This window comes from Colletotrichum jinshuiense, chromosome 2 (assembly GCF_051148585.1).
Source record: "Colletotrichum jinshuiense chromosome 2, complete sequence".
Taxonomy (NCBI): Eukaryota; Fungi; Ascomycota; class Sordariomycetes; order Glomerellales; family Glomerellaceae; genus Colletotrichum; species Colletotrichum jinshuiense.
In genome coordinates this window covers 40,826-148,628 of record NC_139309.1, presented here as the reverse complement: position 1 = coordinate 148,628, position 107,803 = coordinate 40,826, and the positions used below count along the sequence as shown (strand labels likewise).

General features: G+C 50.2%; 32 protein-coding genes across 32 annotated transcripts; 16 read left to right on the top strand and 16 right to left on the bottom strand.

Annotated features, from left to right (window-relative positions):
- Window positions 1–1,097: 1,097 nt before the first annotated feature.
- EsH8_II_000039 (uncharacterized protein) lies at window positions 1,098–2,600 on the top strand (the record flags this gene model as incomplete). The annotated part of the gene is made up of 2 exons (XM_083263337.1): window positions 1,098–1,492; window positions 1,556–2,600. The coding sequence occupies 2 exons, from the start codon at window positions 1,098–1,100 to the stop codon at window positions 2,598–2,600; spliced, it is 1,440 nt and encodes a 479-aa protein (XP_083120659.1).
- A 209-nt stretch (window positions 2,601–2,809) lies between these two features.
- On the bottom strand, window positions 2,810–3,632 carry EsH8_II_000038 (GNAT family N-acetyltransferase; the record flags this gene model as incomplete). The annotated part of the gene is made up of 3 exons (XM_083263336.1): window positions 2,810–3,033; window positions 3,127–3,303; window positions 3,416–3,632. The coding sequence occupies 3 exons, from the start codon at window positions 3,630–3,632 to the stop codon at window positions 2,810–2,812; spliced, it is 618 nt and encodes a 205-aa protein (XP_083120658.1).
- A 719-nt stretch (window positions 3,633–4,351) lies between these two features.
- EsH8_II_000037 (uncharacterized protein) lies at window positions 4,352–5,674 on the top strand (the record flags this gene model as incomplete). Its single annotated transcript, XM_083263335.1, has 3 exons — window positions 4,352–4,482; window positions 4,540–5,189; window positions 5,280–5,674. 3 exons carry the CDS (start codon window positions 4,352–4,354, stop codon window positions 5,672–5,674), a joined length of 1,176 nt encoding a protein of 391 aa, XP_083120657.1.
- A 1,212-nt stretch (window positions 5,675–6,886) lies between these two features.
- Window positions 6,887–8,531, bottom strand: EsH8_II_000036 (uncharacterized protein; the record flags this gene model as incomplete). The annotated part of the gene is made up of 2 exons (XM_083263334.1): window positions 6,887–7,462; window positions 7,527–8,531. 2 exons carry the CDS (start codon window positions 8,529–8,531, stop codon window positions 6,887–6,889), a joined length of 1,581 nt encoding a protein of 526 aa, XP_083120656.1.
- A 4,711-nt stretch (window positions 8,532–13,242) lies between these two features.
- Window positions 13,243–14,090, bottom strand: EsH8_II_000035 (uncharacterized protein; the record flags this gene model as incomplete). The annotated part of the gene is made up of 2 exons (XM_083263333.1): window positions 13,243–13,822; window positions 13,891–14,090. The coding sequence occupies 2 exons, from the start codon at window positions 14,088–14,090 to the stop codon at window positions 13,243–13,245; spliced, it is 780 nt and encodes a 259-aa protein (XP_083120655.1).
- Window positions 14,091–15,062: 972 nt separating this feature from the next.
- EsH8_II_000034 (uncharacterized protein) lies at window positions 15,063–16,679 on the bottom strand (the record flags this gene model as incomplete). Its single annotated transcript, XM_083263332.1, has 3 exons — window positions 15,063–15,256; window positions 15,322–16,283; window positions 16,345–16,679. The coding sequence occupies 3 exons, from the start codon at window positions 16,677–16,679 to the stop codon at window positions 15,063–15,065; spliced, it is 1,491 nt and encodes a 496-aa protein (XP_083120654.1).
- A 553-nt stretch (window positions 16,680–17,232) lies between these two features.
- On the top strand, window positions 17,233–18,966 carry EsH8_II_000033 (major facilitator superfamily domain-containing protein; the record flags this gene model as incomplete). The annotated part of the gene is made up of 4 exons (XM_083263331.1): window positions 17,233–17,450; window positions 17,528–18,502; window positions 18,554–18,659; window positions 18,712–18,966. The coding sequence occupies 4 exons, from the start codon at window positions 17,233–17,235 to the stop codon at window positions 18,964–18,966; spliced, it is 1,554 nt and encodes a 517-aa protein (XP_083120653.1).
- A 1,010-nt stretch (window positions 18,967–19,976) lies between these two features.
- EsH8_II_000032 (S8 family peptidase) lies at window positions 19,977–21,354 on the top strand (the record flags this gene model as incomplete). Its single annotated transcript, XM_083263330.1, has 4 exons — window positions 19,977–20,267; window positions 20,318–20,692; window positions 20,751–20,850; window positions 20,906–21,354. 4 exons carry the CDS (start codon window positions 19,977–19,979, stop codon window positions 21,352–21,354), a joined length of 1,215 nt encoding a protein of 404 aa, XP_083120652.1.
- A 2,166-nt stretch (window positions 21,355–23,520) lies between these two features.
- Window positions 23,521–23,979, top strand: EsH8_II_000031 (uncharacterized protein; the record flags this gene model as incomplete). The annotated part of the gene is made up of 3 exons (XM_083263329.1): window positions 23,521–23,580; window positions 23,672–23,818; window positions 23,887–23,979. The coding sequence occupies 3 exons, from the start codon at window positions 23,521–23,523 to the stop codon at window positions 23,977–23,979; spliced, it is 300 nt and encodes a 99-aa protein (XP_083120651.1).
- Window positions 23,980–26,335: 2,356 nt separating this feature from the next.
- Window positions 26,336–28,021, bottom strand: EsH8_II_000030 (Zn(II)2Cys6 transcription factor; the record flags this gene model as incomplete). The annotated part of the gene is made up of 4 exons (XM_083263328.1): window positions 26,336–27,056; window positions 27,116–27,246; window positions 27,309–27,622; window positions 27,679–28,021. 4 exons carry the CDS (start codon window positions 28,019–28,021, stop codon window positions 26,336–26,338), a joined length of 1,509 nt encoding a protein of 502 aa, XP_083120650.1.
- A 2,364-nt stretch (window positions 28,022–30,385) lies between these two features.
- Window positions 30,386–33,119, top strand: EsH8_II_000029 (OPT oligopeptide transporter protein-domain-containing protein; the record flags this gene model as incomplete). The annotated part of the gene is made up of 7 exons (XM_083263327.1): window positions 30,386–30,733; window positions 30,803–31,480; window positions 31,536–31,817; window positions 31,875–32,138; window positions 32,194–32,371; window positions 32,433–32,722; window positions 32,781–33,119. The coding sequence occupies 7 exons, from the start codon at window positions 30,386–30,388 to the stop codon at window positions 33,117–33,119; spliced, it is 2,379 nt and encodes a 792-aa protein (XP_083120649.1).
- A 4,087-nt stretch (window positions 33,120–37,206) lies between these two features.
- Window positions 37,207–38,909, top strand: EsH8_II_000028 (uncharacterized protein; the record flags this gene model as incomplete). The annotated part of the gene is made up of 3 exons (XM_083263326.1): window positions 37,207–37,769; window positions 37,825–38,526; window positions 38,627–38,909. The coding sequence occupies 3 exons, from the start codon at window positions 37,207–37,209 to the stop codon at window positions 38,907–38,909; spliced, it is 1,548 nt and encodes a 515-aa protein (XP_083120648.1).
- Window positions 38,910–41,928: 3,019 nt separating this feature from the next.
- On the bottom strand, window positions 41,929–42,954 carry EsH8_II_000027 (NADP-dependent oxidoreductase; the record flags this gene model as incomplete). Its single annotated transcript, XM_083263325.1, has 1 exon — window positions 41,929–42,954. The coding sequence occupies one exon, from the start codon at window positions 42,952–42,954 to the stop codon at window positions 41,929–41,931; it is 1,026 nt and encodes a 341-aa protein (XP_083120647.1).
- An 861-nt stretch (window positions 42,955–43,815) lies between these two features.
- On the bottom strand, window positions 43,816–45,699 carry EsH8_II_000026 (glycoside hydrolase family 5 protein; the record flags this gene model as incomplete). The annotated part of the gene is made up of 2 exons (XM_083263324.1): window positions 43,816–45,491; window positions 45,555–45,699. The coding sequence occupies 2 exons, from the start codon at window positions 45,697–45,699 to the stop codon at window positions 43,816–43,818; spliced, it is 1,821 nt and encodes a 606-aa protein (XP_083120646.1).
- Window positions 45,700–47,353: 1,654 nt separating this feature from the next.
- EsH8_II_000025 (HET domain-containing protein) lies at window positions 47,354–48,799 on the bottom strand (the record flags this gene model as incomplete). The annotated part of the gene is made up of 1 exon (XM_083263323.1): window positions 47,354–48,799. The coding sequence occupies one exon, from the start codon at window positions 48,797–48,799 to the stop codon at window positions 47,354–47,356; it is 1,446 nt and encodes a 481-aa protein (XP_083120645.1).
- Window positions 48,800–49,895: 1,096 nt separating this feature from the next.
- EsH8_II_000024 (uncharacterized protein) lies at window positions 49,896–52,072 on the top strand (the record flags this gene model as incomplete). Its single annotated transcript, XM_083263322.1, has 4 exons — window positions 49,896–49,957; window positions 50,026–50,067; window positions 50,174–51,290; window positions 51,347–52,072. The coding sequence occupies 4 exons, from the start codon at window positions 49,896–49,898 to the stop codon at window positions 52,070–52,072; spliced, it is 1,947 nt and encodes a 648-aa protein (XP_083120644.1).
- Window positions 52,073–52,977: 905 nt separating this feature from the next.
- On the top strand, window positions 52,978–55,175 carry EsH8_II_000023 (major facilitator superfamily-domain-containing protein; the record flags this gene model as incomplete). The annotated part of the gene is made up of 9 exons (XM_083263321.1): window positions 52,978–53,148; window positions 53,228–53,656; window positions 53,718–53,759; window positions 53,808–54,188; window positions 54,257–54,298; window positions 54,351–54,510; window positions 54,591–54,746; window positions 54,802–55,070; window positions 55,128–55,175. 9 exons carry the CDS (start codon window positions 52,978–52,980, stop codon window positions 55,173–55,175), a joined length of 1,698 nt encoding a protein of 565 aa, XP_083120643.1.
- Window positions 55,176–55,994: 819 nt separating this feature from the next.
- Window positions 55,995–57,017, bottom strand: EsH8_II_000022 (uncharacterized protein; the record flags this gene model as incomplete). The annotated part of the gene is made up of 1 exon (XM_083263320.1): window positions 55,995–57,017. One exon carries the CDS (start codon window positions 57,015–57,017, stop codon window positions 55,995–55,997), a length of 1,023 nt encoding a protein of 340 aa, XP_083120642.1.
- Window positions 57,018–57,646: 629 nt separating this feature from the next.
- EsH8_II_000021 (uncharacterized protein) lies at window positions 57,647–59,451 on the top strand (the record flags this gene model as incomplete). The annotated part of the gene is made up of 4 exons (XM_083263319.1): window positions 57,647–57,745; window positions 57,803–57,890; window positions 58,203–58,614; window positions 59,310–59,451. The coding sequence occupies 4 exons, from the start codon at window positions 57,647–57,649 to the stop codon at window positions 59,449–59,451; spliced, it is 741 nt and encodes a 246-aa protein (XP_083120641.1).
- A 4,781-nt stretch (window positions 59,452–64,232) lies between these two features.
- Window positions 64,233–66,314, bottom strand: EsH8_II_000020 (FAD-binding oxidoreductase; the record flags this gene model as incomplete). The annotated part of the gene is made up of 5 exons (XM_083263318.1): window positions 64,233–64,537; window positions 64,594–65,098; window positions 65,165–65,263; window positions 65,333–65,800; window positions 65,904–66,314. The coding sequence occupies 5 exons, from the start codon at window positions 66,312–66,314 to the stop codon at window positions 64,233–64,235; spliced, it is 1,788 nt and encodes a 595-aa protein (XP_083120640.1).
- A 1,706-nt stretch (window positions 66,315–68,020) lies between these two features.
- Window positions 68,021–69,033, top strand: EsH8_II_000019 (terpene synthase family protein; the record flags this gene model as incomplete). The annotated part of the gene is made up of 2 exons (XM_083263317.1): window positions 68,021–68,874; window positions 68,940–69,033. 2 exons carry the CDS (start codon window positions 68,021–68,023, stop codon window positions 69,031–69,033), a joined length of 948 nt encoding a protein of 315 aa, XP_083120639.1.
- An 891-nt stretch (window positions 69,034–69,924) lies between these two features.
- Window positions 69,925–70,648, top strand: EsH8_II_000018 (uncharacterized protein; the record flags this gene model as incomplete). The annotated part of the gene is made up of 2 exons (XM_083263316.1): window positions 69,925–70,102; window positions 70,182–70,648. The coding sequence occupies 2 exons, from the start codon at window positions 69,925–69,927 to the stop codon at window positions 70,646–70,648; spliced, it is 645 nt and encodes a 214-aa protein (XP_083120638.1).
- Window positions 70,649–71,601: 953 nt separating this feature from the next.
- EsH8_II_000017 (uncharacterized protein) lies at window positions 71,602–75,814 on the top strand (the record flags this gene model as incomplete). The annotated part of the gene is made up of 4 exons (XM_083263315.1): window positions 71,602–71,658; window positions 71,717–72,159; window positions 74,125–74,860; window positions 74,912–75,814. 4 exons carry the CDS (start codon window positions 71,602–71,604, stop codon window positions 75,812–75,814), a joined length of 2,139 nt encoding a protein of 712 aa, XP_083120637.1.
- A 1,070-nt stretch (window positions 75,815–76,884) lies between these two features.
- EsH8_II_000016 (Alpha/Beta hydrolase protein) lies at window positions 76,885–77,841 on the bottom strand (the record flags this gene model as incomplete). Its single annotated transcript, XM_083263314.1, has 1 exon — window positions 76,885–77,841. The coding sequence occupies one exon, from the start codon at window positions 77,839–77,841 to the stop codon at window positions 76,885–76,887; it is 957 nt and encodes a 318-aa protein (XP_083120636.1).
- Window positions 77,842–80,302: 2,461 nt separating this feature from the next.
- EsH8_II_000015 (uncharacterized protein) lies at window positions 80,303–81,493 on the top strand (the record flags this gene model as incomplete). Its single annotated transcript, XM_083263313.1, has 4 exons — window positions 80,303–80,560; window positions 80,645–80,881; window positions 80,968–81,066; window positions 81,155–81,493. 4 exons carry the CDS (start codon window positions 80,303–80,305, stop codon window positions 81,491–81,493), a joined length of 933 nt encoding a protein of 310 aa, XP_083120635.1.
- Window positions 81,494–86,147: 4,654 nt separating this feature from the next.
- Window positions 86,148–86,852, top strand: EsH8_II_000014 (HAD family hydrolase; the record flags this gene model as incomplete). The annotated part of the gene is made up of 1 exon (XM_083263312.1): window positions 86,148–86,852. One exon carries the CDS (start codon window positions 86,148–86,150, stop codon window positions 86,850–86,852), a length of 705 nt encoding a protein of 234 aa, XP_083120634.1.
- A 528-nt stretch (window positions 86,853–87,380) lies between these two features.
- EsH8_II_000013 (uncharacterized protein) lies at window positions 87,381–87,887 on the bottom strand (the record flags this gene model as incomplete). The annotated part of the gene is made up of 1 exon (XM_083263311.1): window positions 87,381–87,887. One exon carries the CDS (start codon window positions 87,885–87,887, stop codon window positions 87,381–87,383), a length of 507 nt encoding a protein of 168 aa, XP_083120633.1.
- Window positions 87,888–90,219: 2,332 nt separating this feature from the next.
- EsH8_II_000012 (uncharacterized protein) lies at window positions 90,220–91,788 on the bottom strand (the record flags this gene model as incomplete). The annotated part of the gene is made up of 2 exons (XM_083263310.1): window positions 90,220–90,596; window positions 90,666–91,788. The coding sequence occupies 2 exons, from the start codon at window positions 91,786–91,788 to the stop codon at window positions 90,220–90,222; spliced, it is 1,500 nt and encodes a 499-aa protein (XP_083120632.1).
- A 4,454-nt stretch (window positions 91,789–96,242) lies between these two features.
- EsH8_II_000011 (uncharacterized protein) lies at window positions 96,243–97,301 on the bottom strand (the record flags this gene model as incomplete). Its single annotated transcript, XM_083263309.1, has 4 exons — window positions 96,243–96,426; window positions 96,493–96,610; window positions 96,676–97,095; window positions 97,136–97,301. 4 exons carry the CDS (start codon window positions 97,299–97,301, stop codon window positions 96,243–96,245), a joined length of 888 nt encoding a protein of 295 aa, XP_083120631.1.
- A 257-nt stretch (window positions 97,302–97,558) lies between these two features.
- EsH8_II_000010 (uncharacterized protein) lies at window positions 97,559–98,011 on the top strand (the record flags this gene model as incomplete). The annotated part of the gene is made up of 3 exons (XM_083263308.1): window positions 97,559–97,583; window positions 97,698–97,746; window positions 97,804–98,011. The coding sequence occupies 3 exons, from the start codon at window positions 97,559–97,561 to the stop codon at window positions 98,009–98,011; spliced, it is 282 nt and encodes a 93-aa protein (XP_083120630.1).
- A 780-nt stretch (window positions 98,012–98,791) lies between these two features.
- EsH8_II_000009 (Clr5 domain-containing protein) lies at window positions 98,792–100,406 on the bottom strand (the record flags this gene model as incomplete). The annotated part of the gene is made up of 2 exons (XM_083263307.1): window positions 98,792–100,085; window positions 100,150–100,406. The coding sequence occupies 2 exons, from the start codon at window positions 100,404–100,406 to the stop codon at window positions 98,792–98,794; spliced, it is 1,551 nt and encodes a 516-aa protein (XP_083120629.1).
- A 4,083-nt stretch (window positions 100,407–104,489) lies between these two features.
- On the bottom strand, window positions 104,490–106,972 carry EsH8_II_000008 (uncharacterized protein; the record flags this gene model as incomplete). The annotated part of the gene is made up of 2 exons (XM_083263306.1): window positions 104,490–105,585; window positions 105,636–106,972. 2 exons carry the CDS (start codon window positions 106,970–106,972, stop codon window positions 104,490–104,492), a joined length of 2,433 nt encoding a protein of 810 aa, XP_083120628.1.
- Between the last annotated feature and the right edge of the window lie 831 nt (window positions 106,973–107,803).

Sequence of the window (107,803 nt, the reverse complement as noted above, 5' to 3'; positions counted from 1 at the left end):
CCCCGAGATATCCTGCCTGCACCCCGCCCGCAATCGATGGCACAAGTCCGCGTCCGCGTTGTTTTGGGTGCAGCCCTACTACTTCTCTAAGTGGTAAGCCCATCGTGGCCGTCGATCAGTCCGGATTGCTGCAGCCCCTCCCCTATTGGCACCTTTCAGCCCAAGCTCTTCCGTGCACCATTTCGTCAGCACATGGACCGCATCGCAGTCTGGTACTCACCCATCGTTGACTCAAATCCGTATATGGGTCGTTACACGTCGGGATTCATCTGAGACTTGCTGCCCACATTTGTTTGTTTCCATCGTCACTGTCCGCTTTCTATCAGTCCCAATTCCGGTTGTCTCCACACGTCGTCTCCGTATCCCTGCCCGAGCGGAGGGAAGAGGCGGTTCGCCTCCTGCTATAAGCAACCATGGCCGGCATTGCTGGGCTGTTTACTGCTGTTGTTCCTGTATTATCTCAAGGCATCATCGCTCTCCAAGGTGCCAAGACAGCAGACCCTTCAGCATCACGCGCAGCAGCAGCAGCAGCATCTGCCCCGAGACCTCTTGCCACGCTGGGCGTAGCTACTTTGGCTCCTCAAAACTCGTCCATTGCAAGAGCGACTGCTCCCGTTGCCGGCGCAATTCAACCCCCGCCAGTCGTTGTTGCAACGAACTTCATCATCTCTACGCAAATCAAGACTCTTGCACCCAGCTACATCACCGTCACACAAACGGTAGCACCTCAGCCTCCACCTCCACCTCCACCGCCGGCTCAAAAGCCATCACAACTGGCACCACCACCACCACCACCACCCGCCGCTGCTCCTCAGAGCATACCTCCGAATGTTCTTCCCTATGCCAACTACAACCCCTTTTTGATACAAATATCATCCAGCTCTTCAACTCCGTCCGGCCCGGCCCCGAAGACTACCCCTAAAGCAGCAGCAGCAGCTCCGAAGCCTCTGGCTCCTCTACTATTGGCAAATCCAGTAACCACCCAGCCCAGCTCATTGCCTCCACCACCACCACCACCTCGGCCGGCGGCAGCAATTCCATCAAAAGCCCTCCCCAGCAGTGCCGTCGCACCGGCACCTCCAGTACTCGCTCCAACAATGAACAACTCTGCACCAGCGAGGGGCGGCTCGCCCAACCTTAACCCCAACCCGCAGGCTCAGGTTGGGCCTCCTAGCGGTATGAACATGGGACCCCCTGGCGGTCTGCCCATGGGTCCTCCCGACCCCGCCAACGGCGTATTCCCGGGTGGCATCCCCAATAAGAATGTCGACTTGCCCATCACCATCATGTTCATGATAATGTTCATGCTCGGGGCCTACGTCCACATCAGCATCTACAGGCGGAATGCGAAGCGAGGCCACAAGTTCCTCATTTCGGACATCGTCTTTGACTTTTGCGTGATCCGCACCCTTACCTGCGTCTTCCGGATAACCTGGTCGGTCGTGTCAACGCGAGGTGTCATCCTCGTGGCCTTGATCACCGAGAACGGCGGGTGAGTGACTGCTCGACTACTGTGGAATTTCGAAAGAGCCATCAAGCTGACCGCAATTTTTAGCGCCGCCCTCCTGTTTGCAGTCAACATCTTCTTCGCCCAACGACTGGCCCGCTCGATCCACCCCAAGGCCGGGTGGTGCACGGCCTTCAGCCAGTTCGTCTTTGTTCTGCTCATCTCCGTCCCGGTGTTCATCGTGTTCAACATGACCTCGACGATCATCAGCTTCTTCAGCGTGGGCAACATTGACCGTCTCGAGGCGACGGAGAACCTCCTCAAGTTTGGCAGCTCCTGGAACACATGGCTTTCGGTGTTTCCCGTGCTCCTCGTGACCGCATGCCTGTCCGTGCCCGGACCCCAGCCGGAAAAGTTTGGTACTGGCTCGCAGAGGGTCAAGGTGGCAATGCTCTACCTGGCGTCTTTGCTCCTGATCACCGGGCAGTCTATCCGCCTGTACGCCGTCTTCAACAAGGAGCTGCCGGGGACCACCAACGTCCTCTACGGCAAGGCGGTGTTTTACACGACTGGTTTCATGTTTGAGATCATTGTCGTCGCCCTCTACGCCGCGCTCAGGGTCGACCTCCGCTTTCACATTCCCAACGGCGCGAGCGGGCCTGGCGACTACTCCGGCGACAAGAACAAGGGCCAGTACTCCGTTGAGGAGATTGAGCGGCTCATTGATGACTTGGAGATCCCGCATCAGATTATGCGCGAGAGAAAGGGGCCGGATGACATGGAGATGGTGTTTACCATCTTCTTCGCCACCAAGAAGGAGAAGGACGCCGCCGAGAAGGACATCGAGGCGGAGGCGACTCTGCCGGATAGGGCGAAGAGAATCACCAGGAGACAGACCATCATTGACGCCATCAAGCAGCCGCCGCGCCCGATGAGGGAACCGACGGAGTATCCGGAGGTCCCAGACATCCCGGACATCCCAACTCTCTATGCCCAGATGGGCGGGGAGCTGCCCCCAAGGCGACCGATGCGGCCGTCCATGTACGGGGAATACGAGCAGCGGCAGACGTACAACTCCCGGGACGAGGCGCAGTACCAGGAGGAGTATTGGGGTGGTTCGTACGGAAACGAAAAGGGGGGCATGAGACAGTGAACCCAAAGTTAAAAGCAGAGCGAACCAATTCTTTTTCAAGCGAAGAAAGCGAGTTTGGAAACCGGGGCCGCTTGGGCTTCCGAATGATGTATACTACTAGTTAGCCACTTCACAATACTTTCATTGGTGGCCACCCTCCTCGTAGAGACGAGAAGGGCAAAATATTAAAACAAAGTATCAAAAGCTGGCATTTAATGCCGCTAAAGAAATCACCGAGACTTGGCTGGTCGCACCATGGGAACCATGACTGAAGTTTGTTCTACGCTGCTGTTGGCGACGTAGCCCGCGCGGCTGTAGAGGTGCGTGATGTACTTCTCGGCGTCGAGGTACGCAGGGTAGCCCAGGCCGTCGGCGATTTCGGACGCTCGTTGCAGGAGGGCAAGGGCGTGGCCTTGCCTCTGATGGGCGGGGTCCGTCATGATCAACTCGAAGTCTTGGGCCTGGTCAGTGTTTGCCGTGCCGCCGGTGGGATGCGAGCAGACCCGGGAGATGTTTCCCAAGGCAAGGAATGCTTGATCCAACGTACAGACGTGCGGGTCCTTGCCCATGACGCGATCGTGCTGAGTCGCCATACCGGAGAAGAAGTGGTCGAGCAGCTCATCCTTCTGACCTGCATTCGCGGGGGGCCATCGCTTTCTCCACGACCAGGTACCGTTGTCCTCGGGGCGGATAAGCCAGAGGAGCGCGGCAGACACTGGTTCGCCTGGGACAGTGCAGCTGTCAGTCGAAAGCCACGACTACGGCGGCCTTGCGAGGCATGTACCTCCGGCGAAGGCGCACGGGAACGGACTTGGATGGCGGGCCGTTTTACCCACCTTTCTGGTCCCTCACGACGTAGACCTGGCCTTCCTGGGATCCGTGCTGCTTGGAGAGCATGAAACCCTCGTACGCCTTGATCATGTAGTCGCGGCCATGCATGTTCTGGGGGAATAGAGTCTGAAAGTAGTCGTTGTTGAACGCCTTGAAAAACACTTCGGCGATGGCGGGAGCGTCCTCCAGCCTGGCCGACTCAACGATGGGAACCGTGGCCATTGTGTGGAAAAGCCGGAACGAATATTGGACGGCGAGAGCAACGAATACGACAGGGAGATAGATTTAGATGGAGGGGGTGTCGGCGAGGACTCAACGGACTGATGAAACAGGTTGAGTGAGAGACATGGGGTGAAAGACGTGGACAGCCGATTTAAGGGTTGGCGTAAACAAACACTCCAAGACCGGCCTAGGCCTAGACAGCCCTGGAATACGATGCCGATGCCGACGCCGACGCCGACGCTGATGCTGATGCTGATGATGCTGATGCTGGCGCTGATGCATAATGACACGGTAATTCCACGAGATGAAGGAACGGATACGACTACCCGGATTCAGGATGAGTTTGCTCAGGAAATGCCGAAATCCATCACTCGACATAATCAAGTAGGTGCATTTACATTACCTACTGCTTCCGATGCCCGCGAACGGGTCGGTATGTGACCATAGACCATAGAGGGAGGTACATGTGTGGGGGTGGGGGCGCATCTTCCAGGAATCCGGTCCGCGCCAATTGGCTTTCTTAGCTAAAGTGGTCACGTGAGCTCGGATTACCTAGACGCGTCACAACGCGTCTTCCGAGCTAATCGCATCGCGTCCGAAGATCTGTCTCCGGCCGCGGCTCACTTTTGCTACCCGCATCCCAAACCATCACCACCGCCGCCACCAACACTACAACCACTACCCAATCACCCGACCCGGCCCACACAGACACAATTACAATGTCCGACTTCGAGGATGAGATGGACGTCGACGTCCCCGTGTCCAAGGACATCACCTTCTCGTCCGACGCCAAGCAGGGCAAGCGCAGCGCCGCCAACCTCCCGGTCGAAGCCGAGGACAGCCTGCCATGGTGAGTGAGCCCATTGCATCCCCCCACTCAGGACACCGCTGACCGGCGTCTCCCCAGGGTTGAAAAGTACCGCCCCGTGAGCCTCGCCGACGTGTCGGGCCACCAGGACATCCTCGCGACAATCAACAAGTTCGTCGACTCGAACCGCCTCCCCCACCTCCTCCTCTACGGCCCACCGGGCACGGGCAAGACGTCGACGATCCTCGCCCTGGCGCGGCGCATCTACGGCGCCGAGAACATGCGGCAGATGGTGCTCGAGCTCAACGCCTCGGACGACCGCGGCATCGACGTCGTGCGCGAGCAGATCAAGACGTTCGCCTCGACGAAGCAGATCTTCACCCTCGGCCCCTCGGCCAAGTCGGGCGGCGCCGGCATCGCCTCGTACAAGCTCATCATCCTCGACGAGGCCGACGCCATGACCAACACGGCCCAGATGGCCCTGCGCCGCATCATGGAGAAGTACACGGTCAACACCCGCTTCTGCATCATTGCAAACTACTCGCACAAGCTCTCGCCCGCGCTGCTGTCGAGATGCACCCGGTTCCGCTTCAGCCCGCTGAAGGAGCGCGACATCAGGGTGCTCGTCGACAAGGTCATCGAGGAGGAGCACGTCAAGATCATGCCCGATGCCACCGACGCGCTCGTGAAGCTGAGCAAGGGCGACATGAGAAGGGCGCTCAACGTGCTCCAGGCTTGCCACGCATCAAGTGAGTTGTGTCCCGGGAACCCCCTACCCCCCTCCCGCTTCCCCTAAAATATGTGAATCCTATACTGACCAGGCCGGCCGGCGCCCGTAGGTACACCTCTCCAGCCCAAGGACGCACCCAAGGTCGCCGAGAGCGACATCGTGAGGGAGACCATCTCGACCGAGACGATATACAACTGCATCGCCGCCCCGCAGCCCGACGCCGTCCAGGAGATCCTGGACACCCTCCTCAGCACAACCGACGTCACGTCCTGCCTGACGACCATCAACACATTAAAGGCGTCGCGGGGCCTGGCGCTGGCCGACATCATCACCGCCCTGGCCGAGCAGCTGACCGCGCTCGAGGTCAAGCCCGAGGTCATGATCAAGTGGCTGGACGGGCTCGCCGACATCGAGCACCGCGTGGCCGGCGGCGGCAGCGAGACCGTGCAGACGGGCGCCGTGGTCGGCGTCATCCGGAGCGGGGCCGAGTTGATGAGCAAGTAGGGGAGCGAGGCCGAGAGTCACTAGCGCGAACAAGAAAGAAGGAGAGAAGGGAAAGGAGACATAAAAAACGGAGGAGGATAATTTCACGATGTTATGATCACCATCCGTCGGACCCGGTCTACTGTGGATGTGCCGTCTCCATATACCCAACATGTACAATGCCCGATTCAATCAACCGAACAACAAAACCCCCCACCCCCGCGGGGGCTTGACGTGAGATGATGGGCCGGTCCCAAACCCGGAACATGCGCGGCAATAAGGCGACAGCGGGCAGCACTAGGCACTTGGCACTTGGCATGCCGGCAGTCCATCCGGTGCGGAATCAACAAGGCTAGCCCGTGGAATGTAAAGGTCTGACCGTCCATGGAGGCCGCATGCCCAACAACAGCAACGGCAAGCAGCCCCTCATCTCTTGGCTCAGCCATGCTTGCATGTTTACCTGTCATCTCACTAAACGCGCCCGCAGGAGCCAAGCATGAGTCAAGAGATTGAAGACGGTCCACCCCCCGTCGAGAGCCCGGCGTCTCGGTAGGTGGGCAGCAACGAACCAGATCCGTCCGATCAAGCTACGGGAGGAGAGCCATCAAGGCGAAGCAAGCAGGACGATCAAAACATATGCAATGAAAAGTATATATGTACGGATGGATATATCCTAAAAATGGTCTTTCTATCTCGGAACCCCGCGCTCGTATCTCAAGTGCCATGCCAGCAAAGTTTAAAATAAAATAAAAAGTATATAGAAGAAAAGGGGCCGTTCCTATAACGAAACGTCTTCCCATGTCAACGCCAAGGTCATCTCGAACAAAAACCGATGCCTGCCTCGCCTATCTCATGATGTTGTACACACTAAAAAAACAAACATACACACATGCTTTCGGTTCTATACATGCCAAACCGGTACAACGCCTGGCTTTCTTGTTTTTGGTTAGCCTCCTCCCGGGGGAGCGATTTCCGATCCAAGGGAGCTCTCGTGGGAAGAGGGTGTTGCATTCCCCCGCAGTGTCCAAGAATCCCGCGCATCCGGCATCCAAGCCACTTGTGCGTAGTGAGACATGGAATGCGGACTCCACGTGAAACAATACGTTCACTTCGCATGCCTTGAATGGCACCAGTCCTCGTACTAGTAATTGCTGCCGGTGCAGCGTCTCGGCGCAGCGCTTTCTTGTCGATGGGGATGTTTCGTGGTGATTGTTGATGATCCTCGCGTCCACCTCAGACATCGGGCCACTTGACCGGGCCGCACTCGCCCTGGGCCTCGATCCAGCTGTTGATCTTGCGAACATCCCAGCCGGACATGGTGCGCTGCTCGTCCACGGACTGGCGCTTGACGGGGTGGCCGAGCTTCCAGGCCCAGCTGAAGCCGCAGACGCCGTTCTTGTATTGGTACGAGAAGCACGATTTGTCGGCCTCGCAGGCCTTGCGGCAGTGGCCGAAAGACACATGCGCAACCTTCTCCTCCGGCGTCAGGTCCTCTGTCTTGGCCCGGCCGAGTTGCCAATCTTCGTGAGTGCCGGCTGTTTCGTTGAGGTAGAAACGGTCATCGGCGAGGTTGTCCCAGTCGGCGCGCTCGTGCTGCATGCGGGGCGCGAAGAATTCGTGGTAAATGTCCTTGATCCGCATGACGGGCGGTGGCTGCGGCAAACTCGGGTCGGCGTAGCGCTTGTGCTCGTATTCCCAAAAGGTTGATATTTCCTCGGCGTTCATGTGGTGCATCGTCACGATGGGGTGGCACCAGTGCGTCGGACCGTAGGGGAGGGTGAAGGGCTTCTCGCCGTTGATCGTGGGCCACTGCGGGAAAGGTTAGTTGGGTCTGTTCCAGAGCGAGACCGAAAGGGGGGCCGTAAGCACATACCACATTATGTACGTTCACGTCAGCGTTGTCCTTCATGGCGAGCGCAAAGATGTAGTCGCCGCAGCACTCCTTGCCAGCGCGGACATCCCACTTGTTGCCGACATCCTTGTGGTCCGCAATCATGTCGTGCATCGCGGCCTGGGAGACAATGTAACCGCTGCCTCCGTGGCCGAAGACGAAGTTGCGGATCATGGTAACACTGCCCAAGTAGTGCTTGTTCTTCGGGTTGAGGTTCTTGAGCCACTGGACGAGCGTGGGCCAGAGCACGTAGGTGTCGGCGTCGATGTAAATGTACCAGTCGTAGTTGGGGCGCATGCGGTACGTCTTCTCGGCGATGTGCACGTTCTTGTACTTGTCGAGATTCCAACCCTCGTCCTTGCTCTCGGCCAGCTTGTTACAGCTCTGCTGGTCGGCCTGGCAGGCCTTTTGGCGGCGGTACAAATCAAAGTCCTTGTTCCCCTCCATAGCCTCGGGAAGAACGGCGTCGAGGCTGTCGCGAATGTGATAGTTTGCGACGGTCTGGTCGAGGTCGGAGAAGATGAAGAACTCGGGCAAGCACTTGAGCATGGTCATGAGCTGGGTGGGCACCTTGTCGAAGGATTCGGTGGCGCCCGTCTTCATGACGACGAGGATGTTACTCGTGTCGGGGAAGGTGTCGCAAACCGGGTCGTGAGGGCGGTAGGGGATGTCTTGGTTCGTCACATTGTGGGCGAGGTGGTCGTCTTGGTAGGCCGGAGGAGGGGTCGGCGGAGGAGGAATAGGAGGGCGGCCGCTGGGATCGGCACCGGGGGAGCTGCCCGGAGGAGGAGGCGGCCTGTGGCCCTTGAAGGGGTGGTAGTTGGGGCCCTCGATGGACCAGTCGCCGCCGAGTCTCTTGGAGGAAACGAGGAAGATGACGGCGGTGACGGTGACGAGGGCGAGGATGGTGAGGACGCGGCGGGATAACATGTTGACGGCAACTATAGGGTTCACACAAGCGTCATGCCGTCGTTGGCTCAATCCCATGATAGCACGTATCGGCTACGGCGGCGGCGGCTGCGGCGACGGCTACGACGAGGGTGCCGTAGTCGAATGGCGCGCAGTGGCAGTCGGTCAGTCAGTCGTATCGGCAGGTGGGTTTGCCGTCGGGGAGAGAGAGAGAGAGAGAGAGATAGAGAGCGCGAACGCGATGGGCGGGTTCGTCGGAAGGAATGCTCTCACGCGTCGTCGGCTAAGACTGGGAAAGACGGAGGGGAAGGAGAGTTCAAAGGACGTCGAGAGTTGAAAAGAACAGAATAGCCAAAAGAGAGGACGGTCGGGCAAGGGCGACAGAGTGAATGGGGTACCCTGGACAAGCAGATGTAAGCCACGCGCAAAAAAAGTGATGGGCGACGGAAGGAGGTGGAGGGGGAGGGATGCGCTGGTGCGAGGTAAGAGGCGGCGAGATGGGAGCAGGTACGTACCGTGGTAGGCAGGCAGGAGTTTGATGTACCTACCTTAGTAGAGTAGTATGCCCACTACGTTAGCGACCCTGAAAGCTAAAGCGTGCTAAGAAGGAGAAGATGGTAATGGGCCCGAGAAGCGGGAACGGGGTGAATGGCAGGGCTAGTGGAGTTGCGGAAAGAGACAATTGAACGCCACGTACGGATACGCTGGGCGTGTTCTACCGGTACAGGTCTGTCGCACTAACAGTGGAAGGAAAAAGAACAGGGGACCGTCCAAACGGCAAGGAAATTTAGCTTTTGGCTGGGCCGGGTTATTCCTTTCAACACTTGAAGTTTAGACACGACACCGGCACCGGCAACGGGGGACTGGCATTGATGCGACATTTTGACACGTCCATGAAGACGGCCGTAGGGCCATGTCGCAGGGAAGCCGTATGGCAGGCCGTCGTTGGAAGCGACACACATGGCAGAGCAGACGGACATTGGAGGCAGGCAGCAGCAGCAGGCTGAGCTTTCCGAGGAGGCAGAGGGAGAGCGAGAGAGAAAGCGGGCCCCCACCGAGTGCTGTTAGAAGTTAAGGAGCTTGGTGAAGTTTGTTCCTAACATTGTGTGGGTGTTATGCTTGGCTGCAAGGATGAAATGAACCTTGACCGCGTTGGGGGTTAAGGAAAGATTAGCGCGGCAGGGGAAGCGGTACGTACCGTGCTGCGGTCGGCATCCCTGTCGCCCCTACGGACACTTTCCCTTATTTTCACTTACTTTCCCTGCCGGCTCAGCTCAGACAGCGAGGCGGCTGCAAGACGACGCAGGGGTGGCGATGCTTGTGGCCCAGCTGCACCATGTGGTTGGTGTCTGACGGCAGGGCGGATCGCTTACGGACGGGGGAAAGAAGCGAGATGGATGCAAGGGAAATAAATCGCACGGCAAAAAGAATTGGCAAGGAAAGAAGAAAAAAAGAAGACAGAAAAAAGGTAAGGAGACGGCAGGCTCATTGCACCCGGCAGACAGAGTGCAAGTGCAAGTGCAATTGGTGTACCGGTATCCGTACATGCCATTTGTCTTGTCTACCGTAGTATAGCTGGCTGCATCGAGGAGGAGCGATGGGCCGTATTCGGTACCTTACCTATTTGTGACGGCACTGTGGAATGGGACCTGCCAATACGAAGACAAACTGTCCTCCTCCGGCAGGAAGCGCCTGTGAAGGTCGTGACGACTGATGGGCGCGACCAGGCAGGTCCGATGCGGTAGGTGATTGACAGTACGGAGTACACTACGTAGTGTTCGGATCAGATCACTAGACGGGACACGAGAAGCACCGAAGCACCGCGTGTGGGGCCTGGATTACTGCTGCTGCCCTGCCGCCTGCCTTCCTCGATCCTCCTGCTCATTTGCTTTGCCTCGCCTCGCCTTGAATATCTCCCCCTCCCCCATCACCAGCAGCAGTCCTCCTGAGGTGCTGTGCTGTTGCAGTTCGCCAAAGCCAGTCAACACCCGCCTCTTTGTCTGCTGTGCTCTTTCGCTTCCACGCTCCTTCATTCGGGCCTGGCCGGCGACCCCCCCCCCCCCCGGATACCTACCTCCATGTAGATAGATCTACTAGTAACATAGTGTACTTCGTACCCGCGCTAGGGGGGCGACCCGCACAAATGTTCAACAAGCACCGTCGGCAGCGTGAAATGGCGTCGTCGCCTTCTACCGTATTGTATCTGCCATTAAGCAAAAGCAGGTTGGCTAGTGGCCCCAAACCCTCGGGCATCGACCATCCTTTGCTGCAGGTGCCGTACCGTGTTCCATGACGCCAGCGAACTGGAGCTGGACAAAGACATGCCAATAAAGAACCCCACGAGAATTCCCGAGCAATGCCGTCAGGAATCCCGAGTCAAGTCAAGCTTTTGTTGCGTAGGTATTTTTAGCCTCAGCTCCTGTTTCGGTGCCCGTCCCTCTCTCCGTCTCCCTGTCCTGCTTCACTCGACTTGCCCTGTTTGCTCACTCTCATCCTGAGTGGTGCCTTGTCCTACTCAGCAACGTCTTACTATGTCAGAACGAACCCAGCAAAAAGACACGGCACGCAGCTTTCCTTCCTCCGCCCCCCTGCGTAGCATTCCTTGCAGTTCCACCATGACGCCACCCCGACAACTTCGTACACTAGGTACGTACCGATGCTTAGGCTCGGGGTGCAGGAAAAAGATGAGACAAAATAAAATCAAAAAGAGTTAATTAAATCCCCCGCAGCGGCGCACCTTCTGGTCGGTTTGAGGACATGATTGACAACTGCGGAACTGTGGGAGATTCGACAATCAATCAAGTCCATCATGATAATCAGCGCATCCTTCAACGCCAGCAACCTGACAACTTGTCCCCTCGATGGGCCACGTCGATGGCTAGCAGCCCAGCCCAATCCGCCTAGTGTCTCCTCCGAGGATACGGTGCGCAGTTCCGCCCCTAAGCATTTTGGCATCGTGTCCGCACCCACCCGCCAATCTCACTCGGCCTCCTTGGGAACGCATGGCCGAAGGGGCCCCCCTTTCGTCTCTCCACCTCTCCACCTCTTTGGAAGTCAGTGCTCCCTCCTGCTCCGCTGACATCCCTACCTCGATACCATTCAACCCGGATCCCGTTGCCGGCCCATCTCCCTGATTCCTCGCTGGGGAAGCGGCCCACCCCGTTTCGCCAGCTGCCGGCCTCGCCGTGGGCCTCGGAACTCAACGCCGGTTCACCTCGTTGAAGAACCGAGATGCTGGCCGGCGCTCTACTCTAATTGACTTTGCCAAATGTTACACCCATCTTGCGGTCTTGGCGTTTATACTCGTGTTGATTCCACCCCAAGCCTGCGAGGAAATCCCGCAACGAGCCAAGAATGCCACTTGTACCTCTGCAACGAGCCCGCTGCACTCACTCACTCACTCACTCACTCGCCTGGAGGGGTGGTGCCACGGAAGGCCAGAGCCTCCAACTCCTCCAGAAGGAGGAGGTGAGGCGTCCGATTTTGCCTCCTGCTTTCCAAATCGAGCGACCATGTCACCTACGGTCCCTCCGTCTTTCCCGACCGGTCAAACCCCACACCCACTCGCTTCGCTTCGCGGCAGCAGCACGGCACCACCCTCGCGCACATCTGGAACCTCATGCAATGCCTTGATCGGAGTTATAGAAGCTGTCTAGACAGGTCATTTCTCATTTCTATCAGCGTGACCGCTTCGGAAGTCGTCGAATATAACTTGCACGCTCACTCCCCGGGCCGTCGGATCAGTCCTGGAATATATTGTTTGTAGTGTATACCTGATTCAGATGGCATCCCATACCATTGGGCGATGGCAGAGCTTTGCGAGGAAGCATCCAGCTCTGATGGAAGACCCGTAATCCATTTGCCAAGACTGTAGCACTCGAGTGTCCAGGCCACCACTCACTTGTGTTCGCCAACGGTGGCTGGGCTAGGTCTTTTTTTCCGTGCCTCTGTACACTGGAGGTGAGTATCCGTTGCAAACGCCAATTGCCTTGGCCATGTCACTGAGTGATACATTATTAAGGAAAATGTACATATTACACGGAAGAATCTTGGCGCGCGAATGTGTACAACCAGTGCATTGTATGATTATTCGTGCCGGGGAGGCCAGCGTACAAGCATACCGGCCGATCCAAGACGGGCAATAATGCCCCCAGCCACTGGCTAGACCTCTGTAACCCCCTTTCAAGGACGTCGTGAACCCTAAGTATACCCAGAAGTTGATGCTGTCTTGCAACCACCGGCTGGACTCGCGGCCAAGCCCCGAGGTGGCCCAGCCCAGCTGCTCCCCCGGCGTCTCCTTGCAGAACATGCCGGTAGACGGATGATTCGTCCTGGGCCTTTTTTCTTTTCTTTCCTTTTTTTTCTCTCTTTCCCCCAATAAGACAGTGTTTGGGCATCCAATACTCCCGTATGCAGGGCCGTTTTCACAGCGAAGCAAAACGTGGAACCCCCTCCCTATGCATGAAGCGGCCCCGTCCTGCTCCGAATAAGGCCGCGCGCCGCTTCTGGTCCCCTCGTGCGCGGGTTCATCCAACGCATCAAAGCCGCCAGCGCCAACAGTCAGTGAATGTTTGAATTCCCGCTGAGACCGTCCCTGCTTTCTCTCTGGAATCGTTCCCCAGGGTTGCGTACGCAATGCCGCGTAGGTCCTTTTTGTCAAGGGGAGATGCATCCGGCGGCACCCAGCTGACCATTCCAACGGCGCTGCCAGGTCTCTGCGCCCGGTTTGCCGCAGTAGAGAGAGAGAGAGAGAGAGCACTCTGTCCGTGTAAGTCCTTCTTGCTTTCCGTCAATCCTCCCCTCGGATCTCCTTGGCCAGGGGCGCCTGTCTCGTCCAGATGTTCATGCCGACCTTTTGCCCGCTCGTCACGGGGAGCCCGGCGTGCAGGTTCCGCGGGTCGCCGGTCCCGTCGGCGAGCAGGTTCTCCCAGTAGACGAAGTTGCCCTCGACGGGGCGGAAGGTGAGGCCGTTGTCCCACGGCTCGTCGCAGTCGACGAAGGCGCACCAGCGGCCGTCGCGCGGCGCGTCGAGCAGGGGGAAGTTTGTGCCGCCGCCGGTGACGTTGGCGGCCGACACGTAGCCGAAGAAGGACGACACGCGGTTCCCGCCGAGGCGGGCGGCGGCGTGCGACGGGTCGGTGAACCAGTCCGTGTGGAAGTGGTAGCGCTGGCCCTCGCCGTACCTGACCAGCTGCAGCGGCTCGACGTGGCTCCGCGGCACGCTGTAGCCCTGGAACGCGACGGCGCGCTCCTCGATGCACCGCACGACGTCGTCCCGCCAGAGGCTGGTGCTCTGCGACGTGCGGACGCTGTGCGTAGTCTTGCCGCCGGATGCATCCACGACGCCCGAGTGGGTGAAGGTGCCGCTCCTGTTCCGCTTGTGTGAGTTTGGATATTTGGGAAGGGAGAGGAGGGTAGGAGGAAGATGGGGACTGACGCCATGTCCAAAAGGTGCTCTCGCTCTGCAGGCGTCACAAAATCGGAAATGTAAATCACAAGAGGCGACTTGGAAACCATGTGGACCTTGTAGGGCGGATGCGTGCATTCGTAGTCGGATACCAGCTTCTGGTCCTGCGACAGTACCGGCAGGACCATTGTTGCCGCGATGGCGATGGTGGCTGAGGTGAGGAGGCCCATCTCGAAAGGATGAATACAGTTGGCATACAAGCCGGGAAAGCTGGGAGGCGCAATTGGAACCTGGGAAGCGGGCTTCGGGAGGCTTTAATGATTTATCAGAGCATCGTGCGATTACACCCAGTCGGACGAAGGATCCAATTGACAGCTGCTGAAACCCAATGTGTTTTGGACCGGGAGCTTGCAGCCCTTGATGGCCCATACACGGTACGCTCAGAAGGGGTTCGGCGCCTTGTTCAGGGGCTTCCTCGTCTGATCTGCGTGCCTCGAGGCGTTGGAGGGGCACTAATGGGTGACGGAGCGTCAACCCCTCCCCCCACTTACACCAGGGGTCCCGCCGCCGACAACGATCCATTCCTAAAGCGCAGGGAATCTCTTTTTCAACGTCACCTTTTCTTTGTTTCCCATTGTTTGGTAATTGGTAAATGAAAATAACGTCGCCTGCATCAAGGCTGGCTGTATCGGGCGCCCGAGTATGATTTCGAGAGTGCGATTCTCGGGGTATATAATAGAGAAGAGAGGTTGATGTCCGTGGCGATGTGTATGTAAGTCAACACGCGGGAGCATGTGAGCTAGTTTGGTAATGAAGTGACCCGATACCGAAGACACAACACACTCATCAGGCAAGAAAGAGGCATCCATCCATCTTAGAACAGAGATATTGACGAACAACTATGGCCATGACCGCATCTTTGAACGGGGAAAATTGGAGACAACCATGTCATTTCTTGTAGCCGCTATCAATATGAATCTAGCTGAAATCAAGGTCGATGTCTGGATCCTTCAGACGTATTCTCCAGGAGTCGTCCAGGACAAAACCTATCGGTACGCAGCCAGGGTTGATCTATGATCGGCAACACGCCGGAGGAGAGCACAGATGACGTTGAAGACGACAAAGAACAAACACTTTTCTTTATCTGGCGGCATGACATCCCCGGCTCAGCCCAACTGAACCTAATCGGGAAAGCAAAGTGCTCATGGATCGTAAGGTCCGGTTGCTCTGCGGCCAGTGAGCAACTCCGCCTCTCCCGTTTCCTTGACCAAGTAAATGTCTTCGTGCCTGACGCCGAATCTGCCCTCCAGGTAGATACCCGGCTCATTCGTAAAAGTCATGCCGGGTTGGAGCAATACTTCCTTGTTCCACTTGTTCAGGTAAGGCGACTCGTGCGCTGATTCAAGTCAGTAACCAAACTACTAGAGGCATCGTGGAGTTGAAGGGGAAAGTGGGACACACCTTTAATTCCAATTCCGTGACCAAGTCGATGGGTGAACCCGTATCCATATCCTGCATCCTCGATGACCTTGCGGGCCGCAATATCCACGCTTGCCGCCGTGTTGTTTGGCTTGAAAGCAGCGGCAGCGGCAGATTGGGCCTCCAAGACAATGTCCCAGACCTTCAGCTTCTCGGCGCGTAGCTCAGCATCCTTATTAGCAGCCTCACCACCTGGCGAGTTGTTGCTGAAGAGCTGTAGAACATGGCCCAGGATACCGCCTGCTCGCGGTTTCGGCGGGTCAATAAAGAAGCTGCGGCAAATGTCCGAACTGTACCCAAGATAATGGGCGCCAACGTCGATTACAATCATGCTCTGGTGAGTCAGCTTCTTCCACCCAGTGACAAAGCCGCCATGGGGAAGCGCCCCATGTTCTTCAAACAGAACGATGTTGAAGAACAGCCCAAAGTTGATGGAAAGCAGGGCCGAGTTCAGGATTTCCGTGACTTCGTCCTCGGTGAGGCCGGGGACCAGACACGGGCGCATGGCTCTCACGGCGACAACGGTTCCGGTATTGACGGCGCGGAGCAGCTCGACCTCGGCCGGGGTCTTCTGCTGCCTCACGAGCTCGACTTCGGCATTGAGGCCCACGGTACGCAACCCGACCGAATCCAAGCCCCGGACGATGTAGTCGCGAATCTCTTCGTCCACCATGATCTTGGCTTCTCGGCCATTGAATAGATGCGACTTGAGCAGCGTCTCGTACGGGTTCCAATGCTCCTCCCAGATGACGATATCTAGCTCGTCCTCCCTTGAGGGGATCCCCAGCATTCGAACCCGGCCTTCTTCAAAGTGAGGTGATAGGAAGGCCGTCTTGGCGCTGACCTTACCGGATGACGAGACCTGGGGCAGAATGAGCATGAGAAACGGCCGCTCCTCAGGCTCCCAAGGCTCCCAGTCAGTCTGTGATATGTTGCCATAATACCTAGTCGTGTCAGTTCAGACGGATATTCTTGCAGGGGCACTGTCTGCGGAGGGAAACGGACTGGAAAGTGTAGCCAGGCTCGAGAACAAAAGCATCCAGGTTCGACGCAGCCAAGGCCTGAGCAAGCCGGTCCCTGCGCTCCAAGAACTCCTCCGCAGCAATGGGCACGGCCGAGTCGAGGAACGAGAGGTCGGAGTTGAGGTTGTCAATGGCGCATTTCTGAACCTTGTCAAACGTTGTTGTTTGGCCGCGGAATGGCGTGAAAAGGTAATAGAAGCCAATAAGGAAGACGGCGATGGACGATGCAAACACGTGCAGGGCACTGCAGCGACGTCCCCCGCGTTGCTGAAATGCGGGCGGAGGCACGCCGCTAGGGCGCTTCTCTGAGGCAAACATTCTAATCGTCCTTGGAGATAGCCAAGAGAACAAAAAGAATGCAAGTGAGGGCGGCTTCTGATCCTCCTTCTTACATCCGGAACAGGGAAAAGTGAAAAGGCAACAAGGGGATGATGCACTCCCGAGGAAACGGTTGGGACGTCGGGGTGATTTCCGACTTCGCCCTCGGCCCCTCTCCGGGGTGCATTCTTGCTGGAGATCAATTCCCGGATAAGGACATTTCCCCACATTATACACGCCAGTGGTGCAACAGCAACGGCATCAACAGCAGGTACAAGCGCTCGCCCGCCAACTAATGGCATGGGTGCTGATAACGATTGCGAGTTTCCCGCCGGCTTGCAACGCCGAACCGGACCAAAAGATAGGCAATCAGACCGCGGCATACGCCGACCTGTTGGCTGATGAGGGCTCTTGGGGGACCGATGGTTCAGATTGGCCTCTTCCCGGAAATAAGTAAGGCAGCTGGTCCACCGCCAGCAACTTGTTGTCAAGTTTCACTTTCGTCTTCGCCATCCCAGCTCAATCCTTCTCCCCCCCGAAGTGGTGGCAAACGATGGAATCGACACAGGAAGTCAAGATGTCAACCGCAATACAAGCGGCTGGCAGTGGAGATGATAAGATTGCCGTTGATGAAAAGAAGACTGCAAGCGCTCTTCCAAAGGAGGGCGAGGTAGAGGTTCTGGAAGAGGAGCCGGAGAAAACCTACTACAGCAGTCTTTCCGTCTGGCTGATGGTTTTGTTCTCCGGACTGGCAATTGGTTCTGATGGCTAGTATGACAACGCCGGAGCTGGGACGCACCCGTTCAGCTTGCACCCCGTTGTTGGAATTGTGGCTGACCACCCCGTAGCAATGCTGCAGTCATTGGTAATGTCGAGCTGCTGCTCGCGATTCTCTATCCTGAAGAGTTGACGACAACGATCTATCAACGCCTGTCTAATGCCTTTCTTATCGGTATGATTGTCGGCATGATAGGCTTTGGCGTTGTTAGCGACCAGCTTGGTCGCAAGACGGGTGCTGTTGCGACAACAATTCTGCTGGTGCTTGGAATTACCCTGTCGACAGCAGCAAGCGGAAACACGCCCACGGGGATGTTTTGGATGCTGATCATCGCACGTGGAATTGCGGGCGTCGGTGCCGGAGGAGAGTATCCCGTGTCCGGCGCCGGTGCCGCCGAAGCCACGGACGAAGACGACAAGTTTCGCAAGAGAAGAGGCTTCATGTTTGCCATGCTTGCGGACTTGTCGGCCAGCCTGGGGTACGTATGGGGAGGATTGGTACCGTTGCTTCTGCTGCTCTGTGTGGGCCAGCAAGTCTCCAAGTACCACATCGTATGGCGAACCTCGTTTGCATTGGGCATGGCGCCCCCGCTCCTCATCTTCTGGTTTCGCATGCGCATGGCCGTGTCTACCGCTTATCGAAAGTCGGCAATGCGAAAGCAAAAAATGCCATACTGGCTGGCCTTGAAGAGATATTGGCGGCCGTTTCTGGGCGCCGCTTCAACTTGGTTCCTCTACAACTGGATCAGCATTCCGTTCGGAATATTCAGCTCTACCATCATTTCCAGGGCGAATACCGAAGAAAGCCTCGTCAAGACACTTGGATGGGGCGTGGTGATCAATTGCTTCTATATCCCCGGTCCTTTTATAGGAGGATATCTCTCCGACAAGATTGGTAGACGTCAAACCATGGCCCTGGGCTTTACGTTGCAAGCAATCCTGGGCTTTATCCTCGGAGGTGCCATGAACTCTATCCAGGGAGTCTTCCCGCTCTTCGTTGTGCTTTACGGCATCTTCTTGACTCTTGGAGAAGTTGGTCCCGGAAGGTATGTCTCCATACGCCCCTTCAAAGAATAGTAAGCTGACTTCATCTTCAGTACGGTTGTTCTCACTGCCTCTGAGTGCTTTCCCACGTCCATTCGGGGCCAGATGATGGGCTTCATATCGGCTTTCTCGAAAGCAGGTGCTGCTATCGGAACACAGGTAAGAAAAATATCGTATTTGAATGGCCCTGATATTCTCTGACTTATAATAGGTTTTCACTGCAATTTTGAATGCCTACACGGAGGACCCTTCCAAGGGCAACCAAGTGGCGTTCCTCATTGGTTCTGGCTTCGCTGTGCTAGGAGCAGCTATTGCAATGTTTGTCATTCCCGACGTATCCAGGCGTCTGAACGACGACGACGAAGCTTGGAAAATATATCTGGCGGAGAATGGATGGGAAGCCCAATGGGGCGATGAAGTGACGCGGGATCCTTCTGGCGTGGTGATGGACAAAGCGGCGTCGTGAAGAAATCGCAAGTTTTAAGCAAATGCACAAGTAGAGTATGTAACAACTGTAATTATGTTACAAATACATTGTTTTTAGCACTGCCACTCTCAAACTCGGCCCTAAATCGAGGTACCTGTCTGCCAAACAAGAGGGTTGATGTGTTACTTCTTACTTAGACTCTGCCACCGCAAGACTCATGTACAAAGTGATGGAAACGTCAACTCCTCCTTTGGCATCAATGCATAGTTGACTGATTGATCCAACATTGGTTATAAAAGAGTAAGAAGCAAAACATAGTCTGAAGGGGTGTACCATCTAGCGAGCTCTGTTGTTGCCGATCGGTAGCTAGTAGCCGTAAAACCCAATCCATAGCACGTTTACACACGAGATTCTACGCAATTACCAAGCACAAACAAAAGGTAGAAGTTGATTACGATGCTTCCAGAATAGTCGAAGAAACAAAATTAAAGAAACGCTTGATTTGAACATTTGTAGCTCTGGCCTGGCCATCGGGCCAGCCAAGAATCGTTGGTTGCGCGCTGGATCCTTCATGTATGATGTCAATATGGGGCCAGTTAAACACACAAGATCCGCTACACACTCTCTCGTCAACAGAGAAAGACACTCATTCACGGAAATCACGAAAAATGTTGGCTCTTTTCATATTCCTGATTCGCCTGGTCCAGCAAGCCCTAATTTTATGAAACCCGGCATGAATCCCAGCCCGGATTCTGTTGCGTCAGTCCTCTGAGCATGTATTGATTGACTCTGCTGCTCAACTGATTGATGGACCCATGAAGAATGGTTCCCTAGGGTGACATTCCGTCAAAGTTACAAGGCCATCCTCCCTAGCGACCTACCCGAATAGGGATAGTGGAACCAAATACGAGAAGCCAAGAATTGCCATCACTCGACAACTGCTTTTTCAGTAAACGCTTGTCGCGCAATTTAGAGTGCCGTTTATAAGTAGAACAGATTTCCCACAGTTGTTTACAACCTGCAAGTTGACGTTGTAAACAATCGCCAAAATGCGTCTTGTCTTGAGTTCCGTTCTGTGTGGCCTGTCGCTTGCGTTGGGCCATCCTTTGGACTCCACTCAAAACGCTCTTCCCAACCGATTTATCGTGAGCTTAAAGCCCGGACTCTCAGAGACTACTGTGGAAGGACATCTCAACTGGGTACGCGATGTGCATCAGAGAAGGAGTGTCACGCGTCGGGACATTGCAGGCGTCGAGAAGACATTCAATATTGGCACGTTCCACGCCTATGCGGGATCTTTTGATCAAGAAACATTGACCGAAATCAAGTCGAATGAAGCAGTATGTTAAACGAAATATAGAGGTATGCAGATATCTGACTGCAAGCACAGGTGGAACTTGTTGAGCCCGACACGCCAATTTACCCTTTCGATATTGTTACCCAACAAGGCGCCACCTGGGGGTTGGGTGCTATCTCTCAAAAAGCTCCCACCAACGCCAATGCGAGTCTCCTAAACGGGTTTGAGTACCGCTACGACGAAAACGGAGGCGAAGGGACATTTGCCTATGTCGTCGACACTGGTGTCTGGGTGGATAACCCTGACTTTGAGGGCCGGGCCGAGCTGGGCTACACCGTTTACCCCGACATCCCGAATGAAGACAGCAGTGGCCACGGCACGCATGTAGCCGGTACGATTGCCTCCAAGACCTGGGGTGTTGCCAAGAAGGCTCGTGTAATATCTGTGAAAGTGATTGCACCTAACCAGGTAAGTTGCTGCCTTGGGCTCACAACATTGGGGATTTATTTGGTTAACTTTTCCACAGGGTGTTATGTCGCACTTTATGGACGGGTTCTCTTGGGCTGTGAACAACATCACAGCAACACCAGGCCGCGCAGCTGTATCTGTTATCAACATGAGCCTAGGTGAGTGTTGCCGTTCGATGCACATCAATGTTGACGAGACTAATTAGTGCCGAAGGCGGTCCCACCAATTGGGCATTCAACAGCTTGGTGAATGCGGCATCTGAGCAGGGCATTCTGTCAGTTATTTCAGCGGGAAACTCAGCAATTGATGTCAGTCGGATATCACCGGCAGGGGCATCAAGCGCCATTACCGTGGCAGCCAGCGTCGCCAACAACACGGCGCTGAGCTGGAGTAACTTCGGATCCGGTGTTGATTTGTACGCACCGGGAGTAGACGTATACTCACTGTCTCTAGAAGCCGGAAAATATGTGGCTCTAAGCGGCACTTCCATGGCGTCGCCTCATGTTGCGGGCCTGTCGTTGTACCTGAGAAGTGTAGAGGCAGGATTGGAGTCCGTGGAAGCCGTAACGGCTAGAATACTGGAACTGGCCAAGAAGGATATCGTTCAAGGGGTTCCGGGATCTACTCCCAATCTTCTAGCCTACAACGGCATTGAAGCCTAAGAAGCATTAGTGCAAGGCAGAAGATTCGCCTATCAAGCCTCACTTTTATATCGTGTTTGCACCACCGTATACCTGAGAGTACCGCACACAAAATACAGCCCCAAATAATATGTCACAATAAACAAAATACGCCATTGACAATCCGTTTAGGTTAGAGATGTAAGCAAGTTTGTATGGCCTACCGGGATAATTTATGCTAAACGATGAACCCTGTTTAAAAGATATGCCAAACCCCAGTATACTAACGATGTGTTACTAAACTTTTTCTTCTTCTTCGATATTTAGACTCCTACTGGCATTTGTCATTCTTTAATTAAAATCTGCTGTGAAGCTGACATCAGCGGCTATCAAAGTGCCGAAACCTAGATTAGCTGCAACTGCTTTTTTGATTTATATCATCCCATCTTTTTAATGCTACAGTGCCCACTAGAAAGTTTGAAAACACTGCTCATGTGACGAGGCAATTAGGAGGTGTTTTAAAAAAAATTGGTATACACTGTATGAGGCATCATAACCTCCATTACTAGTTGCCCCCTTTTCTACGCAGGCAGTAAAGTATGATTAATTTTCACCCTAACAACCTGACGAATTGCTTTCGTTAGCAGACATGGAGCAAAAACTTCCGTACTTAGAGGCCAAATTAAGAAACAGTCAAAGACATTGATTTAAATAGACAAGGCTGAAAATTTCACAACCTTAAGGAATATTCTTTAAGCTATGTACACAGCTCTCGACTCTAAAACTCTTTCTGCAAAAAGTCCTACGTAGTAACTATCGTCTCGATACAGTTGTTTGTTTTTGAATAAAACCAGTATTTAAGTCATAGCAGGCCGAATGCAATTTGTTTATTTGCCAGGGCATCCACGACCCCATCCAGTAGAAATAGAACAGCAATCGGCATTCTAGTTAAGGTGTTTGTTAGTAAAGTCCCATTGATATTGGGGTTTGGGTTGGATCCTTACGCATTTGGTCCGAGGAATGTTGTAGTCAGTAGCGCAGTACTTGTGAAGAGGGCAGTAAATGTTGCCAGGCAGGTAGCCGTATTGCCTGAAGCAGGCCGCCTCAGAGGAAAAACAACAGTCGTGCTCGCCGTCACACTTTATAGCAACTAAGTTAGCACTTTGAGACTGAAATGGATAGAAGATATATCGCGCCGATATTATATTGAGAAGTGGCTTACCTGAGCATTGACGTCGCCAACGCCTGGGGCCTTCTGCCTGCTGTCAAGTGCAGCTGGGCTGGCAGTTGCAGCTCCCAGCATGAGGGAGATAATGCTTGCGATGAACAGAGAGGACTTCATATTGATTGATAGGGTTGTTGGTATGAAACCGTGTAACTGGAAGTGAAAAAAAGAGTGAAGAGAAATGAGAAGATGGTAGAGTAGAGACTGATGATGGATGTGTTGAACTGATGGTATACGAAAGTTCTCTTCGCTTTATATATCCATAGATGTCTGCCGAAATAATCTATGACATCGGTGCACTTACTCTATCAACGGATATAATTGTGGTTGACGAGTCAAGGAGGTCTTTCATAGCCTCATTGTATTTTGCATTAAGAAAGTGGATATCGCTTTAGCTGCAACGCACTGCCGCCAGAGTGAGAGTTTAGGAACTGGTCAGTTCGCTCTCGGTACCGTCGACAGCCTCAGAATTGTAATGACTCGCCATAACACCGTGCTGAAGGCAATAAAAGCTTATTTCCCCTTTAGATCACCAGCTTTGGTTTAGCAACTAGAAAAAGTCAGAGCTGGGACCCGCTAATAGTTGCTTAGTGTGTAACTTGCCAAGTGATGGCTTATTTAAACCAAACTGCGGAGAGTGTATCCGTATGTTAAAGACTAGTTAGCCTCGCGACAATAGCTACGAATAGTTCAGTGGAGCCTTGAGACATTCTATACTCCTCTTTTCTGACTCAAAGTGAGGAAGGCTACACACAGCATAGCAAGATGACAACTTACTCGCCGCGCTTTTAGACATCTTTAAAGTTCCAATCGAGGAGCATATAAGAAGAGAGTTATTTCTCTATAGCTCATCATAAACTTCTTATCCTCATCAGACAGCTTCATCATTACAGTCAGAAACAAGCAACTTTCTAGAACCACTTTTGCAATTTTAACTATTTTCACTGTCACTTCCATCATCAACTCTCAACCTCTACATCAAAATGCAGTTTTTCCAAGCTTTCCTTCTTGCTGCGATTGCCGCCAACTCAGTCAATGCTGCCGTATGTCTTCTTTCCCGCATCAAATTACTTTTTATACCTCCAAACATACCTCTACCATTGTATCTATCAAATACTAATCTATGAGATTTAGTGCATGATCGCCGGCAGTATCGACCCAAACTGCTGCTGGGGTGGAAAGGACAATGTCGACGCTTGCAACCGTCAAGGGGCGTGCAACGTTCACCCGGGAGACACCGAAAACTACTGTGCCAAGTTCGGTATCACCCCACAGGATTGTGTAAGTCCATCTCGAATCCCTTTCATTTTGCACTTCTTTTGAACATGCGATGCTAACTTACTGTCAAGGATGCCGATTGCTGCGATACCCGTACGAAGAAGGGCAAGCCTTGCCCTAAGGGCAGGAATGCTTGCGATCCTAAGACGGGCTGCCCTTTCTAGATCAAATATCACCCTTGGCAATAAAGCAGATGTGGCTTTGTTGTTCGACGAGAATTTGTGTTTTCTTCATTAGAATAGATGGTTCTGGGATTTTGTCCAAAAGTCTAATGGTGTTCGTAGCTCAACGCAGTTTCATATCAATTTTACCATTTAAGCAAAATATCGGTGCAGCCGACGAACCCACTATTTCTCCACATATTTCCCTGCTGCATTTGACCCATTGAAATTTAATTGCCACTACATATACTATGAAAGAGCTATTATAACATTCACATTGGCCTGTCCAAGGGTTCCTCCTCAGGTGGTCGCACGATTGGGGGGATAATCATCCAGCTCCCGAAATCGGCCGGTTTGTCTCTTCCTACGGTACAGAATCCCAAATGTTAACACATTTGCGGCTTTGGCTAAAAGTGGCCTGCTGTCTGTGTCCGGATCCCCTTCAATTTCATATCCACCTTCAGAAAGATAAATGTGGTAGTCCTTTGGCAAGAAGCGACCAGGGTTCCATATGTTCCATAGCGCCGAGTTAATGAGCATGAATGTCGCTTCGAAGATATAAAAGAATACTTCATACCGCAAAATAGGGCTCAGTGTCTTCATTGACTCTAGATTGTCAAGATCAATCTTGGTATTACCCGTGTGTTCCACTAAGCGGTAGATGCAACGGATGAGAATGAGAGCCATGCTTGAGTAAAGTGCGATAAGCAGCGTCTTGACGGATTTCGCGTGTATTTTTCTCTTTGAGCAACGCCAGTGAAACAAGGCTGCGATAAATATGAAAGTGAATATAAGGCCGAGCTGGATTGCAATGGCGGCTACAGTCAAATGACTGCCAAGTTTCTGCTGTTCTGGCGACGAGGAAGGATTGGCGGACAGTGATACTCCCAAAGAGTTCAGGGTCTCAACCAGTGCCATGAGACCACCAAATATAGCCATAACTCTGCCTGGAGGAATAGGAGCACAATAGGGAACGTAGTAGAATATTCTTGCAAGGATGTGATAGTTGGCAAGTTCGAGGAGTGGCCTGAGACAATTAGAATCAGCTGACTCGACCAAAAAGCTTGCAACAGGAGGCCATTCCACTTACGGACAGATGTAGATAAAGACCTGACTTAATATAAAGACAAACAAAGGTGTTTTCGTCGTAGTACTATACAAATAGTCGTGGGAACCATATGCACGCAATGCGTAACCTGCAGTTAGAAGAACTGCGCATACGGGATGCATTCCGATTAATTTAAAGCTCTTATACCGACTGTCACATAGTGTTAGATGGTTCCAGTCAGTCTACCTGGATGTAAAGAGACTACACTCACAAACACTGCCATATATGAAGCAGAGCTGAAATGCCATACGCGATGGTGAAGAAGATCGGTCCTCCTTGGTTAGGAGCGTAGATGTACAGACTGTACAAGACTGCTCTGTGTGTCAATGGGGGAGCAATACTTTCAAGGCAGATGCCAGAGTAGGTACTGACTAGGTTCACCTGATGTCATCGTGAGAGGCAGAAATGAATTGATTGGGAAAAATTGAGGGTTTCCTTGAAAGTGGTGCACAATACGTGACGCACCCTAGACGTATGAGTTGTATCGATCTTCTTCAGATCTAATCTTTTGCGTTGTAGTTTTTTCGTAAAGCAGGTTGAAATAAACGTACTAATAAACGTACTGAATAGGAATAGAATTGAAGGGAAGAAGATCAAAGCCCTTATAATTCATATACCTTTTTATAGATGAGCCTTGTCAAGTATTTGCATGCCACATTAGCAGCTTCTGCAACGCGTCATCCGTCATTTTCACAGCGGCATCAACTTTACAAGCGCGGAATGAGGCTTATCCCAGATAGGAAATAAAAAATGCCAAGGAGCTAGGCCCTTTCCAAAGATGTCCCGATATTGGAGCGCAACCTGTATGGGCTAAGGTTAAAAGGGATAACTTGGGTGCCAAGAAAATTTGGCTCCTTGGCTGTCAAGGGCTGGTCAGCCTCCGACTTGATTTGATACTTTTTGTAAATCGAGAGTTATACGTGGTCTATCGGCGTACATGAAACATTTCTGGCGTCTCCTTATCTCTGGCTTGACTCCCTGGCTCGTGTCGCATAAATATGCCATTGCGCTATATGCACAAAAGAAAGCATTACTTACTGTGGAATAGGCTTATTGGTATATATTTCACAGCCTCCACGTGAATCATATTATCGCAGACTGATTAGCCGGTGTTTTATTTTGATGGGGCGTATGGCAATATGTTTGTTAATCATTGCAACCTTAGCTGCGTATAATCGGCATGACAATTGAAGGCGATTCTCATGTCCCCCAAATGTTTCAAGACTAGCATCACCTCGCAGAATCTTGTTATTAGTATGGCATAAGGCGACTTGTGTCTACTGCAATCTGTGTCGTAAACGCATACGGCCTGTCAAAACAATCATCCCATCTCGTTTTACCCGAGTCCCAAAAAGACTGAAGAACACGCCTTGCCGTAAGTGGCACCTGCGTCCCAAGATCCCAGCCCAGCTTTTGAAGTTGACTGACAACAAACGCTTGAACATATGCGTCGCATTGAACGGCCCCTACGCCAAGTGCAACTAGTGGCCAAACCATGAATCGTCTTATGCGTCGAGATGGTAGACTCTTCTCAATGAGAGCTTGTAGTAACCGAGTGTGTAATGCCCTTTGAGTTTGGAGAGCCATAGTCATAGGGAACAGTGACAGGCTTTGTAGCGACAAGATGCAGTACAATGCTACCGCAGACTGATAAACGTTGGCGATTGCTGTCCAGTCATCTACCAAGGAGGGTTTAGATCTAGCCCATGTCTCTGATGAAAACCGTTCTACACGCCAGAGTACATCACCTGCTTCTTGTGAAAGACTCTCAGCCTCGGTTAATTCCATCTCTCTGGCTCGAAACCTAAGATGGTTGATTTGAATGATCTCGGCAAACAGGGGAAGGGGGCACATCTGAAAAGGGGATATAGCCCCAGCATATTGATCGGTTAATAATTCAAGAGCATCGAGCTGTGGGGCGGTCATTGAGAGGTCTGATACTGGGCATGTTGTGTTCCCAATTACTGCCACGCTAGATAGAAACTGTCAGTTTCGGTATTCCAAAGAGATATTCTTCTCGTGTGTACTTACGACCAGAAAACAAGCAGCACTGGCTCTAATCTCGCAGATTTGGCCATTTCATGAAAGCCGCCATGTAACATGACCAGCTTCTGGACTGCTTCCAAGTGACCTCTCCAATTCAGCGAGGTGCCTTGTTGTATCTGTTGCATTGTACCAATCAGCATGGAGTCTAATCTTATCGGATTGACAAGCACTAAATTACATCAGTAAGTAAGAGTGTCAAGATACCAGCAATGAGAACATCCCTTCCATGACTGTCTTTCACATTAAGATGGTCCCTGAGAGACCGGACTGCAAACCCCCAGTACATGTAGAATCTCTCGAGCAAGGGGTTTGACTGTGATTGATGTTTGATTTGGTTGATACGGTGACTGAGCGTCATGCAGACCATCCCGAATTTTAAATAATCGGGTGCCGCAGTTGCCATCTGAATCTGTGTTGGCGAAAGTTGGTATATGTGAGGGTTTTGTCCGAGTTCATGCATCGGGGCTAGATCTTGGTATATGCAAGAATTAACTACTCAGTACAAATTAGAAATCTGACTGAAACTCGTCAATCATTTTAATACTTGCAGTACATTGCAGCCTGCGGTAAGTGCCAGACATCTGTCCTCATTTCGAACCTTGAGATGGTCAAGTGATCACCTGTCGCTGTGACAGCCAAGTTTGTCGTTTCTTTGATGGCTAAGTCGTTCTCTTTACTTTTGGCCGACGTAGACAAAGTTCTGTTCATCCGACGACTCCGAGATTTGACGTTGCCGGGTGCGAGCCACTTAAGCCTTATGGGCTTCACCTCATCGTACCCAGGGCATTCGACATCGGAAGCAGAGCATCTCTTGCATCCTGGCCTAGTAAAATCGCAAACCAAACACCGCCGACGACATTCCCAGCAGTGGCGCTTCCAGGGCGTCTCCATTTTGGATGTTGAGTATTTTGGATTCTTACCCGGCTCAGTGCTCATTGCTTTAAAGTGCGAGGTTGCAGTCGTCATTTGAAGGTGAGAAAGTCGACTACTCATCTCTTAATAATTCAGACATCACAGGAGCGAAGGTTGAAGATGATGTATTATACTGTGCTCACACGAATCGCTCGTCGACATTAAAAGGTGAAAAACGATTTGGCTGTTTGGACTCGACGCGTGTAGCGTGGCGCAGTCCTTATGTCAGCTTTCATCCTGCCAATCCATCGCAAGCCATTTTGAGCTCCATGTTGTCATGAGCTGTTAACACGTGATATTTCACGTGTCCATTAAGTATGTTGGCATTCATCACGATCACTCTCACCAAGTGATGGTCGACTATCAATATTGACAGTTGACTCTATCTAGTTACCATTTCCCGAGAACTAAAGTATTAACAGGCAGTGCCGGATGTACGCACTTTCATTTTAAATGTTTTTCAATGTTGACTTTTCGATTGCTGCTGGGCCATTCAAAGCCATAACGACCGATGTATTGGGTTTTCCTAGAGACTTCTATCAGTACCCAGCTTACGGCAGAAACTACACCAAACTATAGGCATCTTGAAAAATACGTTTATGCTGCTACCTTTGCATCATGGAGGGAACACGGTCTACAGGGTAACTATCAATTGTGACTACTCGGATACTCGACACCCAGCAGCCAGCTCCCGGAAGAACTATGGTGCTAACACAAGGCCGGCATTTGGGTGAATTAACCTTCACTATGTCTCCTACCTCCCCCGCCCCCCGTATCTCTCGGAGCTTGCCACGAGAAGTATTGAGTTATTTTTAATGGCGGGGTTGTGATTAGTTGGTTGGCGCCCGGGATTGGATTCTGCATCTGAGCCATGATAAGCATGGTGACATTTCTCATATCAGTAATCCCCGCCTTTGCCGTGTCCATAGGCATCGGCGAACAACGTAAGAATGAAACAGCATCTGTTATATATGTCAGTTCCATGCCAAGCAATTAGAAAGCTTGCGCGCTGCGTTTAATCTGTCGCCGAGGACTTGTCGAACGCGGACTCAGATTTACTTGAAGCCATGCTTCTCCAAAAACATTATATGTCTCTCTTCATTCCCGATTGAGGAGAACACCCCTGCCTAAAGTCTATCAGGTTGGCGCGCTTGATAATGAGATGAACTTCCCATCGCCATGGTCCTGAGCGAAATTAACCCTGTCCGCATCGGCAGGCCCACATGCGTCGTAACCTCTGCTCATGGCGGAGTGGATTTTCTGTGATGTCCTCGCGTCTCGCATGTGGTTGCAGACATTTCCCGGCGTGGCTTCCAATAAAGCAGATATCCGACGAACTGCGAGATAGCTCTGCAGATACATACTATGAATCAATGGCCACATCGATTTTTCTTTCTTTCACGCAGAGCATATCACAACGAGCCATCCGAAGATACGAAAAAGAGGCGGCGTCGCTCGAGCACGTCAGTGACAAAAGTTCAGACAACTGAGCACGTCAAGAACAAAAGTGCGAGCGCGGGTGGTGGATGGGATCCACCCCCACTCGGAGACAGCAAATGACCATTGAGAGCGACCCGGACAGACCCTGGTACAGTCCCAGATGAGGTTGGGAGGAGCATCGCAACTCCGAGGGGTGCAACGAATTCGGATGGTTTGCCAAGCCCTCCAACAGTCGGCCGCAGTCTCGGCCATGACTTGGCAATGCTTACCAGGCGACCTTCCCGCCTGGGCATTTCTTGGGACACAACACTGGATGAAATGTCCCGAGACACCGAAACCACCGCACCACCTTTGCATATTGCCACTTTCTGGAAAAACGATAAACGTCGTCAAAAGTATGTTTTGTCCGGGGTGTCCCTATCACGTCAAGACCGTTTTGATAAGGACCTTCCTAAATCTTCGTAGCAACTGTTGTGGGGCAGTATCCCAATTAACCGGGTGCGCATGGAAGGCCTGACCATTGAGTCCATTGAGTGTCCAAGCGGTGTCCAATACACCCTGTCGAGCGGCACATCCAACAGACAATTTACAATGAGCAACTTAGGGGCCTGCAATTACACAAGTACCGGCGCTTATCACGACATCGTGCCCCAGTTCATGGAGATACATCCGTTTTCGACCATGTTGTTGAAGTTGGTCTGTCTTGGTGAGAGCAGGGGCCCCTAAACCTGCGGCGGGTCGGAGGCGCAGGACTGAATACAAAGGAGAGCGCTGCCGCCGCGATAATCTTGTTGGTGGTACTGATGGTTGAACTGATCGTCAGACATTCTGCATTGCTTCCCCACAGCCAACGGGTTCCTTTGGCCTTCTTAAGCCCGACTCGGTTGGCACGACTATTGCAGCATGCCGTCCACCGACACCATCGTGGTTGGGGGACTGAACCCTGTCGAGGGTAAAGTCGTTTCGGTCCCCTCCCACCAAGCCATCAACGAGAAAGTCGGCATCGACGAACATGATGTTGGCAAAGAACTGGCTTCCGAGATCCAGGTTGCTCCGGCTTCCCCGCCGTCCGATGGCGACAGCCACGAGAAAGACGACAATAGCGACAATGCTATCATTATTACCGGTGCCGATGCAGCGCGCTACCTGCTGCCGCTTCGGGATGATTTCGATGCCTCGTTGACCTTTCGAAGCATGTTCCTGGCAACCTGTCTCTCAGCTTTCCAAGCCGTCATGAGCCAGATTTACACGGTAGGTCCTCTTTCATACCTTCATCGAGTACTAAAGCGATCACACGAAACTGACAACATCATCTTTTAGTTCAAACCTACCAGTGTCACCATCTCTGGAACCTTCATCGTTCTCATCGGTTATTTTGCAGGCAAAGCATGGACCGCTGTCCTCCCCCGCGGTGATAAACTCGAAGCTTCCTGGAGGGAAAAGAATGGTCAAGGAGAGCTTCCGGGATGGATCAAATTCGTCAAATTCATCAACCCTGGGCCTTGGGGCTTGAAAGAGCACGCTATTTGCTCCATTACTGCCACATCAGCCTCCAACGCGTCCGCTAGTATCATGGTCTTTGCGGCACAAGATCTCTTCTACGACTTGCCTTTGAGTCCCACCACAGTTGTCTTGACCGTAATCTCGATCGGATTATTCGGCTACGGTATCTGTGGTATAATGCGTCCAATTGCTGTATGGCATGTCGATGCAGTGTATTGGAGCACTCTGCCCACGGTCAAGACTCTCCAAGGCCTCCATTGGCAGGATCTGAAGAACTCCAAGCCACTTCGCTGGTTCTGGTACAGTTTTGTTGGAATGTTTGCCTACGAGTTCTTCCCTGCTTATATCTTTCCTTGGTTGAACTCTGTTTCAATCCCCTGCTTGGCCGCCATGAATGCTACCGGTGACAAGGCTGCCGTTCTCACAAACCTATTCGGAGGGTCTATCAACAACGAAGGACTAGGACTGTTCACCCTGTCTTTTGACTGGCAATACGTATGGAAACCACCCTCCAGGATAGATACGCAGCTGACACATTCAACTTCTTTAGATCACCTCGTTTAGCACTTCCTTGCCCCTCACTCTCCAGGCCCATTCGGCGATTGGGTTCTTCATTTGCTTTCTCGCAATGATTGGTATTTATTATACCAATGCGTGGGATGCAAAGTCGCAACCATTTATGTCGACGCGTCTTCGATCCGAAGACGGATCGACGTATCCCATCGCCAAAGTCTTTACAGGCGGCGTGCTCAACCAGGAGGCTCTGGTCAAGTACGGTATTCCTAGACTCACCGGAAGTTTTGCCTACGCAATGTTCATGGCCAATGCCGCTGTAAGTGGCCGAGACTGCTGCTATTATCCAGTCCACTCAAGACTGACCATATGTTAGATCGGAGCCCTGGTTGCTCACTGCTTTGTCTTTTGGGGCGGAGATGTCAAGAGGGCATACCAGAGCGCAAAGAGCGGCAGATATGACGATCGCCACCATGAACATATGGTTAAGCATTACAAAGAGACGCCCTGGTGGTGGTATGTTGCTGTACTGGTGATCAGTTTTGTTCTGGGTCTCGTCGTCGTCTGCACTCAGAACATCACCCTTCCGGCGTGGGCATACGTCGTCTCGCTTCTGACTGGAATCATCATTGCGCCGCTGGTAAGTGTCCCCGTACAGCAATATTTGTATCGGCTAATACTGACGTTTCGAATAGAGCACATTGCTGTATTCTCGGTTCGGTAATGGAATTGCTACAAACAACTTATCGAAGATGCTGGCAGGTCTCATCCTTCCTGAGCGCCCCATTGGCAACATGTATTTTGCCGCTTGGTCGCACAACGTCATCTCGAACGCTGTTAATCTTTCCAACGATCTGAAGATGGGAGAATATCGTACGCAATTTCCTTTTGAATCACGATAATCAAGAATTGCCCTGCTAACAACCCATTACAGTCAAGATTCCGCCCCGAGTCATGTTCCTCACTCAAATTTATGGAACCATTTTGGGAGGTTTCATTAACTACGCCGTTATGATCTCCATTGTCAATGGTAATCGTGATCTTCTCGTCAACAGTGACGGCAACAGCTCCTGGAGCGGTGCAACAATGCAGTCATACAACACCAACGCCACTTCCTGGGCGCTTGCCAAATACCTTTACAAGACCGGCGGCAGATACTCACTTGTGCCTATTGGTCTCGGTGTTGGCTTTGCTGCCGTTATCGTCCACCGTGCTATTGTACATGTGAGTTGAAAGTGTGTTTCCTCCTTAGCTCGGCCTTCACTGACATGGGTATCATCAGTTTGTTCCCAAGATTCGGGGCTACTCGCTATCAGAGATCAACCTTCCCCAGTTGATCCAGTACGCCGGCTTCATCCCATACAACTCATCTCAGACTTGCGTTATTTTCAGCCAACTCATCTGTGGCTTTTTCGTCCAATTCTACCTCCGAAACTACCGCCCCCGTATCTTCAAGGACTACTCGTACTTGATCACCGGTGCATTCGACGGAGCCAGCCTGAGCGTTCTCTTCATCCTGTCGTTTGCGGTTTTCGGTGCTGGCGGTCCCTCGATTCCCTTCCCAACTTGGTGGGGTAACAACGCCGATGGGTACTACGACCATTGCCCCATTGCCGAGTAAATGCACTCGATGCATCGATCCCACGCATCGTTTGTCGCATAATTGTCAATTCGTACTTCATCGACAGCGGCTGGGGGTCTGTCTAATAGTGGAGTAGCAGAGCGTTGTGCTATGCATTTCTATCTTTATTGTGTGAGGGATAATACATGTGGCCTGAATTCATCCGCATAAAGCAAATACAAACCTTTACACTTAGATCCGCCTTTGCGCTTACCGTAAATGAAATCGTTTTATCTCGCTAGTTTCCATGTAGCTTCTCGATTCATCATTTATGATCCCTGGGATCAAATAGGTTCCGACAAGAACATAATGATCGTTAACTTTCCTTAGAACAGCAGGCTGCATGCATCGGTGCAATATGCAAAGAATATCCCCTGCTTGGGTATCCATCGGTGCCAACCCTATATGCCCAGTTTGAGTTTGGAAAAGCCTTGCCGTCTTGTGCCATCTATCACACTCGGTTCGCATTTTGAGTATCATAGCCTCAATTCTTTCCTCCCTCTGGCTACCACGTGCCATTTCGCTCGAGAAGTGATTTACGCAGTCTTCCAGCCTTGACCAACACTCTCTATCTGGAAAGCAAGCACGCAGAATATCGAGAGAGTGTCTTCTTACACTCTCTGATGCTTCAACGCCGTTTCCACGCGGCAATGGTCGACGAAGTTGAAGATTGCGCGTGACATAAATTATTGAGTATGCCAGGTCGTCGTGAAAAGGCCATTGCTCAACTATCGTAGCCATCCGCAGAACCTTTACAATGTTTGGCCAGAAGCCAACACCTTGAGTGTGAACTGGGCCACCGTAGCCTTTCTGGAGGAACCTGGCGATTGGTCCAAGCTCAGCGGATACATCTTGTGATTCAGAACCCTGTGCATTGTCGTTTCCCAATATTTCCTTTCGGTCGAGTACGTCGCTTAAGGTTGTGACCGTTTCCCAGGCAATTCCGGTAACGAATAAGCCTCGTCCGACAACCTCTGCATCTGGGGTGCTAGAAGAAAACAGGGTATCACTAGTTGTACCCCAATTGGTGGATTCCGCTGCGGCTATTGCAAGGTAGAAAGGACTATGTAATCTGTTGGCTGAAAGGTCTGGCGCCCATGACGGAAGTTGCAGAGCAGTGTTCGAGGTTGGCAGACTAGAAACAGCCAAATTCAAGTAGGGAGACCCCGAATTCCGAGTTTTCTTGATACAGGCCGCCACAAAATCGCAGTATACCTCAGCGACTTGTTTGTTGTAGTCGGGCACTATAGCGAGTTGCATAAGACCGAGCAGGCCATAAACGTAATCTCGAGAATCTGTTGCGCGTAGTGGATCAGGCGCAAATGAACTGATCATGTGGGCTGGCAGTGATTGTACTGACTCCAAATCAGTCTTGAACGAGTTGATCAACCAAGCTGGTGGCGGTGCTTTCTCCAATTTGGTGACCATGTAATTCCAAGTGTGAGGCGATATAAACTGTGGTCGGGCAGTCATTAAAGACTTGGTCAACGTTTCGAAGAAACATTCGGTCGCCAGCTCAAATATAGAACCCGAGATGGCCGCAGAGGGGGAGAGATAAACCAGATCCTTTGCTAAAACAGCTTCTTGTAATATCCAAACCCGTTTCCAATAGTGCAGCTTTGTCAGATCCATGATTGACTGCCACCTATTGCACCCCAGCTGGTCGTCTGATTCATCTTCAGAGAGGGATGGATGTTTTCTCATCCACGCGAAGCCTTTTAACTCATCTACCACAGACAAAACAGCCGGGTCCCATTCGCCCTCTCGTAGAACGGACTCACGCCAGGCTGCGGTGGCCATTATTTCTTCGTGGATAATCTCCAACGTATTAAATGCCAAGGGAATTCTGTCATCGTTTGGAGCGAGCCATGCCATGACAAGCGCTGCCGAAGAATAAATCGCCCGCATTTCTGCAACTTGATCGTTGCGCTCCGAAATGCTGTCCTGGTTGATGCAGATTGAATCTGCCCAGAGTCGAAACACCGGGCTGTCACCAGATTTCTCTTTGAAATAATTGCGCCAATGCCCCTCCAGGTATAAAAGAGCTCTGGCGAGGTTGTATGGAACATCCCTGATAGCCCCGTTGATCAAGATCTTCTCATTTTTCGGCGACTCTCCCCGATTGTATGGGTCATTCCAGACATACGAGAGCGCGGCGAAAGGTGGTGGGTTATTGAGGGAAATTGTTTCCAGCGAGCAGTTGACGAGGCCCTGGTGATGGGCCTGTACAGTTATTAGACGAATTTGTCGCATTTGAGCGTTGAGAGGTTCGTAGCTGAGGGCACTGTGCATATTCGTAAAGTTGGTTTGTCTCGTAGGATCCTGCAAATGAGGCATTGGGCTGACTTGAGCACCAGGTATTTCCATCTTCCTCAACAGAATCTGCGACAACGTCTGCCTGATCCGAAAGAGTGCTTTGTTTGCCGAGTTAGTGAGGAAGACAACTAAGAAGTGGTGATTGATTCCAATGTAACTATTTTGTAGTAGCATCTCCTGACGCACACACACAGAGAACGATATTTAATTTGTAATGGAGCGCAAAGCAGGCTATTTATGCGATATGAAGCAGGAGTTCACGATCTTAGCACGTAACCTTTTTCGACTTTTCGCTAGTTGTCCCCGCAGTAAATTGTAGAAGGTTGTAGTAGTGTGAGCTAAGCCACAGGATTGGTGTGAGCCGCTTAATTAGTGCACATCCCCCCAGGATCCCAGTTGACTGTGTCGCAAGGATGGTGGTCAGGTTGCTTTCGTGAACGATCTTAACCATCACTCAGATGGACCTTCCTTCAAATAAGTAGCTTGATTGCATCTGATTTTATAGCGCACAAACAGATCCTTTCGGTAGGATCTTGGAACAACTCATAATCTCACGGGAAATGTGTTATCTTCGTAACCTGTGCCAACGTTAACCCGACAGGATAAAGTCGCGAAAGGACTCGAAGGATTGACTCCACTGGATCAGGCTCGGTAGAACTTTGGTAAACCTGGCACACAGTATTAGGAACCACTTCGTTTCAGCAGTTGAAAAGAGAATGTGGTGACTTTCCATAGGCGAAGTATCGACAAGGGCCGCATAATCCTGGCTGCCTGCCTGCCAGGGGCGGGCGCTAAGGACCTTTTGCCTGGTGCAATGTCGTGGACAGGCAGGCAATCAACTCAAACGAAATTTTATCCTTATAAACATTTATCTCTTAAAGCTGACCTTAATCCCTTTGCATTCCTTCTATCTCTTCAACCTTCTTCTTCGCCGAAAGATCACTGCGGATAGCTGAGACGCAGTGCCCACCTTCACTTGTTAAGTGTGCCAGCTCGTTTACTTGTTTCTCGTCTCGTTATTCTTCAACGCCATGCTAATATAGTCTGCAGACGGCTTAGTGGGTCTTGGGTTCAATTTGCATGTTTGAAAACGTCCATTCAAAGCGCGATGAGAGTTAGCTGCTGCCCACTTGTCAACAATCTAACCGACTCCCTGCTTTATTTAGTAAAGGGGGGGGTATTGCAAATGTAACAGTTGGCCCGATTACCGAGTGGGGAAATAAATTGGAAGATATACCTTGCATATCCCTTCTGTCAACTGAGCTACCACAGATCGTCGATATATCCAGCAGGTAGCAGTCTCCGCCGTGATGGCATGATCCCCATGTATCTTTCGTAATCGAGTGGAACGGCAAGATAAGGCACCATGCAGGAGGTCTGCCGCAGCGGAGCTATTACTCCTTTCGCGATTGGCCTTTTCTTAATTCGGTGCTGCCTGTTACATTGAGATGCATCACAACGGTGAATCTTACCTGGGCGATTCGACTCTGTTGGGTCCAAAGTTCCAAATCCTCTTAATTTGATGAAGAGGAGCCTATCAGAATATGTCGTTTGGGATCGCCCTATGGATCCACGAGCGCGTCACCAAGGAAGCATTTTCATTACGAAATTTGTAGTTGCGCAATGTTTTGATGTCAAATCCACCCTTGGAAGAATCGCTGGATTCTACAAGGTTGGTTTGCTCCCATAAATTATAACTTCTTGTTGTTCACAAAATCTGATTATTCTTACACTTTGACTGTCCTAAATTAGCAGATATCGAATATCAGCCATGGCAACACCAAAGAAAAAGATTCTATTTCTCTGCAATCGCGACTATGGACAAGCCAACGTTGTCCTTTCGGCCACGTACGCGTTGTTACAAATCTCCCCCGACGTGGAGGTGCACATTGGATCTCAAGCGGGGATAGACTCCCAAATGCGCCGCTTCGTTGAGCAATGCACCAACATACCAGGAGCGCCGACCGGTAGTGCAGTCAAGATTCACCATCTTCCTGGTCTATCACACTACGATGCTCTGGACAGACCTGGCAACCCTAGCATACCGTCCTGGCTTACGACGCCAGGCTTGATCAACACCACTCGCAATTTGCTCGACATCCCCGGACTGGTCCTGCCATGGAGCCCAGAAGAATTTATTGAAATTTACCGATCAATCGAGACTCTTGTACAGGAGGTTAAGCCGGATGTGACGATCGCTGAAACATTCTTTGCGCCCGCTATCACCTTTTGCCAACAAGCCAAAATCAATTGGGCCTGTCTGGCTCCGAACACCATTAAAGAGTTTGCGTTGCCTCTGCAGCCAAAGTTGCAAATTCTCTGGAAATATCCTATGTGAGAATCCAACTGAAAGCTTGAAAGGATGTTTCCATCACTGACACATGCTTAGAGGCCAATCCAGTTTGCCATACCCTGTGCCATTTCATATGATCCCTGCCAACATATTTTACAACCTCGTTGTGGCATACGCCTTGCTTACCGATAAAAGATATGAGCGCCTATCAGCGTGTCTCGAAAAGCATATTGGGCCAAACATCAAAATCATGACCTTCATGGAGCTTGGTTTTATGAAAGCGCCACCAGATGACCTTCAGGTTCTTGTGGCCAACAGTCCTGACATTGACTTGCCATTCGAGACGCTTCCGAGCTACATCACACCATGTGGTCCTATCACACGTGCTGCGCCAAACATTGAAACAGAAGACCCAGAACTGGCTAGCTGGCTCGGCCGTGGGCCCACGGTCTACATCAACCTTGGCACCCATCACTTTTATGACCTTGCTCTAGCGACTGAGTTCGCTCATGCCATAAAGAGTTTACTCGATGCTGCGCAGGAGTCCAGTACTAGTTCTGAAGATCAGGGACTTCAAGTCCTCTGGAAGATGCCTAGGAAGCTGGGCGATGGAGAAGATCAGGCAGAATCCTCGGAGTCATGGCTACAGTTTAGGAAAATCATGAGCCCGTATGTCGAACGAGATCGCGTCCGGATCATGAACTGGTTCACTGCGGAGCCCAAGTCTATACTCGAATCGGGGCATGTGGTTTGCTCTGTCAATCATGGAGGCTCCAACTCATTCCACGAGGCAATCTGGTAAGTGCGATACCTTCCTGCGTCAAGATTAAACTTTCCTTGGTCCTTGAACATCACTATTTTCTATTATGACTCAACTGACACCGAATCTGCGATCCAGTACCGGCATTCCTCAAGTCGTCTTGCCCGGCTGGGGTGACTGCTATGACTTTGGCATCCGGGCCGAGTTTCTTGGGATCGGCAAATGGGGAAATCAGAGAGCCAAGCCCTATTGGGAACGGCATGAGCTCGTCGAGAGCCTCAACGAGGTCGTCTTAGGCCCAAATGCTCATGGTATACAGGAAAGAGCGGCCGCAATAGCTAAACGGCACCCAGAAGGAGCTGGCAGAGAGAAAGCTGCAAGAGAGATTTTGAAGCTGTTAGATAGAGGCAAGGAGGTATAGCAACAACTCGTCGACTGTTGATCTCATTGAGACCATCGACGTTGGACCTTAAATAGATAAAAGTAGAAACTGGGTGTTGTTATTAGAAAGGCATCCTAACATCACGCTTTGGCGAATGACAACGTCTTGGCGGCTGGTGTGAAGCGCTCAGCGCATTTTATGGTCCCTTATAAGCAGGATTGGCAGCATCGTGGCCATGTAAACGTGCACTGTGGTATATTTTGCGTGTTTAGTGCAGCAATCAAGTACACAAGAGGCCAATTATTCGACTCATATTACATATTTGGTACTATAAACGCAACCATCCCACTGTAAGACTGACGTTATTTGTCGTCAGTAGGTCCAATGATGCAGTCGCGCTTTCTGCGGGATGTACTTTTCCTGTCGGAGAGCAACAAGAATGTGAAAGGGCTCATTGAAGTCCAAATCGGGATAGACCCGGTCAATGATATGGCTCTATGTGTTAGCCTTGGCACTGACCGTAGTTCAGTTGAAGACAGTCTCGCCAACAAAAGACGAGAAGTCGACCCGTGGATCAAGAAAGACGAAGTCCAACTACGCTCTCTAGTTATATGAGAACCTTGATTGTAGAGAGGGCAACCAAGTGCCAATGGCTGGGCCTTGGTCACTCGTTGCTGTTCCACTGTCTACCACGTAAAGGCGTGCAAGTTGATGAAGAGCTTGGGCGGTGGGATATGAACGGTGCGCGGCCAGCAACAGGCGATTTGGCGTGCGGGGGTGGGTCTGTGCAAGAAAATAATTTAGATGAAAATAAAAAATAGGGGGTCTGCCACTGACACACTCAGCATGTTCGAGAAAATAGAGGTAATCATGGGACAGGTAGCCTTCCTGGTGTACCTTTCTGCCTATTCCCTAACCTTCATTCCTATTGCACTCTGCCCCTCGTGCGTCCGATTCCCAGTTGCCAGTCATTAAGCTTCTATCTATCCGTAAATTCCAGAGTTATGTCCACTGACCCGCATTTTAGACTCGAGAACTAAAGCATCTCTCCCAGACCGCGTTTTGGCCCTGGGCGTATTGTCGCTTTCGGCGGGCTCTATTAACGCCCACATGCCCCCGTGAGACAGCGTCGGGCTAATCGAGTGATGAGGCAGTCGCATCCCGTAATCAGCCAGCCCATGCACGAACCACGGCCACATTGAGAAACATCTGGCTCTCTTCTCGTGGTGTTCATTCAAGGCAGGGTTTTGATTCTCAATCATGTTGACGTTAGGTATCATCTTGGAGCAGAGCCGAGGTCAATGGATGAGTTACTTATACCTCATCGGGGTCTTCTCTCCCAGTTCAGTTCCTAACTACATAATCATATGGCGATTGGTGTTCTCCTTCGACACACTCTTGTTGGGGCACTCCTTCTATCTCGCTTTATTGAGCCATGCAGAATTGATCACACCGAGTTTGTTTCCATCTTGGTTTCGCGAAAGGATACTTAGCTAAGGAAACAACTGGCGGCCTGTCTGAACCGGCTGTGCAGCGAGCGTGTTGAGTATTATAACCTTCGCCAAGCATCAAATAATTAACAGATAATCTTTTCACGCTGACAAGTGGGATATAGTAACAGTCCGACACAAGGTTCGCTTAAACCACACCGTAATCAATAGCCCCGTGTTCTCCTGCTCTAAACCTACTGTATTATGATTATTTTGCTTGTATTTCTATGTAAAACTTTGGGTGGCCATTTATTTGTTTCAAAGTATGTTGTCAGAGATGTTGGTTATGATATTTCATGGGTTGTATTTCCGCACCTATAGTAGAGCCATTGGGTTGGACAAACATCGCAGTTTAAAATAAGAATTAAACTTTCCTCAAATAGGAGTATTAATGGTATATTTCGTTCTAAGTGTTTCAATAGCAACTGACTCAATGCGCCTTGGTTCAATAAAAGAGAGTTTATTCGTGTTAATAAAGAAGGTTTCAGTCAAATGACAGAAAGGACGATCGAACAAAAATAGGCCGATCATTCTTTAAATGGGATCTTGCTGACTCATACCTACGCTGCCGTATCATCAGCTTGTAAAATATTATAAATTATCTGCCCAACATCTCTCGGACTTCTTACCCAATACTTCACAAACAACCACGGTGTTTACATAGACTTTAAGATGCATTTCCCAATCATTCTTCTCGCTCTCGCCAGCACTGCTCTCGCAGTCGCCCTGCCAGAGCCTCAGACATGCAATCCTTCTCTCAATTGCTGCACATTTTCTGAGACGGCATGCAGCAATCGCGGTGATTCTTGCACAAGGACGTGTAATGTATGTTTATTACAACCTCCCAATCTCTATAAGGATAATTGTCTAACTGCTTTGGGTTTGAAGGGTGTAAAAGACAACGGCCACTGCAATGATCTAGGTGCTGGTTCTCTTACCTGCGACACCGCCTGGAAATAGGTTTATCCACCAAGTTAACTAGTCGTGTGGGGTTATATATTACTACAGTCAGCTATACAACAGCTTTCTTTGCCTGTCTTGGGCGGTACTTTTACTATAGCGAGCATATATACTGTTGAAATATTGTTAAATCAGATTTGTTCACTTGCTATGAATGATTTGAACTACGATCTTCTTGGCGTGAATGTGCTAACCTGTCATATGCCGCACTCTATGCAATGATACGACGACAACTCTTCAACTTAGTAGGAGGCAAGCATTGTTGCTTATGAATAGTGTAAATGCTAACTATGTTGACCATAGTTGTATTCATGTCGCTTACCTCGGTCAGCCCAGATGTTGACTAGGTAAAGAGGCAGTTTTCTAGGCTTAACTCCATGGCCTTTGAAAGCCCGAAGAGACTAGACTGACGAAGGGCGTTACTCTTGTGGACCCTAGTTTTTCCAGGGCAATCATTGGATGAATTTGGGAGAAGCAGCCCAAAGCAGTTGAACATACAGTATGTGCCAAATATTCCAGACGTGTATTATGTAGAAGCTATTCATCTAGTTTCTGGATCGGAGATCCATCTAGGTAAAGAGCCTTTGATAGCATTGAGTTAACATCGTTCATACCGCAATCCTAATGATTACTTTGCCCTTCGTCTTCCGGCTCTCCACCTTGTTAAAGGCATCCTGGAACTGGTCAAAGCTGACAGCACTGTCGATGATCGGCTTTGCTTTGCCCGCCACCACTAGCTGGGCAATTTCGCTCAGCTGATCACCCAGGCTTTCGACGACGAACCAGGCTGTTTTCTCCATCTTCTTGGTGTTTTGGGCCGGTTTCACGCTTTCCGGTGGAGCGCAAATGCTCAGGAACGTCCCGCCGTCCTTGATCACGCTCCAGAGGCTCTTCATCGAAGCGCCGCCAACGCAGTCCACGACAAGGTCAACCTCCCTGTCCTGCGCCTCGCCCACCCAAGCATCCACGTCGGTCTTTGTGTAGTCCACAACGTCCGTCGCGCCCATCTCGGTGATCCAGTCTGCCCTAGCGCCCGAGCAGAGCGCAACAGTCCGCCCTGCCCCGGCCAGCGCGGCAAACTGCACCGCCCAGGTACCGACGCTCGTCCCGGCGCCGGCAATGAAGACCTTTTTCTGGCCATTCCGCGCCTTTGCCTCTTTATCCCCGAACACCGCAGCCTTTTCGAGGGTGCCTTGGATGAAGAGCGCCTGCCAAGCCGTGAGGGCAGAGAGAGGCGTCGCTGCCGCCTCCTCCCAGCTCAGACCACTTGGCTTCAGAGCCATCTCTTCCTTTTTCACAACGGCGTACTCGCGACATCCGCCCGGGTAAATGGCCGTAATACGCCCGAACACCTCGTCACCTGGAGTGAAGCCCGAGTCTTTGGCGGCTTGGATAACAGTTCCCGCAACGTCCTGTCCCGGCACGGGTTCCTTGTCGGCGGGGAAGAATCCAGGCATATTGGCGACCCAGTGGAGTTCCCCTAAGCAAGGGGAGGTTGTCGCAACTTTGATGAGTATGTCGGAGGGGCTTTGAAGAGAAGGAATCGGACCCTCGGTCATTTTGAGGTTGGTGCTTTGGGGATCAGGCTGGTGAACGACCCTCATGGATGCTGGGAGAGAGATAGTGGCAGCCATGGTTTGAATGATGGTTACTTCTGCTTGTTGACGATTTCAAACTCAGGGCGTCTAATACAGAGTGACAATGCGTTTAGTGAAATGAAAACCCTTCAAAAGGATGGATGCTGTCTGGTCTTGTTATATCCTCAAGAGGTCGTTTTGTTTCGTGGCATGAGCCACACTATATACAAATCGCTGCATTTAGCTTATATCCAAACGTTTTCGTCATCGTGTCGTGCATATTTATAATACTCCGGCATGACCGATTTCCATGCAGGATGCTATGAACCACTCGCAGCGAATGTACGAACGTGGCGTTGGGGTAAAGGGGAATATAAGGAGTGGATGAGTAAGAGCCGTTGATGCAATTCGTGGGAACCAAAACATGGGGAAATGGTGCATCTCCGTGAGCTGCTATGCTTACGTGATCTAGAAACATGCATCTCCGGCTTTGAGTGAAGCAAACATCGCTATGTCAGTGCCAGTGGTCTGACGCGACTTCCCGAAAGCACCCCGAGAAGATGACTGCATTGCGAGGTCTTGGGGATAGACTGATTCTCAGGGTTAAGCAATGGTCACGAAATCCCCATTGTAACGTAGTTTCTTGTATCAATAAGGGCAAGAGATTGCAATTAGGCAACGGGTTATGCTGCCTAACGAGGTTTAAGAATGAGATCGAGCGTGACTTCTGTTGTCCGCTTCATTGTGTGTAAACTGTTAGTTACCTTTAGGTATGGACATCAACCCGTGTGAAGCCTATCGTGTTCTCGGCTGGACAGTTTTCAAAGCTGTGACGGAACAGTATGCAATTTGATACAAAATTAAAACTTATTAATACGTGACATAGTTAGTCGTGTAACTATCGTTTCCTCATCATGTCTAATAATACTCTGGCAGGTCGCCGAAGCTCGGTATCGGCTTGGAGCAGTCCCAAGACCGCTCGTAGGCGAGTGCCGGCAGAAACTTGCCCTGCAGACCGGCCTGATAGCTCCACAGAGGCGCCGACTCGGTCTTCCAGGTCCAGTAGAACCAGCCCCACGACTTCTCAAAGATGCCCATCTGGGCCTCGGCCCAGGTGAGGAGGAAGGTCTTGTAGTTCGCAGTGTAGGTCGACGGGTCGGCGTTGGCCAGGTCGCAGCTACACTGACTGTCCTCGGTAGGACAACCTGGCGTGGTCTTGCCTGCGAAAGTGCCCAGCCAGCGCGCCCCGGTGCCCATGCCGTTGAGGTACTTTGTGCAGTCCGTGTCCGCTTGCGACCACTCGCCCACCATGGTCGGGCCGAACCCGGCCGACTTGTCGACGCTGCCCGTGATTTGCGCCGTCCACGCTTTGCAAATAAAGGCGATCTTTTCCGCGTGCTTGAACTTCAACACGTTGACGTCGAAGATGGTGTACTGGTGCACATCAATGGCGAGCGAGTCGCCGCGACCTTCAAGCTTGCCCTTCCAAGCCTCGAGGCTCTTCATCGATTCGCTGAAGACCTGGGTGGCACTGACACCGTTCTTGCGGACCAGGTCGTACGCCTCCCCCGTCCACGTCACCAGGTCGTCCATTGGGATGGTCAGCGCCGGCTCGTTGGCCAGCCCGTAGAAGGCCACGACGTTCTTATACCTGTCCTGGGCAAAGAACTTGGAGAGTTGGTCGTGAATGTCAAGCGACCGCTTAAGGTTGACGTCCCCATTTGAACTCTTCAGCCATCCGACGGTTCCCTGTCGGCCGCTGTGGTTCCAGCCGTTCTGGCTGCCAGGAAGGCCATGCAGGTCGAGCTTGATGCGCAGACCGTATTTGCGAGCCCATTCGATGCCTCGGAGCAGGTATCTCCAGGAAAGTCCCGCCGGGTACGGGTCGTTGTCGTACGTCCTGACTGCCCAGTAGGAGAAGGGAATACGTATATGATCCAGACCGGCATCGGCAATCGCCTTGAAATCCTTTTCGGTGATGAACGTCGAGTAGTGCTTCTCCAATACCTCTGTGGCATCTTTGCCGAGGTGCTGGCTGAGCGTGTACTCATCCGCCACGCCAGCGCTAGAGGGATACTCAAACAGTGACGGCGTGATGAAAGGTTCCAGGGAGAGCCAGCCGCCGATGTTGACTCCGCGAATCGGACGCTGGCCGTATGAACCCCACGGCTGGTTCAGCGCGGGAACGTTTGGGTTTGCGCGCTTGGAGTCGTCCCATGTCGTGTTGAGACCCACGAGGGGTAGCCCTCCAACCACCTCACTGGTGAAAGTGCAGTTGAAGTCCGTCAGATCTGACCAGGACGTCACATCCATAGCAGTCCCTTTGGCCGATGTGGGGATGTCGCCCGCTGCCGAGCATGATCCGGTTGATTGTGGTGTGCCGGTAGCAGTCGTCTCGGCTCCTCCGGTACTGCGCGTGGCCGTGGGTTGTGACGAGTCGGCGCCGGTACCACTCGCGCCTGCAGTCGCCGTTGCGACAGTCGAAGCATCTTTTGCCGGCCCCGAGTTCGTTTTGATGACGTTCTTTGCGAACAGAACCCCAATGACGACGCCGACGACGACGGCCAAGGCGACGACGATTCCCACCAGAATCCCTAGAAATGAGAGTCAGCAGGCACGTTGGCGCCACTGACATTTGCGGTCAGAATCATGCTTACATCTTAGCCTCTTGCTCTTTCCCCTTTCCGTCTGATGCGCATCGCCAACATTCCTGTCGCCGACGATCCACTCCCCATCCGCGGTGGCTCCAGGTTTCGCAACAATATCGTCCGCGCTCGTGTTGTAGTTTGTTGACTGCGCCATGGCTTCCAGTCGAGGGTTCAAGCTAGGCTACCACCACTGAACTTTCATGCGAATTTTGTTTCTCTCTTCCTCCTCTCCTCCTTTTGTTGAAATATCCTTTCAAGGGGTTGACAAGCTCGCAAATAGTGTATTATTATCAGATTTCCAGTAAGCAGGTGGGCGAGACAAAGCGATGGTACTGTCGTGGGGAGGAAGTCCTTGAGAACCGCCGCGTTCAGAAACGAGGGAATTGAAGAACCGATACAGCGGCTCGAATTAGGGACGTGCTAAACGATCAAATGAATGTATGAAGCGTAAATGAGGTTGGGAGAGGGCCTCAGGTCATGTCCTGATCCCCTTTGAAAGCTGGTTCTGTACTTTGGGCGAGGTTAGAGAAAAGATCGCCATCGTCGGCTTACGGGGCCGCTTACCTGGAATTAATACCCCTGTGCTTCACCAAGCGGGCAGATTTGGAGGGGTGGTGGGCGGTCTTAAGAAAACATGGCTTGTATTCTCGTGAAGAGGTGGAGGAATCCTTCCATCGCAACGGGCTGCACTAAGCCTGGGCTAACGATGCTGGGGCATGGGTCTTGCGCCTAATTCCTTGTCGCTTCCTCAATTTCGTGTTCCTGGATCTGCTATTGCTTTTCCGGGCGCAGCTAGCGGGCTTTGCTCGTCATTGTTCGCTGAGGCAGCCTGGGCGCCGCCCAAATTGTGCAGCCAACACGAGCGGCGTAGCAAACAGCCAATCCTGGTCATGGAATTGATTGGAGTATACTCCGTGTTTTTTTCACCATACGCTTAGTTAGCCTGGCGTATTGCGGCCCACATGATAATTCCCCAAGAAACAGGTAAACTAATGACTAGTCTTGTGTTTAACCTTTTTAAAAAAAAGTTTGCCTGATCATTAGCCTCGATCCGCCGGCGGTGGGCGAGCTGGCTTGTCTCCAACTCGTGTTTGGGACACGACCAGCTCCACACGCGGGCACGGCGTGGATGCCAGCAACAAGCGGGGCCGCACTCGGCGGCGTTCAGACCAGGGGTCCAGGGGGGCGGCGTGGGGAAATTACAAGCGGCTAGCCAGATTACGAAAAGAAAAACAAATGCAGCAAACGCGTGATTGTCACAGTTGCTGCCCGTCCTTTGCTACTTCGCTACCAGATGATGATCCTTGTTCTGCTAGCAGCCTGGAGAGTGACCTGCTGCTTCTGCTTCCGCTTCCCCCCCGGGGGTGACTGGCATTGGCTGCACATTGACCCGGAGCACGAGCCGGGCACCTCTGTGTTTCCACGTGCGAGTATACGTACTGGGCCACAATGTGTTGCTGGGATAATTGTATGCAGGGAGAAATGCGATTTCCAGCAGTCAAGGCACAACGAGATGTCCATGGATCACACATGTCCCCTTACAATATTAAACCATCCAATCACTTGTTTTTGCCAGATGCATCGTCTAACTGACACTATGTTCCCCTTGGGGAAAGTCGCTTGCGCTGTTCCGAACACATGTTGCATTAGGGAGGGTCCATCTCTCCTTGCTGCCTAATGCACTTTCGTATCCGACAGCAAAGGATGAATTGCCGTACTGGAGCATCCGCACTGAAAACCTCGTATGATTGATTCGCCTCCCAACAGCGAACCGACCTGGCGCCCTTACTGGTGTTTTGTCGACATCCTTATACGAGCTGGATAACGCAAATTTGTGCATCATCCGCGACCTTGGCTTTGTACGGTTTTTGGTCCTGCTTCATGGCAACACCGCGGAGTCCAAAGAACCCTATATGATCTGGTTCGGCAAAGACAAAGCGGCCTACGCGGCGGTACGTGCCGCAAACAGCCGAGACAGGTTGCAAAATGAAGCCTTCAAGAAGAAAGGTGTGTTCGCCTAATGGGTATTTCTCCTCATCTGCCACATCTCGCGTGACCAATCGCGTTTTGAAGGGAAGCAAGTGGAGCACCCTTCCCTTTTCGAAGCTCTCACCGGCAGTATCCGGATAAGCGTAGACTGTCGAGGCTAGATCCACCAACGTGAGCCTCAGATGCTTGGAGCATGGCCCGCGGTTGTGGCTCCAGCTGACTACCGCCTCCGTGATACTGCCCAGCAGCTCTATGGCGCCGCCCGGTCGCTGTCCTGCTCCGAGACTACCGGAAGTCAATACCGGCGGGATGTAGCGAGCCGTGACCAAGTATGTGTAGCCCAATTTGACATCCTGCGGGACTACGGCCGAGTCCACGGCGGCCCACGACCAGGATGGCGCTCGAGATGAGTTGGCGGGTTGGGCAACCGGGTCCACCACGACCCAGTCCAGCCCCTCCAGCAGCCGGGATTTCCATAATCCTGCCATGTACTGGTCACGCGTGTGCTGCTGGTACAGTTGTGCTATGCCGGCCATGGCAACCAACCTGTCGTCTGGTTTTGTTAGAGCGCAGCCCGTGTACTGCCTGAGGAGCTGGCACCACTGGTTATAGAGCGACTCATCCATTTGTTGGTCTTTTCCCTGTGAACTTGAAGACTGTGGCGCCTGCCGCAACATGGATTGGGCGGTCTTGAAGCGCTCCCTCAATGGCAACATCGTAACGCTAGGCGCCATCTTGGGAAATGCTTCACAGAGGTCCACCGTAATGCACTCCCAGAACACTTGGGTTTTGGTGAAGTGAAGAACCCTAGGCGACAGATGTCGTTCCTGGAAAACCCATCCGCGGTTCGTTAGGGGACCTCGAATCTGACGGTCCATGTAGAATTCGTCCCATATGTCGTACTTTTTACCCGGGCCGCCTGGCAGGTCAATTTTGATGTATCCGGGAAGCACTTGGCTGGGCTGCCGGGAGCGGAACAGACCCCCGTCTGGACATGGCGAAGCCGTTGCGGATATAGTACACGCTGAGTAAGTGTAGACCTCGTGCATTTGGTTCGATTGCACCTGCCAATCATCCTCGGAATCCTGAAGGATGCAGAGGGAGTCGATCCACAGATATTTTATGGAGAATTTACGAGCGACCGTTATTGCATCTCGAAACGTCCTGGGCAGACTTTGAATAGGCTCGCCTCGTCGGAAGCGGTCAATGTTGGAGGTGAGAAGGACGATCGTAGGGTCGGCCCCCCACCGGTAGCTCAGTGTCATATACTCGGGAGGATCAACTATGTCCTCGGGGTACAGGCAAAGCCTCCAATGCTCGTCACCGTGGACACCTACATCGATCAACCTCGAAGGGGCAAACTTGCCCGGTGATGTCAGGCGGCTGCACTCAGGATGCGATTCGTGACAAGCTCGATACCACCCACAAGCCAACTCGTGGACTTTTGTTGAAGAAGTGTTGTCCTCAAAGACCTGCACAGCTTCTTCAAAGATAGTAGTCCCCTCCTCTGCGGTGGCAAGCTGGTCAGCGCCGAATTATCTCCAGAGGAACACGGCAACAAGTAGAGGTGAGGGCAAACCACGACATGGACTTAGGCAGAAGCTTCCAGGCAGTCCTTCGCCGCGCAGGGCTTCTAGAGGGAACACAAGATACGAAAATTGCCAATAGAAAGGATGAAACCATTCCGGCGTCCATGGTCGACGCTCTATATGGCACCTTAATAGCGGCTTCACACCCGTGCCGCCAAAGGATAAAGGTTGAACTTTGTCAGATATTGCGTTCCAAAGAACAACACAGATAAAGCAGCCTTCAGCTACAGCCGCGCGAAAACCTTCCAGGTTCTCGTGATGCTCGAAAGCCTTAAACATGGACTTTTCCTGTACCCATGGCAACCCCGAAGTCAGAACGCCGTGACAGACAGAGCAAAGCTTGCTGGGTGTGGTCATTGTTGGATACAAGGCTGGTAACGTATAGGTTGGACCTGAGGCGGGGTCGGTGACACTGTCACAGGACAAGTCTGGATAATTGGCGTAAGGCGTGGAGCGCAGCCTGGTGGTCCATTACGTCACAGTATGGCAGTTGGCGCAGCGCGCACAGTGTGGCGGTGGTCCCTGATAAGCAGCATTGGCATCAGATCAGCGCCCCTCGTTGGTTCTGATTGTCCAGTGTTTGCATTTCCGTTATGCTGGATTTGGTAACAGGAAACACACCTACCGTTCAGCCTTGCTATCGCCATCGGCCCAAGCATCAGCATCGTGGTCTCATAAATGATGAGCACGCAAGTTGCAGAGCCAGGAAGCACAACCACTGTAGACCATCTGTCCGCGCCAGGTCGCCTTGTGGCCGACAAGCCTGTTCGCCATGATGAGACCAGCCTCCGAAGGCACCTCGTACACCGCGCGTCATGCTTGTGAGATTTGCAGGTAAGGCCTCCTCCATTTATCACCCATCTAGACAGCCGTCGAGGCAGACTGCTAACTTTCACGCTCAGAGAGCGCAAGGTACGGTGCGATCGAGCACTGCCGAAATGCAGGTTTGTGTGACAACCCAAACAACGAACAGTCCCTAAACGGGCCATCCCGCGCATACGTCAAGAATGGGAATGTGGAGCTAACTTTCGCGCGTACCTTGGCATGAAGACGGTGTGATCGCCTCAACCAACCTTGTAGCTACAGCCAGGTTGTACAGCGTCGCACACGCGACGAGCAACTACAGCAAATCCAGGAGCGGCTGGCCAAGACTGAAGCCCAGCTCGCTCTCACCACACCAATAGCACCTTCGTCAGAGTCTGTAGCCACTGAACAGGCCGTCTCGTCACGGTGGCCGGGTACGCCTGATCACACCTTGTCGGACACGAGTTCGCGACGGAGATTGCAGTACCAGCTTCCAGAAATAACGACGACTTCTCATGCTCAGATGATATTGGCACCAGCTCCCCCACCTGCCGCTGCCGCCGCGAAACCGATGCAACTAAGTAGCTCTATGAAGATGAGTGCCGGTAATAGTATCGATATGGCAACAAACAGCCCATTACTGCCCGGTGTTGATCTTTTCGCCTCGTTCGACGAGGGGGTTAACTCTGATATGGAACTCGATTGGACAAATGAGGCCCTGATAGCGCTTGAGCCATTGGACGACCTTCTCCTCAATCGCCCTTCGCCTCAGCCCTTGTCTTATAGTAACCCAGAAGAAGACATATCGCCAACCGAACTAGGCACACTACATACCTGCTACTTCGAGTCCGTCTATTTTTCCTTTCCTTTCCTCAACAGAGATCGGTTCGTGGCGGAATCCGCAGGTGGTGGCGGTCCAGCAGTGAGCGCCCTGGTCTATTCCGTGGCTCTTGCCGGTTGCACTCACTCCCCCAAATACCTCAGCAAACAGTCTTCTTGCTACAACTTGGCACGTAACTACGCTGAAAGGTGTGAGCGAGACGGCAATCTCAACGACATCAACTTCCTGCAGGCCTTGTTGTTCATCGGTCGTTTCGAGGCCATGGACCGGAAGCTGGAAAAGAGCTGGCTGACGCTAGGACGCGCCGCCATGCTGTGCAGGCTATTGAAGCTGGTACAGATGGACCATTTCGACGACATCGATGGGACACCAGATACAGGGCACCGGGACGAGTCTTGTTTGGATCCGTCTGACGACCCAGTTCTGTTGGAAGAACGAAGACGCACATTCTGGGGCTTATACATATTGCAAAGCTACTTGAAAACACGTACCGGCTGGCCATGCCAGCTGGGCGACGTCAAGGTACTACTAAGCCTCCCCATAATCGATGTCCTACGTCAACTGATATACAACTTCAGGATTTCCGAATCAATCTGCCCTCACCGGGGCTTCTGAGATCCAATCTCAAACCGCTGAAAATGCCGTTGCTTTCCAACGTAAACACACAGCCTGGTGCCGAGATTTCGTCGTACGCGGGCTGCGTCCTGATGGTTGAGTTGGCTCTCCGTTGCTTCGACCACGGACAACAACGCGCCATGACCGGCTTCTGGGATGGTTACTGCACCCTAGTCAAGACAACGGACGAGTTATTCGGCATTCTCAAGCGACACCTTAACGCAGCATCAATACGGGAAGACCCTGTAGCTTTCAGCTTGTACTTAAACCTACGTGCCACCGAGATCTTCTTGCACGAGCTAGCCATCGCACAGAGCGACGAGCAGGGCCTACCACTGCTGATGACGGCCGAGAGCCAACGGCGCGCAACCGCAGCTGCGTTCCAGATCTCCAGCGCGGTGAGGCTCAACCTGCCCTCGCCTTCCAAGAAGGATAGCGATATCATAATGTTGCAGGCCATCTTCATTGCCTGGCCTCTGACCATGGCCTTGAAAGCCTTCCACCGTGAGCTCGCTCTTGGCGGAAGTCTCGAGACCGTGAATGGCGCCGTGGCCTCATCGAGGCTGCTCTTTGCGGCTTTGGATCACATTGAAGAGTCAGGCGGGCACTGGCATCAATGCGTAGCCCACGTCGAGTCAAAACTTCAGGAATCGGACGAGAAGAGCGGCTTCAACTCCTTGGCGCTATAGTGTTACCATTTCTCCTGAGTAGATTCTTGACCCTGTTCACATTCAGTTTCAGCTCTTACACAATGTCTACCTCTGGGTTTCCTTTGCAATATCTTCCGGAACACACCTGTGGGGCGTAAAATGACAAACGTGTACTGGTTCACCGCTTACTGCCCCCCACCGCATCACACGCATAATACCAGAGGACTCCGAATTCTGAAAACTGCGACCGAGGCCATATACCGACAAATGTTATGATGAACTGCACCAGCTTCAACACACGATACAGCGCCTTTGAATCTGAGCTCTGGCGAAAACTCAGCCCAAACCACACTGAGATGTTTTTGAAATGAACTACGTTTGACAGGGTGGGTGTAAAAGCGGTCGACGAGCTATTTCCACGTACCAGGACTGCCTATGCGCCATGTGAGATACTGAGACCAGCAGAAGTGAAGGATAGGGCCGAGTCTGATCTGAAGGCATGTAGTGCTTTTCTGGACACGCTCACTCGGCATTCACGTCCCTTTCAGCAGAATTACAAGCTCTTTAAGGCGCATTAATTGATGCTCCTATGGCTCAAACTTCCTCTTGGAGGGCCCGGCCAATCGGCAATGTCCCTCGGGGTCGAGCGGACTAGCGCCCATAGCGGATATGAATCTAGCTAATCATGTGTCTTTATCGGTCGCGACGGCCCCGACCCTGGCATGTAGGGCACCTCTACCGGCCAAAGTGGACCTCGGCGTCCGTGTCCACCGTCCGTCCCGGCCACATTCTACAATCGTATAATACCGTCCAAATCATGCTGCAAGCCCATAACATCCTCCTCTTTTATTTAGAGCTTCTTTCAATTTTATCTAAGATATTATTTAAAACTAGTAGTAAGCCCAAATTTCAAATTTCTGCGCCTGTTTCTAGTCTACCCGAACATGGGCTACGAAACGACCTTGTCCGGCCCGGCTGGGTCGCATCCTGAGAAGCATGCAGACACCGCGGAGTTAAGCAACCCGGCCCCTCCCAGTGAGCTCATAGATACCGGAAACCACAACGGTGCTTTTTCAGTCGACTGTACCAGCCATCGCAACATCCATGGCTGGAAGGTGAGTAATATCCGAAAAAGACACATTTCTAGTAACAGGCGAACCTGGGTATGCTAACATGATTTGTTGCGTTTGTAAGTGGGTTATAACCTATTCCGCCATGCTCTCCACGACTTTTTTATTCGCGCTCGACAACACCATTGTTGCCAACATACAGCCCGCCATCATAAACGACTTCGGCCACCTTGAACTGCTGACATGGATCGGCACCGGCTTCGCACTGGGCACCATGTTCATCCTACTCTGGGGCAAGATCTACGGCGTTTTTAACATAAAATGGGTGTACATTTTCAACATCTTCTTGTTCGAAGCTGGCAGCGCCCTTTGCGGCGGTGCTCCTGGGATCGAAGCTCTAATCATTGGTCGTGTCATTGCTGGTGTTGGCGGCTGTGGCATGTATTCGGGTACACTGACTTATGTTTCAGTCCTTTCCAACGATGAGGAAAAACCTGCGTATCTCGCTGGGAGCACTGTTGTATGGGGAGTTGGTAGCGTTCTTGGTCCTGTGGTAAGGACATGCTTCCTAAAATCTGTCTTGTCAACTGCGTGCTGACCCCAGGTATTTTTAGGTTGGCGGTGCATTTGCAGCTAGCAGTGCTACCTGGAGATGGGTATATTAATTCTTTATGAGTTTAAAGTGAATACTAATATACTACTAGGGGTTTTATATCAATCTTCCCATTGGCGCTGCCTTTGCGCCAGCCTACTTCCTCCTTTTCCCTAACGTCGACCTTCAACCCACCAAGACTTTGGCAGAGAAGTTTCGCTCGGTGGATTGGGTCAATGCCATCATATTCCTCGCTGGATCTGCCTGCCTAACCGTCGTTCTTACGTTTGGTGGAGTTGTCTACTCGTTCCAATCCGGAACCGTCATTGCCCTGTGGACTGTCACGGGCGTCCTCTTGATCAGTTTCGTCGTTGTCCTCAATCTTCACCCGCTGGTCTCCAAGGAAAACCGCCTGTACCCCATACATTTCTTTAAGCAGCCGACCCTGATCAACATGCAGCTACAAGTCTTCATATCTTCAGGTGTGATCCTGGTAATGTGTTCCAAGATTTTATCAAGCCAAACAAGAACGAATACAAGGTGGGCTAACTTTCTTTCTAGGCCATGACATACTACATCCCGTTATACTTCCAATTCGTCAAAGTATGGCCCTGATATTACTTGAATATGATTTTGAGAAACTAACATTGTCAAGGGTGATGGAGCTCTCGAGGCCGGGTTTCGTCTCCTTCCATTGATTATGTTCATGGTCACCACCTCAATAGTCAATGGCCTTTTGATGCCCAGATATGGATGGATACCAGTCTGGTACATCGGAGGCAGCTTCCTTGCGTTAATTGGCACCGCTATGATGTGTACGTATTGTCAATGTTCCATGCTCACCACTTTCAAGCAACCGGAATTTCCAGAGACACCATTTTAACCACTTTCACAGACACTGTCAGTAGTACAACACCAAATGCCAACATATATGGTTACAACATCCTCGTTGGAACTGGCATGGGATGCTATATCGTGGCCGGCTTCGCCATTGTGCAGTCCTTAGTCCCTGCACACGATATTGCCAACGCAGTTGGCGCTATGACGATCTGTCAGTACCTCTCTACTCTCTTGGGGGCCGATGGCTAAAACTCAAACTTTTCTAGCCCAGGATCTCGGCATGGTACTCTTCTTAGCAATTAGTGGCAGCATCTTCCACAACGTGGCTGTCGACAAAGTTGGCAAGGCCCTCCCGCATGTCTCACCCAACGAGATCGGAAACTTCATTGCAGGTACAAGTAGCAGCGCTTTCCAGGCCCTTTCGGACGTGGAGAAAACCCTTGTGATCCGAGAGATTGCAAGCGCCATGAAAAGTATCTGGGCCTTTTTTCTAGCGTCTGCCGCGCTCAGTGTCGTCTGTTCTGTTTCACTATTGGTAAGTCGCCAAAATACAAATCCCCATTCATGGAACGTGGCCCTGACGTGTCGACAGAAAACCAAGTTCAATGGTAGAAAGACTCGCGGAGCTGTTGTAGTTTAGGAGATAGTCTGGACAATTAGAGTCTTTGACTAATAGTGAAGCGTTCCCGGCAATAACGAGCTAGGTAGATTGATTCAACTTTCATTCATTGGCATAATTCCCTTTTATGAGGGCGCAGACCATATGTCTCACGGTTTAAAAACGCAACTTAAATATGATGAAGCTTTGGCAATATATGTCGCATCACAACGATGATATGTCTACTCTCCTCCAGGTTACAATCCCCTACCTCAGTACATGAACATTCACCGGTTTCAACTAACATACTCCACCATGGCCATGCTATACTCTAGATAAAAGCTGTCCCGAGTATCCCATAGCCCATGGTTTATTTAATAATCACCTCGTCTACTGTTGCAAGGTTGAAATCACTGTGCTGTCTAGCTTGGGCGACAAGTGGAAGTTGGATTGAATAACATGATCATCTGTTCCACTAACGATAGTTCGAAGAAGGTAAAGAAACATATAATACCATCAATTTATAAAGAGAAGTGCTTTCATGTCACCTGAGATGAGTATCTCTTTCGATTATCAAGTTGCTGTTATACCGATTTCCCTGGTGTAGAGATATTTTCCGCCCCAGACGCTTCGGTCTGGGAACACATACATGTTGGGAACACTAGGGTCGCAATACAGCTCAAAAATGCGCCGAAATGATGGAAAATTTCCCAGAAGTTTTTTAAAACACTTCTTACTTGGAAATATACAGGTGAATAGAAATGTGCAGCAAAACATTAAGAAAATACTTTATGAGTGTATTATTATAAAACACAATACCTATCAACATATTCAAAAAGACACCAAACCCCATTGACACGACTATAGAACCCACCCTCCCTTCTTCATCACCTCCTTAGTCCACTCATCCAACATCTCTGCAAGTTTCCCGTCCTTTGCCGCACTGCTCTGCCATCTTGGCTCACCAAACCGCTGGAATATTTCGAAATACCTACCGCTCTGCTCCGCCTTCATGTCTCGACTCGCCACACAAAACAAACTGGTCCACGCCCCCTTATCAGCAGGCCATACAAATCCAAACATGCGGAATACTGATAAAATATTCATCATGACCGACCCTGACTCCCCTACTGACGTGGCGATGTTCGTCTCAACCATACCTGGATGCACAGACGACACCCAGATCTCGCCCTCCCCGTTCTGCGCATTGGAAGAGCCAGGGCCATACGTCGTTTGTAGGGTTTTTGTGTGCAGAATATTGGCGAGCTTGCTTTGTCCATACCGCTGCCACGGGCTACCATCCTTGAGAGATAAGTCCTTAAAATTGATGCCGCCCTTGGGTGCGCCCAGGTGGCCCGATGAAGTGAGATTGACGATGCGCACACTGCCCGGAAGAGATGCCTTGGCGGTCCGCAGCATCAGAGGGAGTAGGTGCTCTGTTAAAACCCAGTGGGAGAGGTAATTGGTCTGCCACTGGGCCTCGTGGCCATCTTTGGTCATTTCGAAGGGCGTCGCCATGATGCCTGCGTTGTTAACGAGGCCATGCAATGCTGTTTCAAGGGTGTGGAAGTGTTTGACGGCCGCGACGACACTGGCGAGGTCCATAAGATCCATTTGCAGGAGGTCGATGTTGGCCGTAGGGTTCATCTTTTTAATATCGGCCATTGCTGCTGTGCCTTTTTCTAGCGACCGGGCGCACATGTAAACGTGGGCGCCGTGTTCTGCTAGGTGGGCTACCGTGTAGTAGCCTCTGCGGTTTGGTGAGATCAGCGATCTGGTCCACATGGCGAGAGACAAGGGGGAGACATACATGCCAGAATTCCCACCTGTAACTATGAACACTTTGCCTCTGAGATCAGGGAGGGTGCTGGGATGAAAAGTCATGGTCAAATGAAGATCTTGAGTTAATATAACAAAGTGTAATGCTAAAACAAAGATAACTCAATGTCTTGTATTGAGTTCTATGTCCTTGATGATACCAAATGATGCCTTCGAAAACATAGTGTTGCTACGCCAGTTTTATATTCCTCTTACCAAACAACGCCCGGGATATTTTAATCGTCGATGCCATTACGGGCATCAGATATCGTGAGCCAGCTGCATGAACCCGACCAATCATGTCACATTCAACCATGACATATCGAAGATATGGTCCAATAGAAGAACTCTAAAAGAGCGAGTGAGCCAGCTGCATGATGCATGGGGTTCACTAGGTACTGAGTTTCTAGTTTGTCAAAATTAGCCACCCTCAGATGCTGGAGCTCGTGATCCTAGTTCATAATGTGAGCAGGTTGCATGACGCTAGACCTGCTCAAGTTAGACAAATACCGTGGTACCATTTCACCAATCCCCTGTGTGTCAGCACTGATACCGGTAGTGGCTTCGCAAAATACCAAGAAACCCCACGTTCCTTTGTTCCCGAGTGTCAGACTCGTCATTGTGATCAGGCTGCATAAACCGCCATAGCTGGCCCAAAGAAATTTACACCATTCATCATCAATTCCTCAATTACCATGATTCCAACATCCGCTCGCATCATGATTAGTACCTATCAGTCTGTAAATTCAACAGCACCGCGCATCCAACTCGCGTCGATACCACAATTGGCCGAGGTACGTACCAGGCTGACTTCAATCACCAAGACGACTTGACTTGCTCACCGCGTACAGGCAATAAGCAGGGAAGATGACTGGACTGGGACCAAGGATGCCGCGGCACGCAGACGGGCACAGACTAGACTCAACACAAGGGCATACCGTAAGTAATGCCTTGCTTTCTCTTTCCTCTATATCAGGAGTCAGCACCGGTCAGAGCAAGAGATATGTAATTGTAATACCAACAGTCCAGTAGGAAAACGCAAAGCCCTAGCAAAGAAAGCCGAAGCCTCCGATGTTGCAACCGGAACACTGGTTAAACCAGAAATGCTGGTAGAATGCTGGGACATTGAGCAGCAATCCATCTCCATCATCTCAGCATCCCGGATCAAGCAACTATACAATGCAAGAAACCCCTTGCTGCCAGACAAAACTAGAAAAGAGAGGTTTAATATTGTATTCCCTCTATGTCCAGACCACCTCATCACACTCCTCCAATTCAATGCCATCCGTGCCCTGGCCATCAACCGCACTCTAATCTCGGGCATTCTCACCACTCCGCTCGATTGTGACGAGGAAATTACTCACGTCATCCCTTACCCTACCAATCCCGAAAAACTTCCCTCATCACTCCTGCCAACCACCCTTCAACAAACAGTGCCGCACGGTGACTGGATCGACCTATTTCCGTGTGCCGAAGGACGAGACCGTCTGATCCAGGCCGCAGGCACCTTCGACGAAGACGAGCTGTGGGCAGACTGCATCGGTGGGCTTTACGAGGGGTTCCCCGACGACGAGATCAAACGACGCGGCATCATTGCGTGGTCACCGCCTTGGGATATTGTGGGGTGGGAGATTTCGGAAGGTTTTCTAGAGAAATGGGGGTGGTTGGTTGAAGGGTTGCCGGAGGTGCTAGAGGCGACGAATCGGTGGCGGTTGGAGAGAGGCGAGGAGCCATTTATTTATGATAACTGCTTGTAACGTGGAACTGTGAGACCTTTGTATTCTACGTTTTTTTCTTCTTTTTCATTTCATTCATGCCACCTAAACTTGGCGTCGTTGTCATTGTTGGTCGTGTCATTGTGCATTCCTAACTCTGTTCTTGCCATTATACTACTCAGGTGCGATTAAATCACCTGCTGCCCTTAGGTCGCGCGACCCAGGTGAGTGGGATGAACAGGGTGAGCCAGGCACCTTTACCGAATACAGGATTAGCAAGGGACATAGTAAAAAATTTGTTTTCAGGATGTAGTTGATGCCTTCCGTTAAGAAAGGTATCTTTTCTCCCTCGAGACTGTTCTGGCTCCCCACATTACCTCCGTGCTCTGAATGTTCTCCCGCCCACAACTGCATCATCAAGGGTGGTCATACTGACACGCAGGTTGAAATCGGTACCCCGAGGGAATGGCCGAGTATAACTGGTACGTCCTGCTGGATGACTTGGGTCAGCTGCACGAAGAGCGCTACGTCGAGCAGGTCAACAGTCACGTACGTAGCTACTACATGAACTACTTCGCCCTGTAGTGGCAGATGTTGTCAAGCACACTTGGGAGATGTCAGAGGACCAACGATTCCCATACAGCCGCGATTCAGCCCTCAATCTCATCCTCGAGGACCTCATCTACAACGTGACCAGGGGCGCAAATACGCTCGATGACCTGGTGCCCAGGCTCGTCAGCCAGAATAGAAAGTGTCGTCGATGCAGGCCCAATGAGTGGGTCTAGATGCTGCAAGGTCTATTGGGCAACGACTTGATGCCCGCCGAGCTGCAACACAAATGTGACGTGACGGTCTGTAGCCAACTCATTTGCCTCCGCCGCACGCGTTACAGAGCGGTCGGGTAAATCTGCACTATATCCTAAACCGCAAGCACCAGGAAGAGTTCTAGCTCGGTTTAGCGAGCCGGCTGCGAGACGCCAGCAAGTCGTAAAGGTCCTCGTTCACGACGCAACCCGTGCCAAAAGGCGGGCCTGCGTAATTATGACATCACCTCAAAGAATTTCCAGCTCTGTAACACTAACAACTACTTCCAACGCAGAATCCCCGCTGAGTTCCGGCATCCGGTTTCCGACAAGTGAGAGAAGACACAGTTCTGCCTACACACCTGGGAGAAATCCGAGCCTTGAAGAGTTTAGCGAGATTGACTCAGAGACGGACCTGTAAAATGCCTTATTATAGCTATAGGCCTAGAAAAACACACATATACAGTCGTGGGTAGCCGCAAATGGCCTGATCTCGTATTGGTCTGTCTACAGGTAACTTTCACCAACTACTATTTACAACATGTAAAACATGTAAAGCTCAGATCATTTCAGTGGCGAAAACGCGAGCAGCCAATCGCTAGCTAATCTAAGCTGTGCATAAAATGACGAAAACCCGTTTTCCGGACTGCTTACCCTGATTTGGTCGTCAAATTGGCTTAAAGTTGAGGGACTCGTCCGAGCCAGAGTTATGTAATTTTCCTTTCTGAATCAGTGGCTGAGACAAGCCGGACACGGCATCAGTTATCGAATATCTCCAGCTTTCTGCAGTAATCCAATAGGTATACCAGCTGCCAATCGTGCAGCCTGAGATCTCTGTAAACCCGCTAGGTAATGATCAAAAGATAAAAGTTATAAACTGTTATCGTTAACGCTTAGATATTCTTACTGGCGATGGCTCTAGTTACCAGTTGCCAGTGACAACCGCCACGAGCACGCACCGTTTGTATCTCCAGAAGTGGCCTTCCATGCAGCGGCTGTTTTTTAAAATACGTACTTCACGAGCCAACGTGCTCTTTAGCATACTGGCACAGCGATTAGCAGCTAGCAGAGCTTTTCAGTCTCGCCATAAGAGGCGACAAAAAGCTTAAAATACACGTTGACTATACCACCTCGGTCTGCCGCAGCTACTATATCAGAAAAAGAACATTGCACATCTCTCGCTGAGGAGGTGTCCCGGATCCGGGAGTAAAAATCGTCCTGTGAAAGGGAAGGCGTCACGGAAAATCGGTTTCCGTCTACTTTTTACTGCTTATGAGGCAACTGGCAACTGGAATTGTCACCAGTGAAATGACCTGAGCTTAAACTTTACTGCGCAGTTATGATAATTGGCGCTGCTGATGCTGACTTTGCCAGTACCGATGTGGCTTTTGAATACATACTCACCCACACAGGCCGAATGTCGTACTGCTTCCGGCGGTACAAAAAGCCGTCGTCAGTGGCGACCGTTATGGGATCCCGGTAAGCCACTGGCAATTTGCATTTGGCAATTGGAACCGAGGCCAGCGAAAGATCGGAGCTTAATGGAAGATATGCGGTTTTGTTATGTGGTAATGCTGAGTGACCGCAAGCCACTGAGAGGGTCTCACAGTGTTGGAAGCGTCGGAAAATGCACCAACAAAAGAAATACCTAAGCAGCGGCCCGGTCCGATACCTGTTTAGTTGACCCTGACATACCCACAACACACGGCATAGCACACAGAAAGAGGCCTAACATAAGGCAAGCCTGGAAGCAATCCTGTTGCAGGTGCGTGAATTCAGGCCGTAGTCACTTCATAATCCGACAAAATGTGAGGATGAACCAAACAGGCGGTTATAATTAATATATGTTAGTCCCTGGTCTCCTTGACATCAGTAAGCCAATATCAAGCTGATATAATCACTGCATAGCAACGAGGGAAAACACTCAATGAGGGAGACACTTTCTGTCCTGCCAAATCTCTTCCAACTGTGGTATTAATACCGAATCCGGTCCTTTCGCCAAAGCAGAGTTACGTAAAGCTCCTTTCTGAAACAATGGCTGAGACAGGACGCAGTTGGTATAACTGCTTGCAACGGTAGGCTTTCTGCCGTTGAGCCCACATCATTAGAAACTGTAACCAGTTATGGATACAACTAGGCTGTTGGATCCATAGCGTTCTGTGGCGTTATGCGTCTGGCGAGTTGTAATTGCCCACTAGTTTCGATCGAATTAGGGCATTATGCTAATATCGCAACATGTCTAAGACATACTAACTTAATTCCTTGATAATGGAGGCAGTCAGGCGGATGACAAAAAAGCCGTACACCATATGAGTTGGGGTTTTTTTTCTAGAAGCGCTCGAGCACTGAAGCTACGATACGTAGTACATCGTCTTCCCTAACAATCCTTACTTAGCCATGGTATTTTCTACCCAAAACCTGCTTGGAGGTGTACGGCTTTTTTTGTCACCCGTTTGGCAGTATCCCAGTTTTATTTATGACAACATATTTCGGAATGATCGCCAACGTCAGGTGACGGAATAAGTATATTCTTGGCGGGAAAATGTATAAAGGCAAGCCATCATGCTGATTCTTTACTCACACTTGAAGTCCCGACTAAGAATACAGACCTATGATTATACAGTCATCCTCAATTCTTTTACCATCATGAAGTCCTCTCTTGCTCTCAATGTCGTTCTTGGATTTCCCTTCTTCGCCTCGGCTTTCATATGTGGCAATAACTGCGGTCGCGCGGTTGCTGGCACTGCGAGACAAAACCCGCCCCTGGCTACGCGTCGGTCACAATGTGAAACTCTGGTCACTACCACTGTCACAATTACCCTTGGGTTGGTCCGGCTCAGTTAATCATCTATACTAAGTCAACAAGCTTACATTTCATCTAGGAATGCAACCGTTACCGTGAACCCCATCGGCCCAAGGAACGCCCACGGGCCCCGTCAAGCCGACTCAGCACCCGTGCTTACAGGTACTGTGCCGGCTTACGCAAGCGCCTGTTCTGACATCACGGCATATTGGTCTGCTTGCCAGTGTTTCTCAGGAGTATTAGCAACTACTCAAACAATTATAGCGACTATTTCTATTACAGATAGCTTAACCAGCTTGACTGTTATTAGCACCAGCTCCCCTTCTACTTCAATACCTTCTACCACCCAAACTACTACAACTAAACTTTCTACAACTACAACTACTAGGAAATCAACTGAGTCTCCTCCTAATACATCAGCCGAGTCTTCTTCTCAGTCCGATACTTATATTTCAACCAAGTTTTCTACCCCGGGCGTAACCAGTTCTTCTTCTAAACGGACTACAGGCAGCGACTGCTATTCATCGCCAGCACTGCCTTATCCTACGCAGATTTTTGGCGCTACATCAGAGGCTCCTAAAAGCGTTACTTTACCCTTTCCTATCGGCGTTTTTGGCTCCTTCAATAAAACTGTTTATGTTAGCATCAACGGCTTAATAGCTCTTAACGGCATCTCTATACTCGACCAATACTCTAATGGTCCGCTACCCGTTTCAACTATTTCACCTATCTCAGTAATGGTATATTGGGGCGACCTTGGTATCTTAGTGAGAAGAGGCCAGAGGGTTGCCTACCAAGTCATTGGAATCATTCCTGGTACCCGCAACGTCACCTTCGAGTGGGTTATGGGTCCAGGTTTTTCTTACCGGCCGCCTAATTATTTCACAGCCACATTTCAGGAGGCCCTACCAGGCATAGTCACCTTCACATACTACAACCTGTTTGACAAAGGCACAGGCGCCACCATTGGTGCTCAGAATCTTCTTGGAAATCAATCTTTTGTCCAGTACTCATTCAACTCACCAGGATCTGTTTACGATGGACTTATCGTGCGGCTAGATACTACCGGAGATGGTACATATACCACTAGCAACATTACGTGTTAGAAATAGTTTTTTTTAGTGTCACGGAGTGTGTCTCTCGCCGGTCGTGTCGTACGCGCTGTCGCTGCTGTCCCCATCGCCCGGTGCCTGGTGGTGGTTGGTGGTCCTCTTCCCGCCGGTAGCGCCTCGACTATTCCGTACAGGGTGTTCCACTGCTTGTCGATGAAACGGATTCCGAGGCGGCCTTGAGCCATCTCCTGTACCTAGGTCGACTGTTAGTTGATGTCCGTGCTGGCGAGGACAGTCCGCCCCTACTGCTCGTCTTCGGCTACCCTTTAACTTTCCCAACCCGCCAGCTGCTCTGTAAAGGTGTCGTCGCTGACCTGCCAGGCGGACTGCAACCCTGCGCGAGCTGCACGATCCAGTACTGCGTATACCACCCTGGGAAGAGCCACTGCACCTGGACCGCCCTCCGACTGGGACTATCGGGTCGGCCTCGCTGGCGGCATGGCCCCAGCCAACGGAACTGGTCTGCGGTTTTTGCCGATGAGCCCCGCAGATAAAAAGCTGTTACTAGCTTCGTCGACGCCGAATTCCATTTCCAGTCCCTCATTGGCCTAATCAAACTTAGGTCTCCCTGCAAGTTGCTGCTTTCGTCCGGCTCGGAATGGCTTGGCACGAGTAGAGTTCCATAGGCCACGCGGCAGACCGTTCCTGCTAGTCTTGACTCGTTCAGCAGTCCAGGGTGGTCTAGAAATAATGACCATACGTTATAGCGACAACGGAATAGAGGATTATCACATTGTTAAATTCAGCAATATTTGCACTTGGAATTGAATAGCAGCAAAAAATATCAAAATTACACCTATTGCCAATGAAACAAGGCATTTCAACAAGAATTTACTTCCAGCGTTCGGTCACCCGATGTACTCCTTCCCCATCCTCCACTGATCTTTGTTGTAAGAACTGGGCCAAACTCCACCTCTCCCAGGAGCGAGGATGCCATTTGGATCAAGGGTGTCATGGATCTGCTCATGCATCTTCCAAAGTGCCCCGTTGTTAAAGTCATAGGCATCAGCGACCTGGTCCATCAGACCTACATGCGTCCTGAAAACGCTCCAGCCGCGGTCCTTCCACTCCTTGAGGAGAGTCCGAGCCAACCACTGTGCACGGCCGCGCATATCTTTGTCCTTGCGGTCATAAGGGATGATGCACACATTGTCTATCAGATGAAAATGTCAGCGGATAAAATTTGGCGGGAACAGGGGAGCCTCTCACGCATTGTTCGGAAGTATGCCACGTAGTGACTGATATAGTCGATGCCTGCCTCTGCAAATAATTTCTTGGCCAGTGCGTACTGCTCCCACACCGCCTTGCCTTCAAGTCTGGAAATTGCAGCGACCATGATGACGGAACAGTTGGGTAGCCACTGCCTCATCCAAGCGAACTCGCCCATGGAAGAGATACCTTGCAAGTACGTGGCGCGCACACGGACCAAATTCTGCTCGTCCGGATTATCCTCGAGTGTAGCCCATTTGCTTCCAGGAACCTTGGTCAATTCCCGCTTGATATCCTCGATAAGGGCCTCGCGAACTTTGTCCGAGCCGAAGACGGCTCCGATGTAGCGCCAACGGCCTGTATTGAGCTTCTTGGCCATCTTTTCAAAGTCCTCCTCTGGAATCAGCTCAGCATGAGTCGCTTTGGTATAACTAGACCGCGGGCCGTAATGTGCCGCCTCAAGCGTGAGGTTACGCAGACTGACTGAGCTTTGTAACGTGCCATTCTGTAACCCAAGTTAGATGTTGACCATATGGTCCAGTTTTGTATGAGAGGCTTGGAGGTGTCTTACCAAGTCAAGCGGCTGAATGGCATCCACCAAAGCAGCAATGTCAGATTCCTTCTCAAAAGTCACAGAGAAGGGCGTCATGCCCTGGGGCGCGGGCATCAACTAATAAATAAGAACATTGTCAGCGGCGACAATAAAACACAGATGCAAGGATTGGATCGCATCACTTACCCAGAATCCCATTTTGGTAACAATGCCGCTGTTGCCCTGGGAGAAAAGGCCGTCGTTTATTGGGCCCCATCCATATGGAAACAAGGCAAAACATTCGTTCAACTTCTGGTCGGCCGGATGAACACCCTCTGCAGCTTGTTTGCGTCCCTCGGGATCTTGAATTGCGCCCATGCCCATTCTGACAACCTCTCCGTTGGGCAGGACTACTTCCATACCGCTATGCTTGCCCCAACGATCGCCGTAAAGTGATGCACCTCCGCCACGATCCAGCGCATTGCCAATCATGGATCCCCAGCCAAGGCCTGAAGAATCGACACGAATCTTATCCAACAAGCCATGGTCACGGAGGTACTCACTCATTTGCATAAAGGTAACACCGGGCTCCACAATGCAAACGCAGGCGGTGGTATCCAAATGCAGGATCCGGTTCATGTGAGTGCTCAAAACCATGACCAACGATCCGGGCACCTGTGGCTTTGTTAGCAAATGATTCAAGACATTCCGATCGACTTTGCAACAAAATCGGAACCAGGGTCAAATGCTAGGAAAACATGTGGGAAGGGAAGCATACCCTTGGTGCCGAACCACCATAAGCAAGATTCCGGCCTGTACTAATGGGCCACAAGGGGATCTTGTGCTCAGTACATAGAGCCAAAATGGCTTGAACGTCTTGCACATGTCTTGGGTGGCAGATTGAAGAGCCCACCAACTCTACCTCGTCGTCAAACGAACGGTAATAGTCGTGTGTGCGGCAGTTACGACCAAAGTCGTCGTCCTCGTAGCCATCCAAGTCGTAGGAAGGCGTGATAACAGTGAAGTTTACGGCACCAATGATAGAAACGACTTTGTTAGCAAAATTTTCAAAGGCGGTCTGCGTCACGTCTGGAGGGAGGAATCTAGGCGCTTCCATGTGGTCACAAGTACTACCTTTGGTAGTCTTGTCACCATTTCCCAACCAGTAGTGGCCGTCGGTGGGAATCATGGAAGCTTGTGACGTCGTCATCGTCGAAGTAAAAATTCAAAGACGATAGTAAGAGTTTGGTTCAAGGGATAATTTGATAGTAAATTGTAGAAGATAATAGTGTTTCGATCAATAATGCTCGCTATGGAAAAACCCTTTTTTATACTCAGCTACCCTGCTCTCGGGCAACCACATCGACCGGATGTCCTTAGTTTCTCTGCTTGGTATGCTATTTGTTTGAAACTTTCTTGACACACGGCTACGAACTTCAGCCTGCATGCCATCGTGGCAACTCGAGTGTTGTCCATACTGCCGAGGACGCATGACCAGAATTACTCATAGTGGATGCAGTTTCCGACGTTCGGATAACTTTTGTGGAACTCTAGAGGCGGTTTGGCTTCGTGGCCGTTGTCCGCGGAACTCCTGGGAGTCCATTTGGTATACGCCGTCGTTAAAGTCTCTTTAGTGACGTTCTACTAGTTTCTGTGTTGGTGGGACAAGACCGATGTCAAGGATGAGGTATTTTCCAATCATGTATATCTTTACTGGTTAGTGCCTTTACCCGGGTAGCTCCTTTCGGTAATCATTTCGTAACTTTGTTGACTGGAGCCAATTTTTGGAAGGTGATTCGCTTACTGTGATTGGACCACAGTGTATGCACCAGCCCCACATATTTACGCTATAATCCAAGTCAAGCTCCGACCTCGTGTTTACGTTTGCGAGGCTTCCAATTGAATGTAACCCCGACTTTCAACACTTGCAACACCCTGCGCCTTTCGCATCGCCAATATCTTCTTCAATCCGGCTCAATTTTTAGCTTATGGGGGGTGTCCGGTACACTCAATTATGTATATATACCAGAATAAAGCCCATCAGAGCATAACCTCCCCTGTAATAATCATGTATAGTGACAGTTCGCTTTCTGTTACCCGTCGGACAGCGATTGTGGTTTAACCTCTCTTGGATATGACTGCGAAGAAATCATACCCTTCGGTGATTGAAAGTTGAAGCAGGCTGAATTTTTTTTCGATGATCAAGGAGTTCTCCCTTGCCCGGCATAGGATGTCTCTACCAGTGGGGAAGATTCCCAATCCAACATGGTATGGGAGTATCGCCCGGGTTGGATTCGAATGGCTGACAAACTCTTTGGCCTTACTGATCCCCGCGTCACACCACTTTATTTTTGGAACCTCTTGACTTCCAGACGAGCTACCGGTCAACTGAATTCGCATTCTTTCGGCCTTTTCAACCCCACCAGACAGCGACACAGTTGCATGAAAGTGACAGGTGACAGATTTATCGGTATATAGCGAGCTGGATTCCCATTTCCAACAAACTTTGAAATAGCAATCAGCAAACCAACTACATAACCAGTGTTCAATCACCTAATGACATCAAGCTTCTCGAATACTCATCCACATCGTATATCAAATCATCATGCCATCATCAGTCGCCCAGGAATCCATTTCTATTCACCCGGCTTTGTTACAACACCCCGAACCTAGGAGCACACGCAATCAAAGCTTCACACGCGAACAAATTCTCCAGCAACTCCATGGCAAAAATGTTCGCATTCCGGATTTGGGGAAGCTGATGACAGACTGGCCGAAGGAGCAGAGCCCCCATGTGGAGGCGGTGAACAGCAAAGTCCTTCAAATCATAAACACGTAAGCGTGTTCTTCTACAGACGCTACTAGCCAGTATTCGGACTAACTAAGATATTGCCAATGCCTAGCCATGCTATAAACGAGAATGTTCGCAAGCGGCTAACCAAAGCCATGTTATCGAAGCAACTGGCAGGCTGGTATCCATATGCATCGCGCGAAAGGATCGAAGCCCTAACCTCATTCCAAGCTTGGATGTTCATCATCGACGACATGCTCGACCAGTACTCGCTCGTGCAAAAGTTTGACTTCGCGGCGCTGCATGTGATGCTAGCGGACTGCCGAGACTTTGTCGAGCGCAGTCTCGGTGTTCTTACTACGGCCGAAACCTCAACCACACAATACCGAGACCATGACGCCGTGGTATCTTTTGAAGAGTACGCGAAAGCAGTTCGTCTCTTTTACGATAACAACTACAACTACCGCGTTAGGATTGCCAAGGAGGTGACTGCAACGCTCAAAGGCTACCGCCAGGAAGCGCTAAACCGCTATGACCGCCGCGTGCCCACACTGGACGAGTATCTCAGCTACCGTGAGGCATCTTCGTGCATCATGCAAGTCGCAGTGAACCTTGAGTTCGCCAATGGCATCAGCCTGCCAGAGGACGTCATGAATTCCGCGGAAATGAACAAGCTGTATCACGCAGCCGTTGCCGTCATTTGGATTGTCAACGACATTGTTAGTATGCGGAAAGAGATAAAGGAGGGTTTTGTTGAAAACCTAGTTGTTTTGCTTGCCAACGGAGATGTGCAAGATGGGCTCGATGCTTCTGTAGCTCGGTTGCAAACCGAAATTGCTGCGGTCAACGAGGCTTCAGAGGCTGCTGTCAAGCGTTTTGCGGGCACGCCACACCAGCACCATGTCTCCCTGCTGGCAAGGAACTGCAAGAATATGTGTATGGCCAATTGGCTGTGGAGGTAAGTATCCATATGTGAACGTGAAGTTCAACAATGAAACGTGTGCTGACCATCTTATCATTCAGCCTGGAAACCCCCCGATATTGTCTTCGAGGCATCGAGCCAGATGCCGATGGTGGATTCGAGTTTACTGTTGACGCTTACCCTGACAACTCTTAATCGAGTGATTTGTGCACCGTTGGACTTTTTTAAAACAGAATTTCAGGAATAAGCGACCGTTGACATCGTCCGCTTCTTCTCAGACTTTTTACTTAAAAGGTCTGATAATGAAAATGGGGAATTTTGCTTCATTGCAAGGGTACTTAAATTTAGCACTCCAATCGTATAGGAATCATTTTGATCTCGTTAATGGGTTGTCTCTTGACAACGTGATGGTCATGTTTTTACCAAGCCAGAATCTCGCCTGACCTTCTAGTCGCTAAATCATGTCTTATCTCAGGGTTGCGGTCGACTAGTCCTCGGTACATACATACCATACCGGCCATAAGCTTGCCCCTCCAGCGCCATAATGGAATATGTAGATTTCAAGTCTTGCAAAATAAAAGTTTGTCCCTCACAGATGGACTAGCGCTTTTCTTTTGTGCTTGTTGATATAATCATAAAAAGAAAAAACTGTTGTGGGGGTCATAGCAACTCGTGTGCAACCTCAGCAAACTTTCGGCTTTTGCAAAACGAGGACTTCTCTAGGTAACGTGCGGAGAAATACTTCCCCCAAACTGAAAAATAGCCTCTTGGGATAGTGGTGGGGAAACTCTGAACGGGAATACATTGCGGCCTTTCGCCACAGAATGTTCGTGCACGGCGTTGAAGAGGCCCAGCGACCAACTCGCATTTCAAAACACGTAGCAAATGTAGTGCACGTCGGACATTGCACAAGTTGCCATATTGATCCGATTCACGGAGAATGACTGTCATCGCTATAGCATTTTTATCGCTGTGAAAGTATAAGAAGAGCTGACAATTTCTCGTTTACTCAATCTGAGCATTCACCCAAGGACTTATCTTTTATTGAACAATTCAAACCTCAACCAACAAATCACGCCGATCAAAATGTCTGGCCCACCTAGTTTCGGACCCACGCGAGTTATTCTTGACGTGACAGGAGATGTGCCAGACTGGAAAGAGGAGTATAAAAAGTTCCTCCTGTCAGTGAAAGACTCTGAAGGGTACTTTCGATACCGGTGGGGTCCTTGGAAAGAGGACCCAAGCAAGTTAGAGATACTAGCCAGTAAGTACTTTTTCTCCTTCCTGCCTGTCTTAATATCTTGTATGTTTTCTCATAACTTATATTCGCGCCTCTCTTACAGCATGGGCTCCTCTCGAGACACGTGCAGCATTTGGGAAGTCCCCGCAACATCAGAAAGCAATCGAGGCGCTGAAGCCGGTTCTTGCTGGCACTGTGCCCACTAAATGCCCTCGGTTTGATCTTGACGTGAGCACATTTGTGCCTCCGCCGCCAGAAATCATCAACAGCCCCATATGTGAGGTTATTACGGTCCGCCACTGCACCGGAGACCCAAAGGCGATGCAAGCAACTCTCAAAAAGGCAGAAGCATTGTCAGGCTGCTATGCCGCTCACTCCGGCATTGGGGCGTTGAACACACCTGATCAGGGAACTGTATGGATCGGGTTCATCGGCTGGAGGGATTATGAGTCAAGTAAGGAGGCAGACAAGTCGATTTACATGCCGAACGGCGTTGGAGAGCTCGAGAGCCACCATATCAACTTCAACTTCCCTATCAAGGGGTTTTCTGTTACCAATCCTGGCAGATGATCGGACTCGACAAATTTTGTAAAATCAGGGCTACCGAACATGGCTTAGCTTACCTCAACGTTTGGTGGACGAAATATGCTGGCCTTTATTCAGTAGATAATTGGATAGGAATAGCAAAGCATAACAGGACAAAGCAATGAGAAATTGAGGTTTGGCCCAAGATTGATATAACCACCTCCTGCACTACCTGATAATTTACGGTGCCGCCTGAGTCCTCGAGTGCTTCACATGAAGAAAATTTGATCATTTTACCCGCAAAGACATGAGCGGAGAAAGAGTCGTGGTACTGAGCCAAGCGACTGCAGCCTTCTTCTAGTACCTGGGAAGGAGCATCGAAACATTCATAATAAGGCAGATATCACTAAAGACGTATTGTGTTTCCTGTAAATCTGGGCCCATTTCGCCACAAAAAAAGGCCAAAGGGTCCGACACGCAAACAGTCCCATATTGACTTACTCATGATAGAATGTTTTATCTGCAGGTGTCAGGTCATGACCAAAATCCAATCAATGAGCGCTGTTGTCACGAACTTAACAAACAATGGCGCCACCTCCGACCGGATGAAGTATTAACGTCCCGCTTGACGTGATTGCATTGTGAAGTGAGGTCTCAAGCATATGTATCTAAAATTAAAAGCTATGGGGCTCATAGTATAGAAAAACTATTTGCATTGGCTGCTCGCTTTATGTATTAGGAATGGGACCCATTAGCATTGTAACAACAACGGGAGGTCGCTGAGTAAGCTACTGGGACCTGTGTGCGGAATTCCGTCCGCTGGATTTCGAGGTAACGTGCGTCCTGATAAGAGAACTGGGGTTCAGAGGCTAGCAGACCACAGCTATAAATCATGAACTTTTCCAGTGACAGCTCGATTAACTATATCTCAAACCAATCTAAGGCTACTCATCTAATCCAACCCTTACTCGAAATTTTATCTGTTAGCGCTTGTCACAATGAAGCTCAACTTGCTCGCCTTGACCTTTGCGGTTTCTTTGGGCACTGCTGCTCCAGTACGTATAAGAGGTTGGAACCGCTGTGGTCATTTTGCTAAGGCACACATACTTCTAGGTTTCTGAAAATAAAGGTGTGACTGCTCGAGGAGAAATCCAAAGCGGAATTACGCTTGCTACCTGGAAGAGAGACGGATCTGAGGACACTGTTGGCTCTCCGGACTGGAAGAGAGACGGAGCTGAGGACACTGTTGGTTCTCCCGACTGGAAGAGAGACGGATCTGAGGACACTGTCGGCTCTCCCGACTGGAAGAGAGACGGATCTGAGGACACTGTTGGTTCTCCCGACTGGAAGAGAGACGGATCTGAGGACACTGTTGGCTCTCCGGACTGGAAGAGAGACGGAGCTGAGGACACTGTTGGTTCTCCCGACTGGAAGAGAGACGGATCTGAGGACACTGTCGGCTCTCCCGACTGGAAGAGAGACAGATCTGAGGACACTGTTGGTTCTCCCGACTGGAAGAGAGACGGATCTGAGGACACTGTCGGCTCTCCGGACTGGTAGGAGGATAGGACGAAGACTATCGTTGTCTTTTACTACAAATAAGATGCGAAAGTTAGTAGTACATTGCATAACACGCCTGCGTTTCCTATCGCCTATTATATGAAAATTCGCTGTGATGTTTACATTTTAGTGATGCTGGAGACTGGGGACTATAAAAACATCCCCACCTCTTGTGGCCGAGTTTGGAATGACCATGATACTATCAGTATGAATGTAACTTTACCGACATATTTATCAAAGTTTCAATTCTCTAGCCATCTCTCGGAACTGATTCTTGCAGTCTAAGTAGTATAAAGTCGAGTTTGAGAAAGTTAACAACGTTGCTGTCTGTCAGTTTAGAGGCCCCTAAGCTTAATATCACGACTATGTTAAGAATTGGAACATCCAGTCTATATTCACTTAGCGGGGCAGAATTCGTTCCTGATAAGTTGATTCTGTTTCCCGCAACCCATCTTGCGACTAGCGAAAGAAATTTTCCAAGGAAATTCAATTGCGAGTGAGTATCCAGTATGCAAAAATGTGTTACACTTGAGATGCTTCTATCTCACCAGCTTCAAATGGTCTCAATTGGACTCATGCATATCAAATGCCCTTCATCATTGGCCAATGTACAAGCTTCAGCAACAAAAGAGAAGGCCGTGAACATAGTAAATTCAAGATCGTAAATGTGACGGTTTGCAGCCGAGTCTTTAAATGGTCATCAACTTACTTCAAAGATATAGATTGATACAAGGCGGCTGGTGGTTGTGACAACATGACTGTTGAAGCCATCAATCTGACCTACACCACGATGGGTGTTGTTGTTATGAAGGATACATGCAGATATACTATCTCACTGCATGGCTTCGGATGAAGCAATCTCCATGCGCAGTACCTATATGAGAAAACTCTATCAATTATTTACCTCGGTATACTCCTGAAATCAATTCCCGGGAGGGCATGCAAAACTCCAGGTCTTCATGTAATTTCAGTCGTATTCAAAAATGTGAAAACCTGTCTGCGGGATGATGAAGCCTCAATATAGTGTTATATGTGTGCTGAATATTTCTATAAACATATCGATTGACATCCTCGAACCCTGCCTAAGGCATCTTAGGGCATCTATATGATATCACAGTATCAAATGAAATGGCGTGGCTTCGCCATTGCGTCACCATTCAAATACAATGCGAAGGGCGAAGCCCCCTATGTCAGCTTACATCGTACCTGCGCCCTAATACGAGGTTTACAACCCCAGTCTGGTCACAGACATAATACATGCAATATTTATCGGCCAGGGTCTTGCTATAGACTTTGTCATATAACTCTCCAAGCCCCTAACATCGGCATTTCGCCTGTTTTATACCACCCAATCATTTAAAAATGCCCAAACCGTGATTGACTATGCTAATACTTCCCGTACGGGTACTTTTGTCGTAGGATCCGGAGTCGCAGCAGCGTCTACGCGTAGCTGCGGCGCAGCTCGCAGTCAGCAGCCACCAATGGACATTGGTATGAGAATAAGCCAATGAAGCCTGGTTTGACACCCACTTCAGTTCCAAATCAGTGGAGTAGTTGCGTATTCAGAGAGAAAGATGTAGTCATGCGGCGCAAATCTTAGGCGTTTTGTAATAGAAACTGTAACTGCAACACGTAGTCAACGCACATCACAGATGAGATAAATCAAAACATCATGTCGTAATTGGTAAATTTAAAAAAAAAAATAGTGCTGTGAAACCACCGGTATAAAGGAGTGAAGCTGTTGGGTTTCCTCGTTCCTGTCACGTTTAACACCGCACAAATCGAAGAAGTACTCACAGGACCACCGAGTTCAGGCATCTTATTGACTTTACACCTTGGTCCATCTTTTTATTGAAACCGGTTCTTTGACTATTCGATATGAAACTCTACTTCTTTCTCGTAGGAGCTTTCGCAGCCTTCGGTGAAACAGCAACCAATTCAAATTCCACGGAAAACTTTAGTTGGGATTCTACTCCGTCTACGAAAGCCCTGAAATATCACAATTGCTACGGTGACTTCAAGTGCGCTCGTCTGCAGGTCCCCCTCGACTGGTCCGGCCTGGAATCTGCCACGAACACGACGGTTGCTATCGCCATCATCAAGCTCCCAGCAACAGTTTCCGATGATGACCCGACATTTGGTGGCAGCGTCCTGATTAATCCTGGAGGCCCTGGAGATTCTGGAACAGACTTAGTCCTGCGTTCCGGATGCAGATTTCAGAGTCTCCTGGCTGGCGAGCGAAACTACGAGATCATTGGCTTCGATCCACGCGGCGTGAGTCTGAGTACACCCCATGGCGATTGCTACAAGGGTGATGAGCTTTCTCGGAAATTGGACCAAGAGCGCGACTCAGGTCTGAGCCCTATCACAGAAGACATCAATGCACTGAACTATCATTATGCATCCTCTTTGGGGAAGAGCGAGCTATGCGAGGCGGATGGCGTCAGGAGCATATGGAGCTATCTCAACACTGCCTCGGTTGCAAGGGATATGGTTGAGATTATCGACCGTATTGACGACCTTCAGTGGCAGAATCGCAACTCATCTAAGCCAGTGGATTCCCTAAAGCCTAGACTGCAGTATATTGGCATATCCTATGGGTCCTTTCTGGGTAATACCTTCGCTTCCATGTTTCCGGAGCGGGTGGGAAGAATTATGGTTGATGGAATCGTCGATGCTGAGGACTACATTAACGTGGTATGTCAACTACGCTTCACTGCTAATACAGCATAACTAACATATATGCAGACCTGGCAGAAGAACCTAAACGACGCTGAAGCTGTGCTTGGTAATTTCTATAAGGTTTGCTTTGATTCCGGGGATGACTGCCCAATCCGGCTACCAGGAGACAAAGGCGCCGCAGACGTCAGAAGCCGTGTTGATGCTTTTCTCGAGGATCTGGATGTCCACCCAATTTCAGCAGTATACAACGGCAGAGCGAATCTGATCACCTCCCCTGTTGTTCGTCTCGCCGTCTTGAATCTGATCTACAAGCCCGATCGATACAAGCCACTCGCTTTTGGGCTTGGCGGTCTCCTGACAGGGAATTACAGCGTATTCTTTCAGCTGTTATCCGCCGACACCCCTGATCTGACTTGTGCCGGTACCTCATCCGACAACGAGACGCCTCCATATACCTGGTTCGCAGACGCTGCATTCGGTGTCGTTTGTAGCGACGCCATTGACGGCGTTGCAGATCGTAACCTCTCTGTCTCTGAAGACTTAGTGCATAGAGTCTACAAACAGGCTCCAACTACCGGCGTTGCGTGGGGAGACCGGGTCATTGGATGTGCAGGCCGCAAGCTCCGGCCTCCATACGCCTTCACCGGACCCTTTGGCAGTCCTGCGGCCAATGAAAACGACCCAAATACGCCTGCAGCGCCGCTCCTCATAACAACTTCTCGTCTTGATCCCGCCACACCTGTAGCGAACGCTTTTACGATGCAAAAGCAGCATGTAGGCTCCGGTGTCGTGGTTCAAGAATCGACAGGCCATGGTGTTACTGGGGCAGGAGTAAACTCCTGCACTGCAAAAATCATCCGCGAGTTTTTCCTTAGTGGAAAAGTCCCCGAAAACATTACAGTCTGCCAGGCAGACTGCATAACGAATATTTCTGCGGAGAAGAGTAATTGCACAATTCCTCTATGGTAGCTGTTGGATCACTTGGTCGAATTGTGACAAGACGGTTAGGTGCCGGGAAGCCGGGAAGCCGGAGCAGCCGGGCCCGGCGATTCTACGTCCGGTTCCGCCAACGGTGATAGCTCCCACTCCAAGCTTTCTCTTCTACACAACGTTTATAGTTTTCTAATACACATTAATATTCGGCAAGCTACCCAACCGTACGGGTATCCTGTGAAATTAACAGTAGCGTTCCCGTACTTATTTCGCCCATTACGGACAAGTATTCGACAGCGGTGTTTTTTGTGTGGGGTTGTATGCCTTTGCAATACGTTAGTAATATACCTGATTATGTCTCTGTTGGGTTTGAAACACCAGCTTATTTATTTCATGCGCCGGCAGAGAACCTTCAGAGGTTCTTACGATTGTGTCAGTTCACGCAGTTTTCTATTTGGCGGGCTGCACGAATTATGAAGGCGATCATTTATGTTCGTTTCAAAAAGTTCAGTGTCTTGGGCTTGCTATTCGGTGTCAGTGTGTCGTCCAACACCTATGGGTCCTACATGACCATTGTTAGTGGATTGATCACTCTGTTGCGACTCTGCCTATTTGTGGTAGCCTTTGATTAATTATCTACAGGCAAAGCCCAAGGAACAAGAAAATACGTGGTCTCAAGAACGTATCGTAACCAATTCTGACCTTATTGAATAATTGCGAATTCTAATCGTGGTCTGAGTCCCTACCACACATTGAGTAAGGAAGTGGGGGAAGTTCTCATAGAAAAAGAGTCAAAAGATTGTATGCACTTAAATGGGTAGTTGATATTCTCTTGGTCTAGGAATCAGGTCATTTTTATGAGTCTTGTGTGTTGTCTAAGATGCCTATATCCGCCAGTCCCCAGACTTCTCCTTACTTGCCTACTACATTCCGATTCTAAGAGTTGCAGGCATTTTCTTTTAGAATCCGGCGTTGTGCAAGGTGCAACCGCCAACAGTTTTATAGAATATCATTAGTGCGTATTTGAGGGTAGCCTCGTTCCAGCACTGTTTACATACATGTTTCACTAGATTTGGGTGCTAAATGTTAATGCTGATGATTCAACACTAGGAAGAAAATGTCGATAGATTATCTTGGACCCATTTTACTCCATTAACAACAATTTCCGGCTGAGTCATCTGGACAAAATGTCCACTCTTGGTGGCGAAGACAAGCTCGCTCTTCGTAGAGAGTTTCAAGAATTCCTTCATGAGACCCTCATTCTTTGCATCGACCGTCTTGATCATCTCTCTCACATGGCTCCTCTGCTCCTCTGTTCCGTTCCCTTTAGCAATGCCCGCCTTGTATAATCCACTCCAATCTCTACTCCGTGTGCCACTAATCACATAAACCGGTTTATCTCCAGCCAGTGGCTGCTTCTTGCTTAACCCCTTCTTACGGAGCGTTTCGAAACTTGGCATGTAGTTCAGTTCTTCCTCGTGCGCAATAAGGTTGTACTTCTCAGTTGTTCCCGCTGCCCTAAACGCGTTCCACTCCTCCTGCGTCAACTTGTGCTCTGTTTCTACACCCCAGGCAGAGTATGCTTCCACACCAGCAGCAATAACATTCCAGAGAATTGGATCGTTTACGTTCATCACCAGTGGCGCTGTCTCATGGTTGGCGTCCACGAGCACCAGACCAGCGAGTTGGTCAGTGCCCTTTAGGGCGATGTACTCGTGCGTGAGGACGCCGGCCCAAGAGTGGCCCACAAGAATCACTGGGTTCGGTATGGGCGCCTTGTCGATCAGAAGCGAGAGCTCCAGAGCAATATTCTCAGCTGTGGGAGGGATCGGCGAGGACTCCGAGTTTCGATAGCCGGAACGATCGTAAGTGTAGCTTCGCAACGAAGGACTCAGTAGCCGTACCACGGCTTGCCAGTTGAGGGCATCGCTTGCTACACCCGAGATGAATATTACGACCGGGTCTTTGAAGCTGCTGGGCTCTGGGCCGTGACTGTAGAGAGCTAAAGAGTGAGTGCCGATGTTGACGAGGCGGCCGTTTGGAGGAAGGGTTGAGAAGGCCATTGTGGATGGATGGTTTTCTAGATCCTTAATGGTTGTATATTTCAGACGAAGTGATTTATGATATTCAAAGCCGCTCACCAAAAGAATTAATCGAAACGTTCAGCTGTATGAGATGGCAGAAGTGAGAGGGGTAAAGTGATGGAGGGGCAAAAAGTCTAGGAGAGGTGGGATCCCAAGAGGATTCCTTAGCGTTGTCGCTTCGCCCCACAAGCCCCTTGCATGCCTATTGGGTGTACCTGGACTGCTGCCTGGACTCACAGTCGGTTTCGTGATTTCAGGAGTGGTTTGCGTTGCTTTTTTTGGTATCACGTGAAATAAGAATATTGTCCATAATATCGTTATATGCAACTAGTATTTTAACTTGCTTAGGGGTTTTGCATGCGATTCACGCATCTATGTCATGACAATTTGGATTTGGCTCTAATAGGAGTGATGTATTGGTATATAAGACAGGGTGGACGCACATTTAGGCTGGCTAATTAGCGATCTGTTACTCCTCTAGTTCTAGATAGTTAGGCTGCAAGAAGCGCTAGGTTTAAAGCACTACTAATTGAGACAGAGTTACCAGTATAATAGTGGACTGGTTTTGGTAAACAGTATCCTAAGCCCAGCCAGATAGAGCGATGGCGGCCGAGATCGAGAGCTATAGCGTGATTGACTTCATCTACATTAAACACTTAGGCGTCTTGAGCAACGGTTTTGCCCACGACAATGCGGTCTTCCAGGCAGCGTTCTACTTAAGCCAGGGCAAGGGCTTTTTTGTTGGGTTTAGGTCATATATTCCTAACTCTACTGAACCAAGACCACAAGTGACATCGTCTGCTTGGAACTTGTCGAGCCAGGACCGTATTTCGAGGATAGTCGTACTTCTGTTCTGTCTTCTCCATTTCCCTCTTTAAATTGACATGTTGGTGTAATCCCTTCCACCTACTCCATGCTGGCCAAGCAGTAGAAACCCGCAGTAATGCTTAACGTTACAATTAAAAGGGACATCAAAATACTAGATGGCATATTCACTAATTGCAGGTTAAAAGAAACTCGTATTTTTGTTGGAAGGAAAGTCGGCTCGTTCAGCCTTGGATTTGCCTGTCTATAGAATCGTCCCTTAGGGTATCAGAGGTGCAAACGAAACCAACCTATCACCAACAGAGTGCCCTGCCATTTTCAGCAGTAGTAACCAGGTCTGTAGCGCACCCAGTCTGAAATTCTACCTCACGATATCCAGATCAGGATAATTCTAAGAGGGTCTCGACGGTTCTCACTGAGCTTTCAACTCGGTATGACCCGTCAGGTTTGGTGAAATCTTGCACCTCCTTCCCAGTGACGGCCAGGATCGAGAGACCGGCACCTACGATCTGTTCATCGAAGTATGGTCGCCCCTGCCCCAAAATTTCTGCGAAACATAGTAAAAAGTACAAAGGTAGCCTTAGAATCCTATATGTTAGTAGGAAGTATTGGAGTCTGAGAATGCACGGCGAGCCAGCTTATCCCATATGCAGGAGTTATGGAGGATGGTACTGGTAGCATTGAAACCTCTTTAAATTCACTCAGATATACATAAAAGAATGTTGGAGATGCCGACAGCTATTTCGCCGTATATAACGGCTTGATTGACGCCACACAGGCCACAATGTTTGGCCTTGCGCCGGCCAAATCCCTTCCGAGTTACCAATGGGATCACAACCGGACATTATAGCATGAGTCTTGGTTATTTAAGGATTTCGGCGTGATACAAGACCGATGACACGAGATTCTCAAGCGACTGAAGGGATGGTGGGCCGTATTAGATGGCGCAACTTCTTCAAAGACAATGTGATATATTTGCTTGATTGGCACTAGGTCCAAGGTCAGCTGTCATATCCTTCACATGTGGTAGCATGCAAAAGAGCTTACGCTACTGAATGAGAATAAACTATGGCCAAGACGTTACATTCGCTTAAGTTTCGAGCAACTTGGACAAATTCTGTTTCTTTATTACTCTTCCTGGACCTGGAAGCTCACGTCAGACTCAATATTGTTGACTGTTAACCGCCGGGATTGTGGGGTCCCAAAGGGCCGAGCATAATATCGATCTAAACTTGGTTAGTTCTCAAGTCAACCTACCTTTTTTGGACCACAACCCTCTTGTATAGGTTGGAAATCATTGTGAATCCTGCGAAGACGACCGCATTTCTATACTAGCCGATACTAACATTCCGGAACTCAAAGATAATCACGACGACTGTGCTTATGGAAACATTTCGGGATTATTCTGCGAACTCGCGAGCAAGCCATAAGCCCTGGTCTCGCCTTCGCGGCCATCGTCCATTTCGCCGGAATCACTAGTATAAATAGATGATGCCTCTTCCTTCCACCATCACGATGTTTAACAGTCAGACTACGTTATACTAGCTCTTTCAACTTAAATCTCATATTCCCAGTATTTACGTCCTCTTGTGCTTTAGTTGTTGCTACTCTTACAATGCTCTTCTCTCTTTACCTCACCGTAGCAGTCCAGCTTGGGCTAACTTCGGTTACCGTCCTCGGACAGAAGCTTGACCACCCTGCGGCATGGCCCAATCTGGACAAGTTTGGTCCAGCTCTCAACAACCTGCCTCGGACCACCTACAGGATCTCACCTTGGGTCAGCGGTAATATCCCCAAGGGATGTAGGGATCGGGTTCTGTTAGAAAACAGAGACCCAACCAAGTTCAAGGCGTACACCATCTTCATGGGAGACGTAAGTGTTGAGATATCTTACTGAATAGAGCCCCTTTTTGTCACAGGAATGAATTGCTGATGAACTCGGATTGTATTACTTTAGTGCGAGATACCATGGTACACCTGCCGTGAGGAGGGCGCCGAGCACCCGATCGAAACCCTCGTCGATACCCTTGCCCGTGTTCCCGTCGGCATGCGCCAGTTTATCGGCGATGTCGTTCACATGAAGGGTGATAACTGGGCATCTGCGTGGCAGAGCAGCATTGTCCATGTCAATGGCAAAACTGCTAGCAGCGTTGGAGTCTTTTTGCACGAGACTTCCCACTGCATCGACGGTGCGGTATGCGATATGTTTTCTATCCTCATACCCCGAGTTATTTGTTGCCTCGAACCTTGGGAAAAACTTATCTAACACTATGCTTGAAGAACGGCATGGGCATCATGTCCGGGGATAAGACATGGCGCGATGCATATAATAGCGATACGCATGTTGCCGACGAATACGCTCGCACCAACCACGTTGAGGTGTGTATTGATATCCCTGCCATTCTCCAAGAGTCCACCCAGAAAGGTGACAACGTAACTAACACTGGAACTTTTCACTAAACTCTAGAACTTTGCCCAATATGCCGGCCTGATTATCTATGACCGCGTTACTAACAAGGACCTTCAGAAGTACGAGCAGTACAATCAGATCGTCCAGCAGATAAGGCGCATGGCGACCGCTGCCGATAGCAAGCAGTCGTGGGGCGACAAGATGTTTGACTACTCCGGCACAAAGAAATGTGGCCGCCGCTGGTCCCTAACCCCAGCCGTCAACCCGAAGACGGGTGCTCTAATCGACAAGAGGCAATTTATCGTCCCACGCAACCCAGATATTCTGATTATGTCTCCACCAGAGGAGCTTGTTACTGAGTCTGCGACGAACTGCACGATTGGGGATAGCATTTGAGGGAACAGGTTTAGGCCTAAGCTTGTCCATACTGATTACCTCTCGGTGCCCTACTTGTTGCCCTAAAAGTAGCGTTTGCCCATGACTAGGACTTACTTCAACATACCCATCTTAGCAGCGTGTAAGCAGTAGGGCCTTTTTTACCCCTAAATGCATCATCCATCTACTATTTTCTTTCGTTATTAGTATGTACTTAGGATAACAATAAGAGATTAAGCATTTTAGTCCGCGAGGTGTCTTTTGTAGCTAAGCAGCCCCCTATTAAACTAATATTCTACCGTTTCAGTAGTGCGTTAGGCGACGAGCTGGAGCTTAGTTGTTACGACCCATTGCAAACATTAACCTTGCCAGGGCGTGCCCTACTGGCCCCTGGCGGGAAGCAAACCTTTATTCGCAGCACAATGGTGGGCCAGACGGGCCCCACGGAACTGATCAACCCATTGGAATGGGGTGGGCCGAGACCTATAGACAGCAGGAACACTTTACCCATGACTGCAACAACTGTCCTATTATTTTCTTAGGTCATCAGCATATATTTCACTCTCATCACGGCGGATCGACCCTGATTTAACACAGACAGACAGACATCATCACCGCCAATCCCTATTTTCCCTGCGTGATATTAAGACTTTCTACTAATTCTATTGCTCGTAGGAACGTTTGTAGCGGAGGTGAACACTAAGCAACAAGGCAAATCACTTGACCCTCCCAATACAGCCTAGAAAGCACGTTTATTTGCTTAAAGTAGGCTACTAGCTGAGACCTGTCCATTACGTCATGTGAACAACGTATGAGTCAACTTTTGCAAGCAGACCATGGTTTTTCGCATTGGAATATGCAAATGCAGTAAGAAGGTAACTAAGGTGCGATGCAAAGGAAGGAGCGCTCCCTGCCCTCGGAATATGATGGAATGGTTTAATAGCTTGGACACAGAGACGAGTTTACAACAGCCAGAAAAACAGGAAGGATGAAAAATTGAAAGATCAGGCGGTCCTTGCGGATTGGAGTTGGGAATTGAGCTCGTGCTTGTCTTCCTGGGTATCGTCACGAACCTGGATCGGCCTCAACAAGTCTATTTCCCCTTTATCAAAACATAATGGCAACTTCTGTCCAACTACTCTACACTCTCCCACGTACGTCTCCGACAAGTTTTTGGCAATCAATGTTACCACGACGACTGTCGCACAGAGATGGTCTCTTTTGCGGACCACGTTCGGTCTTTTCTGGCACTTTTTGGAGACCGATCTTCTGTGGTGCATCGCCTCGGATAGCCCGCCAGGTGCACGACAGGAGACTTGGTTCGCCCCAGAATGGTCATGGGCTTCGAAGAAAAATGGCAGAGTGGTTAATGATGTGTATCGACGACTGCCAATGGTCGGGCGCCTCATGATTAAGCCAGAGATCCGGCCAGCCATTGGCACCTCGTTTGATCAAACGCTTCCCATGGTTGCCTAGAAGGCTCGGAAGCTCCACACCATCGATATCAAAGGGTACCTTAGGCCGGGCTTGGTAACGGCTGTTTCTAGGGGCGACCGAACACATAAATACCTAGTGAAACTCAGCAGACAAGGCCAATTCTCCGAAGATAAGGTCCACGACTTCCGCCCGGACTGTGCTGAAGACTTTCCGCTAGGGGAGTCAGTGAAAGTGATGTACATGGTCTGGTACCATTACGACGCAAGGCAGCTTGGCCTTGCAGATTATATCGATGTCGGTCTGGTCTTCAGGCAGATGAAAGGTGATATGGGGACTGAAACTACCACGTATGAAGCAGATTGAACAAGAGGTTTGACAGTGAACAACGCATTTTGGATAGGGTTGGATACATGGATACAACATATCCCATGGCCAGTATTCGGGATCTGAGTGTTGTCTATGATGAGATGAATTGGTATTTTGTAAGGCTAGCTTAGACTAATGAATATCGAGGCATGATTTGCTTGCCTTTGGGCATCTTCAATGTCCTTCATTGCTGTTCACTACTCCATCTGGTGTTTTGCTCCGTCCAACTAACTCAACTATTTGAGTTTGACTATGGTCTCCGAATAGGTAGCCGTTGCAATACTTGGCTGGATCCAGCTCTTTCTGGTGCTCCTTCTTAAAACAGCCTGGTTCCAAAGACGTCTTGTGCAGATGGCCAACTATTTACCATTTCGTGTCCTCTCCGTTTGAAGGCAAATAACCGGCGCTATGGAACCCTATCAAACATTTCCTCCTTCAGAGCGCATTAGTTTTCGTTGCATTCGGGGCTAATTTTTTAGATTAGTTTCATAGCCTCGCAGGACTTCTCGTGACTGCATATTGTATGTAAATTCCAAGACCTTACAGTCTGTCAAATTTTCTAGTTGCATCTGTTGCGGCTCTTTATGGAGTTTATCCTGTCTAATGGCAACGCAGCAACACCACTCCGGATTAATGGGAGGACTTCTGGCTGCAGACGCCATGTTATTGACGTCCTTAACCCCATTATACGTCCTTGAGAGAGCAGAAGATTCCAATGAGGCAAGAGATGGCAGTTGATTACTAGCTTAAGATACGATCAAACATACTAGATTTTATGATGGTGTCTCGTGTGAGTTGTATCGGAGTTGTGATGACTAGACAGTGCAGAAATGTAGCGAGGGTTTCTGGCTAAGCATGTCAATAAAGCTGGTGTACGAATTACTCGACAAAACATGGCCTAAAAAGACATAGATTTTAGTTTCGTGCAGTTTCCCAAAGCTGTCTCCAACACATCAGTTATTTCATGTTGCGCAATTAGAAAACACCATGAGCTTATTCCAGCCCTTGTGCAACAGAATATAATGCGAGGCAACCGATTTCCCAGCAACGAGTTCAAGTGAAAAGGCTTAGGAAAAGGGCAAGCCGGATTTGGCCTCATTGATGGAAGACGAACAAGATATCCTTATTGCATCTGGCTTAGAAGTTACGCTCCCTGCCCATATTTAATCTATTGAGGTTGGTCGAAAAGACTTCACAATTCTACTATTCTTATAGCCATAAAGTAACAACTCCTCCCTGCTCCTAAGGTACCGTGATGAGGGCCCTCGATCTGGCAACACGAATTGTCTTGTAAAGCCGAGCTTCAGCCCAGAACAACAGTCCGATGTGCAACTGCGAGCTAGTTCACGGTTTGAGCTGCTCAAGCATAATTTTTACATGCGTCCCGTCATTACGGTACCAGAGACAGGCGAATTTCCAGAAAGTACAATTACAGAGGGTGACGGTGCAGATCAAGTTCGCTGCCGATAGCAGAGACTCTTCAACTGCGCTTCGACGTGCTAAGAGACATCACAAACCCCATCAGGAACCGCTGTTAAATCACAAGGCAGACTCAAGAGCGCATGATAAGCGCAATGAATTCTTCCGAACAAAGATGAAATCAATGCCAACCTCAAGGCTTAGCCCCGATGGCAACGTAATCCTCACGACTTCATCGACAAACACCGCGACACTGTTGATGGGACTAAAGTAAGGGTTTTGAAAACCGTCACTGCTTACCTGAGGTACTTTATAATATTAATATTTGGTCGTATCCCAGTTACTGCTCTTCCTTTGATAGTCGTTTTATATCCTCGCTATGGCTACTAATGACCAGCTACGACCAGGGATATGACTATGCACAACCGCTCCTCAGCCTTCTTAGTAAGTTAATGTAACAGGCGAATAAAGGAAGCAGTTTATGAGCCGTCTATGTCTGGTGTTGGATGCGTAGCGAGGCTAGGCATTCCGAGGGGCGAGGCCAAGCTGGATAGGGAGGTGGTAAAGTAGGTAGCAGAGGAGGAGAGGCAGCAGGGAGAGAGGCCTACCAACTGTGCGCCCGGCGCCGGGCAACAGTGAAGGCGCGACGCGATGCGCCCGCCCCTGCCTTCGCAGCCGGTGTGAAGTGCGAGAAAAGCACTTGACGAGGAAAGAAGGGTCATGTTGCGTCACGGCAGGTGCAATGCCATGGCCTGCCTTTCTTCTCCTCCCACTCCGGTCGTCTGCTTGATCTTTTTCTTCTTCTCCTCGTCTTGGTTAATTTGACACATCTAGTGTCAGTCGATCTCATTATTATATATACAGTTAGTAGTAGAAAAATCTGTCTAATATATTACTTTAGGTAGAATAGTTATAGTAGATTGGCGAAGTAGAATTTGTAAGTTGTAAGGAGGATAAGTGCTGTATTAGTTTGCATTAGGTTGTAAGTTGGAAGCTGCCTTACCTAAATAGGCAAGACGGAACGGAATATATAATGATCCTTGTGGTGTTTGCTTACGGCTGCTTTCATCGGGCCAAAGCAGTAGTGCTGTTGCGGTTTTCGCCCAAAGCAGCCTTACCTCGATCCCTAAGATGGGGGGTCCTTCTTGAGGCATTTCTAGGTCGAGTCATCACCTATTTGCAAGGAAACCATCCTCCTGAATCCTGCAGGACCCAATTTTGTGAAAGTCATAATCCGGCCATTCTCTGAGTCATACTCTGTCTCAACCACACGTCCGGCTTCAACACAAGGAACCTCCATCTAGGCTACTGGAGCTGTCTCTTTCCCATTGTTTTGACCACAAGACCCCGACCTTGCACCACAACCACAAAATACAAATCCTAATATTTTTGGTTACCACTGCCAGCTATCTTCTGGGTACTTCATTGCTTTCCAGCTCACCACTAGACAACCATGTCGTCACCCAAACTGGTCATTTTTGACTTTGATGGAACGCTTTTTGATACTCACCAGTCCATCTCTCACTGCATCAAGCTCACTTTTGACAAGCTGCTGCCCGCCGAGGCACCACCCAAGAATGAGATCCAGAAAATGATCTCCAGCGGTGCTGGGCTGAAGGAGACATTTGCAACCCTGCACCCGACGCCCAGCTCGTTTGACGAAGACGAGTGGACCGCAACCTACCGCTCGCTGTACGCAGAGCACGGGCAGCCTCTGATCGCACCGTTCCCCGACGCGGCGGAGCTTCTGCGAACACTCAAGGCGCGCAATATTCCCGTTGCCATCGTGAGCAACAAGGGTGTGGCGGCGGTTGAAACAGCGCTCGAGAGGAACGGCTTGGGCGGCTTGGTCCCGACGGACTTGATTGTGGGCGACAAGACACCTGGGGCCTCGAGGAAGCCTGACACGGGCAGCTACGTGAACGTGCTGGTGCCGGCCCTCAGAGCCCACGTCGTCACCGACGGATTTGACCAGGCTACAGGTGTGCTTGTCGTTGGCGATACAGAGGCTGATATTCGTTTTGCGACCAATATCGGAGGCGGATCCAAGTCGGTCTGGTGTAGGTATGGGTATGGCGATAGGGCAAACTGCGAAAAGTTGATGCCTACGTTTACTGTTGATTCTTTGAAGGAGGTGGAGGCAATCGTTTGTAATTAGTACAAAATTACATGTTTGAGAATGATGTGACATATGCCAGCAAAGTGTTTACAACTAAATATCCCTAGTATCTTCATATTTACCCAAGTAATAGCTAGCAAAAATCCAGAGGTATCTCAAGTTGCTCGGTCTTGAAAGGAAAATGGTGAACATCAACCAAAAGAATTTCAACTTAAAACAAGTCACATCAAACATGCCCCCAAGACAACATGGAAAGTATATTACAGCACTGATAATCAGTAGTTATAATCTGTACTTCAGTAGACAACCCCCCCCCCCCCCCCCTAACTTCTCATCCCCACAGTTCATCACTCGATAATGTATTTGACCTTATAATATATCTAGGTAAGAATACAAGCTTGTCCTCCAATTAGAAACTCACAGACCTGAAATTGGGTTGCTGAAAGCCAGCTAAGCCTTCAAGGTGGGAGACATTCCGCTCAGGGACACTCTGCAAGCAATGAAGAAAGCAACAGCACCCATCATCATGCAGCCCGAGAAGACTTCCAAGCCCCAGAATGCCCCGTCCTAGTTGTCAAGAATGGCACCAGCAATGGGACTGCCACAGAGGCTAGCAACGGCAGTGCAAGTGAAGAGATCCCCTTGCCGAATACCAGTATTGGTGGGGTCGGCGGTAATCTGACCATGAAATGCTGGCACCATGCCAACCAAAGCGCCAGATGCAAAACCGTAGAGAACGCTGAAAACAATATATAGGGCGTTAGATCCTGGTGTCGTAGAAGGCCCGGGCATCCATAGCCAGAAGATGGTAAGAGCAGAAAGCAAGCACATGATAATCATGAAGTTAAATCGTCCCAGCCTACCGCCTAGGTATCCAAGCAAGATTCTTCCAGGTAGACTTCCGGCGTTGAGGATCGCTAGAAGGTAAGCCGAGATGTTGGGGTCGGTGCCGTCAGCTTGTGCTTGCAACATTGTGTAGTTGATCGGCACAAACATGGCAAAGAATCCGAGCGAGGACGCAGTAGCCAGTAGGACGAATGGAACCTCAGCGAACGGTGAGAAATAGTTGTTCATGCTGATGGGCTTTAGTGAGGGTTTGATTCTCGATCTGAACGCCAGGTTGCCGATGACCAGCATGCCCAAAAAAGTGAATCCATAGACGCGAATGGTCCAAGAGAAACCCAGGATGGGCAACAATTTGTAGAAGCGTTGGAAAAATAATGCCACCGATCGAAGAGCCGCTCGACACCACGCCAAATGCCGAAGCCCCCTTCGTCTCGAATCATGTTGCGGTCAAAGAAAAGGCAGCGTAGAACAAAAAGCTCGCCCCGAGCGGGTTGCAAATCCCTTGCGCCAAGAGGAACCGGTAATACTCGGTTGAGACTGAGAGCATCATGATCGGCGAAACCGGTATTAGACGCAACTTCTTTACAGTTGTTGCTGCCGTATTTTACTTCTAGGCTTAGGTATTTATTTCTTAATGTTTAGGCTTATAGCCTTGACCGGTTTGCTTTGACGGCAAGCGTTAATTTCCCATTAATAGACATGTCGTATTTCGTTTAACTGCTGTTAGACGAACTACTGTTGGGCGGACTGCAGTTGGCGGATTAACTATTGCTGGTTCTGCTTGCACCTTACCAGCTTCCTCATCATCGCTTGGTATCGAGTGTGCCCCGGGAAGGTAACTGTCCGTTCAGTGGCTCGCCTAACAGTATCATCCCCCTCCCGACGATAGAGTTCATTCATCCTATTTAAAGAAGGCGCTTGTTATAATAGATGATGCCAGCAACTGTAAGATTTCAGCTTTTCGGCACAATAGATACATCCCTATCTCTCTCGGACTTTAACTTTTGAATCAGCATATAAATATGACCTCGTCTTCTCTACATCCCGCCCCGTATTGATGAAGGCAGCTTCATCGCTACAACCACCACAACACATCACCAAATGGAAGATTAGGGTGAGCCACGCGTGTTTACAGCTTCCATCCACCCCTTGATGATTCGCCGCTAACATATGGGCATTGCAGTGCAACGGATCATGGTAGAACTCGCCGAAGTGAAGCCTTTGACCAAGCCACAAACTGTCACCTGCGACACCCACCCCATCAATCAGCCGGCCTGACTTGGTTCTTATGCAGCGATTTCAACGCTTCATTCAACTCCCCCACTACTAGACGAATGAGTCTCTCCGAAATTCCCCGTCCGCAACCGACAAACCACGCTTCGACCCAAAGACTGCACCATAGGGAATGTTCAAACGATGCCCATCTCGGTCGACCCAAGAGTCTGGGGCTTGTCCCATCTGACACGTCCCGTATAAGGCACGTTATTCTGGAGATGAGGGACAAGGACATTCGCCGATACGCTGGTCGTTTGAGTGGAAGAGGGATGGGGGCTCATGGAAAGGGTCACCCTTGTTAACGATAAAAATACTGATGGTAATAGTACGAAAAGGGGAAATGGAAGGGGAAGTTTGCTTCTGTTCTGGGGAAGGCAAACGGAAAGAAACCGGCGAAGCTTGTCGAGGGGATATCAGGGACGGTGCGTCACTCGTCCGGGCTATTGAAAGGGCATGGGAAACCTGCTAGTTCAGATATCATGGCCAATGCGGCGTGTGCATGGCGTTTCGGCGAACGTAGGCAAGGAAAATACTAATGGCGCATGAGGCGTAGGGAGGTTCATGAGGGGCGTCATTGGGGAGGCGAGCAGCGTTGTTTTGATGCCGGAGCTGGCCTGGCAATATATGGAACCCGGACGTCACTCACACAGCTCAAGACATGGATGCGTATTTCATCGCTTAAGCCGACGTTACAAGTGCTCTTGCATGTCCTTTCAAGTTACAAAGCTAGAAGTAAGGAAGACTATAAAGTAGTAATTAGGAACTCTAAAGGAAATCTTTTATCCTCTACTAAAGAAACCTTCATAATTTAATTGTAATTCATTAAGCTGTAGTTTAGATTAACTGATTAATAATACTAATAAGCTTAACTGATGCTCTTCTTATCGTAGAAGAGTAGAGAAGCTATCTAACCTAATATAAGTATACTAATGTAAAAAAATCCTAAAGAGAATATAAAAAGATACTGTTGGTGCAAAGATTTAGATGCCTCGCTATCGTAAGAAGAAACGTCAGTAATGTTAAAGTCGCTTGTATTATTAATAACCTCGATAGAGTCCGCCGCACCGGTTGCAAACCACGACCCAAACAGCTCTCAGCCAGCAACGACAAAACTCAGAAAACTAACTCGCCTTCTTTCTCTCCCTTACTAAATGTCTACAAGTACCCGCGTTCGAGTAATGACTGGCACCAAAATATCGCAGCACCTGATTCCTCAGTTGATAGTTCCAACAGCTAAAACTGTGACAAACACATAGTCCCTTGCTTCCTTCAAGCTTCACGAGTTTCAAAATATCCTAGCAATATCCTCCAGCATTGCAGTCTTGTTATATACAGTGGACTCAAAGTTCAAGATAGTTGAGTCCGATGCATCGAATGAGTACTCGGTTATAGTGTCGTTGGATATACCATACAGGAAACCATCCATCGTTGTCGCAATGGCCGAGAAGTTCGCCGCATGTAGCTGCCCCCCCGAGTCTCTGATTTGAATTGTCTTCATCGTTGTGTCCTGCAGTCCTAGCGAACGTCCTGCTATTGTCCCGTCGGAAAGAAGTGCAAGGTAGATGCTCTCCGTCCACTTGTCGCGCCTTGTGACAGCAAACTGCTGCATCACCAACGACGATGAGAGTTGGGGTAGGACGCCGTTAGTGAGTACATCGGCACCTGTGAATACAGTTAATGACCAACTTAACGCTTTGTGCGTGGGAAGACGAGGAGGAAACCTTGACCTACCTCTAGTCCAGTTATCGTTCCCTGTAGGGTATTTGGCTTCGACCATGGCGAATTCCCACTTAGAAGCATCCGTCGTATTTATTGCTTCCGCCACTAGACTCAGTTGGTCAAGTTCTAACGCTCGGGGTTGAGATATCATGGCCAGACTCGTGTTTGGCGTCAAGCTCGGAAGCCAGTTATCCAGGTGCGACGGAGTTAAATATTTATCAGTATCGTTAACCACGTAAATGTATCCATCCAGCCCTTGGTAGGCCAAAAGGCGATGGACTCCGAGCTGGGTGCCATCTTTTTCGGTGTCAAAAAAAGATTTAGTTATTGTCGCTGCTAGTTGTGAACCGAAAGAAGCGCGTAAATAGGCGGTATGGACCATGTCACTGTAATACCAACTTAGGCTACCCCGGATACTGCTATCATCGTTGACAGCATGAAGATAACCGTCGGTACCAAGATACAAGGCCATGGTGTCGCCACAACCCCAGTCCGCACAGGCTGTTGCCGCTAGTGGGGCGCCATGAGGAAGATCGACTTTGGTGTTGGTATTTGCGAAGTCGTGCGTGACGTTGGCAGTCTCCCATATGGGCGAAGGTGTCAGTCGGCGTCGCGATATCAGTGCACCGGAGGTGTCCTGGAATAAGACGGTTCTCTGTACGCGCTCATCTATGGTCCTGTTTGCTGCCGCGAGCTTCGATGTCTCGAGGATGCATCTAGCGGCCTCTGCAACCTTGGCAGTGGTGCTCCGGCGGCTGAGCAGACCTCCCGCAATACCACCCGCGATGGCGCCAACAAGGACCAAAAGACCAACCACAAGTCCCGTGATGAAAATCCACCGCGAAACACCACAAATTGTCTTTTTCCGTCCAGCTCCAGGGATTGGAGTGTCTCGGTCAAGCTGCTGAGCGTCATGCAACACGGAGCTAGTGCCCGTTGGTTTGTGGTGTGTTTCGGTGCTGGGTTGAAGATAACGGTCCTCGGCGTCCCATAGGCCCGTCCCGTGACCGTGGTACACCTCGAGGCCGGGTGAACCGTTGTATGGTTGGCCAGGATTTACCTCGAGGCCGGGCACATCGTTGCGTGACTGTCGAGAGTCTACCTCGAGCGTGCTGTATTTGGGTACACCAGCCATGATTTGGTCACCAGTGCTGTTGCTGTTTTGGCTGTAGGGCAATATACAAAGATGTTATACAAATGGAGTGGAAATCCAAAGACCCTTAGCCGTTGCCTATCAAAGGTACTTATACACCTCTAGTCTGACGCCCCTGTCAGGACCGCTTGGACAGGACGCCTTTACTGCATCCAGATAGTGTCCCAACCTGAGCCGCAGCCTCAGCCAATAACATGGCTTCTGTACTCGTTCCATTTCCGTTGGACGTGTCAACAGTTCTGCCTCAAAAGGAGTTGAAGCCTCTGGAGCGTGGAAAGGCTGTATTCTTCTACGAACCGCATGGGCTGTGCTTAAGTCCCGCGAGTTACCTTCTATATATAAACTTCCTGCCAGACCTGGACATTGCGTATCCGAGTCGTGCATTCAACCCATGCTCGATTCCCTGCTGCTCCAAGGGGCATAGGCATTATGGCCATGAGACCCTGTTCTGTTTCTTTTGTTAGGCTAGACAGCCGTGTCAACAGCACGTCACTCACGTAGTAGACAATAGACCAATATGCTTAACATTGCTGGCTGCCAAGCTGTCGCCTGCCACTTCCTTGAAGCCCATGTGTCCGTTATTGAATCAATTCTCATCTGCTGTCTTGTTTCGGACCTATCTATGGATACGGCGCTGAAGTGCTGGACCGCTTCTGCTAACCAGAACATGGCCCTCCAACGATTGCGTGCTGGATAAAAAGTACATACACGCACCGAGGAATTTATTATGGGTTCGCGGGAACGGGCTCTACCACAACCCATGTTCCCTCCGAGAAGTCATCTGAGTGTCAGTATACTACCCAAAGGAAACCCAGGCCATGTTAGATGACAAATTCATTAAGAGACCGAGATGCCACGACAGGTCGTCCGGGATATTGATGCGGACGCAGCCCCCACAGCCGGCCTCCACAGCCTCCACCATACTCCTTGTGTCAGCGCTAACACCGCTACTGGCCGGTGCCCCGACTGCCTGGGGCGCCTGCAAGTCTTTTAGCTTATCTACGTACTCTGTTCGAGTTCCCGATTCTGCCCGCAAGCCATCGGAAGAGTCCGAACTAGTGGGGCATCATCTTTAGCGTCTATTTCTGATCGTGAAGCTAACCTCAATTTGCTCCATCCGCGCCCGTTTGTGCATGCAGAGTCCTTCTGTTCTAAACCAATAAGACGCCGTGTTAGCCTAGAGGCGCTACTGTCTGTCGAACTATCCCATCGACTGCCACGAGGTACCTTTATTATCTACAGATTCTGGCTGTGCCAGAGGTACCAGCAATTTCGATCAGGAACTAAAGGTACATCACAGTCTAAGCAGCGCTGCCTGCCGCTGCTGCTGATTGAGGTGTAGCCGTTAGATCACTGCTCCACATAGAGCCGCTTCCTTGTTCCGGCGATGCATCATTGGCTCTTCTACGTTCACGTAGGCAGGCTGCGGCATCAATCTTAAATCGGACGGAAAAGTAGGCAACCATTCATAACAAAGGCACGACAGCTTGCCAAGTGCCAATCAAATTCAGACGATACGACACGCGGACAACACAAGGGGCTGCCAACATCATTCCGAAGATGAGCGGGGAATTACGACTCGGACCAGGTGCCGCACACCCACAGGTGCTGAAAGTGACCGTCAACATTGCTACGAATTCGGTGATGGCGAAGTCCTTTTGTTCTGAACCAACAAGGCGTACATTCGTTTAGCATAGATAAGACTAAAACCATCATTGGCGACTCAATTAGGCATTCGTGTTTTGTTTATTTAGAATTAGAAGTAAAACACTGGAAACCCTTGTGGCGCTAGCGTGCAAATAAACTATCTTTACCCACTTATGCATCGTCTAAAAAACACTGACATGAACACGGCCAGCGAGTGTCTGTCCAAGGAAGTGGTTCAGCCGTAAATCAGCATTGGACGCATGTCCAGCCTCGCGGGTGGGCTGGGCCACCCGGTAAAATATTCCACAAATGCCTAGATACATGTAAAATCCTCCAGCGGCTGCCATGAACACACAAGCTGTATACTAAGAAGCTGTCTCTCATTCTCCCTATGATACCACCTGATGCCCAGGATCTAGGGCTTTGGATCTAGGACTCTGCCTGGCCATCCGATAATGCAACACAGTCGATCAGGGGGCAAGTCCTGTGTATTGGGCGATCTGGAATGTGAGGCATCTTGGATGCCGGTCACTCCCGCGCTTGCCACAGGGTTTTGTCTTGTATTTGCCCGTTCTAACCGGTTCTTACAAATTGCAATAATGCAGATAAGCCAGGTATATCAGGTTCGTATCCAGACACAGCCGTCAATCTGACAAAGTGCTTAGAGTAATCTACTGGACCTGCAGTAGACCTATTTAAACGAGTGGCACCTATCCCATGTAGGGCAATCCTGTTCCGACTGTAAAGGCGGATGAGTCAGTCAAGCATCATGAAGCATGAAGGCGTCTCCCGGCGAAGGCTCAGAACAAGCCTACGTGCTTTGTCGAGCGTAGTAGAAATTATTAAGACCCACGGACTGATAAGGTGTCAGCAGACTTGTTAAGCTTCAAGCACAATCCGCCGAGTAAGTAAGGAACGCCACTTTCGAGCGCGTAAAGTAGGTCGCCAAGGGGTACATTACTCTTCCCGCCTCGTCTATCCGCAGGCCACCCCAATCCAACCTTACTTCAATCTCACTACAATTCTACTTCAATCAAAACAGAACACACACACACAACCTCTAACAATAGACACAACCGGCCTGTCCGTCGCCACCAGCATGGCGGGAATTTCGGAAACTGGGAACCACACATTTAAAGTATTATTACCAGCCGGCAATCGACTCTTGTGGACGCTCAACGGCCCTCTTGAGAGCGCAATCCAGGTCGCGCCCAAGCCGTATTACGAACCAGGCGACGTCATAGAACCCTAATTCCGCCCTGGGTCCGCTGATGTCGCGCCGAGCTGGCACCCCGTGTCACAAGAGCTTCTAATTGTAACCTGGCACCACGTGTCATAAAAGCGTACCTCAGGTCCCGGCTGTTACTGTCAGGATCATGTGTTTCGACTTGTGGGAAGAGCTTTGGGTCGAGCAAAACCGCTACTGTCTCGATAAAAAAACGACCCCCGCCGACCGCAGGCTCAAGATATTGAACTCAAGGTAACAGCTTGTAGTACGTTTCTTACGATCCACAAGTACGTCTCTATTGTACACCCATGGCCTATGGGTATGCGCGAGAGGCTCCTGTACGCCCTAGGCAAGATTGATGGTAAGGGTGTACTGTGGGCGCCCGAGACGAAGTTGGCCGTTCTACAATTCGGCGATGGGCTGTTGAACATTGGTACTGAGGATAGGTGGGCTTACTTACACAAGATGCCCACGCCAGCGGTCGAATGGAGCTGGGCCAAGAGAAACGAAGCCTCGGGTAAAGTCATAGAGAGGATGAAGGCGAGATCCGCAGCACGAGTACGCGAGCTAGAAAGGCTGCTCCAAGAAGAAAATAATTAAGATAGGCCGGTTGATCTAATATATATATTAGTACTTCTTTATTTCTCCTCCTTTTCCCTTTTTCCTACAGTAATTAGGGCATTTAGGGCTGAGACTTAAGTAGATAAGTATGTTTGTTACTAATTTACTGCAACCCCTCTCTCTCTACCTTCTACAACCTTACTTCTATATATACACTAATAATAGGCTACTGGCCCTATATAACTCTAGACTATCACCAGCATAAAATATATTACTGCTAGTGATAGAGGCTTAAATGGATTCAGCACTATAGGAATATCTATAGTAGACTATCTTAGCAGTACTTACAGGCACCAGACAGGCAGTATCTAAAACTATAGCTAAACTTGTAGAGGTCTATATAATACCTTAGGTCTTTAGTGATATTGTTATCTAGACAGCTGTAGCGCCCTATTAGTTCCAGTATACTAGCAGCTAGCTCTACAGCCGGTCTAGTATAGATATATAAACCAGTAGGGTAGTAATTATAGTTATAACTATATAAATATAGGCCCTTTAAGTTATCTATAATACTAGATGCATTTAAGCTGTAGTATAGGTAGGGGAGGGGGCCACTCTATAGGTGATTATAGTTACCACTAAGGTTCTAGCGGTGCCTAAAGTTATAGTTTCTAGTGCTGTTAAAGTTGAAAGGGCTGTAGATATAGAGACGGTAGATGTCAAGTTCAAGGTGTAGATTCTAAACCCGTTCTAGCTGTATAGACATTAGTTCTACTATAGAGGACTAAAACTAGAACACCTAAAGACTGCATTTGAGACTCACCACCCCTACTCAATATAACAGTTAGCTGACTTCTCGCTGTATACACCATTTACATTGCAGTACCTCCCCCACTCAGCCGAGCACCTCATCCCCCCTTACACCGCTATAAGTGCCGTCTTTCATCTACATTATACCGGCCGACTGGTCGTCCTGCTTCTAGATGTTACAGTCGCCTTGCTAGCAGGTGAAGAGGCTGCAGAAGGCGTCGCCTATACTGCACCGTCCATCCAGGCTGCAGCAGCTTCCCCAGCGGCCAGTACATTCACAGTTGCTGTAGGCCTGGCGGCACCTGCCGTCGGTGCTATAGACGGTGTCACCCACGCAGTCGCCCTCATAGCAGGTGCCAGGGGCACAGTCCTCACTAAGGGGGGCAGCATGTCATGTAAGTCTTGGTGTAGTTCATCATTTCGGGGTCACGGCCACATACGTCGAGTCGCCGCAGGTCCACGTCTCCAAGTTGCAGCACTGCTTGTTGGTACCGAGGCAGGTGGCGTTATTGTGGCTAGGGCCGCAGAGGCCGTCGAAGACTCTGACGGGCTCAACGACTGGGCAGAAATGGTCAGTTATTGTCATGATACCCATGTTGGTATGGCGTCTGACGGAACCTCACATCCGGAGACGCAATACTCGGCCTGGGACTTGACGTTGCTGCAGTCCTTGTCCAAGCCCGGGTTCAGGGTGAAGAAAATGTCGTTAGACAAGTCGTATCGCTGGGCCAGCATCGAGCAGGTGTAGTAGCTGACCTCCTCGGGCGTGTCCGCCCAGTACCGGCAATTTAATTTCCCCCGGCTTGACGACGATGAGATTGCCCTCAGTCGGCCTGGAGTCGACGGGTCGTCGGCGGCGGCGATGCGCCTGAGGGAAAGGGAATCCCAGGTGTACGGCTTGCATGATAACTTCCCGTCCTCAGCTGAGGAGTGGTGGGAGAGAAAAAGAGAGGAGGCAACGGCTAGCCAGAGGGCGGTGCCGGTGCGCGAGGATGCGGCGCCGAAATGAAACGACTTCATGCTTTTCTCTCGTGCTTGGGTGACTGGGCTGTCTGCATAAGGGAGTTCTGGCCATTCTCATACTTGGGGGTTCGGCGTCATAGTTAAGAGGGTCGTTTGAGTTGTTTCTTGTCGAGCGCACTTGCGCCGCCCGGTGCAGCGGCTGCGTCTTCTCATTGCCTGTACGAGCGGCGCGGGCGAGACGCATCCCTGAGTGCCCCCTGTCGACAGGCATACAGAGTTTTCCCATTTGTTCTTGTTGATTAGTATGTGTCGTTGGCAATACGGCGTTCTGGATAAAAGCAGCACCTGTTGGTGTTGGTGATGTTCAGCCGAGAGCCGACAGCACACTGTGGCCCTCGACGGACCAGTCATCGAATCGGCGGGCAACCAACATACCTACCTAGGTAAGGTATAGTGTAGCAAGGATCCCATGACATGACAACCACAACTACGGCTTTTAGTGTCCCCATGCAAACAGGGTATACGGCGAATAACATCAACTGGATGCTCGAGACTAACCACTTATACAGTATGTGGGGTGCAGCACAGACCGGGCGACTAGTGGGCCGTAGTGATGCATGGCTGCGAGGACATCGTCGTTGCCGGCGCCGGCCTGTACTCGTGGTTCTCAACCTACACCCAGGACTGTATCGGCGGGCAGCTGTGCCAGAAGATGCTGGTGCTTCTCAAGGGTAACCACGCCAGCGTTTGCTGGGAGCACCACGTCACCATCGGCGCCAAGTACATAGCCGTCTGGACGGCAAGGGCATCGCAGCCAAGGACAACCTCAACGTCGACGTGCAACCCTTCTGGTCGCAGGTGTCGCTGCTCGACGTTGCCAGCGACGGCAAGCAATACAACGACGTCCTCTGGCTCGACCCGGGCATCTGGACATGGCGCAGCCCGAATTTGATTGCCAGATGCCCTGCCGCGTCAAGATCCCGAAATCTAAGTTAATGCCCCAGCAGCTTTGGGCGCCTCCAATGACCAAACTGTAGTCACTTCTCGAACACCCACACATGTCGGTCACTCAAAAACGATGCTATCACAACACAACTACCCATTTCAATTAACTCTTGATTAGACATACGTGCCCCTACAATACAAATTTCAGCCTCAATACGATAATCAGATGCCCTGGACCTATCTGTATCACTTTCAACTTCGCCGGCCTCAATACGGGGCTTTTGGATGTTGCTGATGTTGGCGAAGTTGGCATTAGGATTGACATGAACAGCCTTTTTCTTCCGTGCTGCACTTTCTTATCTGGTTAGGTTTTCACTTCCGGATGTGATTGGGTTGCAAAAGGACGTCGTGTTAGGTTGCAGGTCACCAGCTGGGTAAGCTTACAGCAGCTAGCGCCGTTGCCAAATGTCGGATTGACTATTCTTTTGTGTGGATAAAAAGCAAGGCTAAAATGGAGTGCAACCACATCAACGGCAATAGGTCCGAGGGGCTTCAGTAACATAAGAAGCTACTTGTGGAAGGGCTCGACCAGCAGTTTGCTGCCGACGTCCACGGTGACCTGTCAAGGGTTCTTTAACTACTCAATGAATCAGGGCCCTCCCGCATATTATTCTCATTATAGAGAGCAATTTTTTTGACATAAGTGATTGCATGTTTAGAAATTCGCCATCGCATCTAAATGACACTGCTTAATGATATTAGTCTTGGTGTTACCATGTCACCATCCTGATTGATCCTTCCGTAAAGTGTTTCAGTACATACAACTTGAACCTATGAGCTAATAGCATGCAAAACATCGAACCACACCCTTGAATCCCCTACATCTTCCGCTTTTGCTTGACGATGGGCATGGATAATCATCCCTGCGGCCGCAGAGGACCACCTGCTCCACGGTTCCCAATGACCTTTATAGTAACCATACACCATCTTAGCATATCTGATACTTTTTTCGTATGGCTTCTTGCGGGGGCACAGAGTGCTCATTGAGCAGTGGTCCTCATGCTGTTTTTCCAGCCACTGTTCCTTGCTAGATCCGCTGGGCCTGGTTCTAATTATAGATTCGATTTGAGCCAGAGTCTCCTTCGCTTGCTCATATTCATCTGCATCCAACTGCGCAATAGCCAGCCCCAAATAAGCCCTGCACGACAAGGCGTATCTGCCTTGTTCGAGCAAATTCTCTGCGGCCGCCTTATGGCTCGAAATAATTGTCCGAAACTCGGTTCCGTTCACGTCATTGAGAAGTTTGAGAAGCGCGCACCTCATTCGAAGAACATCCAAAACGTGCTGGATTTGGGAAGCAGCTCTACCCTCAACACGCTTGTAGATGATAACAAAGATGGCCCTTAGCGCCTCGAGGCGATTTTCTTGCGGAAGCACTTTGATCTTACTCCAAAAAAGACTCAATTCATGTTGGTCTCCTAGAGTCTCTTGATGCATTTGGTGGACGAAGCGAATAGCGTATTCTCCAAAATCGCCTTTTAGGTTCAGGACATTGACTAAAAGGGCATAGTAGAACCTCGAATCTCGAGTTTGGAGAATGTATCTCAGGGATTTCAATCCCTCACGCAGAGTACTAGAACCTGCCTCTGCTTGGTTCAGCTTGAGCAATTTCGGCATCTTGCCAATATTGGATAATGTCTGTAGGACGTAGACAAAACCGTGCTCGCACAGGTTTTTATGATCCAAGACCCATATGTCGGTTTCAAATGCTTTGATGTGGTACTTCTCGAAAATCCGCATAGTGTCCTCCTGTATGTCGATGTCTAGGGTTGGCTCCAGGAGGTAGGGGACGCAAGGGTCTGGTATCGGGGAAGGTGTCCGACAGGTGATGTCAAGTCCCAACGTACTCCGACTAGACGGGTACTTTTTGTGCTCCAGGTCGGGCCTGCGTTTCAGATATTGCTCAACACGATCCCAGTCGATATCCTGGTCCCGGATTCTGAAGCTTGAATCCTTGCCAGCCGCCAGCCGCTGCCGCTTAAGCTTTAGCATATACATGACTTCCTCCTCCTTCAACTTCTTATGTAGCCCCCATCGAACGATCCGAGTCTTGAACATTCTTTGCCTGGAAAGCCTCTGTTGTTAGCCGTTTAGTTTTGGGCCACAGGGTATCTACGTTGGTAGCTTACGTGGCGTGAAAACGGTAATCGCGTTCCATGATCCTCTTGACGTCTTGTAACGGCCTACCTTCGCTTTGGTAGAGCCGGGTAATGGTATCTCGCATTGGTTCCCAGACCTCCTCTGTGGCGTATGGTTGGCTCTTGAACTGACCACTCCTGGCTGTGTTCGTGTCAATGTCATGTTGGGCGAAGACGGGCAGGCAAAGATCGCCGATCTCCACCTCGGCGCCACGAGGGAGTAGTCTAGGCCCGAGGTAGGAATGCATGCGGAGCAGGTGTAGGCAGAGTGAAAATGATCGATGTTGTGACAATGAGACGAAGGGTCTTGCTTTCGAAGAAGTTGGAAGTGAAGAAGCTACGAACGCCTACACAGCTGAAGTTCAGAGATAATCTCGGCCGCAATTCAGGCATCAGGCCTGCTGACTGAGCCGCATCCAGGCTACCACGGCGTCTTATTGGTTCAAAACAGATGGACTTTGCATCCACAAATGCGCGCCGGTGGAGCAAGTTCCAAAAGTGATATCTAAGCATCTAAGCCTATCAGGCTACTATGACTACCCGTCTCATTGGTTTAGAACAAAAGGACTTCGCAGCTAGAAATAAGTGCTAATCAACGGGGCGATTTCAGGTTGATGCCTTATTGCCTTTAGAGCCAAACCAGCTGCAGAGGCTGTAGGAGCTACACCTACAGCTGCATGACACTCACAAGTACTAAAGTGGTGCTAAGATTTTAGAACGCAGGCAAAGTATTATATATTAGGAAATATTATCCGGCCATGCTGATAAGGGGTTTTCCATGCCCACTTCCTCGCCCACTTCCTCGTTCACTTTCTCGTCTACTTCCTCATCCACTTGCTTACCCACTTCCTAGCCCACAGTTGAGCAAAAGACCACCTGCCACGCGTTTGGATGGATATAGATGTTGAAAAGTACACACGCAAGCATTTATCTAAGCGTATTGCGTGATTCAGCAATTCTAGCCTCTTTGATCTCGTCATCTGAGGATCTCAACCCCCAGTCAGGGACCCCCGGACATGCATATGCAGTCATCGTTGCCCTTTAGGCACATATAGAAATCAGCGAATTAGAGAATTTCTTTCAGCTGATGGTGATTAGCTCGGCCTAGGATATTTATCCTGTTTAGAATAGGGTGGATTGTACTGGCAAGCCAAAGTTTCTCAATTATGCTCGATTTTATTAATAGAAAGGCATAAGGCTTCACCCGGTAGTCACTTACTTCTCACTAAATTGGAATAATCTGCAAATGCAATCTGTTAGTTCCTTAATTTTCATTTCCCTCCGAGTTGCGCTAATCTGGTTGACTAAACGATATCATGACTTCCTACCGTCGTGTTCGGCATCGCCAAGAAGTCGAAGAGGAGGCGCTTGAACTCACTGAAAGCCATATTCCCGCATACCCCACATCGATAATAGTTACTAGGAGATGGAGTACCATCTCTATCGACGAAACATTCCCAGATGATACTTGCGTACATCAGCATTTAAGTGCCGCGTCACTTATACCGACCCAATCTGAACTTAGCAACGATTTGGTTAGCGAACAACAAACAGAAGAAGTAGAAGATGCATTTCATGGAAATTCGAGTGTACTTCAGGCTACTACGCAACGCAGAGAGTTCAAATCGCTCCAGAAGCTGTCTCCTTGGACCTTTGCAACACTTTTGGCATCTTTCATCTCGGCTCTCGGAGCGGTAGCATACCTATGCTTCCTATGGTCATTCCCAAACGGAACTGAAAAGAACCGCGTATGGGTCACGATTGTGTTAAGTGGGCGAGTTTTAATTTCAACCACTATCTCCGCTGTTATTTTGAGAACAGCTGTCACTGCTCAGGCAATGTAAGAAGAACTTTCACTCTCAAACAATGATATAACTAACGAAAAAGTATTGCAACCTCAATGCTCGCCAGTATTATACTGGAACGCCGTGGTGTACTACTTTACAACTCGGCAGCAGTTTTACCGCTTCGATTTGTTAATAATGGCCCTTTAAGTCTGCTTCTTGCTCTAAACAACATGTTTGCTCGGGCAGGTCTCTGGAGCGCGGTCACCTTACTACTTTACTGCACTACGCTACTACTCCAATTCACTTCAACTGCATTGGTCGCCGACATCAAAACAGGTAAATTGAAGGGCGTTGCAAATAGGAATATGACACTGGTAGGCATGTCCTTTAAAAACCTCAATCAAACCGCAGGAAGAATCGAAACTCCGAGGCCCTATTGGAGTGAGTCTATTAAAGGCTTTCCAATGTTTGCAGAACGTCAGGAACACTATCTCGCTCAAGACTACTCCATATCAGGGAATCTCACAAATGCCGTGGTCGACACAGGTGTGACTCACAGAGTATTCCTACCCTTTGTAAACGAAGCCGAACGAACGTCGATTCAAAGTTTCACAGGAACAGCTACAATATTAGACGCGAGAGTTCTTTGCGTCAGGCCAAGGATGCATAGAGATTATGGCATTGCCTTGATGGCAAAATCTACGAGCGATGTAGATTCTAAGACCATCGATCGCTGGGTTCTCAATGGAACCATTTCTATAGACCCTGATGTCGCTCCACCTGGCCTTATTCTAGCTCACATGCCAGTATATTTACGTACAAGCACAGGGGGAGGAGATAACTTCCTTGTCATGGACAAAAATAACTATACTCGTCGGGTCAACTTCCGGGACTCACAGAAAATACTGTTTGGCAAAAGTGGTAACGAATGGAACCTCGCGAAAACGAATATTTATACCGGCCCGCGACTAGTATCTTCATTAGATCCGCGTTATCCCGATATTCTTGAGTCTAAGACCTTCAACATCTCATACGATATAGAAAGAAGTAATGGGGAACCATTTTACACTCTCGGGGATGAGAAAATCCCTCTAATGACTGGTCACGCTTACCAACTAATGAACATCACGCCTGTCGCCTCGTACCCTACCGTTGCCAATCAACCATTGGTCGACGGCGTGAAAGATACTGGACTCCTCTTCCACGCAGACCCAAAGCGGCCTGAGTTTTATGGAAAGGCAGAACAGCTTATAGTCACTCCCGAGGATGAGTGGTTAGTGTTCACTATGGCACGTATCCCTGGATGGCGTATTGCCACTACACTATGTTTCGATTCTTTCGCCTCAGTTGACGCCAATATCACCCTAAGCACAAGAAATCCTGCTATTGAACCACGGCTGGCAGCATGGGATGTATCAAAAAGTACGTTTGGTACGGAAGCTGTCCAGAAACAGCTTGATGGGCATCAACCACCAGGCAGTGCAAACCAGAGTTACACAGAGCGTGGCATCTTGACTCTAGAAACAACAAAAAAACAGATACAGGATCAGATCCGGGCCCATTACGTGGAATCAAAGGCACTGGGACTCACCTATATGTCTTTTCCAGCTCAAAACTTTGTTGGGGAGGCTATAAACAACCTTTGGACATCCGGCACCAAGTTTTGCACCGACTGCAATCTCAACATACTTGCGTGCTTCGACTGCGATACCAGAACACCAGGCCTATGGTCACTTAACGCTGATTTCATGAATAAGATGCAAAACAACAGCCGCCTACACAATCAAATTTTCCAGGACGTTATTCAAAATACAAAGAGCCCAGTACGAGCTCTTCAGGCATATTACACCATCCTAGCTAGTACAGCATACTACGATGTCCTTCCATACTTTGATATAACTGATACACCTTTGCTTTCGTGGTTTACTGATGTACCTTTTCCAAGGGCGTCAAGCGGCCTGATTGTAGTTGGGTCCATTCTGTTTCTTCACATTGTAGTGGTTGTCTTTATTATAATATCCTTCCTAACACAGACAATCGTTTCACGGACGGGAGACAATGCGTGGCAAAGCCTCGCTCAAACACGATCTGATGAAATGGAAGATATTATTCAGGCCGGATTTATGTCTAAAGACGACGAGGTTAAGAAATGGTTATCGTTAAAAGGAATAGCGGAAAACATCGTTTACCTTGGGTGGGTTAGAAATCCACCAAACGAATCAGTTGGGTTAAAAAGAGATTAGTCTACCTATTGGATTAAAGCTAGAGTAGTAAGGTTTGGCATTTAGCAGGCTGCGCAACGCTGTCCGGATGGGTTGCGGCATCGCGACAAATACAAAATGAAGTTGGTTCCGACCAGTCACTAGGCAGCAGGGATAAAATGAAAATCGCCTTTCATGTTCTCTATCTTTGGGACGCAGAGAGAAACCGAGACTGACCGAATTACCGACATTAACCCAAGAGCTGTCTCGGCTATAAGCCGTGCCAGGAGCATCCCTACGACGAGGCATGATTGCCTACAACCCTTAGGGCACCATAACCTATTCAACCTATCCAGACCGTTTCCGCGGAATGGAACTCCGGCAGCGGTACAGTTGGAGACCATTCAATGACATCTTTCCAGATCCATCGATGTGAGTATTGATGCCTATCTCCCCTGGATGCGAAAGGAGAGCGGCGCCTCTCGGCGTAGTCGGAGTCGCAGACTGCCAGCAAGCTGCCGGACTTGACCCCGCTCCGATCGCTCTGCAGAGTTTCTGAGGCAGGTAGGAAGGTGTCCATGGCGGGTCTCAGAAGCATGATTCTCTTTCTAGGCAGCTGGAATAGTTGCCGCAGTCTGTCAAGTTCTCTCTGGGTGGTTTCCCCACACCGTGGTGCCGCCTTCCCTGGATATGGGAAGTTGTACACGTCCCAGACTCCCCAGAGGCCAGACTCATGTATCGCTGCTTGCGCGGTATCGATGCTTTCTAGCGGGCGATAATATCTATCAACGCCGTCGACGCCTTTTGAGGCTGCAAACGTCGTGCTGGGCGCCCAGCTCAACCCTGGCTCCGCCAGCCTTTCAGCGCTGGACAGCAGAAACCCCGTGTGCACGTCTTTTTGTTGTCTCCAGAACTGAACCGGGCCCTTTATGATTTTCGCCCTTGGGTCCAGGCAGAGCGACCATATCTTGACGTCGTCGAACTTTCGGCTTGCCGGCCGATGGCTCAGCCACGCACCCACTGTTTCGAGCTTGATGTCGTTCTGAATCCAGGGTGCCAGGGGTTGCATGGCATGGAAAGGCTCTACTCCAGCCGTGCTGCTTGCCAATGTATGCGGCATTAAGAGGCAAAAGATGGCAAGATCGAGGCGGCCGTGTTCGGAGACGTACCGATAAAGCTGATGGAGGCTTAGGGTCTGGTCGTCCCGGCAGAGAATGCCGACATGGTTGCGTCCCTTGAGAGACTCGAGCATTGTCCAAGCGCGCGTGTTCCAATCAGAGAACAGCACAGCTGCAAGAGCAGCCTCACAGTCTTGTACAGTGGGATTTTCCGCGTTTAGTGTCATTAGGTCGCGATCGATGATGAGGACTGCTCCACTGTGATGAAAGACGTGATTGATGAAACCAATGGCTTCAGACCTAAGGTCATCCTCATCGGGTCTTGAAGCTTGGGTCAGCTCTTGAAAGGGCCAAAGAAGTTGCACACTCACATGCACGCCGCGTCGATCCAGTAGCTGTTACAGCCCAGCTGGATAGCCAGCTTCTTATAGCGTCTGTGAAGGCACAGATTCATTCCTGTGCTGGGCCTGCCGCCTTGACCGTGACTCCAAACGTGTGAGATGGCCATTGTCCTTTCCGACGCAACGCAATATCGCAGGAGGCGGTCCGTCGAGTCCGCGACTGATATGGCCCGTGGCCCCGCCAAGGAACGGTACGAAGCCTCGTCCCAAAATACTCTCTCTTCCCCTTCTGGGTCATGATCCATGGCCAAGTCATGCATCGTCTGGTCCATGGCCTCGGCACGGGCGAACCTCAGGCAATCCCGCCAGCTCTTGCCCGCACAAGGTTGACCATCGAGCCGGCATCTCGCCGGCAGGCCCCCGAAAGCGTCCGCGTGCCGACGATGGAGGATCCTGAAATCCAACCCCGCACACCTGGCTTCGCCGCTCCAGAGCTCTAGCATCCACGTACACATATTGTCAGGCCGTGTTTCTACCGCACACTGGGAGGTGTAGTCCCTCAGAGATAGACCAGAAGCTATGAGGAAGTTGCGCACAGTATGCCTGCGCTCGAGTTCGCCGTGCTGCACACCAAACTCGAACGTGTCCTCCAAAACGACGTGCGAGTATAAGATTCTGGCGGTCTGCCAGAACTTCCACAGGTAACTTCGAACAATGGACCATGTAGCCAGGGCTCGTGTGTCGCTGGTCGACTCACAATGTAGAACCGTAGTTTGGATCATCTCCCCAACTAGGATCAGGGCCCGGTCAAAGTTATACGAATGCAGAAGCCGCTCTGCGCTGCAAATAACCTTGTGCGCAGCAACCCGAGCCACATTACGATGCAAATGCGTGACAACCTGCAGCGTCTCCCATGATTTCGCGCATGTGTCATTTTGATAGTAACCCTGTGGGAGGTCTTGCCAATTGCCAGGCAATGGCTGAGGAGTTGGGGGCAGTCGACTGAGTAGACCCCATACCCCTTCGACGACTCCCTCGAGTGACATTTGCGTTGAGGCCCATACGTACTGGGCGAGTGGCGAGAATACCGAATCCATGGCCTGTATATGTGTCGCGGGGTCACTTGCGGCAACATGAAGAGCCTGGCAAGTTTGGTTGACGAAGAGGCTCCTCTCCTCTGGAGAAGGAAACCCAATCAGCCCGGGATCATCGGGATCGGGGCGAACTTGAAAGGTTGCCCAGTTGAGATCCGACCGGCGGTGAGGATTCCAATCCGAAGGAGGTACATGGTCAAGCTCCAGTGTTTCACGGATGATTTGAACGAGGCTTTCACTCTGATCGAGGGACTCATTCATGGTTTCTGTCATGAGTCTTCTTGCGGTAAGTTGTGATGGAACGCTATATGTTTGTGAGGCTATCGTTGGTCCGATGCCTCACAAGACGCAACTGCACTGCGGCAATCGGAGAGGTCATTGGCTTTCTTGTCGGGCCATTCTAGTCGTTAAGATGTGTGATTTTGTACCTATTAAATTAGTAATTTTTAAATTATCGCTCTGTACGAAAGCAGGGTGTGGTGCACATACTTAAAAGGTGCCACTTTTTCTTAGCGAAGTCGGTTGATTCGATACGTGTGAGTTATCCATCAGCAGGTCGTATCCAACAAGAAGGAGACACGTGGTGGGATGACGCATGGCAGATGTTCCTTGTTGGGGCGTGGCAGTGCGCGAAATCTGCGAGGTCAAGGCAGGCTGACAGTAGTGCATGCCGCAAGGCTCTCTCTGTGTGGCTATGGCTGAGATGCAAAATGTGCAGCACAATGAATGCCTCGCCAAAGGCTGAATCGAACAAGACGAAATTAAAAGAAGGCTGTCTCTGAGAACGACATGATATAATCTGAGTGAGTCTGGCTCACTTCTTGTATTGAGTCTCGGGCGAACTCTAGAGAAAATCAAACATACGCTCGACAAAAGACACTACAGAGGGAAGCCCTCACCATGATTCCGTTGCTTTCCTCGAAATACTTGCCGGACACTATCCAAGAATGGGCGTCCATAATTCCCCTCGTCACCCACTTGGCCAACCAAAGGAATGACTACCTCACAACGGGCGACGTTGCGCTTCTCGGGCGACTCTCCCCGGGATTGATCCCTCGGCTCGGCCTTCTTTCGGGCTACGCCAGGCTCCTGAGCCGCGGGAGC